The 144,179-nt window shown below is 40.7% G+C and overlaps 11 protein-coding genes and 3 non-coding genes across 15 annotated transcripts; 3 read left to right on the top strand and 11 right to left on the bottom strand.

Moving 5' to 3' along the window:
• Positions 1-54,430: 54,430 nt before the first annotated feature.
• LOC141650053 (small nucleolar RNA R71) lies at positions 54,431-54,537 on the top strand. The gene has a single exon (XR_012546116.1). It is a non-coding gene; the product is annotated as a small nucleolar RNA R71 (small nucleolar RNA).
• An 8,985-nt stretch (positions 54,538-63,522) lies between these two features.
• LOC141648236 (NAC domain-containing protein 6-like) lies at positions 63,523-65,952 on the top strand. Its single transcript, XM_074456752.1, has 3 exons — positions 63,523-63,784; positions 64,056-64,324; positions 64,986-65,952. The coding sequence occupies exons 1-3, from the start codon at positions 63,619-63,621 to the stop codon at positions 65,595-65,597; spliced, it is 1,047 nt and encodes a 348-aa protein (XP_074312853.1). The 5' UTR covers positions 63,523-63,618; the 3' UTR covers positions 65,598-65,952.
• Positions 65,953-66,546: 594 nt separating this feature from the next.
• Positions 66,547-66,628, bottom strand: TRNAS-AGA (transfer RNA serine (anticodon AGA)). Its single transcript has one exon. It is a non-coding gene; the product is annotated as a tRNA-Ser (tRNA).
• Positions 66,629-68,574: 1,946 nt separating this feature from the next.
• Positions 68,575-70,018, bottom strand: LOC141649854 (uncharacterized). The gene is made up of 2 exons (XM_074458526.1): positions 69,271-70,018; positions 68,575-68,983 (listed from the first exon to the last, which is right to left on the bottom strand). The coding sequence occupies exons 1-2, from the start codon at positions 69,950-69,952 to the stop codon at positions 68,652-68,654; spliced, it is 1,014 nt and encodes a 337-aa protein (XP_074314627.1). The 5' UTR covers positions 69,953-70,018; the 3' UTR covers positions 68,575-68,651.
• A 2,483-nt stretch (positions 70,019-72,501) lies between these two features.
• Positions 72,502-74,245, bottom strand: LOC141649853 (uncharacterized). Its single transcript, XM_074458525.1, has 2 exons — positions 73,418-74,245; positions 72,502-72,597 (listed from the first exon to the last, which is right to left on the bottom strand). Exons 1-2 carry the CDS (start codon positions 74,243-74,245, stop codon positions 72,502-72,504), a joined length of 924 nt encoding a protein of 307 aa, XP_074314626.1.
• A 2,147-nt stretch (positions 74,246-76,392) lies between these two features.
• On the bottom strand, positions 76,393-77,603 carry LOC141649852 (uncharacterized). The gene has a single exon (XM_074458524.1). It carries the CDS (start codon positions 77,218-77,220, stop codon positions 76,393-76,395), a length of 828 nt encoding a protein of 275 aa, XP_074314625.1. The 5' UTR covers positions 77,221-77,603.
• A 1,863-nt stretch (positions 77,604-79,466) lies between these two features.
• LOC141649851 (uncharacterized) lies at positions 79,467-80,294 on the bottom strand. The gene has a single exon (XM_074458522.1). The coding sequence runs from the start codon at positions 80,292-80,294 to the stop codon at positions 79,467-79,469; it is 828 nt and encodes a 275-aa protein (XP_074314623.1).
• Positions 80,295-81,610: 1,316 nt separating this feature from the next.
• Positions 81,611-82,447, bottom strand: LOC141649850 (uncharacterized). Its single transcript, XM_074458521.1, has one exon. The coding sequence runs from the start codon at positions 82,445-82,447 to the stop codon at positions 81,611-81,613; it is 837 nt and encodes a 278-aa protein (XP_074314622.1).
• Positions 82,448-83,622: 1,175 nt separating this feature from the next.
• On the bottom strand, positions 83,623-84,459 carry LOC141649849 (uncharacterized). Its single transcript, XM_074458520.1, has one exon. The coding sequence runs from the start codon at positions 84,457-84,459 to the stop codon at positions 83,623-83,625; it is 837 nt and encodes a 278-aa protein (XP_074314621.1).
• Positions 84,460-98,099: 13,640 nt separating this feature from the next.
• On the bottom strand, positions 98,100-98,939 carry LOC141649847 (uncharacterized). The gene has a single exon (XM_074458519.1). It carries the CDS (start codon positions 98,937-98,939, stop codon positions 98,100-98,102), a length of 840 nt encoding a protein of 279 aa, XP_074314620.1.
• A 1,393-nt stretch (positions 98,940-100,332) lies between these two features.
• LOC141650464 (U6 spliceosomal RNA) lies at positions 100,333-100,436 on the top strand. The gene has a single exon (XR_012546495.1). It is a non-coding gene; the product is annotated as a U6 spliceosomal RNA (small nuclear RNA).
• A 557-nt stretch (positions 100,437-100,993) lies between these two features.
• Positions 100,994-101,815, bottom strand: LOC141649846 (uncharacterized). The gene has a single exon (XM_074458518.1). It carries the CDS (start codon positions 101,813-101,815, stop codon positions 100,994-100,996), a length of 822 nt encoding a protein of 273 aa, XP_074314619.1.
• A 360-nt stretch (positions 101,816-102,175) lies between these two features.
• LOC141649845 (uncharacterized) lies at positions 102,176-103,006 on the bottom strand. The gene has a single exon (XM_074458517.1). The coding sequence runs from the start codon at positions 103,004-103,006 to the stop codon at positions 102,176-102,178; it is 831 nt and encodes a 276-aa protein (XP_074314618.1).
• Positions 103,007-103,710: 704 nt separating this feature from the next.
• Positions 103,711-136,593, bottom strand: LOC141646369 (uncharacterized). Of its 2 annotated transcripts, XR_012545526.1 has the most exons (7): positions 135,820-136,593; positions 134,490-134,595; positions 129,130-129,260; positions 128,961-129,014; positions 128,706-128,852; positions 107,341-107,500; positions 103,711-104,075 (listed from the first exon to the last, which is right to left on the bottom strand). XR_012545526.1 is itself a non-coding variant. In XM_074454281.1 (6 exons), exons 1-6 carry the CDS (start codon positions 136,054-136,056, stop codon positions 103,962-103,964), a joined length of 789 nt encoding a protein of 262 aa, XP_074310382.1. In that variant the 5' UTR covers positions 136,057-136,593; the 3' UTR covers positions 103,711-103,961. The 2 variants fall into 2 exon arrangements, 1 of the variants encoding a protein (XP_074310382.1); XM_074454281.1 differs by lacking the exon at positions 107,341-107,500.
• Positions 136,594-144,179: the final 7,586 nt, after the last annotated feature.

Genomic DNA, 144,179 nt, shown 5'->3' with positions numbered 1-144,179 from the left:
TGCCCCGTATTCGACTCCAATGCGACCCATATCTCACCTCCCACCTAGCCCACATATAAAGCTATAATTCCAAGCCCTTTCCCATGCAACCCACGTCCAAACTCCTTCACAAACCTCACGCAACAAGCAGCCCCCCTGTTTTCGTTCTCCAAACCCGAGCCCAATCAAACACTTCCAAACCTGCTCCAAACGGCTACCAAACCCGTGCCCATGACCACCCATCCACACCTGACTATCCTACCCATATTACCCTAGATTAACCACCAAGAAAAAACCCTCCGAAACCCTACACGAGCTCACGAAAGCTGCTGGACAGCAGCAGCGAAACAGAGCAGCCCGACTGCTTGTTGCTCTATTTTACCCTACTTTAACTCCCTATAAATACCTCCCCTCTGCCATACATTCATGCCCGGAAGTTATTCATACATACTACCGTCACTCACAAGCATTAAACTCCAGAAACAAACCCTAATTGCCTCTCAAAACCCTCGACAAAACCGAGACATCCAAACTGAAACAGTTTGTGTCTCTCTCGAAATACAATTCGTTTCCCCTTCAAATATCCATTAAAATTCGAGTTTCTTGTTCCTAATTAACCATATAACATCCATCTACATCTTAGACAAAGATTCACGAGCCAAATTGACCTTGAGAGTACACGAATCCCCTCGAAAAACAGAGTGTTATACACTCTGTTTTCGCGGCTTTTCCTGTCTGTCCAGTTCTGTTTGTGCTCGTTTTTCGTGCCCAATAACTCAGAAAGAGCATGGTTTGTTTTAAGATCTTTGTTCTACTCTCTTTTTAGTTTTCAAAACATCCTGTAAATCTAATTTTCACCGTGAAACGAGTGAGAAATTGCAGTTTAAAAGTTGCTGTCCAGATTTACAAAAAAACGTGTTGTTTGCTTTGTTCCTTCGTCAACGACGGCCTCTCGAGATAAAATCTACGATCGATTATGACCCAAGACGGTGTCAACGATACATGTAGGTTAAGGGTGCATCAAATCCTCCTTTTCTCCTTTTTATTTCGTTCTTTTTTATGTTTGTTTTTATTGTTAGTTTTACGTTGTTTATCGTTTTGTTTATCGTTTGACATCGTTAACTATGAAACTAGTTTAGTCCGAGTATGAGTTAAAGTACCACCATGAACACCCGCGTTGACTTGAGATGGGAAAGAAGTCCGCCACATCGGTTGGTCGTATCCCCCGTCTCATTTACATATCCTCGTGTTCAAGGTAGGGCATTAATAAAACGAATCCTAACTTCGTTCCTCGCTTTTGACCCCTTGCTTGTTTCGTTCAATTCGACCTACCCTAGGACCCGTCGCATGTTAGTTCGACCCCTGTTTGTTAACGTATGATTCGTTTAGACGACTTTAGATCGATTAAATAACCTAATTAGACATGTTAGGGTGTGTAGACACCTCGTTTCTGCACCTCCCACAAACCACCCGGTGATGATTGGGCCGCATGTTTGATTCGCGGAACGATTTGTGACAGTTCGTAAGATTATCGTCAAGTGTTTGTCAAATATTAATGTCAACCTCTTAGTTGTCATCTACGTCCTGATACGGTCGTTTTGGCAGTAATTAGAGTACATTCGGAGTCTGGGTCAAAAACCGTCTCCATTTTCTGATAGCTGTTAAATCCCGAGTCAGAATGTTCTGGAATGTTCCGGATATTTCTATTCCATATTTCATAAATTTTATCTTTTGGCAAATAATATCCCGTAATATTCACAAGATAATCGAATTATTTCCGTCCTACCATAACTCAAACGCGAAATCTTTCTTCAAAGAGGAAACCTCCTGGGAACAGACGCAAGGCAGTGTCTTTGCGCCTCTTCCAAGAGACGCAGTGACTGCTGCGCCTCTTCCCAGGCCCTTCTTTGCATGATTTACGTATTTTTTTTATATCCTTCCGAGATTCACTTCCAAAGAGTCTCCGAAACCCTATTCCTTCACGTGATTAGTATAAATAGGAGCTTTCGTTCCTCATATTTCTCACGCGAGTGTCCGCCCTTCTCTTCTCCCTTTGCATTCTAGACTTCGTTCTTACTAATTGGCGCCTACGTGCTTGGACTTCCGACCACGTAAGCTCGGATCTTTCCGGGTACCAGCCTCTCCGTTGCATGACCGACCAATTTGACCAACTACACTCAATCAATCTTAATTAATCAATCGTTTTCCTCTTACGAGGGCACTCTTTCCTTGCATTCGCGTCGAGCATTCACTAGTCGATTCTTAGTTCATCTCGTTCCGTTAACATGTAAGTCTGAGGGTGTATAATTCTCTTTATTTCTTGTATTTTATTTATCGTATCATCATGTAAGATTTATGTCGAAAACACCATTAAAACCGATTTCTAAAACTGTCTTTCAAACTCTTTTTTACGGATTTTCAGTAGACTGACAGTCGAGAAAAGACGCAGCAACTGCTGCGCCTCTTCGAAGGAGCGCAGTTCCTGCTGCGCCTCTTCGTGAGGCTGCCGCAGTTCCTGCTTCTTTTCTTCTTCTTCGTCCTCTGTAATTCGTCTTTCTTGTTTGTTTCCGTATGTTTCTCTTTAATTCGTTCACATGATAGTTTAATAATCACATGTATATAATTTATTCATCATTCATATGTTTAATTCGTTTAAATCCGACTTAAAATCCCAAGTAATCCATATTTGCGGGTTTTCGTCATTAATATTCAAACCCGTATTTTAGAGATTCAATTTGTTCATATTGAGTTTCTGGAATTCGTCATTGATATAGTTTTCATCTGTTCATTCACGTGTTCGTCATTAATTCGTCATTAATTCATCATGTTTAGTTTGTTTCATTCACCGATGTCACTAATTAATCGTTCAATCATGTAATTAATCCGTTTGCATCCGTCTCGTTCATGTTCTACTGTTTTTATGACCATCATTCATGTGTGAATAACCTGTTAATCACTTTCATCCGAGTAATTGTAACAATCAATCATTAAATTTACCAATTGACATTAACGATTTGCAGTTCCGGCTTCACAGCCAGAACTCACCCTTGGAACAGACGCAGCAACTGCTGCGCCTCTTCCAGAGGGCGCAGTCTCTGCTGCGCCTGTTCCAGGATGAGTTCTGTCTCTGAACTCCTTTTCTGCCTTGACGTAATTAATTAGGCTACGTATTAACTAACTAATATCCGTATTATCACCTTCTGACTTGTTCGTGATTTATTCCTTTTATCCTTTTATTCCTTTTTCTCAAATCATCCGTTATAAAGGTATTTTCGACATAAATCGCCTATTCCAATGTAATTATTGTAATTTTCATTATCGTATTTCTTTTACTGTATTTCTTTTATCGCATCATTTGTATGCCTTCACATGTAAATCAACATTAAATCCTACTTCGACCCAATTGTATGCTAATTATGTGTTCAACCGACTTAGTCTAACTCTCACATGCTAGGATCAAAACAATGGATGTTGCATTGCATGCATATAGCCGACGATATATCAAGTATAAATAACTTCCCTAATCATTAGTAGAGGCCGCTATCGAGGCGGGCGGGATTAGGTGTTCGATCAAAAGAGCTTCCTAATACGTACCCTCACCCCTTACTCCAGATCTCCGTGAGCACCCGTGTTCATTGGCATCCACGAGAGTCATTCTAGACATAGAATGCTAAGGGTAACGATTGCTTAGTGTTCATGTCACTACTTTGTGTCTTGACATGACACGAGGTATTCGAACGGTTCCAATTTCCCATAAAAATTGGTGGCGACTCCATACAAAATGCAAACGCTTGTTCCTCGTTTCTCACCAAGCGCCCCGTGGGCGGCCCGCTGTCCACGCTTTGGCGACTCCGCTGGGGATAATACACTTACGTGTAGCCAAGGGTGAAACTTGAACAAGGTTAGGGAATAGTTTGTACAAGACAATTGTCGGTTTTCATAACTCGGTCTCCCTAGACCGTTTTATTCGGCCTTCCTAGGCCCAACCCAACCCATTCGACCAATCGTCCCGTCTAAACGGTCCTAATTCTTATTCGGGCCTAAGGATGGATAGCGATTGACGTCATCCATACCATGGTACTTACTCTTGTTTGTATCAAGGGCCTTCACTACTTGAGGAAATGGACTAGGAATCGGCCTTACTCTTGTTTGGCACGAGCCTCTCCACAGACTTCGGGTTTGATGGTTCGGTATGGCAACCCACCCTTTAAACCAAATCCCTTTTAAATGCACTCAGCATCCCGTTATAATGCTTGTATAAATGTGTAAACCTTACGTGATCACCATTTCTAAACAAAACCATAAGGAATTTTCAAAAAATCAAAATCCTTATTTTCAAAGCAAAATTTCGAAAAAAATAGGGCCTTCAATTAGCGCAAAAATCCGGTCAAAACTCTGTCCGTTTGTCGTGTCAAAGTTCGGGCCACAAGCCCATTTCAAACCTCACTTCGAGTCCACTCCTACAACTACACTACAGTTGGCTAGGACACACACTTTCAAAGACCTTGTCTTTCTTCAAAACTCACTCAACACAAGTGGCATACACCCACTTCACGAGTCAAAACTTTCCTCTTTTAGTAAGTGTGATAGAATGGTCGATCGTGTTTTGATTCGTCGCCAATCTCTTATCCAGTTTTCAAGATGCCTGGGTCAAGTAGTGAAACGAACCTCCAGCAAATTCAAGAAAGTAATGATCGAATCCTAGCCGCGATAACCCAAATGCAAATCACTCAAGAACAAACCTATGACCGCCTTGAACTTATCGAAGGCCGTATCTTTGATGTAGAGGGAAGGTTGCCTCCCCTTAAAGGTGAAGTACTACAATTTTCCGATGACGAGTCTAAAGATGAGAACCCTGTCCTAGGGACAACCGCAGCTGAGAAAAGACTCCAATACCTAGAGGAGCAATTGATGTACCTTAAGGGGGATGACATTTATAGGGAAAACAATCGCAAGTATGAAGCCGTCAATTCCAAATTACCCACTAACTTTAGCATGACGGATATCCCTAAGTTTAAAGGACATGAGAACCCTTTGAACCACATCCGCGCCTTCAAGGACTACATGTCTATCAAAGGCATCAAACCCGAGATGTTCTTAAGGATCTTTCCTTCATCTCTTGACACCATTCCGAAGCAATGGTTCTACACTTTGGATCACAAAAAGGTCGCTACTTGGGAGGATGCCGCAATCGAATTCTCGAAACAATATGCGGATAATGCCGAGATCCAAGTCAACATGCGTACTCTAGAGGTTCTTACCCAAAATGACAAAGAAGGATTCACCGACTTCCTAAGTAGGTGGAGAAAGACTAGTACTCAACTAGTAGAACGCCCGGACGAGGCTACTCTCGTGGAGAAGTTTGTGGATAATCTCAAACCCATATATGCCAGTCACTTGAGATATCAAAACATCAAGACTTTCAAGGACTTAACCGTACTAGGGACACGAATTGAAGATGACATCCGTAAAGGACTCTTGTCCAAAACGGTAGGTCGAGGATATCAAGGGTCCACAAGTCGTTCATACGGCTCTACTAGCAAGACCGACGAAGTTAACCTTCTCGAGCCATCCAAGAAAACTAGCCCACCAAGGAAGTTCACAAACCTTGGAGACACGTACTCCAACGCTCTAAAAAGGCTAATGAAGCAAGGCAAACTCCAACCCATTGGACCTACTCCCGAACTTGAAAAGAAGTCCAAGTTCTGGGATGAAAACTCCTACTGTGAATACCATAGGGGCAAAGGGCACGACACAGAAAAATGCTACAAGTTGAAACACGTGCTTCAAGATATGATCGAAGATGGTCGACTTCCAATTCCACCAGGGGGTAAGCCCAACAACACTCAGAATCCTCTTGGAGTTCTAGTGATTACAAGTGACGAATCTACCTTAGATTGCTCACACCTCATTTCTCCCACCGAAAATGAAATTCATGCAATTGAGAAAGAAAGGCTCTACTCTACCATCTCCCCTACCATTTCCGACTTCATCGCATGGGCAAGGAGTGTAGATAGACAAGTGTGGGAATTAGAAAACATGGTAACAGCCTTAAGCCATCCCAATGCGATGCCTAAAGAACGTGTACCATTGATCTTCTCTCAAAATGCCACTATGCAAGAAGTAGTCGCCGTGGTCGATAAGCTAGTCGATCAAATCATACAACTAGAAAGTGATATCATGAGAATGAAGGAACTAGCTGCAATCAATGGGGTTTGGGCCGATGATGATGAAGACGAATACCTCATTGAAAACTCCTTGGTCAAGGAGATAGTCCAAAATGGAGAAGACCACGATGTGGACCACCTAACTCGTTCGGGTCACCCATATCAAAGCACTACTCAAAGCGGTCCAACCAACGTCATCACACCAAATGACAACGAAGATGATCCCACTGATCATTTGCTCAAGCAATTACAGAAAACCAAGGCTGATCTTTCAGTCTGGCAACTAGTGGCAAGCTCATTTCCGCATCGCCAAGCTTTACTGCAAGCTTTGGCTAAATTGAATGTAGCACATAACTCCACTCCTGAAGATGTAGTCAACTTGGTCTTCCAAGAATCACCTAAGCTAAGTAATCCTATTACTTTCTCGGATGAGGACTTGCCACCTTTCGGCGCTAGTCACAACCTTGCCCTATACATCACCGTCATTTGTCTAAAGAAGAACGTGCCAATGACTTTGGTAGATGATGGCTCTGCGGTCAACGTCATACCCCTCAAAACGGCATACAAACTAGGCATGAAGGAGTCAGATTGGACTCCTACAAATCAAGGTGTACGTGCATATGACGGTACACGACGAAAAGTGGTTGGGCTTGCCAGCCTAACCATAGCCACGGGACCAATCGAACGAAAAGTTAACTTCCAAATAGTGGACATCGAGGCTTCATTCAACATACTTCTGGGAAGGCCTTGGATTCACGCTTCCAAAGCGGTAACATCCACCCTTCATCAAAAGATCAAGATCCCGCTAAACGGCAAAGTTGTGACAATCACTTCGTCACCCATCAAGGCAATAATCGAGAAGCAATCAAACAATCAAGTCCTTGCAGATCCCATATACGAACTTGGGGGCTTCCAAAGTGTGAATGTCATAGAAAGTGAGTTGGCACCCTTATATTATAATCCCTACTCTAACTTGGTGGTCAACCACATACTCAAGAATCAGGGATACTTCCCTGGAATGCCTTTAAACCCAGTCCGGAAGAACACCTTTGCACCATACAAGAAAGGCAACTCAACAAGGATACCACTTGGACTAGGATACAAACCCACAATCAAGAAGTTCTCGAAATGCTCGCTCAAGTCCAAAATCGCAAGCACGTGGGAGTCCAAATGAGACCATATCTCCCCACCTTAAATGGATACTTCGTTCAAGAAGGAAGTTCAGAACTCTTTCATGGATTTCCCGAACCTTGGCATTACCTTGAGAGGAAGTTAGCCGGAATCGAGATCTTTCACGATTGCTACTTCATTCCTCCCGAAACGGTTCCTACCGTCAAAACCCGTCAAGCACCTTGCTTCGACGAACAAGCTGTTAGCCTATTGTTTGGAGAGGACCGATTCATTAGGGCCGCGCAGATGAGATCATTACTATGATACTTCAGGGACGATCGCTTCAACCCCACCGCGTTGATCACGAAATCGACACAAAGCGCGAGAAGGATGGAGAAAATCTATCAAGTGGACCAACAACCAAGGAAGGCTCTTCAAGCTCACTACTGGAGAAGGAGAGATGTTCAAAGGAGAACCAGAAGACGACGAGTTCGAGTCGGAGTCAGAGTCGGAGTCGGAGTCAGAGTCTAGAGGAGTCGTTAGAGAGTCTACTCCTGTTGTCATCCCCACTCCCTTCGTTTCTCCTAGCTTAGCCTCAAGTAGTCACGGTAGTTTGGGGAATGCCCCAATTACTGTCCCTTTTCCGCCACTGACCATGGATCAGTTGGCTTCTTTGTTTCAACTTTACTCAAATCTTAATATGAATAAATCGGGTTACGCTTACTCTCTGTGTTCTTTCGAGTGCAATTCATTTTATGATGATACGAGACGACCAAGACCCGGACTTGACCGAAATACCTCCCTACGTAGCCAAAGAAATATTACAGGAAGGGGAAGGAGGGCCAGTAATAGAGGACACCGAACCCATCAACGTAGGAACCGAATTAGAACCCAAAGAACTTAGGATAGGGACTACCTTGAGCTCTACCGAAAGGGCCGATTTCATAAACCTCCTAAATGAATTCAAAGACGTTTTCGCTTGGTCCTACAAAGACATGCCGAGGATCGACAGGATATCGCCGAACATAGGATTCCGATTAAGCCGGGTTTCAAACCCGTGAAATGAAGCTTCGACGAATGAGAACAGAATGGGCTCTAAAGATTAAGGAAGAAGTTGATAAGCAATTCAAAGCCGGGTTCATCAAAGTTTCCGAGTACTCTGACTGGGTAGCTAACATAGTACCTGTGCCCAAAAAGGATGGGAGAATCCGTGTTTGTGTTGACTTCAGGGACTTAAATAAAGCAAGTCCAAAAGATGACTTCCCTTTACCTCACATTGACATATTGGTGGACAACACTGCAGACCACGCATTACTATCCTTCATGGATGGATATGCGGGTTATAACCAAATCAAGATGGCCATGGAAGATATGCACAAAACTGCATTCATCACCCAATGGGGAACATATTGCTATACAGTAATGCCATTCGGGTTGATCAACGCCGGAGCTACATACCAACGCACCGCAACTACGCTCCTACATGACATGATGCACAAAGAAGTGGAGGTATATGTCGATGACATGATCGTCAAATCCAAGGAAAGAGAGGGACACATTGCAAACCTTCGCAAGTTCTTCGCAAGGCTACAAAAGTACAACATGAGACTCAATCCTCAGAAATGCACATTCGGGGTAACATTCGGAAAACTCCTGGGATATGTCGTTAGCCAACGCGGTATAGAAATAGATCCCTCAAAAATCAAAGCTCTGATCGAAATGCCACAACCTCAAACAGAAAAAGAAGTCAGAGGATTCTTGGGAAAGGTACAATATATAGGTCGATTCATATTAAAACTTACCATGATTTGCGAGCCTATCTTCAAGAAACTCAAGAAAACAGACCACATCATGTGGGATGATGACTGTCAAAAGGCGTTTGACCGAATCAAGGAGATATTGGCTAAACCACCAGTGCTCATGCCGCTACAACGAGATCAACCTCTTGGTTTATATCTCACAGTAACTGAAACTGCCATGGGTGCTATGCTGGCCCAAACCGTCGGAAGTGAAGAAAGAGCTATTTACTATCTAAGTAAGAAGTTCTTGGAATATGAGTGCAAATACTCGCAACTCGAGAAGACATGCCTCGCTCTTGTGTGGGCAACGAAGAAGCTACGTCACTACATGCTTAGCTACTCCGTCAAGATATATTCCAAAATGGATCCAGTCAAATACCTCTTCGAGAAACCCGTCCTCAACGGACGTCTTGCAAGGTGGACTCTGATGCTCTCAGAATTCGACCTCAAATATGTGCCACTAAAAGTCATAAAAGGTCGCGCCGTCGCCGAATTCTTCGCGGAAAATCCTATCAACGACGCACAAACCATAGACACTTGGTCATTTCCCGACGAGGATATACTTCAAACAGACGTAGACTCTTGGGATCTATACTTCGATGGAGCATCAAATTTAAGAGGATTCGGAATAGGAGTGTTGCTCATTTCTCCTGAAGGTGAGCATACACCGATTGCTGTCAAACTCGACTTCGAGGTGACAAACAACGCTGCAGAGTATGAAGCTTGTCTCATCGGACTACAAGCGGCAGAAAGCTTAGGCATCAAAAACCTCCGAGTACATGGGGATTCATCACTGATCATCAACCAAGTTACAGGATCCTGGAAAATCCGAAGCGAAAGCCTCGCACCCTATCAAGCTAGGATAGACCAAGTGGCTCAATTCTTTGATCACGTAACCTACTTACACCTACCTCGAGAGGAAAATCAATTTGCAGACGCTCTTGCGAAACTTGCATCTTTGATAAATATGCCAGACCACATGATGGAAATGCCTTTATGCATCGAACGACGGTCAGAACCGGCTTATGTCCATCAAATCACCGATGAAGAAGAAATCGCACAGGAACCCTGGTTCCAAGCAATCCTGAATTTCAAGCTTAATGGTACCTATCCACCGGATATGGACAAAAGGGGACAACGTGCTATACGCCTATTAGCTTCCCAATACATCCTGATGCAAGGAGAGTTATACAAAAGAACACCTCTTGGTGTAGTCCTACGTTGCCTTGATCATTCACAGGCACGAAAGGTGATGGAAGAAGTCCACGACGGAGAGTGCGGTCCTCACATGAGTGGGCCCATGATGGCAAAGAAAATCACACGCTTAGGGTATTATTGGAGCACAATGGAATCTGATTGCATCAAATACGTGAGACACTGCCACAATTGCCAAATCTTCGGGAATGTACAACATGTCCCTCCTTCGTTGCTATACACGATGACATCTCCTTGGCCATTCTCCGCATGGGGAATTGACATAATCGGGAAGATAACCCCAGCCGGAACAGGAGGTCACTGTTTCATCCTAGTAGCAATTGACTATTTCACCAAGTGGGTAGAAGCGGCTTCCTACACTGCTCTTACGGCTAAAAATGTGGCAAAATTCATACAAAACAACATCATCTGTCGATATGGTTGCCCACATGAGATCATCAGCGATAACGGGTCACACTTCCAGGCTGAAACCGAGCAATTGCTAGCCAAATACAAGATTAAGCATCACCACTCTTCGCCCTACAGACCACAGACTAACGGCGCGGTAGAGGCGGCAAACAAAAACGTTGTCACAATTCTCAAGAAAATGACTGACAACTATAGAGATTGGCCAAGCAAGATACCCTTTGCTTTATGGGGGTATCGTACGTCGCTTAGGACGCCCACCGGGGCTACTCCTTTCTATTTGACCTATGGCATGGAGGCCGTACAACCAGTCAGTGAAATACCATCCTTACGCATTTTACTCGAAAGTCAAATCCCTGAAGCCGATTGGAAGAGGGATAGGTATAAAGAACTCATCCTCCTGGATGAACGTACGTTACGCGCCTTGCATAATGTCCAAACATATCAAGCACGTATCAAACGAGCTTTCAACAAAAGAGTTAGGCCAAGAAACATCAAAGAAGGAGACTTAGTACTCAAATCGGTTAGAGCTCTTCTACCCGTCGACCCAAGGGGAAAATTCAAACCTAATTGGGCCGGACCATATCTAGTCAAATCCATACTCCCAGGGGGTGCGGTTAGAATCACAGACCTAGATGGGAATGAGTTTTCAAACCCTACAAACCTTGACCAACTGAAACGATACTATGCCTAGAATAGGACAAAAACGCGCCTCGCGTAAACCCATGTGTCGCTCTTGTGGCACTAAATAAACGGCCCCTGGCCAAGCTGAAATAAGCTAAGTGTCACTATGCTCTTGCATCTTGACAAGATTGTCATCCTCACATCATCAAATAAACCGAATTCGCACCTTGAGAACAAGCAAAAAGCTCATGCTTATTTTCTATGTTCATTACAAGCTCTTGCTTCTAACAATTATTCTTTTACATTTACTCGAACTACGCGCAAGGGTTTGATTTCGCTTTTTTAAGTGAATACGTAGGCAATCCTTCACCGGATTCAACCCAATATACCTAAAATGTAAATAGAAGGACATTTGCATTGCATCCAAATTCGACAAGAATAATAAAAGAAAATCACAGTGGTTTCTTAACCATTTAACCTTTTTTATTTCATTCATTTTCTAATAATAATAGTACGATACATAAAAAAAAAAAAAATAGAATAGGCTAGGATTCTAAAAATCCCTCCCTTTTATTACAACAATAATAATAATAATCAAATAATAAATAAAGACTCGGGCTATTCATCCATCTTCCCCTTGCCCTTGTCATTCTTGTCGTATTTCTTGTCACGACCTCGAGCCGGGCGCTCTTGCACCACTTCGGACCTAATCACCAACGGTCTTTCTCGAGGCCCGACTCTTCCATTCTTGCCAACCACCATTTCCGCAACAGAGTAGTCTTTGATTTCTTCAAGGGCGAATGACCAAGTCCAGCTTCTTCTTCTCCTTCCTCGTCGATGCTTCTCCTTCTCTTTCTCTCCCTCGCGCACCTTGTAGTCAACAGGCTCGCGTTTCCTCGCCTTTCACGTTCTTCCGAAGTTGCAGCCTTTCTCCACCTCCGATAGGAATCCGACACCCACAAAGCATTGGCGGAGAAGCTCAAGAACCACATGTTCCTTTGGGCCCATTTGATAGCCCACTCTCTTCGGCTCTCGGTGGTAAGCGCTACAGAGTCTGCGGGAACGGTATCAAGCCTCGGGATAGTCTGTTTCAAACCCACCTGCCTCATCAACCTTTCCGGAAAGATGCACACCATGAACTCCAACCCCGGAATGCGCACGGACCTAGTAGGATCCAAAGAAGACACTCCAGTGACAGACTTGAGGTGCCACCACGGTACGACCCACCTAATCAACGGGCCATCGTCATTCTTCAGCTTGTTCTTCCAATAGTCGCAGACCCGAGTGAAGTCCACCATGTACAACCGCGTCCTCATCGCAATCATACGGAATGATAGGAAAGTGCATGAACCGGGGCTCGAGCGATCGGAGCCGTTCCATAAGCCAAACCTACCAAAAGCAGGTATTAGACACCCAAAAAAAAAAAAAAAAAATAAAAAAAAAAAAAAAAAAAAAAAAAACGAAAAAAAAAAAAAAAAAAAAAAAAAAAAAAAAAAGAGAAAAAGGGTGTCTTTTACCCGTAAGATAACGGACTCCCCAGAAATGGAAGATCGCGGTTGGATTTCCTATTATCCAAACCCAAGATAATCTCCCCTAAGCATAGACAAGTGGGCTCTGCAGACTCCATTTGCTCAATAAGACCCAAAAGACGGGGATCACCTCGCAAATCTTCATCAACGTGTCCATGGAAGACATACACATGAAGCAAACAAAGCCAAATGCTCTCCTCCTAGCAACATAAGAGACAAGTGGGGTCACCCTGTTGATGAATCGGTCTACAAAGTCCAATTCTCACGCCTTTCGGGGTAACTAAACGATCCACCTCAAGTCTAGTCAATCCAAGCGGGTCTCTCGAATTTTGTCTTATACCCTTGGGAAGTGGAAGGAATGGCAGGTAGATGCTCGGGATCCCACCCACCAATAGCAAGAATTTCCTCCTAAAAGGACAAATATCACCTCCTGGGAAAGCGAACACATGACAATTTGGGTCCCGATGAGTCAAGACAAGCATCCAAGAACGGTTTTACCACCTTAATGAGTTTCAAACTCAATAGAGACCCAAGATTATGAGCACCCATGTCGTGCTTCTCAACATTCGAGAATTCATTAGTCCATTCCTTCAAGCGGATCTCCAAAGTATTCATGCTTACAATTTTCTCTTGAAAATTTATTTTGGGAGTTTTTATGAGGATTAACGGAGAAGAGACGGAAGAATTATATGATTTAAAACTTCGTCGACGCTTCTTTTTATACTAATTGCTGTTTCCAAAAATCGCCAGAAGAGACAAGCTTGGGAACAGGCGCAGCTCCTGCTGCGCCTATTCAAAGGTACGCAGCTCATGCTGCGCCTCTTCCCCAGACTAGATTTCTGTGATTTCCGTGTTTGGATCTTTCCTAATCCTATAACGGATAATTTCCTATTCCTACGGGATTTTATTTTGGTAAATATGAGCAGTTTACCATGTTTCATGTTTCCTAGCTTCGCGGGCACGCATTTCGAGGCGACGTCGACACATTCGCCGTTTTTATCGCATTTAACTTTTCTTTTATTATTATTTTAATTTATTTATTTATTCTTAGGAAATAAATTTCATTTTAATTTCGTTTTTAGGAAATAATTTTCTTTTATTTTCATTTTTTTCTAACAAATTTCAACATTTTCACTTCTACACTTACAGGTTTCTATTTTTTCTTTTTTTAGGGGGTAACCCTCCCTACCGTCCGGTCATTTCCGACAAAATTTTCGCTTTTTTTGCATTTTTTGCGTTTTTTTGTCCTTTTGAGTCTTTTTTGCGCTAATTAAGACCATATGTGTATTAAAATGCATGTTTCGATGTAAATTTCGGCAGCATAACGGCGTAAACCGTTGTCTACCAAACCTGTTCAAGAACTAACCTACAGGTACAAGCAACACAACCCAAAGAAAGAAAGGCACTCGTGCCATCATATATACAAATGTACAAGCAACCGGGGGCTTGCGCCCAATCAAGTTCCAAAGTCCAGTAACCGGGGCTTGCGCCCAAACAAGTCCAAAAATGTTCAAAATCAAGTCTACGAACTACGCAGACTCATCTGCTGGGCACCCTCCAACTCGGCAACCCTCGCCGTAAGAGCAGCAATCTCGGCGTCCCGAAACTCGAGCTCCTCGACGGGCGAGCCGTCTCCTCCCGAGATCGGGTCGGCTCTCGCTCCCACGACTCACGACCACCAGACAAAAAGAAATTGGCTCATGTCAATCAACTCAAACAAGACTAAAAATCAAAAAATCAAAAGAAATCAAATGAGGTTCATACCTGACGATCTCGACCACCGACGAGCGCCTCGATGGCGGTAGCTCGTAGCCGGTTGGCCACCCTCCATAGTGCCACGAACCGAGATGGCGCGACCTACATGTCAAAAGAAATTCTCAAAAAGTGAACAAGTTCAAACCAAATGTGTTCTTACACGAGGGGTATATAAGTCGGAGGCTCACCCTCCGAATCGATGCTTGCCAATCGTCTAGGCCAAAGATCCGTCACGGCTACGTCAAAGTCACGCAACTCGGAGATCGTCGTCCTCCCGGCCCGCGTCGGTGTACTCAAGGGTCTCGGTACACCGGGGCTCGATGCCCGCCGCCTCGACCTCCTGCAAAGACAAATAGCTCTCATTAATCGATGATCTTTCGTCGTAAGTCCCGAAATCAAATCAAGAAAAATAAAAGATACTCACCACTACGGCCGACGCCAACCTCCCGTACAGAACGCCGAGTAGTCCTCACCAGAGCGAGAAGAAGGTCGTCGCCACGGCACCAGCCAGTCCGCCTCCCTCTCGGCCTCGGTAGGCTCCCCGAACATCGTCCTCGAGGGTCAATGGGAACCGTCAACGCGCCCGAGAGCACCGACGAGCCAAATGCTCGCCCGGGTACCACACAGACCCATCGACGTCCACAACAAAGAAATGCTCGGGCTCCTAGGTCGAAGGACCTCAGCAACAAAAGGAGGCGCTCCAGCGTACTCCGCCCAAGGTCTGGGCACCCACTGCGACAAGATAAGGCAAAGATCATTCCTATGATCAATTAAAAGCAAAGGACAAGAAATATAAATGAATACAAGTGGGATACTCACACTGCTCAGCTGAAGGGCGTTCACTTCCCGCCGGTAGACATTGTGAGAAGAGCGCTTGCTCTTCGTCCGGCACATCACCCAATCCCTCACCACGGGATAGGCCTTCTCCAACGGCTCTGTCCTCTTGGGCGCGAAGCTCGGGAAGTAGGAGTACACCCATGCCTATAAAACAGAATGATCAATAAACGATCTTTCGTGATTCGATAGAGAAAAGAATTTACTTTGGCCTAAAGGAAGGTTCATACCTCCAACAGTAGTCCAGGTCCGACAGCGCCAGGAGAAGTCCCTTCTCCATCAACTCCGGACGAACCATGGCCCTCATGAAGCGGATGAGGACCGCAAACCAGCAGTAACCCAGTCCCAGCGTCCTAGGGAACTCAGGTCAGAAAGAAAGGGAAGAAGCTTCGTCGATAGCCTCTCGCCCTTGTCTCCGAGGTAAATCGAAGACAAGAACCACCAAAGCCACGACGAGCTCTGCGCTCATCTCAGACAGGAGGAGGAGCGGTCTCCCTCCCATCGATCGTCACCGACTCGGGGTCTTCCCGCAAAGTAGTCTCGGACGTAGGTACGGGTACCGTGGCCGATCGCAACACCTTCGGCGATAAGTTCCAACCGATCAACCTCCTCGCCTCGGCCGAATCCGCCCTCATAGCGCCTCCGCCACACCACCTCCTCGATCCCACACGGCGGACCGGAAATCATGCCGTAATCCTCCGTAGTAACTCCCACCTCACCAAAAGGCAGGTAAAACGTGGAAGTCGTGTCCCAGAATCGATCCAAGAAAGCGCGGACCAGGCTAAGGTTGGCCCGCAACTTCCTCTTCACGATATCCCTCCGACCAACCAGAGGACCAAACGCTCCACGCTCGATCATGACCCTCTCCTCCGCCGACAGCCGCTCGTAGTGCTCCATCGCCGTCGTATAACCCGAGAACGACCTGATATTCCCGGCCTCCTATTATGATTTGAAACAAAGCTATCTTTAGTTTTGAATGAAATTTGCAAGAAGTTTGGACAAAAAAATGAAAGAGAATAGGTAATGGGTAGTGAATTCTTATTTACCAAACTCTTCACGTCCCGTAGGACGGGTGACCCTCTGCACCCACACGAGGTGCCTACTCTCCCAGTCTCAGCCCACGCAGGGCTCCCTCACCGACGACCTCCTTGCCGACGTTGGCCCGTCTCCTCGGGCCTCCTCCTCCTCCTCGACGGCCTCCTCCTCGTGAGCCTCGCCTCCAGCCATCACCGCACGGTGAAGGCCTCGCTCTAAAGCCTCCTCAACAACAGCAGCGTCTATCTCCATGGGAGTCCTCCCAGAAGTAGAAGCCTCATCACCTGCAACATTAAAGTAAATTTAGGCCGCGTCACATAACGACAAGCCTTTGTTAAGGAGTTTTCGAGCCTCCGGAGCCCTGTAAACGCCCTTTCCATGCCATCTTTGGCCATATTCCCGCCAACCCAATCATTCATGTGATAAATGGGGTTTAGTCAAGTCCAAGTCAAAGCCTAGTTCCGGGTTCAAGCCGAAAATTCGGCAGCATTTCGTTATAACGGCGATTATGCCCTAGAAAGGTGCCCCGAAAAAGTTGTCACAAATCAAAGTTTCAAGATGACAGGAAGTTTACCCATCCTCCAAGGATCCCAAATATCAAATTTCATCGCCAATGGACAATCCTAAGGCTATTTTCGAAGCAATTTACGGTCTAGCTGTGAAACCGTCTCAAAATTTGCTCAAGGGCTCAAAACTCGATGAAAATTCAAAGCAAACACATGGTTATGTTCCTAACATTGCCTACTATCCGTTTCTAGCATCAATTTGGCAAAACAAATTCATTTGGGGGAAAAGCCCCAAATTTTCGATCAAAAGGGTCGAAAACCCTAATTCTCGCGGCTCAAAATTCGACAAATGTAAATGATTAATGCAAGATTAAGACACATACCTTGATTAGTCATGTTTAATGCAAGCTTTTGAATCCAACCTTGACGGAAATGGTGAAGATTTGAGAGAGAAATTGAAGGAATTGAGTTTCAAATAATGAGACATAAACCTTCGATTTCGCGTTTTACGCAGAATTGCCAATTTGGGGAAAAGACGCAAGAAAGCTGCGCCTCTTCCAAGAGACGCAGCTCTTGCTGCGCCTCTTCCTTGTGTTCCCTCCATACGAATTTTCAAAAATCCGTTATGAGTTCGTTATTAGTGGGCCCATCTTTGGGTGTGCCTCTTCTTCAATGCTATTATGTTCTTTTGGTCCGTTTCGACGATTTTCTTTCGTTCCGGTCCGCATTTTATCCAAATACGACAAAGATTTTGCGCATATTGTCCCGATCATCTTATCCCGCGCAGCAGATTTTTGCAGTATTGCTCAACTCATTTTATCCGCGCAGAGAGTATTTTGCAAGATCGCTCACTCAAGATTTCTTTCACGACGATCAAGATGTTCCTAGTCGTCTGTCCCCTAAGCGCAATAGTATTTTGCAAGATCGCTTCACTCAAGATTTCTCTCACGACGATCAAGATGTTCCTAGTCGTCAATATGTTCCCAAAGAAGAGTTTGTTTGAGACCGACGCAAGCGATTTAACCTCAAGTTTCGCCGAGTTCGTTTGAGACCGACGCAAGCGGATTCCTCGGCCAGCTTTCTACCGACGTCCCGCGCTTTCAATATTTCTTGTTTCCCGCGAAGTTCGACCGAGTCTCGGTATGATCTCTCCTTATGGTCTGGCGAGCTTCCTTACGTAGTCTAATGGACTTTAAACGACCCTCCCGATAGTCGACGGACTCTAAAATGTTCCCGACGATAGGTCCTTGGCTCGGACCCCGAGCCGCCTCGCCGCCATAGTCGTCAGGTTGTAATCTTCGATTGACCTGATGGCTATACTTTGACTTTCGCCTTGTCCAAGCCTCGGTCAAAGTGGGGGCTCAGAGACACCTCGTTTCGCACCTCCCACAAACCACCCTAAGTGATGAATGGGCCGCATGTTTGATTCGCAGAACGATTTGTGACAGTTCGTAAGATTATCGTCAAGTGTTTGCTCAAATATTAATGTCAACCTCTTAGTTGTCATCTACGTCCCGATACGGTCGTTTTGGCAAATAATTAGAGTACATTCGAGTCCGGTCAAAAACCGTCTCCATTTTCTCGATAGCCGTTAAATCCCGAGTCTGAATGTTCTGAATGTTCCGGATATTTCTATTCCATATTTCATAAATTTTATCTTTTGGCAAATAATATCCCGTAATATTCACAAGATAATCGAATTATTTCCGTCCTACCATAACTCAAACGCGAAATCTTTCTTCAAAGAGGAGGAAACCTCTCGGGAACAGACGCAAAGCAGTGTCGCGCCTCTTCCAAGAGACGCAGTGATCGCCGCGCCTCTTCCCAGGCCCTTCTTTGCATGATTTACGTATCTTTTTTATATCCTTCCGAGATTCACTTCCAAAGAGTCTCCGAAACCCTATTCCTTCACGTGATTAGTATAAATAGGAGCTTTCGTTCCTCATATTTCTCACGCGAGTGTCCGCCCTTCTCTTCTCCCTTTGCATTCTAGACTTCGTTCTTACTAATTGGCGCCTACGTGCTTGGACTTCCGACCACGTAAGCTCGGATCTTTCCGGGTACCAGCCTCTCCGTTGCATAACCGACCAATTTGACCAACTACACTCAATCAATCTTAATTAATCAATCGTTTTCCTCTTACGAGGGCACTCTTTCCTTGCATTCGTGTCGAGCATTCACTAGTCGATTCTTAGTTCATCTCGTTAATTAACATGTAAGTCTGAGGGTGTATAATTCTCTTTATTTCTTGTATTTTATTTATCGTATCATCATGTAAGATTTATGTCGAAAACACCATTAAAACCGATTTCTAAAACTCGTCTTTCAAACTCTTTTTACGGATTTTCGAGATCGACAATCGAGAAAAGACGCAAAGAATCGCCGCGCGCTCTTTCGAAGGAGCGCAGCCTTCTGCTGCGCGCTCTTCGTGAGGCCGCCAGCAGCTTCGCTTCTTTTCTTCTTCTTCGTCCTCTCGTAATTGTCTTTCTTGTTTGTTTCCGTATGTTTCTCTTTAATTCGTTCACATGATAGTTTAATAATCACATGTATATAATTTATTCATCATTCATATGTTTAATTCGTTTAAATCCGACTTAAAATCCTAAGTAATCCATATTTGCGGGTTTTCGTCATTAATATTCAAACCCGGATTTTAGAGATTCAATTTGTTCATATTGAGTTTCTGGAATTCGTCATTGATATAGTTTTCATCTGTTCATTCACGTGTTCGTCATTAATTCGTCATTAATTCATCATGTTTAGTTTGTTTCATTCACCGATGTCACTAATTAATCGTTCAATCATGTAATTAATCCGTTTGCATCCGTCTCGTTCATGTTCTACTGTTTTTATGACCATCATTCATGTGTGAATAACCTGTTAATCACTTTCATCCGAGTAATTGTAACAATCAATCATTAAATTTACCAATTGACATTAACGATTTGCGCCGGCTTCACACCTGAGAACTCACCCTTGAATGACGCAAAGAATCGCCGCGCCTCTTCCGCAGGGCGCTAGTCTCTGCTACTGTTCCAGATGAGTTCTATCTCTCGAACTCCTTTTCTACCTTGACGTAATTAATTAGGCTACGTATTAACTAACTAATATCCGTATTATCACCTTCTGACTTGTTCGTGATTTATTCCTTTTATCCTTTTATTCCTTTTTCTCAAATCATCCGTTATAAAGGTATTTTCGACATAAATCGCCTATTCCAATGTAATTATTGTAATTTTCATTATCGTATTTCTTTTACTGTATTTCTTTTATCGCATCATTTGTATGCCTTCACATGTAAATCAACATTAAATCCTACTTCGACCCAATTGTATGCTAATTATGTGTTCAACCGACTTAGTCTAATTCTCACATGCTAGGATCAAAACAATGGATGTTGCATTGCATGCATATAGCCGACGATATATCAAGTATAAATAACTTCCCTAATCATTAGTAGAGGCCGCTATCGAGGCGGGCGGGATTAGGTGTTCGATCAAAAGAGCTTCCTAATACGTACCCTCACCCCTTACTCCAGATCTCCGTGAGCACCCGTGTTCATTGGCATCCACGAGAGTCATTCTAGACATAGAATGCTAAGGGTAACGATTGCTTAGTGTTCATGTCACTACTTTGTGTCTTGACATGACACGAGGTATTCGAACGGTTCCAATTTCCCATAAAAATTGGTGGCGACTCCATACAAAATGCAAACGCTTGTTCCCCGTTTCTCACCAAGCGCCCCCGTGGGCGGCCCGCTGTCCACAGTTTGGCGACTCAAGCATTAAAATCGACCAACAATTCTATAACCTAATTGAATGCATCTCTCCTTTCACATGATTTCTCGCTAGTATAAGAGTGCGTGATTAGCACCTTCTTATTAATACTCGACAAGTTAATTTAATTAGCGAACTTGACCTAATTTGACCCCTTAGGCCGTGTAGAACACTCGGTTTTAGGCGAAGCCTTCTGACCTCTTTTATCATCAATTTCCAATGTATATCCTATATCGCTTTGAAAATCTAACCTAATGAACCTAACCTAGGAACTAAGGTGGCCGTGCCTGGGGCCGTGTGCTTGGCCGTGCTTTTTGTCATTCTTGTTTCGTCCTCATATCATTTGTTCATCGTTGTTGTATATTTTGTAATTACCTTTTGTTTATCGAGTCGTTTCTTGCAATTCGTTTGTAATTAGTTTTCTATTTGGTCGAGTTAAATGATTTATAAAAAACCTTAGTCTTATTTGGTTAGATAGTTGTGCTCCAATTCATGTAAGAGCGTAGTAAATCGCATGTTGTTTAAAGCGACATGGCCCGATTTATGCTAGTGCATGCTTTGGTGTGTGACCCAATGTCTAATTCGATAAGATTAAGCGAAAGCACGCACTACGAGGAGTGACCCAAGGCCGCGAGTTATGTAAACCGTGGGCCACCCCTTTGTGCACATTTTTCTAGGCCGAATGGTCATGTGTCGTGTATGGTGTCGTATATAGCAATTGTATTTAGATCGAGTTGTATCTCTAAATTCTCGTTGTGTCGGCATGAAATGCCTGGGTTGTAATAGGGTAGATCCCAATGGCTCCCCCATTCCCCTTAAGCCTTGTTTGCTTTGTATGTTGTTAGATCAATCAACCCACATGCTAAATTACAACTTTGACAAAGTTAGTTTAGTTGCATCTAAATTGATATAGAAATTTCACATGTTATTGTTTTAAAACGATGTTTGCATATCATATATCGCAGTAGCTACAACCTTGTTTGAAATCCGATACTTGACTTAGTAGAGGCCGTTATCGACGGGCGGGGTTAGGTGTCCTTATGGGCTTCCTAACACGTACCCTCACCCCTTACTCAAGATCTATGGTTTGTGGATCCGTCTAAATACCATTGGATTACGAGAGTCATTCAAATCGAGTGATATAGGGTACAAGTCTTTATCTTTAATCACTCGTAGTCGATTGGCTTTATGCTTTTCGATGAAAGGTGTAAAGTTGACTTGAACGGTTCCAAGTTCCCGTAAAACTTGGTGGCGACTCTAATTTGTCTTAATTCGATTCGAAAGAACCTCGAGTCGATTATGCCTAGTGTAGATCTCGCGGACGCAGTTCCCGAGGGCCTTGTCCACAGGGATCATCATCCTCTGGTTGCCTCTTCGGCGGTTGTCTTGGATATGATTCGGAGCTTCCCTCGTGGTACTTCCTGTGGGAGGGATGGTTTTCGTGCCCATCACCTTATGGACTATTTTAGTGGCGCTGCTGTGGCTATCTCCGATGATTTGATCACTTCTATTACTAGGGTGGCGTAATACTCCGTATTTATGAGTCTTTGGGTACTCTATCGAGTAGGCCTTACTCTGTCGAGTAAGGGTGAGTTGCGTTTTAAATTAGTTTCTGACCTGTTGGGTACTAGATCGAGTAACTAGGATACTCGATCGAGTAAGGGGGCACTCGATCGAGTACCTTAGCTACTCGATCGAGTAGCCGGTTTACGGGGAGTTATTTCTCGGGTTTTGTTAATTATGCGATTAAGGTATATAATCTTTTCCGTCATCATTCTAAACACTTTTCAAAACCTAAATTACTGTCAAAGAGAGAAAGCAAGTACGCTCATCCCTTTAATCGCATTGTTAGCAAATCCCGGAGTTTGGAAGGTCGGTTTTCATCGTTTGTTATACCGTTAAGATCCTTGCGTCAAGGGTAAGATCTATGTACCCTTTTCGTTGTCTTTCCTTTAAGTTGGTTAAACCCTAATCTAGGGATTTGGGGGTTTTTGAGTAGTTTGTGATTTGGTAGCATTTGTATGTTGTATGATAGAAGGAGGTTTCGTAGAAGAAGCTTTTTGATACAGAGTAGAGACCGTCTGATAGTTGTGCTTTCCAGGTAGGATTTCCTACTCAGTATTAGTCCCATAATGGGATGATTGTTGATGTGTTGTGGTTGATTGAATAATATAGTAATTGTATTGTGACGGTTTGTTGATTGTGATTGTTTGTCTCTATTTCTCGAGGCGTGTCCTCGGCTGAGTGGTAATGATCTGAAAGCTGCAGGTGGTTTTAATCTTTCGTTGGGCCAGTGAGGGAAGGGTGTTTGGATTTAGTGTCTTGTTAAGTCATGTATGAGTTTTGCAGTGATGAAAGAAAAGAACTTGAGGATCTTGTGTGAGTGTACGTAACACGTGTGGACCGTGAGTTATGCTTTTGGCGATAGAAGTTTTATATAGTCTATATAGAGAGGTATGTCATGTTGCGGTAATGTGGAAGTGTTGGAGTATTGGTTATGCTAAGGGTTTTGCGGTATTAGTTAGATGGAGTGCAGAGTGAATTGAAGTATGAGAACTGTTTAAGTAAGAAAGCCTTGGAAATAGGAACGGTTATAGAAATGAGGTTATAGGCGGTTATCTTTGACATGTGGCGGTGATGAGGATGATGAGATGATTTAACTAAGGATTTAGTATTAGTGAGTTACGAGGACGTAACATTTGTCTTAAGAGGAGTAGGATGCGATAAAAGTGAGTTTCATGGTTGTGCATGTTGTAAAATAATTGGAAGTAGAGTGTTAGCATAGCGTAAAGGAGGGATTTGTTTTGTGGTTGATGTTGTTAAAAGGCCATGGCCGTGCTTCTAGTAGTGTGATGTTTTGGAGTTCGAGAGTTTTGATAGTGGCATGATGATGTTTATGAGTGTAAGTAAACTTTGAGGACGAAGTTCCTTTTAAGGGTGGTAGAATGTAACATTCCGTTTGATGTTAGGGATATTATGATATTGGATTGGCTTTGGATGATGTATTACGGAGCTAGTTGGTAGTGTATGGAGTTAGTGTTGAGAGAGATATAATGGAGTCGATACATATCGTGAGCCATGTTATTGTGGAGGTAGGAATAGTTAGTGGAGTTGGTGTTACGAGTTCATGTTTGAGTTGGAGTTTTGTTTTGAGTTCTTAGTCACGTTGTTGTGTCTTGATCGAGTTAGTATGTTTGTTTTTGAGTATGGGTTGAACTTCGGGGACGAAGTTCTTTTTAAAGAGGGAAGACTGTAATACTCCGTATTTATGAGTCTTTGGGTCTCTATCGAGTAGGCCTTACTCTGTCGAGTAAGGGTGAGTTGCGTTTTAAATTAGTTTCTGACCTGTTGGGTACTCGATCGAGTAACTAGGATACTCGATCGAGTAAGGGGGCACTCGATCGAGTACCTTAGCTACTCGATCGAGTAGCCTTTCGGGGGAGTTATTTCTCGGGTTTTGTTAATTATGCGATTAAGGTATATAATCTTTTCCGTCATCATTCTAAACACTTTTCAAAACCTAAATTATCACAAAGAGAGAAAGAAAGTACGTTCATCCCTTTAATCGCATTGTTAGCAAATCCCGGAGTTTGGAAGGTCGGTTTTCATCGTTTGTTATACCGTTGAGATCCTTGCGTCAAGGGTAAGATCTATGTACCCTTTTTGTTGTCTTTCCTTTAAGTTGGTTAAACCCTAATCTAGGGATTTGGGGGTTTTTGAGTAGTTTGTGATTTGGTAGCATTTGTATGTTGTATGATAGGAGGAGGTTTCGTAGAAGAAGCTTTTTGATACAAACAGAGACCGTCCGATAGTTGTGCTTTCCGGGTAGGATTTTCTACTCGCATTAGTCCCATAATGGGATGATTGTTGATGTGTTGTGGTTGATTGAATAATATAGTAATTGTATTGTGACGGTTTGTTGATTGTGATTGTTTGTCTCTGGTTCTCGAGGCGTGTCCTCGGCTGAGTGGGGTCACTTGCGGGAGTGGCTTCACGCCCTAGTTTCGCCCTTCGTGGAACCCGCCACGGAAGGGGATGTGCACATTAATGGACAGGGTTATCGCTCATTATGAGGAGCAGTGATTTGGTGGGTACGGCTGCGGTCCCCCACTGGAAGGGCTGGTCTAGTGGACAGTCGGTGATTAAGATTGTTGGGATTGGTGTGGTTGTGTGTGTGTGACGGTTAAGCTGTCTGTTTATCTTATTGTTGATATATTGAGTTGTGTGATTAGTATCGACCCCGTTGTTGTTTTGTAAACTGCGGTGATCCATTCGGGGATGGTGAGCGATGAATTGAGCGTGTTTGAGTTGAGTACTCGGATAGTGGGATGTGCCACCGTCGACGATAGAAGTCTTCCGCTCGTAGTCTTTTAGTTTTATGACATTTCAAAAGATTTCAAAGAGACAGTTGGTTTTAAGAACTTGTACCCGTATTTTGGGATTTGGTTTCACTTGTACTTTTCACTAAAGTTATATCATTTAAGTTGTTTCGTTATTGTCTTATGAATATCATGCCTCGGGTAACCGAGATGGTAATATCTTCATACCTGAGTGGTCCTGGTAAGGCACTTGGAGTATGGGGGTGTTACAGGTGGTTAATCTTTTTCTTGAGGGCCGATGTCCTCTTCCTCTGGGTGAGTACATTGCCAGCGCCCCTCTCACGCCGCTCGTTAAACCGGGTGGTGGAGTTCGTCCTATTGCTGTTGGTACGGTCTGGAGACGGCTTGTCTCTAAGGTTGGTGCTTCTATGGTTGGTCCGTCTTTATCTTCCTATTTTGATGGGCTTCAGTTCGGGGTGGGTGTGTCCGGTGGAGGAGTGGCTATCTTGCATGCCTTGAACCGGCTCATTGAGGCTCGGGGGGCTCAGGTGGGGCTTTCTATGCTGCTGGTTGATTTCGCAATCGTTCAACCTTGTTGACCGTTCGACCATGCTTCAGGAGGTCCGCCGTCGTTGCCCGGCTCTCTCCCATTGGGTGGAGTTTTGTTATTCCAGCCCGACCCGCCTTTTTTATGGGGAGCACTGCTTGTGGTCTTGTCAGGGTGTTCAGCAGGGTGATCCGTTGGGGCCTTTACTTTTCGCGTTGGTTTTACATCCCTTGGTTTGCAAGATCCGGGACACTTTTGACCTCACTTTACAGGCATGGTACTTAGATGATGGCACCATCGTGGGTGATACTTTGGAGGTGGGGAAGGTTTTGGACTTGATTAGGTTGGATGGCCCTCGTTTTGGATTGCATCTTAATGTCTCCAAGACGGAGGTCTTTTGGCCTGTTGAGGATCCACGGAGTCGGCTTCCTGGGGTTTTTTCCCCACTTCTATTTCTCGGCCATTGCGTGGTGTTACAGTTTTGGGAGGACCACAAGATTTTGTCCTGGTTTTAGCAGTGAGATTGTGGCGACGAGAGTAACTAAGACCATTGAGCTAATGGACTTGGTTGCGAGGATTGAGGACCCGCAATGTGAGTTGCTTCTTCTTCGAGCTTGTACTGGTATTTCTAAGCTCTACTTCTCCCTTCGTACTTGCTCCCCTATTGTTTTTGGGTTTGTCCATCTTCCTTTTGATGCCGCTCTTCGTTCTAGCTTGGAACGTATTGTCACCGCGTCGGGCGGGTTTTGGGGATTGGCGGTGGCGCCTTGCTACATTCCCTTTTCATCTTGGTGGTCTTGGTGTCTATGCGGCGGGAGATGTTTTATTTTATGCTTTTATTGCGTCCCGCTTAGCGATCTGCTTGGTTTGCGGCTAAGCTCCTCTCCCTTCCGTATTGTAGCGCTGGCCCTGCTTTTGATGATGTCGCGTAGGTGTTTACTGCGACTACGGGTTTCTCGTATATTAGGTCACCCTAGTGAAATTGTCGCCCCCAGACTTATGAAGAAATTGCGGACATTTATTTCACGACGGTTCTTCTTTGCCAGATTCTCGTTCTCTTTGACACCACGCCACTTGCTTTATGGCGATCTCGGCAGGTTCTCACTCCTCGATTGGTTACGTGCGGTTCCTATCTCAAGGTCAGGGGCGGACTATGAACGGGAGGACTTACCGTAGTGTCTTTGGGGTATCGTCTGGTGTTCCGTTATTCACGGTATCTAGGCCCCGTCCTGCTTGCTCTCGGGTTTTTCTTTGGGGATGTTTTTGGGGACCACGCTGTTTCTTATCTCTATCGTGGGCGTTAAACATCAGCATAACCTTGTCTGGGGACACTCTTTTCGACATCCGCTATAGATCCGTATTCTTTGCGGGAAGGAGGTTGATATCGGTTTGGTTGATGGGCATGGTGGCTCTCTTCGTCCTGCGGATTTATTGCTTTATTCTTGGGACGGGGCGTGATGTGTGCGTCGACCGACGGGTTCTTCACCTTTGACTCGACTGGTTGGCGATTTTGTGCGGGCGGGTTGTCGCCGATCTTCGCTCAAAAAGTGTGCTAAGTATGGGGATTTGTGCGCGGTAGCAGGTTATGGTTTCCTACCTTTCTCTTTCTCTTCCCTTGGGAGCCGGGTTCGGATGTTGTTGCCTTGCTCAAGCGGATCCGAAAATTCTCGATATCTCGGATGCGGGGGCTCGGGTAGCCGCTTTTTTTTACTAGACTTAGCTTTGCTATTGGTAAGGGTGTGGGAGCCCAGATTGTCTCTCGGCTCCCCACCAATTTCATGTAAACTTTTACTTTTATTTTAATGAAAGTTGCGCGCATCTTATAATAATAATAATAATAATAATAATAATAATAATAATAATAATAATAATAATAATAATAATAATAATAATAATAATAATAATAATAATAATAATAATAATAATAATAATAATAATAATAATAATAATAATAATAATAATAATAATAATAATAATAATAATAATAATAATAATAATAATAATAATAAATATTAATACCCTAATATTGCCATTAATCATAATAATATAATAATAAATAATATAATAAATTTTAAAAATAAATTTTAATAAAATAATAACAAGAGTAAATAAAATAATATAATAAGAATAATAATATTAATGTGGAAATAAACTACTTTGAACTAAACTAAACCGAATCAATCGACTGATCTGAATCGAATCGAATGGAGTTGAACTAAATCAATCAACTTAATAAAGTCAATCAATCAATCAACTTATTAGAACTGAAATTAAGTCCAAAAGAACATGGTCTTAGTTCAGTCTAGTTCAGTTCTATTCAACTCGATTGAGTTCAATCCAATTCAGTTCATCTTTTTTCCGTCGAAAAGAACAAGATCTAATTAGGTTCTTAATTCCAGATCACCAAAAAATAGACTTTGAATTTTTTTTTTTTTTTACCCGAAAAATTCCAAAACTTGTGATGTCATTTACTACAAATTGTCATTATAATTATGTATGATCTGTGATTTTATATACATTGTATTTAGTTAAATAAAGAAAATGTATACATCTAAATATATAAATCGTTCTCTATACAATATTAACTTAATTAATTGTTTCTTAAAAACAAATTGTAATGAATTAATTGACAATTTCTTCTCTATATTATTATTAAAATAAATTCAAACCTTTTATATTGTTGTTTTTTAATAGAAAAACTAGTATAGACCTCATGCAATGTATGCACAGTATTTATAGATTTTTACTTTTCAGTGTGTTATTTGTGAAATTTAAAATGACAATTTATCTATTTTTCATGTTTCTCATCATTGTATTTTGATTTGAGAAATAAAAATTAAATCGTAAGAAGTCATGAAATGAGTGTTTTTTTTGAATTTTTTTTACCTAGAAATTAATGACGTTACTTTATAAATATTTACTAATAACATATTTTTTTAGCGGCAAATTTTTATCATAAATAATCAATGTATTTTTATCATAAAGTTCTTAATAAAAAAAAATCCGGAGATACATTTATGTAGAATGTGAAATATTGAATGTTATAAATATTCAAATTTAAAATATTATGCCCATTTATAACCCGTCATGTAAATACCTATAGTATATGCTAAAAATACAAAACCCTATTTTAGGAAACATGTTTTAGGCGGGAAAATTTGGAGTTTCGCCTATTCATTTAGTAAATAGGTGATTTGTATTTTATTTCTGCGTTTGCATGGGTTTCACGGTTTCTCACTTTTACCCTACAAATCCAATTAATAGATCATATCACCAGTTGTAGTACAACTGGTAATTTAGAATCTGGGCTTTATAATAAAGTTTTCGAGTTTTATTTTAAAAAATTTGAGCAATATCGTACAGTTTCTAATCTCAACCACTTAAACATTCAAAAACTTTAAAAAAAACTCATAAAAAAAACACATAAACTCAATTAAATCATAAATGTATGGCAATTATACGATGTTATTATACAAATGGATGTATAAAACTATTTATAATACAAATCCCATTATTGGATAAGCATATGTCCATGAAAAGCATACAAATCCCATTATTGGATAACCCTATTTTTAAGATAGACGGCTTCTGAAGTTTGAAAGCTTAAGTGGAAGCCCAATCCATGGTCAATTATACCAACCATCATAACAACAACAACAACATTATCCAGTGCTTCAATGGCTCCCACAAATTGCAAGGTAAGTGGGGTCGGATGTACGCAGCCTTACCCTTGTGTTAGAAACACAAAGATGATGTTTCCGAATGACCCAAGATGAAAATTACGTCGAGAACTGCATCGAAGGACTGCTACTTCACAAGAGAAAGAAGCGCAACCACTTTAGTAAGCCATTTTCCTTTTCTCCATCATAATCCAGAATCAAAGAGTAAAGAGTAATGAGTCTTTTGCTTTACCGACCATCATAATTCAAATAAATTATTTTTTAATTTTTTTTAAGCCAACTCTCTTGCCCTTCACTTAAAAATCGTTAATTTTTGCAGTAGATTTTTTACTTAGTACAACATTTCTTGTGTTCCTCTTTTTTCTTTTTTTTTTTCTATAAATGAAAATAATACATAAATATAATAATTAAGAAATATAAACTTTTTTAAGTAATGTTAACTCAATTAAGATAAAAGCTAATTATACATGTAGAATGACTAACTTAACCCTAATCTAACACAAATTGTTCTATAAGGCGGTCTTATATAATAAGACCTCCCTATTTTAAAGCCCCGGCCCAAACTCTTTAATGGTATTTTTGACAGGAAAAGTAAAATAAAAATAATGAAGCCCTTCAGTTTTACATATTCTGGTTCTCTTTCGTCTTTTCCTTCCTCTTGCTCTCTAATTCATCCTGACCATCTTAATTTTCTTTTTTCTTTGTATACGTTTCTTCTATGTCATCTCTTACACCACGTAATTCTCATAAGGAGTTATTTTACCCCCTTTTCATTACATAATATACGGCTTTGCTGAAATTAATAGAATGAAGTAAGTAATTTTTCGTTTCTCTTAATTGTATTTCAATTTTAGTTAATTTATAGACCAATTTTGGTCATTATTATTGCATTTTTAGGGTATGCAACATTAATTTTCGAATTTTGGGTGATTTTGTGTATTTAGATAAACTTCCGGTTCGATATTAGGGTTTGTGAAATTGTGTGTCTCTTTGCACTATTTCGTTCCATGTTTGCTAGATGATTTACTACACTATTACTCATATCTCTGCATATCTAGACCAGAAGTGTGATAACTCGACTCCCTCCATGCCCAGCAGCAACAGACCCTCTGTACTTGCTAAACCAACTGTTCACCATCCCCGAATGGATCACCACAGTTTTGAAAACATAACACGGGGTCAGTACTGTATAATCAATAAGACAACAAGACAAACAACTAGCTGATCATCCACCATCTCCGATCTCCGGAATCACACATCATAACCGACTACACACCGAGGTGTGTAGCCCTGCCAGATTACCCATCGCAACAGATAATCCTCGCCGCCAGTGGGGGACCGCAACCAATCCCCACCTAACCCCGCTCATCAACGAGCGATATCCCTGTCCCTTGATGTGCACATCCCCTCCCGTGATGGGTTCCACGGAGGGCGAACTAGGGTGTGAAGCCACTTCCGCAAGTGACTCCACCACAATCAACAAACTCATCACAACACCACAGCATCACAGCTGTCACAACACCAGAACCGTCACAACACAACCACATCACCATCGTCACCACAACACCCATACTCCGATGATCAGCAGACAACAACAATTACAATACAATCACAATCTTAAATCAATTAACAGTAAACTGAGTAGGGAAACCCTACCTCATTGCCAACCACGAAATGCATCCACATATAGCCAAGTAAGACTCTGACATGCATCCTACAAAGGCGACCACATCCTATTATACAACTATTCCAAACCATCCACTGAAAAAGACCACAAGGCAGTGGCTTACCTAAAAACGCAGCCCGACGATGACACGGATATCGACCACGCACGCATCCTTCCTATGCAAGACCCGTCCTTCCCATGGTTGGGGTGTAGGCCACATACATGAGAGTATATGGAGGTAGAGGTGATAGGAGAGACAAATAGGCTAGGGTTAGGGAAAGGGAAACTGTTGAGAAATGAGAAATGAAATGAATCTCGCTAACTCGCGTTTTTATATTAACGCGTCAACAGTAGCCATATTCGGTCGAGTACTGACATACTCGACCGAGCAGAGACTACTCGGCCGAGTATTGATAATACTCGGCCGAGTAGTCTCTGCTAGGTCGAGTAGTCGCTCCTGTAAGGTGCCTAGACTCGCCTAATCTCTCACCTATTCCGTCCTAAGGTCTTTCTTGGTCAAAGTGTCGGTCAACAGAGTCCTTAAATATCCTGGGTATTAGACTAGATGCAAATCATTGTGTTATTAATGCCCTCAATTCTAATTAGCCCTTACTCTTAGGCTTTAGTGGATATTCTTTGTAATGAAACTATCCTTTTTTTACTCCCCGTGGAAGAATAAAAAGGATTATAATTTCTTGCAAAAAAAAAAAAAATTATAAAACTGAGTGGGGCGGAGGAGTCTTATTTTTGTTCTTTTTTTTAAACCCCACATTTTCTCAAATGAAATGAAGAAAGTAGGATTTAAGGTGAGTCTGAAATCTGAATGATAATGTATGGAGTTTGAGGTGAGTCTGAGTTGAACCTGAACAATAAAAAATTCCAAAGAATAATTAAAATCATTGAAAAATTGATGTGATAACGTCTTGAGACTAAGAAGAGTCTCGTTGTCTTGCACATAATCACACCCTAGACGTAGGATCGATTGTTCCCACCGTCGAAGTCGTGTAACCCAAGCTAGTATCCATATGAAGAAAAGATCTTCGATTTCTGTCTACTTTTCTTTTTCTCTTTGCAGGTACACCGAGGAAGATGCCGCAGTTAAAAGGGCTAAAAGAAAGGAGACAGATCTTTTCCACTTTGATGACATTTATCATCCTCTGTATAAGAAGTATTGTCTTTCTTTTTCCGTTTTATATTCGTGTAATGTTAGTTCGATTAGTTGGCTTCCTAGTGCCCTAAATAACTCCGGTATGCCGGGGTTTTTAAGAAGTTAAAACCTTCCAATTTAGGTATTAAAAAAGGAATTTATAGCAAAATTGCACAAAAAATAATACAATTAATAACAATATTAAAGATTAATTTTTTATTTTAGCTTCTTAAATACATTAGGGCTATATGTATCATTTCCCTTAAATCAAATATGCACTAAATTAATTTCATATTGACCCGTTGCTCTAATAACATGACTTCACTCTCGTGACTCGTGAGTAAGTTGGATCGTGACTCGTAAAGTCGTAAGTAAGTTGGATGTTGGTTGCGTTCACTGTTAAATTCTTAACAACAAGGTTTACTGTTTACCAAGTCATGCTTTAAACAATCAGCTAGATGCACTCCGTACACCACAAATAACATGTCCACTTCTACTTGTTGGGAAAAAACCCGTCAAGTATTGTGTTATTTGTGTATTACTTAAGACGGATAATACTTAAAGACGTGTCAAATGCCACTATATGGTAATAGTTAAGACAAATTTTTTAGCATTTTCTAAATAAATTACCATATGATTTGATATGTACTTAAATGAAAATTTTTGGGGAAAAAAATAGAAGCAACAAATATGCATGACTTCATTTTCCAGCCAATTTGGGATGAAAAAAAAAAGAGGTATAAAATATAATTGTTACTCTCTCTGTTTCGGTCAATAGTTTATTTTATTTTATTTGAAAATGTTTTAATTAATAACCTTATACAGAATAGTAATACTCCCTCTATTTTTTTTATATATGACTTTCTCACATTTCGAGACACTCTCTTCTCTCTTCAATATCTCTTAAAATATAAGACTAAATATTATGATATGTATACTCATATGAAAAAGTTTTTCGTAAGGAATTTAATGGTACCATTTTTATATGATGGGGCATATTCTGCACCGCTGACCAAGTCAACATATTGGGCAAGGTCAAAGATATCCACAGCAAGTCAACGGCTTAGGCAGCCTGGCCGATGCAGCCCATCGGCCCTGTCAGCCTGGGTCTCGGCATGGCAACTTGCCAGCCGGGGCACATACCCGCGTACTCACATCCAAGACCCCTCGGCGGTGGGTCAACAAGGCCCGCCGGCCTGCCATAAGTCCCTCGGCCGAGGGGTAGATCAGTCTTTCCACCTGCTAGCCACTTGGCCACTTGGCCACTACGTGACAAAAGGTGAAAGTCTATAAATACTCCTCAACCTTCATTGAGGAAAGGACACACAACTTAACCTAAGAAACACTATTCATCTGGTATAATCTTCCTTCTCTCTCTACAATATACATTTAGCCAAAGAACAACTTATCCCTAAATTACTGACTAGAGCGTCGGAGTGAGTACGCTTGGCACAAAGCCAAGCCCTCAGTTCGTTCATTGTTGCAGGAGAGGCCGAGAGGAACGATAAGGACAAGAAGGACTCAATTCAAGACATCATTCTACAAGCAACGGGTGGTAACGAATATCTGCTCCGGAATTACGCCCGGAACAATTGGCGCCGTCTGTGGGAAAGCGCTACTAGAAGCTAGTCACATTCATTCCCAAAAAAAAAAAAAAAAAAAAAAAAAAAAAAAAAAAAAAAAAAAAAAAACAACAAAAACCCACCCAAAAAGCTAAGAAGATGTCGAAACAACAAGACGCAGTCGTGACCGACGAAACCCCTTTCTACCAAGATGATACCTTCAACAATTCGAGTCGCGCACCCTCCACCGTGAGTAATCCAACCGGAGTTCGGGATGCCAATAATACCGGATACGCCGCGCGCCAACCAGTCACCATCATGGGACATGTGGTTGACATAGCAAAACTGAAAATGGTCCTGGACCTAATCAGTAATACGCCTGCTCACACCGTCACGCCGACAAGAGCGGCGGAAACCGTCCCAGAGACTAGGGCCCAAAATGTGACTCCGAGAAATTTGAACGGAGCACTAGGAGAAGCCGACCCGCCCAAGTCGCGGGGAGCCCAAAGTGGGCGTGGTAGACCTAAGTCCTTCCCGCGCTCATGGGAGGACAGCGTCCCAAGCACGAACGAGGCTTACCCCAAAGGAGCCAGAGGAGTCCGACTCAGCAGAGTTGGAGAAGAAGTCCGAGTCGAAGAAGGAGTCCTTCCCGCTACGAGGAGAGGAGCCGGATTAGGAATGCGAGGAGCCGATCGCCGCGTGTCGTTCGACACGTGGTCAGACAGCCCCTCAACACCTACGTCCTAGAAGTCCAGGTGCCAACTAAGCTCAAGTTGCCACCCCTATCATACAAAGGAGATAGTGATCCAGCCGACCACGCTGAGGCTTTCGAGTCTTACATGTCGGTATGGGAGCAGCCCGATGAGGTCTGGTGCCGTGTTTTCCCAACAACTTTGCATGGGATGGCTCAAAGTTGGTACAAAGGGCTTCCCGACGGCTCGCTATACTATTACGCCGACCTAAGAGACGCCTTTCTAGCCCAGTACTCTTGCAACAAGAGAAGGGCCGTGGAGACATCGGACCTCCTAACTATCAAACAGGAGGGGGGCGAGTCTCTACGAAGCTATGTGAAGAGGTTCGATGGAAAGGTCCAACAGATTCGAGAAATTAATCCCGAACTGGCGGCCTTCGCGCTGATGAAGGGCCTCCCAAGGGGAGACTTAAAAGATGAAATCATCAAGTGCGGAGGCCTGAGCTTGGATGCCGCCAGGAGGATGGCCGACCAGGCCATCAAGGTAGAAGACTATCACAAGACCTGTGTAGGCCTCAGCGAGGCCGAGCACTCAGAAAAGAAGAGCCGCCAGGAGGACAACCCGGATGAAAGACGCCGTGACAACAACGGGTCACGGTCCGATGAAAGACGCCGTGAGAATAATAGGTCACGGTCGGACAAGTCTGCCAGGAAACAGAACTCGGCGGATGCCGGGGGGAGCTCGGGAACGTACTACAAAAAACGGTACGATGATCACACCCCCTAGTTGTATCGGCCGCCGAGGTCTTCGCGTTGAGCAAGAACGAGGGCCAGAAGTGGGAAAGACCCCCTAGGCCGAGGAGTGACGGTGACACGAGCCAGTACTGTGAGTACCACGGCCACACCGGACACTTAACCAACGACTGCCGGCATCTGAAGAATGCCATTGAAGAACTGATCCGAAAGGGGAGCCTCGGCAAATATATTGCCGGAGGCCAAAAACCGGCTGCCGGCGGGTCAAATAGCAAGTCCGTCTTTGAACGGGTAGGAGTAATCCATGTTGTCATCGGGGGCAACGGGAACGATGGGTCCGCTCATGGGCACAAACGGCACCTGGATGAACCATATCAGGCCATCAACTTTGTGCCCAACACAAACCACCCCGCTCCCAACATCCCCGATATGACCATCGGGCGGGGAGGACTACGAGGGAGTCATCGCTCCTCACAAATACCCACTTACAAATCCGCCGGACATAGCCAACCACTTGGTGAAGAGGTGCCTGATTGACACAGGCGCCTACACGAACGTTATGTACAGAGAATGCTTCCTCGCCCTCGGCCTCGAGGGTTGAAGATTTGAGCCCCGCACCAACCCGTTGTACGCCTTCTCTGGGGCCGGTCCGGTACCCCGGGTCGTCAGATTGCCGGTGAGGTTCGGCGGGGAGGTGCGGCCAAGAATGTTATGTCCGACCGTAGTCATCGACGGCACGTCCGCCTACAACGTTCTCAGGTCGGGTCACTTTGAGCGAAATCGACGCCGTGATATCCATCCGGCCCGACATTGATATACATCTCGGACCGGGGGGAAGCACATAAACTCGTCTCGAAGAACGAGAAGGACCACGGCGTATGGGAGATACACACCAACGGCCCTTCCATGACGGATAGCTCGAAAGCCAAAGATCGTTATTTTTAGCCCGAACGGAGACGTGTTTGAGCACGCCTTGAAGCTTACCTCCTTGGCCTCAAACAACGAATCCGAGTACGAGGCGGTGATAACCGGAGTCAAGCTAGCCGAGACCGCCGGGGCGGAGCATGTCGTGGTGAAAACAGATTCGCTCTTATTGACCAACCAGATCAAAGGAGAGTACAAGGCTCGGGACCAAAGGACGACAAGGTATCTAGAGAGGGTGAGAGCCGGCGCTTCAAAATTAAAATCCTTCCGGATCAAAGACACTCCCCAGTGTCCGAGAAAGACCGAACCATCGCATGGTTGAAGGAGCAGAGACAGAGGAGGTGGAGATTGATCCGAGCCGCACCGTAACCGTCGGTGTCAACCTGGAACCAAAATTCAGGGCCGAACTCCTGGACCTGCTAAGGAAAAATAAGGACGTCTTCGCCTACTCAGCGGCCGAGATGCCGGGCGTGAGCCGGGAGGTAATTACTCACAAGCTAAACGTTCTTCCCACCGCTCGCCCCGTCAAGCAAAGGATGAGGAACTCCTCAGTCGAGAAAGATGAGGCCATCAAAGCCGAGGTAGATAAACTACTTACGGCGGGCTTTGTTATGCCTTGCACTTATCCTGAGTGGCTAGCCAATGTTGTGATGGTAAGGAAATCATCGGGAGCATGGAGAATGTGTGTAGATTTTACCAATCTTAATAAAGCATGCCCCAAAGATTGTTGTCCTTTGCCTCGAATAGATAGCTTAATCGACGCCACGGCAGCTACACCATGCCGAGCTGCTAGATGCCTTCTCGGGGGGTATCACCAGTATTCATGGTGAGGAGGACATGCCTAAATGCGCATTCATCACCGCTAACGGCACATACATGTACAAAATGATGCCGTTTGGTTTGAAAAACGCCGGCGCAACGTATACAAGACTGGTGGACAAAGTGTTCCAAAATAAAAAAGGGCGAAACATTGAGGCTTACGTCGACGATGCTATTGTGAAAAGCAAGTCTGACAGCGAGCACCTGGCCGATTTACACGAAACATTTTATTCACTAAGGAAATACAAAATGAAGCTCAACCCAATGAAATGTAACTTTGGTGTCCGGGCAGGTAAATTCCTCGGTGTACTTGTCAGTGCCAGAGGCATCGATGCAAATCCAGACAAAATCCAAGCAATCCTAGACCTGCCGGAACCAAGGAATCGAAAAGAGGTTATGATGCTGACCGGAAGAATGGCGGCTCTCGCCCGTTTCATCTCTCGGTCAGCCGACAAGAGCACCCCATTCTTCAAAGTGTTGAAAGGGAATAAAGACTTCAGCTGGGGGGAGGAACAGAGCACGGCTTTCAAGCAACTGAAAGCTCATCTTCAGACTCTCCCAACTCTGTCCAGGCCGATGCTGGGGGAGACGCTATACCTATACATAGCAGTTACCTCGGCCACGGTCGCCGCCGTGATCATCGAGGAAGAGGACAAACAAAGAACACCCAATCTACTTTGTCACCATACACTGTTTGCCCGCCGAGAGAAATTACCCACTAATTGAAAAAGCGCCTTCGCAAGTCGTCGTTGCCACGAGGAAGTTAAAACCCTACTTCGACGACACCCCGTGACGGTCCCGACCGATCACCATTGGAGAAAGCTTTGGAAAAATTCGAACAATCCGGCAGCTCATCAAATGGGCAGGTGGAACTCTCCGGTTTCGGCATTCGGTAAAAAACCAAGGCCTTCGATAAAGGGGCAAGCACTTGCAGATTTCCTGGCCGAATGCACATATCAAAAAGAGCCAAACCCAGGCATATGGGAGGTTTACACCGACGGCTCCTCCACGACGAAACGGCTCAGAGCCGGCATCCTTATCATCAGCCCAAACGGGGACGAGTTTGAGTACGCCTTGAAATTCACCTTCTCGGCCTCGAACAACGAATCCGAATACGAGGCGGTGATAACCGAGTCGAGCTAGCTAGGGTGCCGGAGCGAAACACATTGTGTTGAAGACAGACTCACTGTTGGTTACTAACCAAATCAGAGGGGAGTTTGAGGCTCGGGACGACGGAATGGTAAGGTACCTAGAGAGGGTAAAGGCCGACATAGCGAAATTGAAATCTTTCCAAATCCAATGCGTTCCCAGATCCGAGAACAACCGGCCGACGCTCTCTCCAAACTTGCCACTCAACCATCAAGAATGTCACCAAACCGTCTTTGGTAGATATCAGGAATGCGAAGAGCATCACTGAGACCGTCGGCATGGTGGGCAACATAGAGACCGAGACAACGTGGATGACTCCGATAATGAAATACAAACTTACAGGTGAATTGCCGGAGGACCGCAATCCCTCGGCCAAAATAAAAGGATCGCCGCTGTACTTGGTGTTCGAGGGGAACGTACGGAAGATCCGTAATAAGACCACTCTTGAAGTATGTCGGTCCAGTACGCAGAATCGAGCATCGACAGAGATTCACGAAGGCATCTGTGGACACCACATGGGGGCAAGAACACTAGCCCACAAAGCTCTCCGAGCTGGCTACTTCTGGCCCACCATGCTTCAAGATTCCAGAACAAAGACCAAGAAGTGCACGAACTGTCAGATGCATGCCCCGGTGATACACGCTCCCTCCAGAGACCTACAACCGGTGCTTAGTCCCCTTCCTTTCGCACAGTGGGGAATGGACATGCTAGGGCCGTTCCCAACGGCCTCCGGAGGAAGGAAGTTCTTGATCGTCGCCGTTGATTACTTCACCAAATGGGTTGAAGCTGTAGCAGTACCGGCGAAGACCACAGCGGCCGTCAGAAAGGTAATCTGGGAAAATGTTATAACTCGCTTCGGATTACCCCAAGTTATGGTATTTGACCACGGCCGAGAGTTTTGGAGCGACCTGATAATGAACTGGTTAGAAGAGCTTGGCATCAAGTTTGCGTACTCCTCCGTCTGCCACCCACGAGCAACGGGCAAAGCGGAGGCGGCCAACAAAACAATCCTCAACGGTTTGAAGAAGACAGTTGAAGACCTTAAGGGAAGGTGGGCCGATGAGCTACCCGGTGTCCTGTGGTCCCTTCGGACCACGGAGAAAGAAGCAACAGGGTACACCCCCTTCCACTTAGTCTACGGTTCCGAGGCAGTCCTACCAATTGAAGCGACTGTGCCAACATTCAGAACGGCTACCTTTAACCCAGTTGAAAACGAGGAAGGCCTGAGAGCTTCCTTAGACCTGGTCGAAGAAAGCCGAGATACAAAGACGCCTCAACTTGGCAAAGATATCAAAACCGGATGAAAAGAGCCTACAACCGAAGAGTCCACAAAAGGGACCTAAAAGTGGGAGACCTAGTCCTAAGGAAGTCGGCTGTCACCAACAAAGGAAATATTCATGGTAAGCTGACGGCCAACTGGGAGGGTCCCTACAAGGTGGTTGAAGAGATGAGGCCGGGCACATACCGGCTGACAGACATGGGAGGTGTGCCTTTGATGAGCCATTGGAACACCGATAACTTAAGGAAATACTTTGTATAGCGGCGGAGGTGTCCAACCCCTTGTGGACACCCCAACGCACGATCATAACAAGCAAATGAATCCCCCAAAGTTTTCCATCAGAGTGTTTGTCCCCTCCACAAAATTGCCACCAGGCGGGCACTCAAAGAGAAGAATTGCTATCGAGCCATAACCCCGATTACCTCGGCCTTAGCCGAGAGCGACGGGGACACAATGACCGATACGCTAGAAGAATTGCTATTGAGCCATAACCCCGATTACCTCGGCCTTAGCCGAGAGCGACGGGGACACAATGACTGATACGCTAGAAGAATTGCTATCGAGCCATAACCCCGATTACCTCGGCCTTAGCCGAGAGCGACGGGGACACAATGAACGATACGCTAGAAGAATTGCTATCGAGCCATAACCCCGATTACCTCGGCCTTAGCCGAGAGCGACGGGGACACAATGACCGATACGCTAGAAGAATTGCTATCGAGCCATAACCCCGATTACCTCGGCCTTAGCCGAGAGCGACGGGGACACAATGACCGATACGCTAGAAGAAATGATAAAGACGTTACGCAGTTGAGATATGCATTCTAACTGACTCGGCCATGCCGACGGTAAAAACGAAGGCACTCGATTAATAACGCAAGAAAATAAGTCAAGGTTCGTGATCAAAGTCCCGGCCAAGCCGAGGACCGAAAAGATAAAACTTTATTGAAAATGATTGCAAGGAGAGTACAGACGACGGCCGTCCCCATAAGGATAGCCTAAACTCTACCTACCAAAGCTTTACAAAAAGCTAGGAAACAAAAAAACAAAAGGTTACAGACTTGGGATTTGAAGCGCCAAAAGATGGCAGGGAGAGAAGGCTCAATAATTGGCCCCCGAACAGCTAAAGCTATCCGAGACGCCGGGTGAGTCTGGTGACGACCGCCCGTCTCCCTATGCCTGTTGCTGCCCTCCATCAGCAGCAGCGGCATCCTCGGTGGCCGGCACAGAAGAGGGCTCGACATTTTCAAGTGCCTTTAGCCTGTCACCCTCCTTCACCTTTGCATCATAGGCCGCCTTGGCCTCAGCAATCTGAGCCGCCTTCGCCGCCTCCGCCTTCTCTCGCAGCCGCCTCCTCCGCAAAGACGCCATCTCGTCCAAAAAGTCGGTCAAATTTATCCCACGGGAAAGAGCCCTCGGGGACGAGCCTTCTTATTGCCTCCTTGGTCGCCTCCTCGGCCTGGTCCCGGAATTGGGCGCACATTTTAGGGAGAAGATCATCTTGAAGCATTGCAATATCCTTCTCCTTTTGAGCAAGGGCAGCCTGCGCGTCCCTGAGCGCCTCCGCCTGGTTGTGGAACAGATCCTTCCACTTTTCCCCCTTGGCAACCACGGCGTCATAACCATCCTTGTACCTGTCCCGCTCCTCCATCATCTTGGCAGTGGCGGCATCAGCTTCCTCAACCTTGGCCCTCTCGGCCGCTAGCAACTTCTCAATTTCTTCCACGCGCTTCTTGGCAGCGAAGAGATCCAGCTTAGCCTTCGCGGCTTCCCCCCTTGCGGCAGAGAGGTCAAGTTTAAGCTTCGCGATCGCTGGCGCACTTGGGCCATGGTTTTCTCCTGCTCCGTGATGTAGGAGCCGGCTTGTTGGGTCCACTTCGCCACCTCTTATACAATTTCACACCCTCTCGCCACAAGCTCGGAGGCGAGAATTTGTTTGGCCGAGGAGTCAACGATGACATTTCGTCACCCGCCTTCTCAATAGCCTTCTCAGTCGCTTCCCTATTCTTGGTTCGGTGAGAGCGGCAAATGCCGAAGGAGGATCTACAAAAATTTACACAGAGCATCCATGTCACCATGCATTGACACATCGTAAAGCCGGTCGTGCCCGGGATGTCCAACGAACCACTAAATCCGAACCACAAGTTAGATCCGTACCGTCTGGACCCTCTTCGAGGGGCCGGCCGAGTCGAGTCTTCTCCCGACGACGATGGAAGCAGACGGAGGCTCTTTTCTCTTCTTCGGAGGAGAAAGGACCTTAGCAACGGTCACCGCCCATCAGCGATTTCGATGACCTCCACAGCTCCCGAACCACATCGGGGTCGAAGAGGTAGGCCGCCCGACGCCGCCAACCTCGGACGCCGCTTTCTTTGTTCTCTTTGGCACGCCCGAGAACCCTTGCACGGCCGCCGCCGGTCCAGTGACTTCACTCCTTATCCATGAGCTCGTTGGGAGACGGTCTACGATCATGCAAGTCGGCCGTAGGATGTTTTCTAACGACCTTCCCGTCCTTGTCAAGCCCCAACCTCTCCAAGGTCCTCTCGCATGCATCCTGGCCAAACCGGTCTGCAAGAAATCAAATAAAGGTTACATAGAAGAAGTAAAACAGAACTCTGAAACAAGAGCATAACAGGCAAAGATGGGCCTCACACCGACCCCACTCACCCTGGCTGAGGGCCGGTATGATGCCGACGTGGCAGAGCAGCTCATCCTGGAGAATAATCTGAGTCGGGGGCAGCCATCCCTTCTCAGCATTAAACAGCTGCATCGCCCGCTTCTCATCCTCAGTAAGAGGGACCATCGAAGCGTCCATTTTAGCTTTACCCCGGGAAGTACACTCCTCATATTCTTCCCGGTTCTCACACCGCAAGTAAACAAGGCTCTGGAAAGACCGGGGTAGGGGGTAGTCCTCCGGCACTTGAACATACACCCATCGCCGTTGCCAGTCTTTGCAAGAAGTAAGTTTGGACACGGAGACGAAGCCTGGCTCCGCCTGCACGCTATACCAACCCACTTTACCAGCGATTGACGGCCGTAGATGATGAAGGCGGCGGAATAAGTTGACTGTCGGAACCTCCCCCCTAAAAAGACAGAGCCACACAAAGCCAACTATCGTCCTCATGGCCAGCGGATGTAGTTGGGCCACAGCGACGTTCATAGCTTTGATGATGGCCATGACGTATCTATTCAGAGGAAACCGCAGCCCATACTCCAGGTGCCTGATGTACTGATAGTAGGAAATTTGTCGTCTACTTCCTATACCAAAACTATTTGTAAAACCCGAAAAAGCGTAGTATTTAGTCGGGGTCGAACTCAAGGACGGCGGGGGTTGCTACCAAGTTCTATTAAGAGTCAAGTTTAATCAAAATCAAAAGTAAAGGTTTTGGTTATAATCACTAGAGCAAAAGACAAACAAGATGATGATAATGAATACGGTTAATTAAAAGCTAGGGCTTTCGGGGTCATCAATATGGTCTAGGGGCAAATATGAAGATCAAAAAGGGTCAATGGTGAGAGATTAACCTAAGATGAAGAACCAATGTCTTGGGTATCTTAAGGGTGGCTACTAATTTTCATTAAGTATCCCTCCTCTCCTAACATACATCAAGACTCCCAAAAACTTTCATTCTAAGGGAGAATTAAGCAAAAAATGAAGAAAGGCAAAAGCTTTCACTTGAGCAAATCAACAAACACCTTGAGTGCAATGAATAGGAAAGTTAAACAATTTCACCAAAGACCAAAATATTCAAAGAATCATGCCCATAAATCCCATAAAGAATCACCCTAAACCCTAGAAGGGATCTACTCACTCATGTTAAGGGAAATTATGCTAAATAGAGAAGAAAAGCAAACAACACAAGGAGGAGACATAATAAAGGTTGTAACAAAATCAAAAGACAAGGAAAATGTAAACAAATGATAAACAAGTAAAAGAAAGGAGAGAAATTATACCAACAAAAGAAAAGATGGAAGCTTGATTGATTAATAGGAAGGAAAACCCTTCAAAATCCCCAATACAAACTTCAACAAACAAGTGTAAACAATTGACTATTACTAGAACTAACTAATTCTTGCTAAATATTAATAATAATTATTGAAAGATTAGAACTTGATTAAGGAGATATTACAATAAATATGGAATGTTTTTCAGATCTAGGGTTGTGTGCAAAAGGGTTTAAGGAGGGGGTATTTATAGGCTATCATTGGATTAAGGGAAGAAAGAATGAAAAAGCCCAACTCGTGTAAAGTGCTCCTGTGCTTGGCGGGCCGGGCTTACAGCCTCCTCCTCTGCCGGCAGCGCGTTCTTTCAAAAACTGAGAAAAATGAAGGTTGGGTAATCCCCTGCCGGTGGGCCGGCTGCCGGCTACCTGTGCCGGTAGCGCGTTGAATTAACTTTGGCCAAAAACTTCTTCAAAAGTTGACTAAGTATGAGGATTGTGTCCCCTGCCGGTGGGCCGGCTGCCGGCCTGCCGGCAGAGAACACTCTCTTAGCTGGTTTCCTCTTTTTCTCCATATAGCCACATCCTCTGCCGGTGGGCCGGCTGCCGGCCTGTCGGCAGAGGATTTCTTCTTCAAAAATCCTTCATCTCCCCTTTCTTCATGTAAAGGCATTAGAATGCCTTTTCTTGCCCCAATTCCTTCATACTCGACTCGGTTCCTACAAAAGGACACACAAAATGACAAGTACGGGGATCGGGCACAAATGCAAGGAAAAGCACACGAAATTGACTCGTTATGAGCCGGAATGCGCCAAAGAAAGAGGGAAATAAGGTGCAAATAATTCATATATCAACCTCCCCACACTTAAACCTTACTCGTCCTCGAGTAAGTCCAAAATCAATGCACAAGTCCCTACTAAAATAGGTACGGAGAGTGAGTGCACAATATAAGCATCACTCAACTAAACTACTACTTAAGCCGATCGAGTATTAGCGCACTCAACGCCCCTTCAACTCACAATTTGACACTCATGAGGGAAGAGTGCCCTATTGCAAGGCAAGTTGGGTCTTGCTACAAAATTTTTGATGCAATCCTTCAATTAAGCACAAGTCAACATATATGAAGCATCACAAAACTCAAACCGCTTTCCTCATCTAAGCGGCCGTTTTACTTTGAACGATTAAAGGTTTTGGTCGGGAGATACCGTCTCATAGTCTCGGCGGGGTGTCAATGCCCTAATGGTGGCTCAAGCAACCGCAATTTGACAACCAAATGCCTAGGAAACAAATTCAAAGGCGGGAAAGGGGGAAACAAAGCCTAACCTTCGAGAATCACATGACACACTCGAGATTCAACCAAATTGACCCATGACTAAGGGGACCAAGACTACCGACTTCCTCACGGTTTTCACTAATCTCTCATTTCGTTTTTGGAGCGGGTGATTTTTGTGCAAAAAGTAACCAAATCACTCATCTACTCGACTCGTGAGACATGCCCGCAATCTAACATGGAAGCCTCTCCTACAAGACCATTAGTGAGATGCAAAAAGAGGAAAAGTATGCATACAAGAAACAAGGGTTGTAATGGGGTTAGGCGATGGGTCGAAACGGGATTGGTGCAAGCACCGTTATGGATCATTTGGGGTTTTAAGATCAAGTAGTTGTCAAAATCTCCTATTTCTTCCCAACTTAATACAACAAATGGATGAATCAAAAGGAACATGATATTAGTTGCCTAAATCACACAAAAATTTGAAAATTCGACTCATTTGGAAAAACATCATTTCCCCTTTATTTTGCAACGCCTTTTTCTACTCCTTTAATGATGCATAAGGAGTGTTGCTCGGCTTTTTCTCATCAAACATAATTCAAATACATATAAGTAAATCTCTTTTCTTTTTCACATTTTTCTTCTTTTCTATTTTTCTTTTCTTTTCTTTTTCAAAACCTCTTTATTCAAAGCAAACCAAACTAAACCATCATTCCGACTCAAATGGATTGTGCACATCCACTAAACCAAGATTCAAATTCCCTTGCTTCATACTAGCCAAACTCATAGACAACTTTCTTGATCAAGGTCGGTTGTTTTTGGGTTGTAGTTAGTAGTGTAGGTATCAAATGAAAGGTCAAGGCTCAAAAGGGGTAAACAAAATCGGTCCTAGTCTAAAGGGTCGAAAAATTAGGCTTATTTGGCAATGTGAGGCTCAAAAATTGAAATGCAACTTGTTGTTTCAAAATATGCATACAAATGAACATCTCATGGTCTAAAAGGAAAGGACGCCATGCTTGTGCGTCGTGATGTGACATGCCACGCGAGGAGCCTACTCACACCTAAAGGGGGACCGGGTATGGATGTACCGATCCCAAGGAGGCTCTATCCTCACATTTGAGTGGCTAGGTCGAAATCTAGGCCTAGTCTACGGTCTAAGGTCTCACAAGGTGGTCAAAACTCTCCGGTCTAGCCTCATTTCCCGCATATAACGAGGATGTCACAAGGTGCAAGCCAATAGGAGGGGAAAGACGCGGCCAAGACAATATCATCATTGAGGTATCATACTCCCTTCCTAGACCAAATTTGTTCAAAAATTTATATACAAACTCGATGCAAAATGTAAATAAAGCAACAAACACGTATTCACAAGGTACGAAATGCATTTCTAAGTACTAGCAACATAAAAAAAAATGCAACAATTATCTAAACCTAGCAGCACGTAAGCAACACACACCAAGTTCCAAAATGGAACATCCTCATCAACATAGCCCATCCTCCTCCATATATCCAACAATATAAAGGAAAAGAATAGGAAAGGAGAAAGAGATAGGAAAGTTTAAACCGAGCGGTCTTCAAGTCTCCTAATGCCTCAAATGTCCCGTATGTGCCTGCGCCACTTGTTAGACAAACATATATATACAATGCAATATTTTTGGAATTTTTCAAAAAAATTTTTAATTTTTAGTCATTTTCTTAATTTTTCTTAAATTTACAAGCATAAAATGATATGAACAAATATAGACAATATTCACAAAGTGGATATTTCCCTCCCCACACTTGAAATTTACATTGTCCTCAATAGAACAAAATATAGGGAGAGAATAGGAAAAATAAACAACATATTTTTGGTGGTTTTTTAATTTTTGAAAATAAAAATAACATATTTTTGGTATTTTGATTTTTGGAAATTAAAATGCATGTTTTTGGTTTTTTTTTTAGGCCCTCCCCACACTTATTCATTTACATGGGAGGGCAATTGAGTGAAATAAAATAACATGTTTTTGGTGGTTTTAGTCGTTTTTGTATTTTTTTAGTTGGTTTTTATTTTGGAAATGCAATGCATGCTCTATTCTATATGCTAAATTTAAATGACAATGCAATCTATTCTAAGTGAATGCAATTACTAAATGTGACAATATATTACAAATTGAAATCTAATGCCATTCTATATGAATGCAACTATATGAATTTCTAACTAAATGCATACAAAATTTAAATATGAATGAGAAGTTTGGATTGTTGGGTACATACTTGACATTTGGATTGAATGCGGGGAGCATACCGAAGGCTTTGGATTGAAAAGGGAGGAAAGATAGACCAAATTCGAGGCCGCCTAAGACTCAAAGTCCCCGTCATCATCATCATCATTGTTATCATTATCATCATCATTGCCATCTCCTTCCACCGCTCCAAACGCGGACTTGCTAAGGAAGTCGTCGGTGTTCATGGGTTCGCCGAAATTTCCGCCGGAAGAAAGGAAGCCGCCGGAGGCCGCCCCGGAGCTACTCCCAACCTCGGGGCGGGAGAAAATGGAGGGCGTACCATCGAACCATTGAGCATCATGCCCCTCCTCTTGAGAAGCGGGAGGGGGAAAAACGGGTGGGGTAAAATAATCCGGTCGAATATTGATGTCGGCGTAGACAAACCGGTTATCCTTGTGGTAACCACCATCCGGCTCAAGGAAGTAGGAGGGGTGGAGATGTTGGGGGTGCTCGTAGTTCCTCCTCATATAATCATCATAAATCGGAAATTGACCCACGGAGGTGTCATAATATATCCGATCCAACCTTTGTTCAATACCCCGCCTCTCATTAGCGGCGGTTTCCAAACCCAACCGCATGTCACTCATGAATTTGACCAAGTCGGCATGCATAGGAGGCGGGGGAGGAGGGATGTTGCTAGAGGTGCCTTCACCAAAATTACCCCCCCAAGGTTGAGGTTGGAAGGTGGAGGGTGGTCGGAAGGATGGCATGGAGTAGTGGAGGGAGGATGGAGTCTCCCTCCGGTTGTCACGATCATAGGTAATGGGGTTGGTCGGGGGGGGGGGGGGGGGGTTGGGTTTGATCGGGCTCCTCCTCAATTTCAAGGAGGTAGGACTCCTCACCGGGCTTGATTTTGAATTTGGAGGCATTGGGAATTGGGACGGAATTTTTCTTTTGAATTTGCCAATACTCGATTCCATCAAAAGGATTGACCTTGATCCACTCTAGGCTTTTCGTTAACCATTGCTTGGTGATGTAGGTCTCCCCCCGGATCCACCTCATGTTGTTCAAGTTCACCGGCCGGTCAAGGTTCTTGGCAATTCGGGTTATTATCCCACCCACATGAAGAGGGACTTTTTGCCCCGGCGATTTAGAAAGTGATTGCAAGTGAAGGGCCAAATGGTGACCCACATTGATCTCATAGGGGGCCGGGGTGGTGAGTAGGTAAGACCCCAAAATCTCCAATTCGGTAACCCGAAAAACCCATGGCTCATGGGTCGCAAAAATAGAGCCTCCCACAAATCGATGCCAAATGCGAATGGGGGCAAAGTGGCACGCAATTTCCGGCCTTTTCACGCCGTTTTGGTCATCTAAGCCCGAGATGGCTTTCTACACCCGAGAAAAGTGATGGGTCTCGGGTGCCTTGAATTTTGGGGGGTTGTTAAGGCCGAAAATTCGGCAAAGCCTTCCTAGGGACATGGAATGATCACGGTTCATCAACCGGAAGTGAATTTGCTCGACCATACGGGTTTGTCGGTGCTTATCAAGACGGAAACTACTAAGGAATTCCCAAGTGAGGCGGGGATAAGTTTCCTCATGCAAATCATATAAGCCTTTCATACCAACACCCTTAAACAACTCAAAGGTTTCGTTGTCTAGTCCCATATTTCTCATAGCCGGTCTACAAATAAATTTTGTCGGGGTTAAGGGGCGATTTTTGAACAAGATAAATTTACCTTTTTGCTCTTGAGTGACGAACTCAACATCCGGGAAGTCGGGATCCGGGTTAGTGTCGCTCGCCGCCGCCTCAACCAAAAGCCGTTGAGCTTCCGCCATTTCCGACCTAGTTCTCTTGTTTGCCATGGTTGAAGGAGGAAATAAAGACAAGAAGGGAGGGAGGATGAGGGGAATGAAGGAGGGTGAGGTGAGGAAGTTGATTAATGGTGGTTTGGGTGAGTTAGGGTTAATGGAGGTGAGGGATGAGGGAGATGAGTGAAGAAGGAAAGAGAAAGGAAATTGAGAATATGGGGTGCTAAGGCTGATTTCGTGCGTTTTATAGATCCCCTGCCGGTTTGGCGAACCGGCAGCCGGCCTGCCGGTAGGGGGTTTGATATTCTTCAGGAAAAATTCAACGCGCTGCCGGTGGAGGGCACCGGCTGCCGGTCCACCGGCAGAGGGTTACATCTCTTCACTTTCAACTCGCTTTTCCCCTCAAGCTCAACAATACACTTCCAATTCCTATCCTTGCCCATTTTTCGAGTTTTCAACTTTCAAACCGATGACTCGTGTCGGGATCTTGGGCGAGGCTAGGGGTCCCACCTCCAAATTCAAGTTCGTCAAGAATGTTCAATCCAAACTATCTCAAATGCTATCTACATGCATGCTATTTACAAATGGTGGTTCTTGTGGAACTCCACCAAACCAATTCATTTTCAAGAGTTTCAACTTTCCTTTATCTCGGGGAGGGGTTCCCCGAGATAGAGTACTTCAATTGGACCTTTGTTGTCGCCGTCGTAGTAACGCTTTACTCTTTGACCATTCACCCGAAAGGTACCTCCCTCCTCGCTCCAAAGCTCAAAGGCGCCATAGGGGAATACCTTCATCACTTTGAAGGGTCCGGACCACCTTGACTTGAGCTTGCCCGGGAACACCTTTATCTTGGAATTGAAAAGGAGAACGAGGTCTCCAACACTTACCTCTTTTTTCATGATCTTGGCATCATGCCATTTCTTCGTTTGATCTTTGTAGATTTTGGAGCTCTCATAAGCCTCCAATCTCAACTCCTCAAGCTCATTCATTTGGAGAAAGCGTACTTCTCCGGCGGCATCAAAGTCAAAATTCATTTCTTTGAGAGCCCACCAAGCCTTGTGCTCCAACTCCACGGGCAAATGGCAAGCTTTTCCGTACACAAGCTTATACGGGGTGGTGCCAAGTGGTGTCTTGAAGGCGGTTCTCAATGCCCACAAGACATCCGGAGCTTTTGAGACCAATCTTTCCTACTCTTGTTGGCTACTTTCTCCAAAATGACTTTGATTTGGCGGTTAGAAACCTCCACTTGCCCACTAGTTTGAGGGTGGTAGGCAAGTGCGGTCTTGTGCCGCACACCATGGGATTCAAGAAGAGCCTTGAAGGTACTCTTGCGGAAATGAGATCCGCCATCACTTATAACTACCCTTGGAGTTCCGAATCTTGGGAAAATCGTGCCTTTAAAAAGTTTCATCACAACTTTGCTATCATTGGTGGGGGAGGCAACCGCTTCAATCCATTTGGACACATAGTCCACCGCAACCAAGATGTATTCGTTTCCACAAGAGTTGGGAAAGGGTCCCATGAAGTCTATGCCCCAACAATCAAAAAGCTCGATCTCCAATATGTTAGTTAAGGGCATCTCACTTCTCTTCCCAATGTTCCCAACTCTTTGACAAGCATCACAAGATTTAACCAAGTAGTGAATGTCTTTGAACATGGAGGGCCAATAAAACCCACCTTGGAGGATCTTGGCAATTGTTCTAGAGGTGGCCAAGTGTCCCCCATAGGCGGAATTGTGAACCCGGTCCACAATCTCTAAGCCCTCCTCTCTTGAAACACATCTTCGGAACATTCCATCCCCACACTTGCGAAACAAATGTGGGTCATTCCAAAAATATCTCCTAGCATCATTTCTCAACTTCCTCCTTTCTCTAGGTTCCATTTCATCCGGTAAGAAACCACTCACAATGTAGTTTGCAAGATCCGCAAACCAAGGGGTTTTGGCGGTAACTTCCATGAGTCCATCATCCCGCAACCACTCATTGATGGGTCCACTCTTGTCTTGTATGCCATGGTCTTCAACGGTCAATCTAGATAAGTGGTCGGCTACAACATTTTCCGAACCGGCCTTATCTTTAATCTCTAAATCAAATTCTTGAAGAAGAAGGACCCATCTCAAGAGCCGGGGCTTTGCATCTTTTTTCACCATCAATTGTCTCAAGGCGGTGTGATCGGAGTAAACCACCACCTTAGACCCAACAAGGTATTGCCGAAATTTCTCCACGGCATGAACAATTGCCAACATTTCCTTTTCGGTAGTAGCATATCCACATTGAGTTTGATCAAGAGTCTTGCTTGTGTAATATATCACATGATGCTTCTTATCCACAACTTGCCCAAGTACCGCACCAACCGCGAAGTCCGAAGCATCACACATTATCTCAAAGGGAAGGTTCCAATCCGGAGACCGGATTATCGGTGCCGTGACCAATGCTCTCTTCAACCTATTAAAAGCTTCAAGACAAGAATCATCAAACACAAAGGGGGAATCCTTGAGGAGTAATGAGGTTAGGGGCTTTGCTATTTTTGAAAAATCCTTGATAAAACGCCGATAAAACCCGGCATGGCCTAGAAAACTTCTCACTCCCTTAACATTGGAAGGGGGTGACAAGTTCTCTATGACCGCAACTTTGGCCCCATCGACCTCAATACCCCTTATTGAAACGATGTGACCGAGTACAACCCCCTCCTCCACCATGAAATGGCACTTTTCCCAATTAAGGACGAGGTTATGCTCCTCACACCGTCTCAACACACTAGCCAAGTTCTCAAGACCAAGCTCAAACGAGTCCCCATGGACACTAAAGTCGTCCATGAAGACTTCCATGCTTTTTTCAAGGAAATCTGAAAATATTGCCATCATGCACCTTTGGAAGGTGCCGGGCGCATTACAAAGCCCGAATGGCATCCTACGGTAAGCATAGACTCCTATTGGGCAAGTGAAGGTCGTCTTCTCTTGGTCATCCGGGTGGATGGGAATTTGGAAAAACCCGGAATAACCGTCTAAGAAGCAATAATATGCATGGCCCGCGAGCCTTTCTAGCATTTGGTCAATGAAGGGAATTGGGAAGTGGTCTTTGAGGGTGGCGGCATTGAGCTTGCGGTAGTCAATACACATTCGCCACCCGGTCACGGGTCTAGTGGGTAGGGTGGTGCCATCCTCTTGTTCAACCATTTGTATCCCCCCCTTTTTGGGTACCACATGAACCGGACTAACCCATTTGCTATCGGTAATTTGGTATATAATACCGGCCTCTAGGAGTTTCAAGACTTCATTTTTCACCACCTCGGCCATCTTTGGGTTAATCCTTCTAAGACCGTCAACCTTGGGTTGACTCCCCTCCTCCAAAACTATCCTATGCATGCACAAACTCGGACTTAAGCCCTTGATGTCATCAATGCTATACCCAAGTGCCCCTCTATGAGTTTTCAAAATTTCCAAAAGCTTCTTTTCTTGGGACTCACTTAGGTTAGCATTAACGATCACCGGGTAGGCCTCTCCCTCATCAAGGAAAGCATACTTGAGTGAGGGAGGCAAGGGTTTGAGTTGTACCTTTGGAGGGAGAAAGCCCTCCACTTTCTTTAATAGCTCTTCATCGACCGCATGATCCTCTTTCATTGCCTCATCATGCAAAGAGATTTGAAAAACCTCTTCCATCTCCGCCTCTTCACGGGCTACTTCGTGCACTACTTCATCAATTACCTCGATTGTGCTCAATCTTTCTACACTTGGACCTTTCACCAAATTTGGCAAGTTAAATTCGATTTTGTTGCCCTCAATTTGGAAGGTTAGCCGCCCATTCTTCACATCAATGAGTACTCCTCCGGTGGCCAAAAATGGCCTACCTAGGATGATGGGAGTGTGGCTATCCTCCTAAATATCAAGGACAACAAAATCGGTGGGAATCAAAAACTTTCCAACCTTGACGGGCACGTCCTCAAGCACCCCCATAGGGCGTTTGACGGACCTATCCGCCAATTGGAGAGTCATGGTAGTGGGAGCCAAGTTTTGAATGCCAATCCTTCTTGCAACTTTCAAAGGAATAACACTAACACTTGCTCCCAAGTCACAAAGAGCTCTAGAGATAGGAACACCGCCAACTACGCAAGGAATGGAAAAGCTTCCCGGGTCACCAAGTTTAGTGGGCAATTTGTTAAGGATATGAGCACTACATGCTTCTTCCATAGCCACTATTTCTTGGTCACCCAAGACTCTTTTCTTTGTCAAAATGTCTTTTAAAAATTTTGAGTAGGTTGGCATGTTCATTATCACCTCCGTAAAGGGTAGGGTAACCTCAAGTTTCTCAAGCATATCACAAAATTTGGCATACTTGAGGTTTTCCCTACTCTTTATGGCTCTTGAAGGGTAAGGAATTTTAGAAACAAGTTGGGAATTGGAAGATACCTTTGGAGGAGCCGAACTTTTTGTTACCTTTTTAGAATGTTGCAAAGGCATTTCTTCAATAGCTTCCTCCTCATAAGGGAGGTCTTCCACATATCCATCAACATCCTTGTCCACTTGAATTCCTCTTCTAGTCAAGTCTTCACAAGCTTTCTTTCCTTTCTTGTCTTCATTAGCTTTACCCGAAGCCTCAATGGGTGAGCTTTCCTCTTCATCATCCACTTCTACCTCATTCCCCTTGGGATCTTCATCAACTTCCAACTCAAGGTCTTTGTAAGGGTCCTCAAGCTCTAAACCACTCCTTAGCACTACCGCATGAGCATGGTGGCTATTTGAGGCATCTTTGGAGCTTTGTCCTTGAGCCAACAAACCACCGGGCGGCCTTTGAGGGTTAGCCATAGCATGAGAAGCCATCCTAGATTCCATTTCCCTCATGTCCTTAAGAAATGTAGCTCTCAAGTTTGCTTGTTCTTGTTGAGTAGCTTTTGCAAAATTAGCTATCTCTTGGCTATGTTGAAGTTGCATGTTCTTGATCATCTTCAAAAGCTCCACTTGAGAGAGCTCACCTTGGGGTTCTTGATGAGGTTGGTTGGCTATGGGTAAAGGGAACCCATAGTCATATCTAGCATTGGGACCTTGGTTGTTGTTTTGCCCCACTTGAAAGTTACCTCTCGGACCATAGTTGTTGAAGTTTGATCCTTGACCTTGTTCTTGAGACCCTTGAACATACCCTTGCCCAAATCCTTGATTTGCTTGATTTACTTGATTCCCTTTGTAAAACCCTTGGTTGCTTTGGTTTCCACCAAACTCTTGGTGCCCTTGTTGTTGGTTGCCATAGTTTTGGGGTGGGTTGTTGCTTGACCATTGGTTTTGATTTCCAAAGTTATTTCTTGGGTTTGGGAGAATTCCCCTTGGTTGAGCAAAACCGGGTGGATTGGTTTGGGTTTGTGGTTGGAGATGTTGGGGGTTTTGAACATTGGTGCTTTTGTAACTAAAGTTGGGGTGGTTCCTTAAACCGGGGTGGTAGAAATTGGTATTTGGATTGTAGACATTTGGGTTGTTGTAAGGTGGTCTTGTGGGTCTTGAATTGTTGTTAAAGGCTTGAAAGGCGTTAACCTCTTGAACATTCTCTTCATAGCCCCCATTGTAATTATTGCCACACAAATCATAAGTATGACCACTTCCTCCACAAAGTTCACAACTCGCGACTTGAGCAACTTCTTCCATGGGTGGCCCAAATGAGGTCCCGGCTTGGTTCACTTGATTCCTTGAAAACTTCTCAAATTGCTTTGTGAGCAAGTCGAGCTTGGCATTTGTATCGGAGTTGGAGGCATTTTCCTTAGGGAATTTCCCGTTTCTTCGTAGCATGTTCCCTCTAGAACCATAGTTTGCCTCCGAGTATACCATTTTCTTGATCAATGCCGTGCCCTCTTCATCATTCAAGTGGTCAAAACCTCCCCCCGCGGAGGCATTTACCATCTCCTTAGTTCTTGGTAGTAGAGTTTGGAAGAATGTTTGAGTAATGTACCATTCCGGTATTCCATGGTGGGGGCAACTTGCTATCAAATCTTGATAACGGTCCCAAGCCTCACCTAAGGACTCCCCATCCTCTTGTTGGAACGTATGGATCTCGTTGCGGAGCATCGCGGTCTTTGAGGAAGGGTAGTACTTGGCCATAAACGCTTGAGCCAAGTCATCCCAAGTAGTGAAAGTATCCGGTGGGTGAATGTTCAACCACCGGTCCGCTTTGCCCGTCAATGAAAACGGAAACAACATCATTCTCAAGGTGTCTTCGGACACCCCATTCTTCTTCATCATTGAAACTTTCCTTTTAAATTTCCGGAGATGGGCATGGGCATCTTCCTCAATATGACCTCCAAACAAGTCCTTCTCAACTAACCCGACTTGGGCGGGATGCATTTCAAAGTTGTTTGGGGCCAAGGTGCCAAAGTTGATGGGATTACATGAATCATTATGGTTAGGCCGGTTGTGATCTCTAAGAGCCATTTGTGGTGGGTGGTTTGGTTCTTGATGTGGTGGTGTTTGAGGTGGACTATTGTAATTAAGGAAGTTATGAAAGGGGTTCTCTACTAAAGTCTCAATTGTGGTATTTGGTTGAACCGTAGTTGTTGTATCAAAATTTTGTGGGATGTGTGAGTTTGGTTGATCAATGTTTGCTTGGGTGGAATTGTTCCTCACTCTTTCAAGAGTCCTAGTCCTCAAGGTCCTAAAAAGCCTCTCGGGGTCGGAGTTGAATAGGAGAGCTTGATGATTCCTCCTAGGCATACACTTGGCAAAACGTAAGTCTCCTAGTGTTTTTACACACTAGGGAAAGGCAAAAATCACACACACTCTACAAACAACAATCAACTACTAAAGCAAAATGACAATTGAGACAAGATTAAAGCAAAGACTCTAAATGAAACTAAGCATAACCTAACGCCATCCCCGGCAACGGCCCATTTGATAGTAGGAAATTTGTCGTCTACTTCCTATACCAAAACTATTTGTAAAACCCGAAAAAGCGTAGTATTTAGTCGGGGTCGAACTCAAGGACGGCGGGGGTTGCTACCAAGTTCTATTAAGAGTCAAGTTTAATCAAAATTAAAAGTAAAGGTTTTGGTTATAATCACTAGAGCAAAAGACAAACAAGATGATGATAATGAATACGGTTAATTAAAAGCTAGGGCTTTCGGGGTCATCAATATGGTCTAGGGGCAAACATGAAGATCAAAAAGGGTCAATGGTGAGAGATTAACCTAAGATGAAGAACCAATGTCTTGGGTATCTTAAGGGTGGCTACTAATTTTCATTAAGTATCCCTCCTCTCCTAACATACATCAAGACTCCCAAAAACTTTCATTCTAAGGGAGAATTAAGCAAAAAATGAAGAAAGGCAAAAGCTTTCACTTGAGCAAATCAACAAACACCTTGAGTGCAATGAATAGGAAAGTTAAACAATTTCACCAAAGACCAAAATATTCAAAGAATCATGCCCATAAATCCCATAAAGAATCACCCTAAACCCTAGAAGGGATCTACTCACTCATGTTAAGGGAAATTATGCTAAATAGAGAAGAAAAGCAAACAACACAAGGAGGAGACATAATAAAGGTTGTAACAAAATCAAAAGACAAGGAAAATGTAAACAAATGATAAACAAGTAAAAGAAAGGAGAGAAATTATACCAACAAAAGAAAAGATGGAAGCTTGATTGATTAATAGGAAGGAAAACCCTTCAAAATCCCCAATACAAACTTCAACAAACAAGTGTAAACAATTGACTATTACTAGAACTAACTAATTCTTGCTAAATATTAATAATAATTATTGAAAGATTAGAACTTGATTAAGGAGATATTACAATAAATATGGAATGTTTTTCAGATCTAGGGTTGTGTGCAAAAGGGTTTAAGGAGGGGGTATTTATAGGCTATCATTGGATTAAGGGAAGAAAGAATGAAAAAGCCCAACTCGTGTAAAGTGCTCCTGTGCCGGCGGGCCGGCTCTTGGCCTCCTCTCCAGCGCAGCTTCTTTCAAAAACGAGAAAAATGAAGGTTGGGTAATCCCTGGGTGGGCAGCTGCCGGCTACCGTGCTTGCGTAGCGCGTTGAATTAACTTTGGCCAAAAACTTCTTCAAAAGTTGACTAAGTATGGGGATTGTGTCCCCTCGCCGGTGGGCAGTGCCCGCCGCTGCCGCTACAGAGAACACTCTCTTAGCTGGTTTCCTCTTTTTCTCCATATAGCCACATCCTCTACCGGTGGGCCGGCTGCCGCCCTGCCGGCAGAGGATTTCTTCTTCAAAAATCCTTCATCTCCCCTTTCTTCATGTAAAGGCATTAGAATGCCTTTTCTTGCCCCAATTCCTTCATACTCGACTCGGTTCCTACAAAAGGACACACAAAATGACAAGTACGGGGATCGGGCACAAATGCAAGGAAAAGCACACGAAATCGACTCGTTATGAGCCGGAATGCGCCAAAGAAAGAGGGAAATAAGGTGCAAATAATTCATATATCATGTACACACCGGTGTGACCCGGTGGAGGGCAACAGACCGCTTGACCCTTCTTAGGGATAACGATCTTGTACCCCTCACCGAAGGAAAAATGGCCTCCGAAAAATGTCTCGCCGGAACAACTGGCGAACTTGTGGGACCAAGCACGGTCAAGACCAGTCGTGCAGGGCTCGCCATGATCCGGGATAGACAGCCTCCCACCATCAGAAGGAGTCCCCTCATCCTCATCAAAGATCGTCACCCTCATCCTCCCGTTCCTCCAAAATTGGTGGATCGACTACGGGAGAAGGAGACCTAGGGCCCCCAAACCTTATCGGGATGGCGTCTAGTATCCCCTCCCCATCAAAACGCGACGGGGAACCCCCCCACCGCAGAAGTGCTAGTCCCGGCGTCAGCAGAAGACATAATAGCAATAATTATTTAACAAAATAAAAAGTGAAGAAGTTTGTTTGTTTACCTTGAAGAAAAACACTCGCCGGAGTAACAACTCTGAGAAATAGAAGACAAAGAAGCCTTTGAAAGTTTAGAGAGAAGAAAATTTTGGAGAATGAAATTGGTGGCCAATTTCACTAATAACCGCCCTATTTATAGGGAAAAGCCCATGAAGAAGGACCAATCAGAGAACAGCCCATGAAGCGTCAACCAATCAGCGTGCAGACACGTGTCGGACATGCGACCACGGGATGTCAATCAATGCAACAGTGACCAAGCGTCTTCAACACGCCCATTCGTATCTCTCCGCCCATTCACCTTCCTCAACAAATTCCCAAGCATCTGTTCTCCGCCGGCCACATGATCAACCAAGCTAAGTAGCGCCGGCCGGGGGCAATCAAAAACAACCGGCACTCTCAACCCTGGTCTCGGCCAGCGTCACTTTCTTTTCCACATCGGATGCCCTTTACGCATCCATGCGGAGGGGGGATATGGTACGGCCTAAGAAGCGACCAGGCCGAGGTAAAAGAAGCCGCCGCAGAAGAAGCCGATGCAGGAAATTTTTTACAAATTACTTGCGCAGAATATACGCTCAAACGTACATCGGAGCCCATACCACGGCATAGACTACGCTGGGGGCAAATTGATGGGGCATATTCTGCACCGCTGACCAAGTCAACATATTGGGCAAGGTCAAAGATATCCACAAGAAGTCAACGGCTTAGGCGGCCGATGATGCGGCCATCGGCATCGGCTGTCGGCTGGTCTCGGCATGGCAACTTGCCGGCCGGGGCACATACCCGCGTACTCACATCCAAGACCCCTCGGCGGTGGGTCAACAAGGCCCGCCGCCGCCATAGTCCCTCGGCCGAGGGGTAGATCAGTCTTTCCACCTGCTAGCCACTTGGCCACTTGGCCACTACGTGACAAAAGGTGAAAGTCTATAAATACTCCTCAACCTTCATTGAGGAAAGGACACACAACTTAACCTAAGAAACACTATTCATCTGGTATAATCTTCCTTCTCTCTCTACAATATACATTTAGCCAAAGAACAACTTATCCCTAAGTTACTGACTAGAGCGTCGGAGTGAGTACGCTTGGCACAAAGCCAAGCCCTCAGTTCGTTCATTGTTGCAGGAGAGGCCGAGAGGAACGATAAGGACAAGAAGGACTCAATTCAAGACATCATTCTACAAGCAACGGGTGGTAACGAATATCTGCTCCGGAATTACGCCCGGAACATTATATTTTTTGAACAAATATATTTTTGTAAATATTAAAGTCAAAGACTTACCTCGTAAATGCAAAACGTCATATATAAAAAAGTGGAGGGAGTATATAATTTGAATTTTTATTTACAATTTAATATAAAATACTTTTAAAAATTAAAATTGTACTTTTGTACTCCGTAACTATAATTAAACATATACTTGTATTTTGTTAAACTTAAAAACCGTGCCCTGTATTTTAAAATTCATGGTATACTGTATTACCGTGTCACATGTTCATTTCGTATTCGTATTTGTTATAGTACCTAGCTGATAGGGTTGTGCACGGTTCGGACCGGATTGAGACTAGAATGGACCAGACTGAAATCCCAAAAAATCATGGACCGGACCAGAGAAATTCCTGTCCAATACCAGACCGGACTGGTTGGACCGGAATTATTTCTACATACCTACTTTTTCAAATTCTATTCCAACAATCCAGACCTATTGGACCCGATTAAATAGCATACAATGTTTTTTTTAAATAATATTTTAAATAGCATACAATGTTTTTTTTTTAAATAATATTTTAAGAAAAATATCAAATAACAATAATTCCGATCTTTCTAGTTTGGGCCGTAAAACTCCGGTCCAAGATCAGACCGGACCTAAAACCGAAATCTTAATAATGTTGGACCGGTTCCGGACCGGAATTTTTAATTCTAGTTCCGAACCAATAGATTCTAGCCCGGACCGAACCGGTTCATTTTTCGGCCCAGATGGAATTTTACACACCCCTGCTAGCTGATTACCAAGTCATGCTTTCAATAAAACAATTAGATACACTCCGTACACGCGACTATTACCTAGGAAAAAAACAGAAGTATAAATTATGCATGACTTGAATTTTCAGCCAATTTGGGATAGTTCTTTATTCAATTCTGGATTTGTGATCACTATATGTTAATCACTTGTAGACAACATTTGACATTGACGTCAATTTAAGACTTAGTAAACAATTTGACTCAATGGGGATTTTAATCTAGAATTTCTTGACCATTTGATTAAAGTTATTTAAGTTGAAATTTGAAAGTTTTTTTTTTTTTTTTTTTTTTGAGAGGACTTCCCTTTTCCTAAATTAAGATATTGAGATGTAATAATGAAGTTTAGGAGAAAAATCATAATTCAGAAATGGATGTAAACAAATAAATACAACAAAAGAAATATAATGACGCGTGAAGTAACGACAATAACATCATCCCTATGTCGAGTTCTGTAAATGGAGGGTCATGCACAAATACTATCCTACAACTAGTTGTATAATAGCTATGTACGGCGTCAAAGTTATCGAGCTCTCACACAAAGTTGTTGAGTTATTTTACAAGTTATTGAGTTATTTTACGACGTTATTGAGCTTAATAATTATTCTGTTAAGCTCAACAATTTTATATCATAACTCGATAATTTTGTCAATAGAGCTCGACAACTTTATAACAAAGCTTCACAACACAGAATAAGTTGTATATACACCAGTTGTATAATATATCAACTGAGGGTCAAGAGGGGAATGTAAAGAGTTCATGATCTTACTTACCTACATGTTAACAATACATAAAAAAAGAATTATATTTGGATGAATAAAAATGAAATTAAATCGAGAATCTCATCAGATGAGATCATGCAACCAATCCTTTACTTTATTTCTCCATAATTCGATATAATAATAATTTCTTAGAATCCATTTCAACATGAAGATAAATACGGAGTATAACTGAAGTCTGAAGGACTATATGACATGAAATATCTCTGGATGTTCTTGGACGACATACTCAAATCCATGGCATTATTCCTGAAATCAGTAAGAATAAGTTCAGGTAAAAGGGTTTGTTTGGTAAAAATATCTTAGGTAGTTAATTTGACCAAAAAAATTTATTTCACATACATTTAAGCTACCTGATTTGTATGTAAGTGCTTGATAAATAGTTTATTTAATCAAATGAAATTTATTTGACCTAGGGTTAGGGGCGGAACCAGGATTAAAAATTTGGGGTAGCAAAAGTAACATAAAGTCGTGAGCACAATAACAACATATAATTTTTTTTTAAACAATTCATTTTTTTGTCAATAAGAACTACACTTTCAATTTGAAAATACGAAAAAAATGTTCGCGATAATTGACATAGTTGTTGTTGATGGGAATGACGGTGCCTCAAATCCTAGGTAGTTAAGACTTTCATTAAGCATTTGTTTTGCGAGAACAATTCATATGACCATCAAACGTAACTAAGAAAAAAAACAATTGGTCTCCCTTGTGACGGGTTACCATTTGTGACGGATATTTTGTGAGATAAAATGGTAACAAAATGGGTTAGTGGAGAAAGGGGACCACATGAATAGTGTTGCAGAGAGAGAAAAATGGGTACTTTATGAGGTAAAGTGGTACCCGTCTTTTGTTTGTGACGGATAGCGTCCGTCACAAACAAGAATTTGTGTAAAAAAAATGATACAATATGTAATAGACTAATACGTAATAATTTATATAATCTAATGAGTTAAGATTTTATTTTTTTTAGGGAAATGGAGTTGGGAATTAGAGAATAGGATATTAGGAGAGATACTTCCTCCGTTCTAAAATAATTGACGTTTTCAATTTACGAGGTGAGCCTTTGAATTCAATTTATACAAAAATATATTGGTCGGAAAATTATAAAAATTAAACCATAAAATTCCTTACGAATAGAGCTTTAATATGAGTACACATTTCAATATATTTAGTCATATATTTTGAGAGATATTAAAGAGAGAAGTGAGTGTCTCGAAAAATGAAAATGACAATTAAAAAAAAAACAGAGGGTATTATTTAGGTTAAAAGATAATGTGGGTACCATATACAAACAATATACAAATCAACACGTGAAAAAAATTGCTTATTGTAGGAGTCAGACCCGACTCTCCTGAAAGATGTACTTATACTTTACCACTAGACCATGTACATTCTGATGTTACCTTAGAAACGTATTATTTATTTATCCTTTGACACATATCAGCGATATATGGAGTAGCAAAATTTCATCGTCTTAGTCAAATTAGCGGGTTTTGGGGTAGCGGCTGCTACCCCATGCTACTAGGTAGTTACGCCTCTGCCTAAGGTAGCATTCGAGAAATCAGCTACCTAATTCTATCTTTTTTTTCCACCTTTCAATCTATAATATTAAATAATTATTATATCCTTTTACGTAATTTAGATTACCAAATCAACTGCCTTTTTCAGTTAGTTTGTCAAATATTTTCTGCATAATCAATTATTCCGTACCTTATTAACACCAGTGCAAATCCTCTGTCCCATTTTATGTCTCATCTTGTGTCCCATCACTTCTCCTATTGACACATAAGCCATTTGATATATATTATTACTATTTTTATTATCTTATGTGTAATGTGTCAAAATCTTGCGGTAATGGGATATAAGATGGAACATAAACAGGTGATCTCAATTGTATCAATATCTAATTTTCAAGAAACTTTTTCAAATTTCAGTTAACTTTCCAGTTTTCAATTAGCTAGGAGTTAATTTGGCTCGATCATTGCTCACTTTTAGCTTATTCCATAATTATGAGTTCAACAATCGGCTTCTTTAATACTAGTATGAAAAAAGAGCAATCGGTTTTACTAATCATTTACCTCTTTGAAAAGTACACGTAAGTCAAGCATCATGAAGAAACAATATATACAAAGTTACAAACTACTATAGTCTTTTGGACAGATCCTATACCATCATTTGTAGGATCATCAATTCATCACTAATCAGCTGCGGATTTAGGGGCTAACCGAAACGCTCACTCCGCTAAAAAATAAAAAATGTGAAAATTTTAGTTAAAATTGTCAATACTTTGCAAGTTTGTCTTATAAAATTACTTATTTGCCTCGGTAGATTTTTTCGTCCCCAATCATAAATCCCGACCTCGCCAATAAGGCCATGTTCTTTTGGACTGAAATTGTCTGAACTGAACTGAACTGAAATAATAATAAAAAGATTATAATAATAATTATAATAATAATAATAAAATAATAAATATTATAATAACAATAATAAATATTATTATAATATTATTCATTAATATATAATAATAATATATTAATATAATATAATATAATAATAATAATAATAATATAAGATATATAAAAAATAAAATAGTAATATAATAATAAATATAGTATAATAATAATAATATATTAGTAATATAAATGATAACATTATTAATAATAATATAATATATTAATAATAATAACTAAAAAATAAATAATATAATAATAATATGTCTAATATAATAACTTATTAATATAATAATATTAAATATAATAATAATAATAATAAATATATTATGAATAATATTAATAATAATAAATATATTAATAAAATAATAAATATTATATAATAATAATAATAAATATATTAAATATAAATATAATAATATAAACAATACGAATTAATTACTCATAAATATAATAGTAATATAATAAATATAAAAATAATATAATAATAATAATAATAATAATAATAATAACAATAGTAAATCCATTAATATAATAATAATAATAATAATAATAATAATATCAATAAGAATAATAATAGTAAAGTTGAAATAAACTAATCTGAACCGAACCGAACTGAACTGATCTGAACTGAACTGAATTGAATAAAACTAAACCGAACTTATTAGAACTGAAATTAAGTCCAAAAGTACAAGGTCTAAATCATCACTACATTCACTAGTATGCAATTACCAACAATTTTTCACGGGTCAGTCGTCTCCGTGTGGACCCACATCTTGAGTCCACTCTTTCCTCGACTTTTCTTCCTTAGCTTTCCTTGTGTGCTCCCTTCTCTAAATTCCCTATCTCAACATACACATTAACATCACCACCTAAATATGTCCTATTTATTTAGCTTGTACCTTTTGTTCATCACTTTACTATAAATATGCACTCAAATTAATTAATTAAACATCCCAAATATTCATAACCTTAAATCTTTTGAGTTCAAAACATACAAATAAACTTTACAATGGAAGAAAACGGGTTATGTTTCGAATTACCCGGGTTTAGGTTCAAACCAACTGAAGAGGAACTCCTAAGCTTTTATCTTAAGAATATGGTTTATGATAAGAAAATGCAACTTGATATCATTGGCCTTCTTAATATTTATAAACATGATCCATGGGATTTGCCAGGTTTGTTAATACTCACGTATATAACAATTTTCACATATACCTCTGTAAGACGGTTTCATCATATAAGCATATTTTAGTCATTTTTCACTTATATACGTACATATTACCCTAACGTATGTATGTGTTTTATAAAATATATTTGTTATACGTACGCTTTTCAAATAAGTAAGTTGGTTTTACCGCAATATAATTAACGATAAAAAAAATATGTCGATTATTTTTGTAAGTAGTACGGAGTAGTAATTAATCGGTATGGAATTATGATGTATAGGATTGGCAAAGATAGGAGAAAGAGAATGGTACTTCTTTGTTCCAAGAGATAGGAAGCCTAGCAATGGTGGAAGGCCTAACCGAACCACAAAGCACGGGTTTTGGAAGGCAACAGGATCGGATCGAAAGATCATAAGCTTATCGGAGCCTAAACGGGCTATTGGATTAAAGAAGACTCTTGTGTTTTACAAAGGTAGAGCACCTAGAGGGTCCAGAACTGATTGGGTTATGAATGAGTACCGTCTCCCTGATAATTGTGCTCTACACAAGGTACATATAATATATACTCTATTGCTCTATATACTATTGTACAAAGTTAGTCCTAAAAAAAAACGGTTTTTCTAATGTATGTTTTAAGGGCACATGTTAATAAACTGAATATAGATAAATTTATAATATTTTCATGAGAAATTCAAGGGCACCATAATCAATCAAATATCTTTTAAATCTTTTCATATTCAACTTATTAATGGGTAAATCGAATAATGAGTTCTGATAAGGTAGAATGTATAGGAAAATCTGTATATTAGGTTGACAAAATTTGTTTGTAGGACGTCCTTACAATGAAAAAATATAAAATTAAATCAACTCTAATAACTTGCTAATGTTATGAACCAAACAATAGTAGAGGGTTATTTATTATAAGACGTTCTTTCATTAGACTTGCTAACTAGGTCATTAGTGACTGTTGAGTGTTGACGATTATCTTTTAATTCATTATTTCATCAACAAATAGTGTTTTGGCAGTAATGTAAAGTTAAACAAGATAGTCATTCTGTAATCGACGAGGCGAATAATCGTTAATTAATGTCATGTACTCTTGTCCTTTGATTTGGCAGTAATGTAAAGTTAAACAAGACAGTAATTCTGTAATCGACAAGGTGAGTAGTAATCGTTAATTAATGTCTTGTACTCTTGTTCTATGATGCAGGACATTGTATTGTGCAAGGTATATAGGAAGGCAACTTCCATGAAGGAACTAGAAGAGAGAGCAGCCAAGGAAGAAGCAATGGAAAAATCATCAACAACAACAATAGTTTCATCATCACCACCTTGTCCCACATCACCTTTTTCATCATCAATATCAAATGGAACCACTTCAATAACTAGTGATGTCTTTTTTAGTACCAACAATGTTGGTCAATTTGAAGACTTCTTGACACCAAATTTCATGCCCAACAATGATCACATTGAGACTTTGAAGTTAGAAGCCATTGACCTTAAACTTGAGGAGACTTTTGGGACTAACCCTTATTGCAAAGTGGGTCCCTTTAATAATAATAATAATAATAATAATAATAATAACAATAATAATTTTAGTAATTTTAATTTTAATAATGATAATAATATTATTATTAATAGTAAAACAAATAATAATATTAAATTGCCATTTGGAAAAGAGAGTTTAGGAGAGCTTCAAGTACCTAAAATGGGGGTAGATTGGGCCCAAGATCCAATTTTATCACTTTCTCTTAGCCCATGGTTTGAGAATCTCCTTAACTTCTCTAGCCCAACACTAATGTCCCAATTCTTGTTCACATGATAATATTATAAGCGGTTTTTCTAACGTGTGTTTTAAGTTCATAACTAGATCAAGTAGATTGGTGAATGTGCTAGAATATTGAGATTAATATGTATTTTGTTGGGATTATAGTTAGTCTTATGTAAAACTGTATGTAAATAATGACTATGCAAGCCAAAATCAATCTATTTTTTTTTGTCAGAACCAAAATCAATCTATTGAGGATCCAATCCTTACCACTTAGGGTTCATAGCATGCTCTTTGGTTAGACTTCGAATACTGAAGTTGTATTACAGACGACAAGTTGTTAAAATAAACATGCATGTATATGAACCTACATTTTTGCGCGCTATACTATTATTTATGTTATTTTATCTACACAAGAATATTTTTTTTAAAATAAATTATTGTGCAATTCAAGATGATTTTACAAACATTATTACATTATTAATATAATAAATCACTCAAATGCCCTTGTAAAAACTATTATACGAGTACTAACTTCCATAAGTTATTATAGTAATATGGATAGAACAGTCCGGTTATGGCTTTACATAAAACTTACTAATCGTTATATATTAGAGCCTTTAGAGGGTTTCATAAAACAATTTGTCGAAAGCTAGCATAATACGCTTAATCCAATCAATCATTTACATGAACTTTTGCAACAAAGATCGAGTATACGAGAGAAGACATGCTTTAAAAAAATACAAAAAGTAAAAGCAATTTATATTTAGGAAAGATTGTTAACTTGTACTCCAGTACATACTAACAACAAAACGTAAAGTTTTGACTAAGATACCTAAATAAGAAAAACGTTAAGAATTGACCGGGATGAATTAAGAGTAGCATTGACTGAAATGTTAAGTCGACCAACGAGAATCTCTCTGCATAATATGGAAAAAAATATTTGACAAAAAGGAGAATAAGGGAAACGAGATTAAGAAACAAAATTAAGCTTCACATTAAGCGTGGACGGCAGGATTCGAACCTGCGCGGGCAAAGCCCACATGATTTCTAGTCATGCCCGATAACCACTCCGGCACGTCCACTTTATTGAAAGTTATTTCGACTACATATTAATTAACCTTTTCCGTACAGAGTTTAGATTAGTGTTTCGAAATTCTCATTTTGGGCTCCTGTTGACTTTGCCGACCTGTCCTCAAGGGCTCAAGGCCGTAGAGTATGAAGTCATTTTTTGTTTCGTTTTCGTTTATTATTGCTATTTTTATTACACAAATCCGCATTTGTGAGGAATACTTTTCGTCACAAATTTATGACCTCTTACAAGCTGCATAAGCTTGTGACGGTCATAGACTTACAAGCGAAATTTATTGTTTTTATTATGTAGTGTTACGTTATAAGGGTTTTTGATTAAAGCTAGTGACGTTTGAGTTAGACTTTGAGACGAAAGTTTTCTTCCTTTTGTTGGAGATAAAATAAAACCAAGCTCGAGGGCTTATGATTCTTGGTTGAAACACTACAAGTGGGCTCATGACGGGCTAATAGTGCAGTGGTAGAACGCGCCCTTTATAGCTGCGTCCTTGTACCTGGAAGGTAAGGGCGCTAAACCATGCATGCAATGAATTAAGCTAACGTTAACGTAATGGCACTATTTTCCATTTGTCAATTTATACGATTGTTCAATTAGTTGTTTGATCTTTGCATCATCCACGTAGAGGTGATTCTAGGATCCAGATGAATGAGATCAATGTAAAAATGAATGCATCGATCAAGAGACATTAAGTTAGTGACATTTTCTGAATGGTAACAATGGTATTTTAGATCACACAAAATTGTCATAGTGAGCCTAGGGCATTATCGAAGATTGTAGGGAATCCAGATTGGACTATAAGTATAGCAAACAATTTCAACGGGATAAATTATTAATGTAATAAAGTAAATTAGAAAAAAAATCAAATTTTCTAATACCATACTCGCCTCAATGTCCCTAAAATTACAGTAAGAGGATTATACATCTGATGTACTACCTCCAATTCTATAGTTTCTGAGCATTATAATAAAAATTTTGAGTTTTGTTTTAAAGTTTCTGAGTTTCACTATGAAGTTTCTGAGTTTATTTACTTAAACATTAAGCTCTAAAAAATTACAATAAAACTCAAAAACATTACATATAAGTTTAGTTAAATTTGAGTTTTGACGGAAAAAATATTAAAAACTAACTTATAAACTTTATTATGCTCAAAAAATACACATATGCTCAAAAACAAATAAAGTTTTAGGTAATAAGCTCAAAAAAAAACATATATACTCAAAAAACAAAAAAATTGGAGGTAGTACATCCGATATAGCTTTCTTTTTCTCCTAAAATTATACCCATCCCATTTACCATCAGTCATCCTAAAGCCAAGAGTTTATGAATTTGTGATTTGTGAATTTTGAAGACCACATTTGCCTCAGCAGGTAAATAAGAAATCGTAGATTCTTCAAAACCGTTTTTACTTAAGGAAATATAGCCGTCTACCTTACCCTATAAATAAGAATCTTTCGAAAAAAATTCAGGGACATGCTAAATCCCGCACACTCCTGCCTTCTAAATCTTATCAGCGTACTCGTGAAGTGATAGAATTCATATATTTCAGATGGATATAGACATTCAGGGATGACAATGTATCAGTTCGGACTGGGTTTCGCTTATAATGGAATTTTTAAAATTCGGACTGAGACTAAAAGTCGCGAATTCTGGATTTTCGAGGGATTTGGGCAGTTAATGGATTTGGTTGGAGTTTTCACTAATGAATTTGGGTTCTGATTTTTAAAATATGGATTTGGTTCGAGTTTCAATAGATTGGATTTGATTCGGACTTTACACATTGGGGAATTTGGTTTTGGTTCGCTTTCTAACTCAATCGCCATTTCTGTACGCATTTGATGTTGTTTTTCTGAGTCTGTTGTTATGTTTAGTTTTTCTACATTGGCAGCCATTATCGCATTTTTGGATGTCATGTTTGTTTGAAATTTGATTCAATATAGGCAAAATTGTTCTTGAATTAATATTCGTGTCGATCTATCATATACAGTATGAATCTTCTATACAGAAATATCATTCATTATCTAATTACTAATGATATTCAGAAGAGTTGCTCTAGTTTTAACAAGATGCCTGAACAAGCACTCTAAAGCTTCATCAACATCTTGGATTTCCGATTCTAACTTCAAAGTCTGACTTGTTAAATTATCCATTTGTGACGAACTAATCCCGCTTTTCTTCTGACAGATCAGTGAGTTAAGAGTTGCATCAACATCATCAAATTCATTGCTGGTTGCCACTTCTTTGTTGTTATTCTTGGTGACCAATTTCGCGACAACTGACCATCCACTTTTCTGTGAACCAGCAATGTAAGACACCAAGGACTTCAAGGTATCAGCTGTGACGGCTTGAACATCTTTAAGCATGTTGTATTACGCAGGAGCTCAAAGCCCATCCCATCTCCAACGGCTACCATTCCAACGGCTATCATTCTCCAAAGGCAACAATCTCTCTTTGCCATATTTTATTAATATGATAGGCTCCTGACATATCACAAATCAAGGCTACCCATACTTAGTTGTTTATTATTGTTTCCATATGTTTGATATTGTAAACATTACTCACCATACTTAGTTGTTTATTTAGCTTGTATATAAAGCACATAAAAGCATGTAATTGAGACAATTCAGAACACAATCCCGCTTTTCTTCTGACAGATTAGAGAGTTCAGAATTACGTCAACATCATCAAATTCGCTGCTGGTGATGATTTCCTTGTTTGAGTTCTTGCTGATCAATGTCGCGACAACAGACCATCCACTTTTCTGCGAACCACCAATGTAAGACAAACAAGACTTTAAAGTATCAGCTGTCAGTTCTTGGACATCTTTTAGCATGTTGACAGTAGCACGGGTTTCGTTTTTTTGTTCGTTTGTGGGTTTGAGATTTTTCAGGCATTTTTTGATTGCCTTCTTGACTGATTTCCTTGTGTTCAAATACTTGATAGCTTCATTTGTGATGCTCAGCTCACCACTGCACCTTCTGCGGAGTGCAGACTGTACGTCTTGAAGGCGTTCCCTAGACTGTTGCATTGCGTCCCTTGATGCGCTGCAAAGGTCTAGGAGTCTTAGAGATCCATCCAAGACTTGGTCGACCCATTTTGCGATGTTTGTTTGGGATAGGGTTTGTTGGTTAAAGGGTAATTGAAGGAATTCATCTACAGAAGTGTATAAATCTGTAAGGCCGTTTAGACTTACTGATGAAGAAGTAGATGTAGATTGGGATGACCTCAATCGGCTCAATTGCTCATCGAGTTGCTCTGCAACTGGGTGAGACCTTGACGGTAAACTGATTGAACGAGCGTGGTAAATTGTTGAAGAAGCCATTTATGATTGTTTTATTTTTCGTTGAAGCAAAGGCGGAGAAGAAGATGAATTTGCAATTGTAGTTGTTTTGATGACTTATCATCCTCGGAAAACCGTATCTACCTAGTATAAAAGCTGAGTTCTTTAAAGGACTCTCATTGGCTCCCCCTTTTTAGGGATGAAAAAAGCCATTTTTTTATGTAGGGACCACCACTATTTTAGTAGAATTAATTGCACTTCTATTCTTTTGTTACTCTTATTTAATTACCGATTAAAAATTTACACAAAACTATACATTATACAATTACTGACATGATATTTTATAAATTTTCGTAAACATAACCTATTACAAGAAGATCTGAAATTTTTCGTAAAAAATAAAATAAGAGATTTTTTTCAAATCGAAAGAATATAAACTTTAAAATAAATACAAACAAATATAAAAAAACGAAATATAACATAATCAATATAGTACAAGTAGATTTGAAAATTTTCGCAAAATAAGACTTTTTTTTCAAATCGAAAAAATATAAATTTTAAATTAAATGAAACGGAATATAACAAGAACCAAATACGGAGTATAAGCTTTGTATCATACTTACATGAAATTTTTCCGATTATTCTCTTTAATCGACCTCAATATTAAAGTCAAATACTTTAAATTTGCATGAGATCGGGTAGATGAATAAAGAGATCAAGTAGATGAATCATAAAAAGATAGGTGATAAAAGAGAGAGAAACGAAGGGTTTGAATTTTGATGTATGTGCGGCGAAGTTTAGAGCATCCGCAAAGGTGGGGAGGTGCCTCCCCATATGTCCTCTCTCTCCTCATATGGGGCTCCTCATTGTTGAACAAAGCTCCCCAACATTTGAGGTTCCACTGTTTTTAGAGGAGCTCCCCAAAAAAAAGTAAGGCAATTTGTGTTACTTTTGGGGAGGTTCCCAAATTTTTGTGTGTGAATTGGGGAACCCCATTGTTGCATAAATGTAATTATGAAATGGGGAGGGTAAATGGAAAAGTTAGTGGAAAATGAGGTGGACGAATAAGAAAAGGAAAGAGAAGATATGGGGAGCCTCACCTTTGCGGATGCTGTTACAAATTGATGGGAAGGGTGAGAGTAAGAGAAATATCTAGAGTTGTATTTCAACTATTCTTTTTTCTTTTCTTTTTTAAAGTAAATTTTCTATGACTTATTGGATGTATGAGGCCATGATGGTTGTATTTTATTGATTAATAGTCGTTATTAGAATATCTAATAGGCTTCATGCTCCTTCCGTCTCATTTGTCTATTTATTTTTTATTAAAATATTTCTCATATTATGAAAAAAGATAAATAAATAAATAAGATGGAAATAGTACTAATTTGTGTTAAATAAATATGGAAAATAATAACTGCAGACTTACTTTTGTATTGTATGTTAACAAATACACAATAAATACTAAAAGAAATTAAAAGTTGTAATAAAGTTTTAAATACATCTAACTATTGTATTAACTAACATGTTTTGTATGTTATAATCCAAAAATTGACCCGTGCATTTTTTGCACGGGATTAAAACTAGTTTATATAAAAGCAAGGTTAGACAGAAGGAATCTCACAGTAATTGAGAAGTAACATGGTTTCTATAGTCAATAAGCACTTCTTGAGGCGATGTCGTTGCACTGTCTCTCAACTATGGAACTGCCAGCGAAGTAAGAAGATTGCTGATTATTTATTCTAAACTATTCAATTAACTGTTACATTATTCTGTATGTCTCCCTTTATGTCCTTCATGATCCTATATAATCGTTATACACGAGTAGGAATGACACCATACTGGCCTGTCGGTTGATGAACATATCATTACATTCTGGTGCACCTGTTGATCATACCGTGTTGAAGGCTGTATATTTCTATATGCATTCTTGCACCAATGTTCCCCATCACACTTTCGACAAATTTAAATCAGAGAACATAGAGTCATAGACCTAGCAACTGGGTTAATTATGGTTATTTTAAGTCAGGTAGTAGTTTTCCTGTCATTTAGGTATGAGTCAGCTCATTCCTTGTCGTGATTGTTAAGGATTTTATCATTAATAGTTAGATAAAACTCTGGTTCAGTGTCAAATTAGATCTTTTTTTAAAACTCCTTTTATCAGGTTAATATTGGGTTCAAAAAAGTTAGATCCAATTATGGTTCGGTCGAGTCAGTCTTGGTTTTTAAAAATCTTCAGGTTATTTGATTGTGTTATACTTTTGGACGGGGCTAGTTGTACCATACTACCATATTTAAGAGCCTCAGTTAGGCAGACTCCTTTAACTGTTTCTGATATGTTTTGCTTTTAAATGTCGGACTTGGCCATTTTTCTAATGAAAAATCCGCATATTCTGGCTTATAATGAGGTGTCTAAGTGTCATACCATGGTAATCATGTCCCAGTATTGAGTGTCGGACAAGGTTATGCAAGGGCATAAGATGAGTCGGAGTAACATAGCTAAGAGCAAAACATTGTTGTTTTTCCTTCTATGCATATAAACAATTCCATGCTGATTATAGAGAATTTACAATGTGAGCCTGCTGCTGCTTCAACTAGATGCCATTATACGTCTTCCGTAACATAGCCAAGAGCAACGCAATGTTTTTCTCTGAAGCCTCGAGGGTCTCTGGAGCATTCTGATATGGAAACTTTCGATGCAACTCACAAACTTCAACTTAGCTTCACAGAGCCTCAGCCTGGTAAAATTTGGCATGGTAAATTTGGAGATTACTTCTTACTACTACATTATTAATTAGAGTACAACTCAAGCTATAAAATACATTGAGTAGACTGACAGCATATATGGTTAATGCCGCAAGGTAATTATGATTAGCCGTGTGGCATTATAAGAGTACACGCAATTGCCAGTTATCTAGCTAACCCTCGTGTGATTTTGTCGAATGCCACGTTGTCATCATGATCCAAGAGCCAATATTCTAGGTGGGTGCCTCACTGTAGGAGACCATCCAATTACTTAACTTTCATTTCAAACAAATTGTCTCAGTTTCTATGGACAAATGGAATCCTGACAACTGGTTTAAGTTTTCGAGGTCAAAAGAAAGGCACCTTCACATGGATTGATTCTGATCCTTATCATCTGATGCCGCGTAGTCATTGTGTTGATCAGTTGACCGATAATCTAATGGAAGAACAAGGTTAAAAATTTAAATTACATACTTTCATTAGGGATGACGATAATGTTACCGCTGTCTGCCTGCAGTCCGGTGATGTTGAAACCTTGCAGACTTTAGGATCTCATTGATGAGAAAGTTCACTATTTTTATGTCTAAATTTTATCTTTGCCAAATGTTTAATGGATTTTTTAAGTCACATATGCAGTATATTTGGTTCGAAATGCTTGGAAAATTAGACATAGATATATAGGCAAAATTGTATTTTGTATTGATAATTTGTGTACAAGAACTATCATATTATATACAGTATGAATCTTTGGATCTAGTAACTAACAATGTTGAGAAGGGTGGCTCTAGTTTTAACAAGATATCTAAATAAGGATTCTAATGCTTCATCAACATCTTGGATTTCTGTCTCTAATTTCAAAATCTGACTTGTCAAATTCTCTATTTGCGATGAGCTAATTCCGCTTTTCTTCTGACAGATTAATGAGTTGAGACTTGCATCAACATCATCAAATGCGCTGCAGGTTGCTACTTGTTTGCTGTTGTTTTTGTTGATCAATTTTGCGACAACAGACCATCCACCTTTCTGAGAACCACTAATGTAGGAAACTAAGGACTTCAAAGTATCGGCTGTCATTGCCTGAACATCCTTTAGCAAGCTAACTGTGGCATGGGTCTCGTCTTTTAAATCAGTTGCTGGTTTGAGATTTTTCAGGCACTTCTTGATATCCTTCTTGACTGATCTCCTGGTGTTCAAGTACTCAGTTGCTTCGCTTGTGATGCTTAATTCACCACTGCACCTTCTACGGAGTGCTGACTGTACGTCTTTGAGGCTTTCCCTAGACTCCTGTAGTGCATCCCTAGATGCACTGCAAATGTCTAGGAGTCTTAGAGATCCATCCAGGACTTGATCGGCCCATTTGGAATCGTGTGTTTGGGATAGAGTTTGTTGATTAAGGGGTAGTTGAAGGAATTCATCGATAGAAGAGTATAAATCTGTAAGGCCGTTTAGACCGTTGCTTACGGATGGTGAAGAAGTAGATGTAGATTGGGATGATCTCAATCGGCTCAATCGCTCATCGAGCTGCTCTGCAACTGGGTGAGGCCTTGATGGTAAACTGATTGAACGAGCATGGTAGATTGCTGAAGAAGCCATTTATGATTGTTTTATTCGTTTAAGCTAAGTCAGGGAAGATGATTAATTTGCAATTGTAGTTGGTTTGATGACTTCTCTTCCTCGCAATGCCGTATTTATATAGAAGCAAGGTTAGACAGAAGGAATCTCAAAGTAACATGGTTTCTATAGTCAACAAGCACTTCTTTAGGCAATGTCTTTGCATTGTCTCTTAACTGTGGAACTGCCAGCGAAGTAAGTACATTGCTGATTATTTATTGTAACTATACAAATTAACTGTTACATTATTCTGTATGTCTCCCTTTTTGTCTTCCCTGATCCAAAATAAGCGTTATGCACGAGTGGAAATCGCACCCTACCGGCCTGTCGTTTGTTGATCATATGTTGATGCAGGCCCAGGCTGTACATTTCTAAATGCATTCTTGCAACAATGTTCACCAGCACAATTTCAACAAACTGAAAACAGTGAATATTGTTAGACGGATATTGTGCCTGATATTATGCACAATATCCTCTCCTTATTCTTTGCTATTTGTTACTGATTCTTAGCATTCAGTTTTAGTAACAAAATAATCTTGTTACTGTTTTTATGCTATTAGACTTTTGTATAAATTGGAAGAACGATTATCAATAAAACACAGATCAATTCTCCCTTCTTCTAATTCTTATCAAATATAGACCTAGCAAACAGGTAATATGGGTCAAGTCGGGCCATTTTTAGTATTTTATGCCTTTCGAGTTAGGTTTGATGATTTCTGTGTTTTTTTATGTCTATTTTTTGCATCTTATTATTGTGTTATTATTGGGTGAGTTCAGGTTGGTCATTTCATGTCGGGTGGTTAATACTTGTGTCATTTATGTGTCGCAATTGTTAGGTTTTTATCGTTTATTAGTTAGATAAACTGCAGCACAGTTTCAAATTACTCAATTCAATCGTATTAAGTCCGTTTTTGCACGAGGTTAGATGGGTTACTTTGTATCCAGTTAACATTGGGTTAAAAGAAGTAGATCCAACTCTGCTCCGGCTGGGTTAATCTGGGTTTTCAAAAATCTTTGGGTTTTTTTATTTGGTCCATTTCTGATCAGTGGGGCTAATTGTGCAATGTTTAAGAGCCCAAGTTACTAAGACTCGGACTTGGCCTTTTTACCTTACTAAAAATCCGCATATTTTGGTTTTAAAATGAGTGTCCAAGTCATATCTTGATACCCATGTTTGAGTATTGAGTGTCTGACACGGGTATTTGAGGGCATAAGTTGAGTCGGATTAACATAGCTTAGAGTAACACAATTTTTTCCTCCTGTAACAATTCCATATGATATTTGTAGGAGAATTCTGGACAGATTATGGTGCTGTTTGAACCAGAAGCAATTATACATCTTCTAAATTTTAAGATTAGTGTCTGGCTGTGTTCGTTAAGTACGTTACCGTCCTGAAATAATTTGAAAACTCTGTAAAGATGCGAAAAATATCGAGAGCCTTTGGAGCATTCTGATATGGAAACTTTTGATGCAACTCACTAACATGATTGTCCTAAACCATAGAAGCAGCTTCAGAGTTCAGAGAGCTTCAGCAACAGCCTGGTAAAATTTGATTATTTCTTACTCCGTACATTAATTAACTTTTATTTCAAGCAATGGTCAGATTATCCAACTAACCCCGTGTGATTTCATCGAATGCCAGGCTGCCATCATGATCCAAGAGCCAAGATTCTAGGTGGGTGCCTCACTGTAGGAAACCATCCAATTACTTAACTTTTATTTCAAGCAAATTGTCTCAGTTTCTATGAACAAATGGAATCCTTACAACTGGTTTAAATTTCCAAGTCAAAACAATGGCATCTTCACATGGATTGATTCTGATCCTTATCATCTTAAGCCGAGAAGTCATTGTGTCGATCAGTTTACTGATAATCTGATGGATGAATATGGTTATATTATTTTTACCTTCTGTCATTAGGGAAGTACATTCTGATCTCATTGCTGAGAAAGTTTACTCCTGTTAATTTTCTTCTTTGCCAGATGCTCAAACATTTATAAGTCATACTTGCAGTTAATTTTAATCCGAAGAGCACGGAGAATAAGACATCAAGATAGGCAAAATTGTATTTTGTATTGACAAATGATAACTTCTGTACAAGAACTATCATATACAGTATGAATCTCTACATCTAGTAACTAAAAATGTTGAGAAGAGTGGCTCTAGTTTTAACAAGATATCTAAATAAGGATTCTAATGCTTCATCGAGATCTTGGATTTCTGTCTCTAATTTCAAGATCTGACTTGTCAAATTCTCTATTTGCGATGAACTAATGCTGCTTTTCTTCTGACAGATCAGTGAGTTAAGAGCTGCATCAACAACATCAAATAAACTGCTGGTTGCTACGTCGTTGTTATTCTTGTTGATCAATTTTGCGACAACCGACCATCCACTTTTCTGTGAACCAGCTATGTAAGAAACCAAAGACTTCAAAGTATCGGCTGTCATTGCCTGAACGTCTTTTAGCAAGGTGACAGTAGCATTGGCCTCTTCTTTTAGTTCTGTTGTTGGTTTAAGATTTTTCTGCCACTTCTTGATAGCCTTCTTGACCGATCTTCTGGTGTTCAAGTATTTAGTAGCTTCGCTCGTGATGCTTAGCTCACCGCTGCACCTTCTACGGAGAGCTGACTGGACGTTTTGGAGGCTTTCCCTAGACTGGTGTAGTGCATCCCTAGATGCGCTGCAAATATCTAGGAGCCTTAGAGATCCATCTAAGACCTGGTCGATTGCATTTTGGTTGTGGGATAGGATTTGTTGATTAAGGGGTAGTTGAAGAAATTCATCGACAGGCGTGTATAAATCTGTAAGGTCATTTAGACTGTGGCTTACGGATGATGAAGTAGATGCAGATAGAGATGATCTCAATCTGGACAACTGCTCATCGAGTTGCTCAGCAACTGGGTGAGGCCTTGATGGTAAACTGATTGAACGAGCATGGTAAATTGTAGAAGAAGCCATTTTTAATTGTTTTTTTTTTTCCGTTAAAACGAAGGCAGAGAAGAAGATGAATATAAAAGTGTTGTTGGTTTGATGACTTCTCTTGCTTGTTTAGCCCTATTTATACCAAAGCAAAGAGTAGACAGAAAGAATATGACATTAATTGAAGCGTAACATGATTACTATTATTTATAAGCGCTTCCGTTGGAGATGTTTTAGGATTGTCTCCTACTGTGAAAACTGACAGCAAAGTATAAAATATGATACTCCTACTTGTTTTGTCTTCTGTAATCATGTAATTGCATGTTCATCTTGATCCAAAATAGGCGGTACGGATGTGTGGGGGAAGACACCCGTACCGGCCTGTCGTTTGATATACATATCATATGTTGTATTCTGTTTCACTTTTGATCGAATGGCATTGCAAACTTTTTATTATTCTATATTTATTCTTGCAGCAATGTTCACCAGCTGAATTTCGACAGGCTGAATTCGGAGCAACTAAACTAGGGAAATATTCAGGTCTCGTACAGGCGGGGAATTTCATACCCTTTTAGCAATCTCAGGTTCCAGTCTGTATTTAGTGTACGGGTCAGATCAGTCCAGTTGGTCATAAGCTAGGTCATTTCGGAAAACCCAGGACATTATGCGCCGTGTTTATCTAGGTTTCTGTCATTTATTTTTGCAGATTTTTTTTTGTAGTTTTAAGCTTGCTAGTCAGGTTATTTGAGATAGGGTCAAGTCCAGGAAACTTCAGGCCATCCGCCATCTACGGGTCCAATCAGGTCAAATAGGGTTTCAACCCGTTTTTGGTTTTATTTAGTTCATGACTGATACTTACAAGTTTGCATAAATTCTTGACTGTTTCAACTAGATGCCATTGCACTTCTTCTGCATATCATAGACTAAGGTCTGCATAAACTGACATACGAAGCTTCTACCTGACGATTAGCAAGTAGAGCTCTGGATATGTATAATATACTACGCGTAAACTGACAGCATGATCCTAAAATGCAGGTTGATGCTTGTAGGAGCTGGATTAACATAATTATGATTAACCGTGTGTCATTAGTAGAATACAATTATTATATTATCTTGTTAACCCTCTTGGTTTCGTCGTAGAGTCACAATAGGAGAGGGAGACCTTGCATTAACTAGGGTATGAGTCAGATCATTCCGTGTTGAATGTTATAGAGATTATTGAGAAAAGCTATTGTGGACAGTATTGAATGTCGGAGGGCATAAGATGAGTCGGAGTAATATAGCTAAGAGCAAAACATTGTTTTTCTCCTGCTATGCATATAAACAATTCCAAGTGACATTTTACGAGTATTTTGGACAGATTATGCTGGTTTCCTCACAGCAAAGTCTGTTTTATAGAGAAGCCACAATGTGAGCTTGCTGCTGTTTCAACTAGATGCCATTATACATCTTCCGTAACATAGCTAAGAGCAACTCAATGTTATTCTCTGAAGCCTCGAGGGTCTCTGGAGCATTCTGATATGAAAACTTAGGTACATGATTGTCCCGGAACCATTTAAGCAGATTCACAGAGCCTCAGCCTGGTAAAATTTGGCATGGTAAATTTGGAGATTACTTCTTACTACTATATTATTAAGTACAGTACAACTCAAGCTATAAAATACATTGAGTAGACTGACAGCATATATGGTTAATGCTGCAAGGTAATTATGATTAGCCGTGTGGCATTATAAGAGTACACGCAATGCTCAGATTATCTAGCTACCCCTCGTGTGATTTTGTCGAATGCCACATTGTCATCATGATCCAAGAGCCAATATTCTAGGTGGGTGCCTCACTCTAGGAGACCATCCAATTACTTAACTTTCATTTCAAACAAATTGTCTCAGTTTCTATGGACAAATGGAATCCTGACAACTGGTTTAAGTTTTCGAGGTCAAAAGAAAGGCACCTTCACATGGATTGATTCTGATCCTTATCATCTTAAGCCGCGTAGTCAATGTGTTGATCATTTGACCAATAATCTGATGGATGAATATGGCTAAATTATTTTTACCTTCTGGCTATAGGGAAGTACATTCTGATCTCATTGCTGAGAAAGTTTAGCCCTGTATACCTAGATTTTCTTCATTGCCAGATGTTCAAACATTTATTTAGTAATACTTGCAGTTAATATAATTTTGATCCGAAATGCAGGGAGATTAAGACAACAAGATAGGCAAAATTGTATTTTGTATTGATAATATCTGTACAATAACTATCATATACAGTATGAATCTCTGGATCTAATAACTAACAATGTTGAGAAGAGTGGCTCTAGTTTTAACAAGATGTCTAAATAAGGATTCTAATGCTTCATCAACATCTTGAATTTCTGTCTCTAATTTCAAAATCTGACTTGTCAAATTCTCTATTTGCGATGAACTAATGCCGCTTTTCTTCTGACAGATCAGTGAGTTAAGAGTTGCATCAACATCATCAAATAAACTGCTGGTTGCTACTTCGTTGTTATTCTTGTTGATCAATTTTGCGACAACTGACCATCCACTTTTCTGTGAACCAGCAATGTAAGACACTACGAACTTCAAAGTATCGGCTGTCATTGCCTGAACGTCTTTTAGCAAGGTGACAGTAGCATTGGCCTCTTCTTTTAGTTCAGTTGTTGGTTTAAGATTTTTCTGGCACTTCTTGATACCCTTCTTAACCGATCTGCTGGTGTTCAAGTATTTAGTAGCTTCGCTTGTGATGCTTAGCTCACCGCTGCACCTTCTACGGAGTGCTGACTGAACATCTTGAAGGAGTTCCCTAGATTGTTGTAGTGCGTCCCTAGACGAACTACAAATGTCTAGGAGCCTTAGAGATGCATCCAAGACCTGGTCGATTGCATTTTGGTTGTGGGATAGGGTTTGTTGATTAAGGGATAGCTGAAGAAATTCATCGACAGACGTGTATAAATCTGTAAGGTCGTTTAGACTGTGGCTTACGGATGATGAAGTAGATGTACATTGAGATGACCTCAAGCGGTTCAACTGCTCATCGAGTTGCTCAGCAACTGGGTGAGGCCTTGATGGTAAACTGATTGAACGAGCATGGTAAATTGTGGAAGAAGCCATTTTTAATTTTTAAAACAAAGGCAAAGAAGAAGAAGATGAATATACAAATGTAGTTGGTTTGATGACTTCTATTGCTTGTTTAGCCCTATTTATACGAAAGCAAAGAGTAGACAGAAAGAATATCACATTAATTGAAGAGTAACATGATTACTATTGTTTATAAGCGCTTCCGTAGGAGATGTTTTAGGACTGTCTCCTACTGTGAAAACTGACAGCCAAGTATATAATATGATACTCCTACTTGTCTTGTCTTCTATAATCATGTAATTGCATGTTCATCATCATCCAGAAAAGGCAGTACGGATGAGTTGGAAGGACTGTACCGGCCTGTCGTTTCAGATACATATCATATATTGTACTATTCTATATTCTGTTTCACTTGTTGATCGAATGGTGTTGCAAGCTTTTTATAATTCTATATTCATTCTTACAGGCTGAATACGGAGCAACTAAATGGAAATATTCAGATCTGGTACAGGCAGGGAATTTCATATCCTTTGAGCAATCTCAGGTTCCAGTCTGTATTCAGTGTGTTGTTTTTCGGTTTTGTGGCTATATCATGTACGGGTCGGATCAGTCCAGACATTCATTTATTTTTGTAGTTTTAAGCTTGCTAGTCGGATTATTTGAGATAGGGTCAAGTCGAGGAAACGTCAGGACATCTAGGGGTCCAATCAGGTCAAATTGGGTTTCAACCCGTTTTTGGTTTTATTTTGTTCATGACTGATACTTACAAGTTTCAGCTAGATGCCATTGCACTTCTTCTGCATATCATAGACTAAGCCCTAAGGTCTGCATAAACTGACATACGAAGCTTCTACCTGACGATTAGCAAGTAGAGCTCTGGATATGTATAATATACAGTACTACGCGTAAACTGACAGCATGATCCTAAAATGCAGGTTGATGCTTGTACGAGCTGGATTAACATAATTATGATTAACCGTGTGTCATTAGTAGAATACAATTATTATATTATCTTTTTAGCTCTCTTGGTTTCGTCGTAGAGTCACAATAGGAGAGGGAGGAGACCTTGCATTAACTAGACTTCATTTTGTCTCAGTTTCTGCAGACAAATGGAATCATGACAACTATTTTAACGTCTTAATAGTCGACTCGATGCTATTATTGCACGTGGATTGATTCTGATCATCATGGTCATCCTTATCATCATCTTGTTAAGACGCCTAAATTATCAGAGGAATACCAATGCATCATATAGACAATGGAGAAGAAGACATCAATATAGGCAAAATTGGTTTTGTATTTATAGTTTGTATCTATCAACTGTCATATACAGTAGGATTATCATGGATCTAGTAACTAAAGATGTTAAGAAGAGTTGCTCTAGTTTTAACAAGATTCCTAAACAAACACTCTAATGCTTCTTCGACATCTTGGATTTCTGTCTCTAATTTCAGTATCTGACTTCTCAACTCGTCCATTTGTGATGAGGAAATCCCGCTTTTCTTGTGACAGATCAGCGAGTTCAGAGTTGCATCAACATCGTCAAATACGTTGCTGGATTTTGATTCCTTGTTAGTATTCTTGCTGATTAATTTCGCGACAACTGACCATCCGCTTTTCTGTGAACCAGCAATGTAAGACACTAAGGACTGGAACGTATCAGCTGTCATTGCTTGAACATCTTTTAGCAAGCTGACTGTGGCATGGCTCTCGTCTTTTAGTTCAGTTGCTGGTTTGATATTTTTCAGGCACTTCTTCATGGCCTTCTTGACTGATCTCCTAGTGTTCAAGTATTCAATAGCTTCGCTCGTAATGGTTAAGTCGCCACTGCACCTTCTTCGAAGGGCTGACTGTACATCTTGAAGGCGATCCCTAGTCAATTGCAGTGCGTCCCTTGATGTGCTGCAAATGTCTAAAAGCCTTAGGGATCCATCTAAGATCTGATCGACCCATTTTGTATTTTGGGTTTGGGATAGGGATTGTTGATTAAGCGGTAGTTGAAGGAATTCATCGACAGAGGAATACAAATCTTCTAGATCATTTAAGCCGTGGTTTACGGATGATGAAGTAGATGTAGATTGAGATGACCTCAATCTGGACAACTGCTCATCGAGTTGCTCTGCAACTGGGTGAGGCCTTGATGGTAAACTGATTGAACGAACGTGGTAAATTGTTGAAGAAGCCATTTTTAATTATTTTATTTTTGTTGGCAAAGAAGAAGATGAATATACAAGTGTTGTTTGTTTGATGACTTCCCTTCCTTGTTCAACCCTATTTATACAGCAAAGCAGGAGTAGACAGAGTAACATGATTACTATTTGTTTATTACCGTTTTCTTCGGAAATGTTCTTGGGTTGTCTCCTCCACTGCAAACTGCCAGCCAAGTAAAATATGATTCTTGATTTGTCTCTTTAAACATGTAAGTGCATGCTCATCATGATCCTTAAAAGGCGGTATGCATGAGTGGGAATGACACCTTACCGGCCTGTCTGTCATTTGATGAACACAACATTGTTGAACAAATGGTGTTGCAGGCTGTACATTTCTATATTCATTTTTGCAGCAATGTTCTCCAGCACAACTCCGACAGGCTGAAGTTCGGAGCAAGAAGACTAGGGAAAGGTTGAGGTCGGGCACAGGCCGGCATTTCTAGAATCTCAATCCCCTTGGGTAATTTCAGGTTCAATTCTGTTTCTAGTGTGTTATTATTCCGTTTTCCCTCCTGGTAAAGTCGGGACACTTTTCATCGTGTTTTACTAGGATACCGGTATTTATTTTGTAGTAAAATGAAGCTTCCACTAGATATAAAATGCTATGCTTAAACTGACAGCATGATCCTAAAATGCAGGTTGATGCTTATACCTGGATTAACATAATTAATAGAATTATTATTATATTATCGTGCTAACCCTCATGGTTTCGAGCAGAGTCACAATAGGAGAGGGAGACCATCAATTAACTAGACTTCCATTTCAAACACTGTCCGAGATTTTACAGACAATTGGAATCATGACAACTCATTTACAATTTCAAAGTTGATCAGATGCTATTTTCACGTGGATTGATTCTGATCGTCATAGCCATCATCATCATCATCATTATCATGGTAATACGCGTAAATTATCAGTGATGAGCATCAATGCAACTATCATATACTGTATTCAGGTCCTATGATATCATTGCTGAGAAATTTTACTCTGTTATGCCTAGATTTTTTTTTTGTTGCTTGCCAGGAGTTAGTGAATTTGTTGAAGTCAAATTTGTATCGGATTCGATTCAAAATCAATAGAGAAGAAGACATCAATGTAGTCAAAATTGGATTTGTATTAATAATCATATACAGTAGGAATACTTTGTACATTTAGTAACTAAAGATGTTGAGAAGAGTTGCTCTAGTTTTAACAAGATGCCTGAACAAGCACTCTAATGCTTCATCAAAATCTTGGATTTCTGACTCTAATTCTGAAATCTGATATGTCAAATTCTCAGTTTGTGACGAACTAATTCCGCTTTTCTTCTGACAGATCAGTGAGTTAAGAGTTGCATCAACATCATCGAATTCATTACTGGTTGCTAGTTCTTTGTTGTTATTCTTGTTGATCAATTTGGAGACAACAGACCATCCACTTTTCTGTGAACCAACAATGTAAGACACCAAGGACTTCAAGGTATCAGCTGTGACAGCTTGAACATCTTTAAGCATGTTGACAGTAGCATGGGCCTCGTCTTTCTGCTCGGATCCTGATTTATGATTTTTCAGGCACTTCTTGAGTGCCTTCTTGACTGATCTCCTGGTGTTCGAGTATTCAATAGCTTCGCTTGTGATGGTTAACTCGCCACTGCATCTTCTTCGAAGAGCTGACTGTACATCCTGGAGACGTTCTCTAGACAGTTGCAATGCGTCCCTAGCTGCGCTGCAAATGTCTAGGAGTCTTAGAGATCCATCCAAGACTTGGTCGACCCATTTTGCATTTTGGGTGTGGAATAATATTTGTTGATTAAGTGGTAGTTGAAGGAATTCATCAACCGAAGAATATAAATTTGTAAGGTTATCTAAACTGTGGCTTACGGATGAAGAAGTTGATGTTGATTGAGATGATCTCAATCTGGTTAACTGCTCATCGAGCTGTTCAACAACCGGATGAGGCCTTGATGGTAAACTGATGGATCGAGCATGGTAAATTGTTGAAGAAGCCATTTTTAATTGTTTTATTTTTGTTGGGACAAAGGGAAAGAAGAAGATGAATATACAAGAGTAGTCAATTTGATGAGTTCTCTTCCTCGCGAAACCTTATTTATATGAAAGCCAAGAGTAGACAGAAGGAATCTGACATAATGTTAGGGGTAACATGATTAGTGTTGTTTAAACGCGCTTCCTTAGGCAATGTTTTTCATTGTCTCCTGCTCAGCAAACTGCCAGCCTAGTATAATTTGATTCAAATTTGGCGCTATATTACACGTAATTGTATGTCCCCCCCACGTCCCTCATGATCCAAATTTGGCGCTATGCACGAGTGGGAATGACACCATACCCGGCTTGTCGTCTGATGAACATAGCTTTATATTCTAGTGCACCTGCTGAACAAATGGTATAGCAACATCTATATTTCTATGTGAATTCTTGCACACAATGTTTACAAGCACAATTCCAAGACACTGAAATCCGAGCAACTTGACTTGTCAAACTGGTTATTTGGATCGTGTTAGTTTTACTCTGGCTGTTTCAGATGTTCTATGATACTCAGGCATTTTGAGCTAAGGATTTGTTTCGAGTGTGTTATTTTTCAGTCATTTTGGGAAAAAAAAGTTGGGTCATTTAGGGTTAAAATTTGCAGCATATGGTTTAGAGTGTGATTTCGGGTACTGATCAGGTTTGTTTTGGTCCGGACTTGTTATTTTACGTGTTGGACTTTTTAAGCAGTGATCTTAGTCTTTTGTCATTAGTAATCTGATATGGAGCTTTTTGATGCAGCTCATCGAGGTCGACTGAAGTGTATGATTGTCCCCCAAACCATGCCAAGAGACAGAGACTCGAAACAGCTTCGGTGAACATCAGCTTAGATCAAACAGCTTCGGTGAACAAGCTCTCTGTATTGCAATAAGTGGGGTAAGGTTACGTACACTCGGCTCCTTCCTAACCCTGCAATTTGCCGGAGCCAATGAGTAAAGGGTAATGTTGAGCTGTTGATGTTCATGTTGCATTAAGTACAGCTCTGGCTGTAAAATACAACAAGTATACTGACAGATTGATGCCTTCTTGGTAATCATGATTAACCGTGTGGCCGTGATTAGATTTCTGACTAACCTCGTGTGGTTTTGACATCGATCGTCTTCTTTAACAATTCAGCTATAACTACTCATTTGGACCACCACTAACTTCTGCACCAATAACTTCCATGATGCTTCTAAAATGCAAGTTGATGCTTCTGCACGGATGAACATAATGACGATTAACCGTGTTTCGTTAATATAAAATTAGTAATGATGAGATTATCTGGTTAGCCCTCGTTTGGTTTTGTCATCTTCTCCATTAATAATTCACCTGCATCTACTTAATTATGTGGAATGTGGACCACTAATTACTTCTGATCTAATATCTTCCATGAGAGATGCTTGCTGGAACATGCATGGTGGTCCAATCCACCATAATGAATAGTATAAGATATATTATCGTCTTCTACGTAATTATGATCAACCGTGTAATGTTAATATAATAATTACTGTTCCGGGCGTAATTCCAGAGCAAGTATAGTTACCACCCGTGGCTTGTTGAATGATGTCTTGAGTTGGATTCTCCCTTGGTCTTAATCATTCCTCTCGGCCTCTCCTGCAACAATGAACGAACTGAGGGCTTGGCTTTGAGCCAAGCGTACCCACTCCGACGCCCAAGTCAGTAAACTTAGATGTATAAGTTGTATGCTAATTGGTTAGGTATATATTGTAGAGAGATAAGGAAGATTATACCAGATGAATAGTGTATTTAGGTTAAGTTGTATATTTCTGGATCGGGATCCTTTCCTCAATGAAGGTTGAGGAGTATTTATAGACTTCACCTTTTGTCACGTAGTGGCCAAGTGGCCAAGTGGCCAGCAGGTGGAAAGACTGATCTACCCCTCGGCCGAGGGACCTATGGCAGGCCGGCGGGCCTGGTTGACCCACCGCCGAGGGGTCTTGGATGTGAGTACGCGGGTATGTGTCCCGGCTGGCAGGTTGCCATGCCGAGACCCAGGCTTGACCGGCCGATGGGCTGCATCGGCTAGGCTGTCTAAGTCGTTGACTTGCTGTGGATATCTTTGACCTTGCTCAATATGTTGACTTGGTCAGCGGTGCAGAATATGCCCCATCAATTTGCCCCCAGCGTAGTCTATGCCGTGGTATGGGCTTCGATGTACGTCTGAGCGTATATTCTGCGCAAGTAGTTTGTAGAAAATTTTCTGCATCGGCTTCTTCTTCGGCGGCTTCTTTTGCCTCTGCCTGGTCTTTCTTAGGCCGTACCATATCCCCCCTCCACATGGATGTGTATTGGGCATCCGATGTGGATAAGAAAGGGACGCTGGCCGAGACCGGGGTTGAGACTGCCGGTTATTTTTGATTGCCCCCGGCCGGCGGTGTCTGGCTTGGTCGATCATGTGGCCGGCGGAGAGCAGATGCTTGGGAATTTGTTGAGGAAGGTGAATAGGCGGAGAGATTTGAATAGGCGTGTTGAAGACGTTTGGTCACTGTTGCATTGATTGACACAACTGTTGCAACGATTGACATCCCGTGGTTGCATGTCCGACACGTGTCTGCACACTGATTGGTTGACGCTTCATGGGCTGTTTGCTGATTGGTCCTGCTTCATGGGCTTTTCCCTATAAATAGGGTAATTGCTCCGAAAAATTGGCCACCAATTTCATTCTCCAAAATTTTTCTTCCCTAAACTTTCAAGGGCTTGTCTTCTAACATTCAGAGTTGTTATTCCGGCGAGTGTTTTTCTTCAAGGTAAACAAACAAACTTCTTCTTTTTATTTTGTTAAATAATTGTTGCTATTATGTCTGCTACTGGCGCCGGGACTAGTACTTCTGCGCCGGAGGATTCCCCGTTGCGTCTTGATGGGGAGGAGATACTAGACGCCATTCCGATAAGGTTTGGGGGCCCTAGGTCTCCTTCTCCCGTAGTCGATCCACTGGAGGGACGGGAGGATGAGGGTGAGGATGCTGATGAGGATGAGGGGACCCCTTCCGATGGTGGGAGGTCGTCTGTCCCGGATCATGGCGAGCCCCCGCACGACTGGTCTTGAACGTGGTTGGTTCCATAAGTTCGGCAGTTGTTCCGGCGAGACATTTTTCGGAGGCCATTTCTCGTTCGGTGAGGGGTATAAGATCGTTATTCCTAAAGAGGGTCAGGCGGTCTGTTGCCCTCCACCGGGTCACACCGGCGTTTACATCGGCATCCGGAGTATGGGCTGCGGTTTCCTCTCGAATAAATACGTCGTGGCATTATCGAGCTATGAACGTCGCGGTGGCCCAACTACATCCGCCGCCATGAGGACGATAGTTGGCTTTGTGTGGCTTTGTCTCTTTAGGGGGGAGATCCCGACAGTCAACTTATTCCGCCGACTCCACAGTCTTCGACCGTCAATTGCCGGTAAAGTGGGGTGGTACAGCGTACAGACGGAGCCAGGCTATGTCTCCGTGAACAAGCTTACTTCCTGTAAAGACTGGCAACGGCGGTGGGTTTATGTCCAAGTGCCGGAGGATTACCCATTGCCCCGGTCTTTCCAGCCCCCATTTTTGCGGTGTGAGAACCGGGAAGAGTATGAGGAGTGTACCTCCCGGGGTAAGGTGAAAATGGACGCTTCGAAGGTTCCTCTTACTGAGGATGAGGAGCGGGCGATGCAGCTGTTCGATGCTGAGAAGGGATGGCTGCCCCCGACTCAGATTATTCTTCAAGATGAGCTGCTCTGTCACGTCGGCCTCATACCGGCCCTCAGCCAGGGTGAGTAGGGTCGGTGTGAGGCCCATTTTTGCCTGTTATGCTCCTGTTTTTTAGAGCTATGCTCTATTCCTGTCGTGTAATTCTTGTTTGGTTTTCTTTTTGCAGACCGGTTTGGCCAGGATCTGTCCGAGAGTACCTTGAAGAGGTTAGGCCTTGACAAGGAAGGGAAGGTCGTTGTGCAGCATCCTACGGCTGAATTGCGCGATCGCAGACCGTCCCCCAACGAGCTCATGGATAAGCAGTTGAAAGGGGTGGATCCGGTGGCGGCCCAGGCAAGGGTTCTCGGAGGCGTGCCAAAGAGAACGAAAAAGGCTGCGACCAGGTCGACGGCGGCGTCTGTGCCTGCTCCCTCTTCGACCCCAGTGGTTCAGAGGGAACCTGTGGAGGTCGTTGATATTACCGGGGGGTCGGTGACCATTGCTAAGGAGCCACCGCTTGCTTCTACCGTTGTCGGGGAGAAGAGGAAAGAGCCACCGTCTCCTTCCGTTGTTGCCGGGGAGAAAACCGATCCATCCGGCCCTCGAACAAAAAGGGCCCAAACTGGTACGGATCTAACTTGTGGTTCGGATTTAGCTGGTTCGCTGGACATCCCAGACGACCGGCTTTCTGATGTGTCAATGCAAGGTGACATGGATGCTTTGTGCAAATTTTTTGCAGATCCTCCCTCGGCGTCCGTCGTTCTTATTGAACGGCAATCAGGGAAGCAGCCCGAGAGGGCTATCGAGAAGGCGGGTGACGGAAATGTCATTGTTGACTCCTCCGCTCAGAAGATCTCTGCCTCCGAGCTTGTGGCGGAGGGTGTGAAAATGTATAAGAGGCTGGCGAAGTGGACCCAACAAGCCGGCTCCTATATCGCGGAGCAGGAGAAAACCATGGCCCAAGTCGTGTGCGCCGATGGCGAAGCTTAAACTTGACCTCTCCGCCGCAAAGGGGGAAGCCGCGAAGTTTAAATCGGATCTCTTTTACGCCAAGAAGCGCGTGGAGGAGGTTGAGACGCTGCTGGGGGCTGAGAGGGCCAAAGTTGAGGAAGCTGATGGCGCGACTGCCAAGATGATGGAGGAGCGGGATAGGTACAAGGGTGCTTATGACGCCGTGGTTGCCAAGAGGGATCAGTGGAAGGATCTGTTCGACAACCAAAGCGGAGGCGCTCGGGACGCGCAGGCTGCCGTCGCCCAAAAGGAGAAAGACATTGCAATGCTTCAAGATGAGCTTCTCCCCAAAATGTGCGCTCAATTCCGGGACCAGGCCGAGGAGGCGACCAGGGAGGCAATAAGGAAGCTCGTCCCCGAGGGCTCTTTCCCGTGGGAGAAATTTGAGCAGCTTTTGGACGAGATGGCTGAGGCTGCGGAGGCGGAGAAGGCGGAGGCGGCAAAGGCGGCTCATATTGCCGAGGCCAAGGCGGTCTATGATGCCAAGGTGAAGGAGGGTGACGCGCTAAAGGCACTTGAGAATGTCGAGCCCTCCTCTCGAGCCGCCCACCGAGATCGCCTAGCTGGCGATGGAGGACAACAACGAACAGCATAGGGAGACGGGCGGTCGTCACCAGACTCACCTGGCGTTTCGGATAGCTTTAGCTGTTCGGGGGCCAATTATTGAGCCTTCTCTCCCTGCCATCTTTTGGCGCTTCAAATCCCCAAGTCTGTAACCTTTTGTTTTTTTGTTTCCTTGCTTTTTGTAAAGCTTTGGTAGGTAGAGTTAAGGCTGTCCTTATGGGGACGGCCGTCGTCTGTACTCTCCTTGCACTTATTTTCAGTAAAGTTTTATCTTTTGGTCCTTGGCTTTGGCCGGGACTTTGATCATCATTCTTCACTTGTCTCTTTGCGTTATTTAATTGAGTGTCTTCGTTTTACCGTCGGCATGGCCGAGGCAGTTAGAATGCACATCTCAACTGTGTTAACGTCTTTAGCATTTCTTCTAGCATACCGGTCATTGTGTCCCCGTCGCTCTCGGCTAAGGGCGAGGTAATCGGGGTTATGGCTCGATAGCGCGTATCGGTCATTGTGTCCCCGTCGCTCTCGGCTAGGGCCGAGGTAATCGGGGTTATGGCTCGATAGCATTCGTAACTGTAGGCATATTGACCGCCGGGCTTGCGTCTCAACTGCACTGAGTATACGTTTCTTCTAGCATACCGGTCGTTGTGTCCCCGTCGCTCTCGGCTAAGGCCGAGGTAATCGGGGTTATGGCTCGATAGCATTCGTAACTGTAGGCATATTGACCGCCGGGCTTGCGTCTCAACTGCGCTGAGTATACGTTTCTTCTTCGAGTGGCTGACCGGTAGCAACTTATGGAGGGGACAAGCACTTTGATGGAAAATTTGGGTGATTCTTCATTTGTTATGATTACGCATTGGGGTGTCCACAATGGGCTTGGACACCTCCGCCGCTATACAAAGTACTTTCTTAAGTTGTCGGTGTTCCAATGACTCATCAAAGGCACGCCCTCCATGTCCGTCAGCCGATATGTACCCGGCCTCATCTCTTCGACCACTTTGTAGGGACCTTCCCAGTTGGCCGTCAGCTTACCGTGAATGTTTCCCTTGTTAGTGGCAGCCGACTTTCTTAGGACTAGGTCTCCCACCCTTAGGTCCCTCTTGTGGACTCTTCGGTTGTAGGCTCTTTTCATCCGGTTTTGATATACTGCCAAGTTGAGGCGTGCTGTATCTCGGCTTTCTTCGACTAGGTCTAAGGAAGCTCTCGTGCCTTCCTCGTTTTCAATCAAGTTAAAGGTAGCCGTTCAATGTTGGCACCGTTGCTTCAATTGCGGGGATCGCCGGAACCGTAGACTAGGTGGAAAGAGGTGTACCCGTTGCTTCTTTCTCCGTGGTTCGAAGGGACCATAGGACGCCGGGTAGTTCATCGGCCCACCTTCCCTTAAGGTCTTCGACTGTCTTCTTCAAACCGTTGAGGATCGTTTTGTTGGCCGCCTCCGCCTGTCCGTCCGTTGCTGTGGGTGGCGGACGGAGGAGTATGCAAACTTGATACCAAGCTCTTCTAACCAATTCATTATCGTGTCACTCCGAACTCTCGGCCGTGGTCAAATACTATAACTTGGGGTAATCCGAAACGAGTTATAACATTTTCCCAGTTACCTTTCGACGGCCGCCGTGGGTCTTCGCCGATCGCTTTGCTACGGACTTCAACCCATTTGGTGAAGTAATCAACAACGACGATCGGAACTTCCTTCCTCCGGAGGCTGTTGGGAATGGCCCTAGCATGTCCATCCCCCACTGTGCGAAGGGAAGAGGGCTAAGCACCGGTTGTAGGTCCCTGGAGGGAGCGTGTATTACCGGGGCATGCATCTGACAGTTCGTGCACTTCTTGGTCTTTGTTCTGGAATCTTGAAGCATGGTGGGCCAGAAGTAGCCGGCTCGTAGAGCTTTGTGGGCTAGCGTTCTTGCCCCCATGTGGTGTCCACAGATGCCTTCGTGAATCTCTGTCGATGCTCGGCTCTGCGTCGGTTGGACCGACACACTTCAAAAGTGGTCTTATTACGGACCTTCTCCGTACGTTCTCCTTCGAACACTAAGTACCTGGCGGCGATCCGTTTCATTTTGGCCGAGGGATTGCGGCCCTCCCAGTAATTCACCCGTAAGTTTGTATTTCATTATCGGAGTCATCCACGTTGTCTCGGCCTCTACGTTGCCCACCATGCCGTCGGTCTCAGTGATGCTCTTCGCATTCCGGATATCTACCAGCACGGTTCGGCTGACGTTCTTGATGGTTGAGCTGGCAAGTTTGGAGAGAGCGTCGGCCCGGTTGTTCTCGGATCTGGGAACGCATTGGATTTGGAAAGACTTCAATTTCGCTATGTCGGCCTTTACCCTTTCTAGGTACCTTACCATTCCGTCGTCCCGAGCCTCAAACTCCCCTCGATTTGGTTAGTAACCAACGGTGAGTCTCTTTAACACAATGTGCTCTCCTCCGTGCCCCTAGCTAGCTCGACCCCGGTTATCACCGCCTCGTATTCGGATTCGTTGTTCGAGGCCGAGAAGGTGAATTTCAAGGCGTACTCGAAATCGTCCCCGTTTGGGCTGATGATGAGGATGCCGGCTCCTGAGCTGTTCGTCGTGGAGGAGCCGTCGGTGTAGACCTCCCATACGCCTGGGTTTGGCTCTTCTTGATACGTGCATTCGGCCAGGAAATCTGCAAGTGCTTGCCCCTTTATCGAAGGTCTTGGTTTGTACTGAATGCCGAAGCCGGAGAGTTCCACTGCCCACTTGATGAGCCTGCCGGATTGTTCGAATTTTTCCAAAGCTTTCTCTAACGGCTGATCGGTTAGGACCGTCACGGGGTGCGCGTCGAAGTAGGGTTTTAACTTCCTTGTGGCAACGACGACGGCGAAGGCTGCTTTTTCGATTAGTGGGTAATTTCTCTCGGCGGGCAACAGCGTATGGCTGACAAAGTAGATTGGGTGTTGCTGCTTGTCTTCTTCCCTGATGATCACTGCACTGACCGTGGCCGAGGTAACTGCTATGTATAGGTATAGCGTCTCCCCCAGCATCGGCCTGGACAGAGTTGGGAGAGTCTGAAGATGAGCTTTCAGTTGTTTGAAAGCCGTGCTCTGTTCCTCCCCCCAGCTGAAGTCTTTATTCCCTTTCAACACTTTGAAGAATGGGGTGCTCTTGTCGGCTGACCGAGAGATGAAACGGGCGAGAGCCGCCATTCTTCCTGGTCAAAGATCATAACCTCTTTTCGATTCCTTGGCTCCGGCAGTCTAGGATTTCTTGGATTTTGTCCGGATTTGCATCGATGCCTCCGCACCGACAAGTACTCCGAGGAATTTTCCCCGCCGGACCCCGTTGCATTTCATTGGGTTGAGCTTCATCTTGTATTTCCTTAGTGAACAAAATGTTTCGTGTAAATTGGCCAGGTGCTCGCTGTCGGACTTGCTTTTCACAATAGCATCGTCGACGTAGGCCTCAATGTTTCGCCCTTTTTGATTTTGGAACACTTTGTCCACCAGCCTTGTATACGTTGCGCCGGCGTTTTTCAGACCGAACGTCATCATTTTGTACATGTATGTGCCGTTAGCGGTGATAAATGCGCATTTAGGCATGTCTTCCTCAGCCATAAAAACCTGGTGATATCCCGAGAAGGCGTCTAGCAGGCTCAGCATGGTGTAGCCTGCCGTGGCATCGATTAAGCTGTCTATCCGTGCGCGGGGTAACAATCTTTGGGGCATGCTTTATTAAGTTGGGTAAAGTCTACACACATTCTCCATGCCCCCGATGACTTCTTTACCATCACAACATTGGCTAACCACTCCGGGTAGGTGCAAGGCATAATAAAGCCCGCCGTAAGTAGTTTGTCTACCTCGGTTTTGATGGCCTCGTCTTTCTCGGCTGAGGAGTTCCTCATTCTTTGCTTGACAGGGCGAGCGGTGGGGAGTACGTTCAGCTTGTGAATAATCACCTCCCGGTTCAGACCCGGCATCTCGGCCGCTGAGTAGGCGAAGACGTCTTTGTTTTTCCTTAGCGAGTCCAGGAGTTTGGCTCAAATTTTGGTTCCAGGTTGGCACCGACGGTTACGGTGCGGCACGGTCAATCTCCACCTCTTCGGTCTCTGCTCCTTCGACCGTGCTAATGGTTCGGTCGTGCTCGGGCCTGGGAGTGTGCTGTATCTGGAAGGATTTTAATTTTGAAGCGCCGGCTCTCACCCTCTCTAGATACCTCGTCGTCCTATAGTCCCGAGCCTTGTACTCTCCTTTGATCTGGTTGGTCAATAAGAGCGAATTTGTTTTTACCACGACGTGTTACGCCCCTGGCGGTTAAGCTAGCCCGACTCGGTTATCATTGCCTCATACTTGCATTCGTTGTTTGAGGTCGAGGAGGTGAGCTCCAAAGCGTGCTCAAACACATCTCCGTTCGGGCTAATGATAACGATGCTGGCTTTCGAGCTATCCGTCGTGGAAGGGCCGTTAGTGTGTATCTCCCATACGCCGGGTTCCTTCTCGTTCTTTGAGGCGAGCTTATGCGCTTCCCCCCGGTCCGAGACGTATATCAACGTCAAGGCCCGGATGGAAATTACGGCGTCGGTCTCACTCAAAGTGACCCGGCCTATGAGCACGTTGTGGGCTGATGCGACGTCGATGACTATGAATTCAGACATAACGTTCCTGGCTGCAGTTCCCTCGCCGAACCTCACCGGCAGTCTGACCGACCCCAGGGGTACCAGGCCGACCCCCAGAAAAGTCAGACGGCGGGTTGGTGCGAGGGCTCAAATCTTCGATTCTCAGACCGAGGCTAAGAAAGCATTCTCTGTACATAATGTTTGTGTAGGCGCCTGTGTCAATCAGGCACCTCTTCACCAAGTGGTTGGCTATGTCTAGGTGGACCGTAAGTGGGTCGCTGTGAAGAGCGACGACTCTCTCGTAGTCTTTCTTCCCAATGGTCATATCGGGGATGTTGGAAGCGGGAGTGGCTGTGTTGGGCACAAAGTCGATGGTCTGGCACGGTTCATTCAGGTGTCGTTTGTGCCCATGAGTGGACCCACCATTCCCGTTGCCCTCGATGATAGCATGGATTACTCCTATCCGTTCGAAGACGGATTTGCTGTTTGACCCGTCGGCATTCGGTTTCTGGCCTTTGGCAACATATTTGTCGAGGCTCCCCTTCCGGATCAGCTCTTCAATGGCGTCCTTCAGATGTCGGCAGTCGTTGGTTAAGTGTCCGGTGTGGCCGTGGTACTCACGATCGGCTCGTGTCACCGTCACTCCTCGGCCTAGGGGGCCTTTCCCACTTCTGGCCTTCGCCCTTGCTCGGAGCGAATACCTCGGCGGCCGACATGACTAGGGGGGTGTGATCGTTGTACCGTTTTTGTAGTACGCTCCCGAACTCCCCGGCGGCGTCGAGTCCCGTCTCTGGCGGTTTGTCGACCGTTGCCCTATTGTTGTCACGGCGTCTCTCATCCAGGTTGTCCTCCCGGCGGCTTTTCTTTTCTGAGTGCTCGGGCTCGTTGGGGCCTAACCACGTCTTGTGATAGTCTTCTACTTTGATGGCCTGGTCGGCCATTTTCCTGGCGGCGTCCAAGCCCAGGCCTCCGCACTTGATGAGTTCATTTTTTAAATCTCCCCTTGGGAGGCCCTTCATCAGCGCGAAGGCCGCCAGTTCGGGATTAATCTCTCGAATCTGTTGGACCTTTCCGTCGAACCTCTTCATGTAGCTTCTTAGAGACTCGCCTCCCTCCTGTTTGATAGTTAGGAGGTCCGATGTCTCCACGGCCCTTCTCTTGTTGCAAGAGTACTGGGCTAAAAAGGCGTCCCTTAGGTCGGCGTAGTAGTACACCGAGCCGTCGGGAAGCCCCTTGTACCAACTTTGAGCCATCCCATGCAACGTTGTCGGGAAAACTCGGCACCACACTTCATCGGGCTGCTCCCATACCGACATGTGAGACTCGAAAGCCTCAGCGTGGTCGGCCGGATCACCTTCCCCTTTGTATGATATGGGCGGCAACTTGAGCTTAGTTGGCACCTGGACTTCTAGGACGTGGCGCCGAGGGGTCGTCGATCACATGCCGGATGACACGTGGCGATCGGCTCCTCGCATTCCTAACCCGGCTTCTCTCCTCGTAGCGGGAGGGGCTCCTTCTTCGACTTGGAGTTCTTCTCCAACTCGCCGAGTCGGACTCCTCTGCTCCTTTGGGGTATGCCTCGTTCGTGTTGCGGGGACGCCGTCCTCCCACGAGTACGGGAAGGACTTAGGTCTACCACGCCCACTTTGGGCTCCCCCGGCGACTTTGCTGGGTCAGCTTCTCCTAGTGCTCCGTTCAAATTTCTCGGAGTCACATTTTGGGCCCTGGTCTCCTGGACAGTTTCCGCCGCTCTTGTCGGCGTGACAGTGTGAGCAGACGTATTACTAATTAGGTCCAGGACCATTTTCAGCTTTGCTATGTCAACCACATGCCCCATGATGGTGACCTGGTTGGCTGGCAGCGGCGTGTCTGGTATTATCGGCATCCCGAACTCCGGTTGGATTACCCCGCCGGTGGAGGGCTGCACGACTCCAGAATTGTTGAAGGTATCATCCTGGTGGAACGCGGTTTCGTCGGTCACGACTGCGTCTTGTTGTTTCGACATCTTCTTAGCTTTTTGGGTGGGTTTTTGTGTGTTTTTTTTTTTTTTTTTTTTTTTCGGGAATGAATGTGACTAGCTTCTAGTGTCTTTCCCCACAGACGGCGCCAATTGTTCCGGGCGTAATTCCAGAGCAAGTATAGTTACCACCCGTGGCTTGTTGAATGATGTCTTGAGTTGGATTCTCCCTTGGTCTTAATCATTCCTCTCGGCCTCTCCTGCAACAATGAACGAACTGAGGGCTTGACTTTGAGCCAAGCGTACCCACTCCGACGCCCAAGTCAGTAAACTTAGATGTATAAGTTGTATGCTAATTGGTTAGGTATATATTGTAGAGAGATAAGGAAGATTATACCAGATGAATAGTGTATTTAGGTTAAGTTGTATATTTCTGGATCGGGATCCTTTCCTCAATGAAGGTTGAGGAGTATTTATAGACTTCACCTTTTGTCACGTAGTGGCCAAGTGGCCAAGTGGCCAGCAGGTGGAAAGACTGATCTACCCCTCGGCCGAGGGACCTATGGCAGGCCGGCGGGCCTGGTTGACCCACCGCCGAGGGGTCTTGGATGTGAGTACGCGGGTATGTGTCCCGGCTGGCAGGTTGCCATGCCGAGACCCAGGCTTGACCGGCCGATGGGCTGCATCGGCTAGGCTGTCTAAGTCGTTGACTTGCTGTGGATATCTTTGACCTTGCTCAATATGTTGACTTGGTCAGCGGTGCAGAATATGCCCCATCAATTACCATGATTAGTTTGATTATCTGGCTAACCCCTCGTGCAGCTTCGTCACTGTCTTCTCCAATAATCAAGCGGCGGTATGGACCAATAATTGTTTACTCCATAGTCTATACAATATGAGTTTCTGACCACATGGACATCCAGATAAAAATTGGAAAGGTACCGGGAAGATTAGCAGAGTAAAGCATACAAGAAGGACCTAATGTATGACAAAAGATAGCAATAAGGACCTAAACTATAATTGTGAAGCTTTAAGGACCTTAATCCCTACTTTCCGTTAACTATGAAGCTTTAAGGACCTCAATACCTACTTAACGGAAAGTAGGGATTGAGGTCCTTAAAGCCTCAGAATTATAGTTTAGGTCCTTTTTGATATCTTTTGTCATACATTAGGTCCTTCTTGTGTGCTTTACTCAAGATTAGCATGATCCATGCTCAAACATGACGCGCACAAAGGATCACCATGTTAATGAACTCTCGGGATAAGAGCTGAATGTCAGGTTGCCAATGCCAACATGATCCAATACTTAAGGTGGGTGCTTCACAGTAGGAGAACATGCAAGAGTTTAAGTTCTATTTTCAATACAAATTGTCCGAGTTTTCATAGGTAGATGGAATCATGACAACTGGTTTAAATTTTCAAAGACTATCCAGTGCCATCTTCACATGGATTGATTCTGGTTGTCATCATCATCCTCAGCCGCGTACTCAAGGTCCTCAAGGACGACTAGGAAAAAGAAATACACGTAATATCAATGTGCGCGTTCAATATTATTCTGAGTTTGTCATTGCATTTTCTGCGCGCCTGTAACCCGTCAACAAGGAAACCATACAGGTTTTCTGATCTCATTGCTGAGAAAGATTGCTTGGCTGTGTCTAGGTTTACTTGAACAGATTTTAATACAATTTTTAAATTTTAATCATCTTTGCATTAAATGTGATTCGAAACGTATGGAAAATAAGACATCAATATAGGCAAGATTGTTCTTGTATTTGCAATTTATGTAGAAGTATCATATACATATGAATTTTCTGTACACTAGTTAAGTTCTGAATCTAGTAACTAAAGATGTTGAGAAGAGTTGCTCTAGTTTTAATAAGATTCCTAAACAAACACTCTAATGCTTCATCAACATCTTGGATTTCTGTCTCTAATTTCAACATCTGACTTCTCAAATTCTCTATTTGCGATGAAGTAATCCCGCTTTTCTTCTGACAGATGAATGAGTTGAGAGTTGCATCAACAGCCTCAAATTCACTGCTGGTTGCCACTTCTTTGTTGTTATTCTTGGTGATCAATTTTGCGACAACTGACCATCCACTTTTCCGTGAACCAGAAATGTAAGACACCAAGGACTGGAATGTATCAGCTGTCACTGCCTGAACATCTTTTAGCAAGGTGACTGATACATTAGCCTCGTCTTTTATTTCATTTGCTAGTTTCAGATTTTTCAAGCACTTCTTCATGGCTTTCTTGACTGATCTTCGTGCGTTCAAATACTCAATAGCCTCACTGGTGATACTTAATTCGCCACTGCACCTTCTTCGGAGGGCTGACTGTACATCTTGGAGGCGTTCCCTAGACAATTGGAGTGCGTCTCTAGATGCACTGCAAATGTCTAGGAGCCTTAGGGATCCATCTAACACATGGTCAACCAATGTAGTGCTTTGGGTTTGAGATAGGTTTTGCTGATTAAGGGGTAGTTGAAGAAATTCATCAACAGAGGAATACAAATCTTTTAGGCCGTTTAGAGCGTTGCTCACGGATGATGAAGAAGTAGATGTAGATTGAGATGACCTCAATCGGCTCAACTGCTCATCGAGTTGCTCTGCAACAGGATGAGGCCTGGATGGTAAACTGATTGAACGAGCATGGTAAATTGCTGAAGAAGCCATTTTTAATTGTTTTTTTTTTGTTAGAAAAGCAAAGATGATGATGATGAAAAGGCAAGTGCTGTTGGTTTGATGACTTCTCTTCCTCGCAAAACCTTATTTATATGAAAGTCGAGAGCAGACAGACGGAATCTCACATTAATTAAGAGGTAACATGATTACTTTTGTTTAAAAGCGCTTCATTAGGAAATGTTCTTGGATTGTCTCCTCTTCTGCAAACGGCCAGCCAAGTAGAATATGATTCTTGATTTGTATGTCCCTCATGATCCAAAATATGTGCTATGCACAAGAGAGAATGACACCCATACCGGCCTGTCGCTTGATAGACATAAGAGGGCACTATACTCTGGGAAGGTGTTACCTTTTGGTCGAGTTTTGTTTCAAATATTCCCTCCGTCCCACTCATTTGCTTACCTTTGATTAAAGTACCCCTTGCAAATGACTAGACGGAAAGAGTATGTTACCTTTTGGTCGAGTTTTAGGTCGGGTCATTTCAGATTATGGTTAAAAAGATCGAATCTTTTGTTTCTTGCTATTTCCGTTTCCTGTAATATTGGATCCAATGAAGGTCAAGCCAATTACGGTTTGGGCCAACCTGATACAAGTGATTAAGATCAACTGAAGTACATGATTGTCCCAAATGCAGTCGAAGAGACGGAGACTTGAAACAGCATCAGAGAATCTAAGCCAAAGCCAGGTAGCCAACTAAAATATTCAGTAACTGGTAATTATGACTAACCGTGTGACATTAATAAGATTCTAAAATGCAGGTTGATGCCTCCAGGTAATTATGACTAACCGTGTGGCGTTATTAAGAGTTCTGACTAACCCTCGTGTGGTGTTGCCGTCATTGATCGTCTCCTATAACAAATTCAGCTGTAGCAATTCCTTTGGACCACCACTACCTTCTGAACCAGTAACTTCCATGATGCTTCTACGTGGATGAACGTAATTGTGATTAACCGTGTTTAATTAATAGAGTATTAGTAATGATCAGAATATCTAGTTAGCGCTCGTGTGGTTGTCATTTTCTCCTATATTTACTCGTTTGGACCACTAATTACTACTGATCTAATATCTAATACTCCATCTTTCATCTGAGATGCTCTGTAGAATATGGTAGATTATATTGCAGAAAAGATACTATATATGTAGATCACGAGGTGTTGGTCCTACGTCATTATGACTAACCGTGTTGCATACAGCATATATAGAATATTAACTAGATTATCTGGCTAACCATCGTGTGGTTTCATCAACGTCTTCTCTAATAATCAAGCCATGGCTGCCCTTACTGTTAACTCCATGATATCTTCTGAACCTGCATCAGTTTTCAGATTTTTGGCCACTTATTATCTTTAACAACATATTGTTTCCTCCATGATATCTTCTTAAAATGTATTTCGGTGACATCTGATAAATTGGAAGGACTCGGGGAAGAGTAGCATTGCCCATGCACAAGGATGTCACATAAATTGTTGCGAGCATGATCCAAGATTTAAGGTGGGTGCCTCACATTTTGACACTATGCAATAATTTAACTTCCAGTTCATAAAATTGTCTGAGTTTGTACACACAAAATGGAATCATGACAACTGGTTTAAGTTTTCAAAGTCAAGCCAATGCCATCTTCACATGGATTGATTCTTGTCATCGTCATTGATGAACGTCTTCAACCTAAGCCGTGTACTCCAGGAAAACAAAATTCAGCTAATGCCATCAGAGAATGGTCAAGTACACTACTATTCTGAGTCTGTCGAAGCGTTTAATTTGCAGAGGGCCTCTAGATTGCTGAGAAAAATGATTTGTTATGTTTAGATTTTCTTCCATGCCATCTGTTAATACATGTTGTATTATGTGATTTAAAAATTATGGAAAAGAAGGCATCAATACAATATGGAGTTTCTAAACGGAGTAATATTTTGAATCTAATAACAATGGACTTTCTATATGGAAATAAGACATCAATATTAGGCAAAATTGTTCTTGTATTAGCAAGTTGTGTGTAAGAAGTATCATATACAGTATGGATTCTGTACAGAAGTTATATTCTGAATCTAGTAACTAAAGATGTTGAGAAGAGTTGCTCTAGTTTTAACAAGATTCCTAAACAAACACTCTAATGCCTCATCAACATCTTCGATTTCTGTCTCTAATTTTGAGATCTGACTTCTCAGTTCCTCCATTTGAGATGAACTAATCCCGCTTTTCTTCTGACAGATCAGCGAGTTCAGAATTGCATCAACGTCATCGAATGTACTGCGGCTGGTTGTCACATCTTTGTTGATCAATTTAGCGACAACGGACCATCCGCTTTTCTGAGACCCAGCAATGTAAGACACTAAGGATTTTAAAGAATCCGCTGTCATTGCCTGAACATCCTTTAGCAAGCTAACTGTGGCATGAGACTCGTCTTTTAGTTCAATTGCTGGTTTAAGATTTTTCAGGCATTTCTTGATAGCCTTCTTGACTGATCTCCTGGTGTTCAAGTATTCAGTAGCTTTGCTCGTAATGCTTAGCTCACCACTGCACCTTCTTCGGAGTGCTGACTGTACATCTTGGAGGCATTCCCTAGACAACTGCAGTGCGTCTCTAGACGCACTGCAAATATCTAGGAGACTTAGAGAGCCATCTAAGACCTGGTTGATTTCATTTTGGTTGTGAGATAGGGATTGTTGATTAAGGGGTAGTTGAAGGAATTCGTCGACAGACGTGTATAAATCTGTAAGGCTGTTTAGACCATGGCTTACAGATAATGAAGTAGATGCAGATAGAGATGATCTCAATCTGAACAACTGCTCATCGAGTTGCTCAGCAACTGGGTGAGGCCTTGATGGTAAACTGATTGAACGAGCATGGTAAATTGTAGAAGAAGCCATTTTTAATTGTTTTTTTTTTCCGTTAAAACGAAGGCAGAGAAGAAGATGAATATAAAAGTGTTGTTGGTTTGATGACTTCTCTTGCTTGTTTAGCCCTATTTATACCAAAGCAAAGAGTAGACAGAAAGAATATCACATTAATTGAAGAGTACATTCTAAATTTCTGATCTCGTTGCTGAGAAACTTTACTTCTGTTATGTGAATTTTTTTCCTTGTCAACTGTTAAACACATTTATTCTGATACTGCAGTTTATTTTGATTTGAAATGCACGGAGAATAAGACATCAAGATAGGCAAAATTGTATTTTGTATTGATAACTTCTGTACAAGAACTATCATATACAGTATGAATCTCTGAATTTAGTAACTAATAATGTTGAGAAGAGTGGCTCTAGATTTAACAAGATGTCTAAATAAGGATTCTAATGCTTCATCAACATCTTGGATTTCTGTCTCTAATTTCAATATCTGACTTGTCAAATTCTCTATTTGCAATGAGCTAATGCCGCTTTTCTTCTGACTGATCAGTGAGTTAAGAGTTGCATCAACATCATCAAATAAACTGTTGGTTGCTACTTCATTGTTATTCTTGCTGATCAATTTTGCGACAACTGACCATCCACTTTTCTGTGAACCACCAATGTAAGACACTAACGACTTCAAAGAATCGCTTGTGGTTGCCTGAACGTCTTTTAGCAAGCTGACCGTGGCATGGGCCTCGTCTTTTAGTTCTGTTGATGGTTTAAGATTTTTGTGGCACTTCTTGATAGCCTTCTTGACTGATCTCCTGGTGTTCAAGTATTTAGTAGCTTCGCTCGTGATGCTTAGCTCACCGCTGCACCTTCTACGGAGTGTTGACTGTACATCTTGTAGGAGTTCCCTAGATTGTTGTAGTGCATCTCTAGAGGCACTGCAAATGTCTAAGAGCCTTAGAGATGCATCTAAGACCTGCTCGATTGCATTTTGGTTGTGGGATAGGGTTTGTTGATTAAGGGGCAGTTGAAGGAATTCATCGACAGAAGAGTATAAATCTGTAAGGCCGTTTAGACATTGGCTTATGGATGATGAAGAAGTAGATGTAGATAGAGATGATCTCAATCTAGACAATTGCTCATCGAGTTGCTCAGCAACTGGGTGAGGCCTTGATGGTAAACTGATTGAACGTGCGTGGTAAATTGTTGAAGAAGCCATTTTGTATTGCTCTTTTTTTTTCTGCTGTAGTTGGTTTGATGACTTCTCTTCCTCGCGAAATCTTATTTATATGAAAGCCAAGGGTAGACAGACGGAATCTGACATTATTGAAGGGTAACATGATTACTATTATTGTTTACAAGCGCTTCCTTGGGCAATGTTTTTCAACTGTTTCCTCCTTTGCAAACATGACATTCTGGTGATCCAAATTAGGTGCAATGCACGAGTAAGAATGACACCATACCGGCCTGTCGTTAGATGAACTTAAAAACATTATATTCTGATTCCGTTTTCTGATAAACCTGTGGATCCACTGGTGTTGCAAGCCATACGAATTCTGTATGCATTTTTGCACCAATGTTCACCAGCACAATATCGACAGATTGAATCCAGAGCAACTAGACCATGGAAATGTACGGGTCAGGTACGGATTATGTGAAAAGGCCAAAACTTTCGTGTAATTTCAAATCCATTATTTTAGGAGTTCCGAACTAATAATACTGTTAAGATTATAGAGAGGGAATTGCATAAGATAATTGTATTGATAAATGGTTGTGTTGTTGATATAAGGGGAATGATCGGTATTTATAATACCTTACAAGAAACCCTACGCATTACTAAAACCCTAGAGACGTGACGTAGCCGTCACTACTAAACCTTAATAGGCCTAATATCCTAATATGTTAAGATCTAGACGGAGATAATTCATAACGGTAGAGATTTATTATTGATCGATAATTCTGATTCAATACAAATGCATATATATAATAATCCCTACTAGATTAAACCCTAACCCTGGACAATAGGCGGCCTTAATAGGCCTAACATCCTAATACTCACCAAGGCACCTATGTCGAGAGTGAAATTACAAGAATAAGAAATGTAGAAAGCCAACTTTAGCCCGCGTAAAAAATTGTGTGAGAAAAATCAAGAATCGGTATCTTTAAACCGCGTATTAGTTTGGATCATCAATAGATTTCTTGTATTCGGGTTTTAGCTGATAGGTCCCTTGATTCACTCCTTTGTTGTTGTACACACAAAGGTCTTTCAGTATATCTTTCATGAATTGCTGCACGGAAACAAACTTCAACTTTCAGTAGTTTGAATATACAATAAAATATATACTGGAGTAACAATCACTTCATTATTTGGTGTGTTTCATTATAATTTCATCATGAAACCGTCTCATATGACATTTCACGCTCCAGGACTACACTTTGGTATCTAAGATCATCAATATTCTGTTCTCAGCATATAAAATGTGATACAAAATTTTCTGCTTCGAAATGCAATTATAGTAACAAACGCTTTGGAGGATGAGCTCTGGCATTAATATCTGTAATCTATTACTCGCTCCGTCCCGCTCATTTGTTATCCTAGTCCATTTTGCGTGTTTCAGTTAATTGTTATCTTTTTTATTTGACCAGTCTTAAGCTTAAGACGAATAGTGTCGTCAAATATTAACAACTCCAGGAGTAGCTTACAGGCTTTTGCCAATAAAAAAGGTAAAAAAATGGATTGTATATAAAAATGTAAGCAAATGAATCCTCCTATATACTAAGGGGTTGTATGGTTACCCATTAAATAACACAGGAATTCCAATTCATGTGAATTGTAAAATGGGTAACTTGTTTGGTTACCTTAATTCACACAAAATAGAATTACTTTGGAACTCTAAATCCTTCATAAAACAAAATTTGCATAAAACTATAATGTATACAAATAAACTTTATCTTCTACATTTAACTTCATGACGAAAAATAATTTATTAAAATAATTTGAGGTAGTTAAAATATTTTCATAAAAAACAAATTCATGAAATTACTCAATTCTCTTGATTAATTTTAAGATTAATTATTTTTTCTAAAAATTCATAAGATATAAATCTTAAATTTATAAGTAATATAGTAAAAATTAAAAAGCCTATATTTACCGCGCATTTGTGCGGAATCTACACTAGTTACATATCAAAAACTTTTAAGAAGGTTTTACGTTGTCATAAATTCTCAAACAAGATAGTCTCATACAAGACTCCTTGAAAATTTTCCCCCAAAAAAATATACTATTGTTAATAAATGCATATTGTGATGTCCACAAATAAAATGAATAATATAGATATATGTAGTAAATGCCGACAACTATTATTAACAAGCTGAGACATTGGTCGAGATGGCCAAGGAAAACAAAGAGAGGGGCTCCAAGAAGAGAAAGGTTGAGAGTGTCGGCGAGGCACAATCTAGTTATAAGAGGGGTAACAACAATAATCAAGCAAGAGCCTATTCTTCTTGGTCGGGTTTTAGTGGAGATTCTTCATATGGGCGTGGTCGTGGTAGTAGTAGCAGCTGGGGTATGACATGTTTCAACTGTGGCGGTATGGGTCACAAGAGGTATGAGCGTACGAGTGCTATGGGGAGAGGCTTTTAGAGACAGTCGCATGGGAGCTTTTCACAGGGGCCGACGCATAGCTATGCTAGCAACCGACCAGATGGGTCATGGAATAATCAAGAAGGGCAGAATAACAACAGTGGGTTCAACTGCAATGACGGTAATTCTTATCAGAAACCGGCGGCTAACAACAATCAGGGGTTAGCTGCCAAGCCTTCTACATCTACTAGCACGGAGCAAGAGGGTGGACAAAAGAGTAGTGGCAAACTGTTTATGATGGATAAGCAAGCTGCTGAGGATATGCACACGTGATCACCGGTACTTTTCTTGTTAACAACGTTTCTACCTTTGTTTTATTTGATTCAGGGGTGATAGAGTCAAATAGTGTCGGCCTAATTAGATAATTTTAGTTGAATAAACTTGCCACAAAGCCGGTTTTGAGTGTTAAATCGTTGTATTTTCCGGTGAATCCACTTTGGTTATAATTTGGATCATTTGAACTTGGTGTTGGTATTTACATCTCAAGGTAATTCAAGTACTCCATATTGGTAAGTTGAGATGAATGGATCATTTTGTACAAGCCGACTCACAAGTTAAACCCGAGCCACGATTAACCAAGGTGAAGAAGGAGAGCAAAAGGTAAGCCAAGGGAATAATTTCAAAGTCAAGAAAAGTAAGCTAATGGAAGATTTGATGCCTTGGCATAGACAAACAAGAGCCAAAATGAAGAATTGAAAACTCGGTTTCACAAGGGTCAACTTCAAATGGATATATCTGGAGTTCTAGAGATTGTATCGATGCAAGGCCAATTGAAGATGAAAGATTGTGATCTTAGCTTTTCAACGGTAGGTCACAAGCCTCGTTTGTCCAAGAAACGAGGGAGATATGGCCTTCGAAAGATGTTGTTGTCAGTCTGAAGCGCAGCCTGCGCAAATACGCGCAGCCTGCGCTCTGCTCTGAATATCGCAACTCTAATTCCGTGTTTTGGGCTTTCTTGAGGGACTTAACCTAGATTCTCGTGTCTCCTTATATATATCTAGAATTTTGAGATCTAAAAACACTCTTACTCTCATCTAAGCACCTTATTATTGAATAATCTCAAAAACTTGTAGGAGAAAAAGACTTAGTATTTGGGTGAAAATTGTAATCTTTTCTTGAATTTTGATGCCAATCTTTCGACATTTCTTGGATTCTTCTAAGGATATGGAAGGCTAAGCTTTTATCTTGGTGTAATTTCTTTCAAAGTTTCCAACTTTGATATTGTAAGACTCTCTCACTACTACAGATACAGGCTATAACAACGGTCAAAAACCGTTGTTATATAAAAAAGCGGACGTTGTTAAAGCGTCCGTTGTAGAAGGTTTTAACAACGGTTGGTTTTCTTAAGGAAATCGTTGTTAAAACTATTAACAACGGTTTTATGTATAAAAACCCGTTGTGGAAAGTGTGACTCAATTTTGGGGGGAAAGTTATAACAACGGGTTTTAATATACAAAACCGTTGTTATAACTAAAGACAACGGGTTGTTTGTAAATAACCGTTGTTGTTTGTTCTTAAAAAATAAAAAAAATTAAATTAAATATTACTAGATGCATGCATAATTACGGCCCGTTAGAATTCCGATGCATGCATTATTACCGACATCACTTTGTACATATGAACGGATAATATGGAATGAGAAGGGTTAGTAATAAGATTTGAAGCAAAGATTATTGAGAGATATGATGATGATTATTATGGCACAACTTCCTAACATATATATTAATTAAAAAGCAACTCAACCCACACATTGCTTAGTATAAATACATTGCATTATCTCAACTAACATTTCCATTATCTCAATATATTCATCTCCAAACCCTAACTGCTAAAACAAACTCTACTTAATCTTTCAAAACAAACTCAAAAAACTCCAACAAAATGAATGATTTCATCCTTAAGACTCTTACCATGATCGAGAACAACAATAACTTCATCCGCCGGTTCCTCCATATTGAGGAAAGTTTCAGAGCTACCTTGCGGATGCTCGATCCGCATCAAGCACGCCAAAGAAGATGGCTTGACGGAGCAGCGGCGATTGATTGCGGCTATATGACGATATAGCAATCACTGAACGGAACCTCCAAATAGCCAAGGAGGAGAGGACGGATACGATAGAGCAGAATAAGATCCTCTATGAAAATATAAGAATTGCATTTTTATATATGTAATTTTTTTTTTAATTTATGTATTTATAAATATATATATATAAATATATATATATATAAATATATATATATATATATATATATTAATTATGTTTATCTTACTTCTTCATCTTGCTTCTTCATTGTTTTACTAACTAATTATGCGAACAATACTTAAACAAATAACATAATGGTCGATAAAAACACATACATGCAAAAGAAATAAATAGAAAAAGAAAATAATGACGATGAAACTAACAGTGACGACGAGATTTACCTGATAAATATAGAACGTAATAGACGATGAAATCAACAGTGACGGCGAGAAGATAAAGCGACGATGAGAAAGAGAGAAAGAGAGAAAGAGAGAAAGAGAGAAAGAGAGAAAGAGAGAAAGAGAGTGTGTGTTTTGTGTTTGTTTGTCTGCTGTGTTTGTGTTTGTGTATTAAGGGTTGTGTTTTGTGGCTGCAGCAGACTTCTGTTTGTGTGGTTTATAGTATGGAAGGTATTGACAACGGTTATTAAACAACAACCGTTGTGAAATATGTTTTAACAACGGTTGTAAAAAACACCCGTTGTTAAATAAGTTTTAACAACGGGTTTCAAAAATAACCGTTGTGATTACTTTTCACTAACTTTGCGCCAATTTTGCGCCAAATTATTAACAACGGTTGTGCATGTGTGACCCGTTGTTAAAACTAATAACAACGGTGTTTATAACCATACCCGTTGTAATTTATTTTAGGAAAATTCGCGCCATACATTCTACAACGTCTATTGTGATTTTCGTGAATAATCGTTGTTAAAGAGGCGTTGTAGTTGCCTGGATTTGTAGTAGTGTCTAATATCCTTTGAAGTTATTTAATACTCTTTCCTTGTGTTTAATTCCATTGTTGAATAAGTTTATGTTTGGGTTGGCCATCCTTGCTTATTTTTGTTCAACTATTGCAAATTCTAGAGAAATGGTTCAATTTATCTAGGATTGTTTGAAGCTAGCTTGTTGTATGTTGAGTTGGTTTAAAGAATTCACATAATAAGTAGGAAAGTTTATGTCTTTTCTCATTTGTATGGCTTAAATTTGTGAGAATTGATCTTAGCTTGAATATCTTGGTAAAGTTCTTAATGCTCATGTTTAGTTGTCTTTCATGGTATAATGAATTATTGGCTAAATTTGAAGGGGACACATAGATGGTTTAAATTGTGTGTGCTAATATCTTTATATTGTAGTATTGGGTAGATAACACTTGGAGAGTAAAAGAGAGTCAAGCTTTATCACTTGTTGGTTGCTGAGAAGAGATTACACCAAGTTTCCTCCTTATATTGATTCTTGCATATTAGTTGTTTATTGATTTGTCTCTTAGAAAAGTTCACATCTTTAACTTTGTTATGTTGTTTCTCAACCCAATTTCCTCTTTTATGTCAATCTATTGTCATTGTAAATATACATAGTTTGTAATTAGTTTTTGATTGTTAATTTTAATAATTATTAGTATCTCAATTAGTTTACTATTCAAGTTTTAGTTATTAGACCTTCTCTTGGGTTCGACCCTTACTTATGCTATACTACTATTCTTAATTGCATAGTGTAGAGTTGAGTTTGGCTTTATAAATTGTTAATTTGATAGTTAATTCTAGTACTTACAACAACCTAGTTTTTGCTTATCAGGGGGGATCACACTTGTTTGTATAATCGAGTCATGCTAAGCCTTTAGGTTTGGGAGAGTTTGAATCTATAAAAGATGAGATTTTATACCGTCGGGTGAGTCAGTGTCTTATGGAAAGTTGTATAGAGGGGTGTCCATGGTTATTGGGCAAGTTGATCTTCTAGTTGACTTGTTGGAGTTTCCTATGGATGGTTTTGAGATGATAGTTAGGATGGACTGGTTAGGTAAGTATAAGGCTAGGATAGACTGTCACCAAAAGAAGGTTTCTTTGAGAGGTCCTAAGGTAGTTAGTGTGTCTTATCGTGGGTTTGTTATCAAACCCAAAGTCAAAGTGATTGCAGCGGTGATATTAAAGTCATACTTGAGGAAGGGGTGTTCTTTGATCCTATGCCATGTGAAAGATACAAGTGTGATGGAACCGACAGCAGCTTAGATACCAGTGGTGGTGGTGGTGGGGGGGGGGGTGGTTCCAGATGTTTTTCCAGATGAGATACCGGGTTTACCACCGAACAAAGATAGATTTCAGTGTGGAGTCAAAACCAGGGACGGAACCAATCTTCAAGGCCCTGTACCGCATGGGGTCATAAGGAGTTAGAGGAGCTGAAGAAATAATTGAATGATTTGGTGGATAAGGGATACATTATACCAAGTATATCGCCATGGAGTACACCAGTCTTGTTAGTGAAGAAGAAAGATGGGAGTTTGAGATTATGTATAGACTACAGAGAGCTGAACCATGTCACAGTTAAGAACATGTATCCTTTGCCGAGGATATATGATGTTTTTGACCAGTTGAGTGCAGCATGTGTCTTTTCGAAGATGGATCTAAGATTGGGGTACCAAAGACAGCTTTTCGATCGAGGTATGGTCACTATGAGGGCATTAGCAATAGATGAACTCATTTTGAGGTTTGTCAAGTGACAAAATCATCAAAAATACAAACCTTTCTACAACATACCTCTTGTCAACAATAAGTAAGCTTATTAAAGGTTTGTAAAGGGACCCACTTTCTCTCTTATCTCTCTCCACAAACCATTTGCATATATTAGAAGTATTAGTATGGACAAACTGGTTCATCTTTTTGCAACAATAGAGAGGTTTGTGCATAAACCACCAAAAAGTACACAAAGCTTTGTTCACAAACCTCTATTGTGAATGCCATGAGTATGTGGTGATGCCGTTTGGGTTGACCAATGCACCAACAATGTTTATGGATTTGATGAACAGGGTTTTCAGCCAGTACTTGGACCAGTTTGTGGTGGTGTTTATCGATGATATCTTAGTCTACTCCAAGACTAAGGAGTAGCATGAGGAGAATTTACGATTGGTGTTGTAAACCTTACGTGACAACAAATTGTATGCTAAGTTGTCTAAGTGTGAGTTCTGGTTAGAGATGGTGGCTTTTCTGGGCCATGTGATCTCTAAAGAGGGTGTAGCTGTGGATCCTTGCAAGATTGAGGCAATGTCTAACTGGGAGGCACCAAAGAATGTGGCTGAGATCAGGAGTTTATTGGGTTTAGTAGGGTAATATTGACGGTTTGTGAAATACTTTTCCAAGATCGTCTTGCCTATGACAGCGTTGATGAGGAAAGAGAACAACTTTCGTTGGGATGAAAGTTGTGAGACGGTGTTCCAAACTTTAAAGGAGCGTTTGACCACAACTCCAGTCTTAGCTTTACCTAAAGGGAGTGAGAACTTCGAGGTGTATACAGATGCTTCAAAGAACGGCTTGGGATGTGTGTTGATGCAAACCGAGAAAGTCATTGCCTATGCTTCTAGGCAATTGAAGTATTATGAGGAGAACTATCCGACACATGATTTAGAGGTGGGTGCAGTTGTGTTTGCTCTCAAGATTTGGAGACACTACCATTATGGGGCAATCTTTAAGTTGTTTTTTTACCACAAGAGTCTTAAGTATATCTTTACTCAAAAGGAGTTGAACATGAGACAGAGGAGGTGGATGAAGCTTATAGGAGACTATGACATGGATATTATATACCATGAAGGGAAGGCCAATGTGGTGGTCGATGCGTTGAGAAGGAAGAGTGTGCATTCTCTATGTACAGCTATGTCGTTGATGAGGCTGAAAGATGAAGTGACCAAGATGGGTATACATGTGATCCATAAAGGGGATGCTAAAGGTGATTTGACAGTTCATCCGGATCTTTATGATGATATTCACAGGAAACAGGCTCTTGATCCCAATATTCAAGAGTGGCGAGCTGGGGTAAAGAAAGGGACGATGTCTCGGTTCTCTATTCATTCAAATGGGAGTGTTCGGTTTGATGTGAGATGGTGTGTACCTAATGATGAAGATTTGAAAAAGGTAATCATGACAGAGGCTCATTGCACGCCGTATTCAGTACATCCAGGTGGTGACAAGATTTATAGAGATCTTAAGAACACGTTTTGGTAGCCTGGGACGAAGAGGGAGACAACTGAGTTTGTGGTTAAATGTTTAACTTGCCAGAGAGTCAAAGGGGAATAGTGAAGACCGCAAGGTAAGATTCAGTCTTTGAGGTACCTTGGTGGAAGTGGGAATCTATCTCCATGAATTTCATAGTGGGTTTACCGAGGAGCCAGCAAGGTAATAACATGATATAGGTAATCGTTGACTGTTTGACTAAGTCAGCTCGTTTTATTCCAATGAAACATACGTGGAGTAAGGCACAATTTGCAAATGGCTACAGAAGAATGTAGTGAGGTTACATGGAGTGACAAAGGACATTGTGTCAGATCCGGATGCGAGGTTTATTTCTCGATTTTGGCAAGAGTTGCAAGAATTGATGGGGATTACCTTGAAGATGAGTACTGCATTTCATCCTGCAACAGATGTGCAGACATAGAGGACAATCAAGACCTTGGAGGACATGTTGAGGGCTTGTGTGATGGAGTTTGGTGGTAGCTAGGAAGATAAGTTGGATCTAATAGAGTTTTCTTACAACAACAGCTGCCATATGAGTATTGGGGTGGCTCCGATTGAGGCTTTGTATGGGAGGAGATGCAAGAGTCCGATTTGCTGGGATGATAGCGCTAAGGCAGTAGTTTTAATTAGATCCACAAATGGTACAGTATATGATTGAACATGTGAAGTTGATTTGACAAAAGAAAAGCAGCACAAGATCGCCAAAAGAGTTATGCAGACTTACATCGTCGGGACATTGAGTTCCAAGTTGAGGACAAGGTTCTTTTGAAGGTGTCACCTATGCATGGGGTGATGAGATTTGGTAAGAAAGTAAAGTTAAGCCAAAAGTTCATTGGCCCTTATGAGATTTTGGATCGCATGAGAGAGGTTGCTTATCGGTTAGCTTTACCACCAACTTTGGACCGTGTACATAATGTGTTTCATGTGTCTCAACTACAGAAGTATGTGAGTGATCCTCCTCATGTGCTAGAGGTTGAGAACATTGAATTGGATGAATCCTTGTCTTAACTTGAACTGCCAAAAGAGATCCTAGATCGCAAGGTTCGCAAGACTAGAACTGCGGAGACATTGTTGCTAAAGGTTTTACGGTCTAATCACAGCGTTGAGGAAGCAACTTGAGAGGCGGAAGAAGCTATGAAGGAGCATACCCGTCTCTTTTTTATTAGGTATATGTGGTTACGCGGACGTAACCATGTTTCTTTTAGGGGGTAGGAGATGATCGCATAAGGTTTTGGTAAAGTTAGTGTTTGTTTTGAGTCATAATGAGTTGTGTTTAGGTTTTGTTTTTGAGTTTTCGTTGTGTTGTTGTGTCCTAGTTGAGTTAATAAGTTTGTTTTTGGGTATGGGTTTGAACTTCGGGGACGAAATTCATTTTTAAGGAGAGAAGACTGTAATATCACAGATTTATGAGTTGTTGGGCACTTTATCGACTAAGGCTTACTCTGTCGAGTAAGTTAGTTTTTTTGTTCTGGAGAGTGCTCTTCCTGATGGATACTCGATCGAGTGAGGGCAACTCGATCGAGTGCCTCAGTTAATCGATCGAGTAAGTCGGTTTATACGGGTTTTTGCCGGGTTTGGTCGCAACGCGTGAAAAGGTTATGTAAACATTTCTGTTAGTTCCTTTTACCTTTTTACTTTATTCTAAACCTTTTACAAGAGAAAACAAAACAACGTAAGATCCTTCTCTCGCATTGCTATCAAATCTAAAGGTTAGAGTCGTCAGATTTCGGAGTTCTTTATACCGTTGAGATCGTCGCATTGTGGGTAAGGTCCTAGTACCGTTTTTATGTTGATTCTTTAGTTTTGGTTTAAACCCTAAATGGGTGAATTGGGGATTTTGGGAGTATTGTTGATGTTAGATTGTGATTATATAATTATGTGTTTATCGGAAGTGATTTCGTAGAGGAACGCTTTTGATCCGGTGCTTGTGATTGTTGATCAATGATTTCATTCCAGGTAGGGTTTCTCTACTTAGTTATTGTGTAAATTGTATAAGATGGTTATTGGTTGATTGGCATGTGATTATATATCATAACTGGTATTGTTGATATCGTATTTGGTATTGTTGATATTGCAATTGGTTGTTGTTGATTGTCTAAGGTTCGCGAGGTGTGCCCTCGACAGAGTGGAGTCACTTGCGGGAGTGGCTTCACGCTCTTGATTCGCATATTCTAGTTTCCATTACAAAGGGAATGTGCACATTAATGGACTTGGGTTATTCGTTCGATGGAGATGAGCGGGGCTTAGGTGGGAACGGCTGCGGTCCCCCACTGGCGGCGAGGAATACCTGTTGCGATGGGTGATGTGACGGTGTTGGGGAATTGTGATTGTGTTTCAGTTTGTTGTTTTATCTTATATTTTTTATCCAGTAACTGACCCCGTTAAATGTTTTGAAAATTGTGGTGATCCATTCGGAGATGGTGAGCAGTTGTTTAGCAGGTATGACTTGGATGCGCGCAGTGTCACGGTCCAGGACTTTGAGCCGGATCGTGGCGCGCACCCTTGTCTAACACGCGACAAGAATGCAAGCGAGAGCGTCAAGCACTAGTGAAGGATCACTAGTGCATTCGTAATCGGTCTCGAGTTGGCGTGTGTCGGGAATCCTAGTCACAATTATCTAGTTCGGCACACGAAAGCAATAAAAGTAAGCAATACGATTATTGAAAGCAAGCAACAACAAGCTTTTGGATGAGAAGCGGTTTTTCATTGACTAGCACCTCTCATAGAGGCAAATTTGATAGTTTGGTCCTGGTAGCAGGATACATTGATTGTGCAGAATAGCGATACGTTTTCTAAACGCCTAAAAACGTATCTTAAACTAAAAACGAGACTCCAAGATTCGACACGCAGGAAGTAATCTTGAAGTACTAAATGAAACTAAAAACAGAAATGAAAATACATAAGTGCAAATAAGAAATCTAAGAGTTCGAAGTGGAATGACCGCGCGCGCAATTTTTAGGAATTGTGCACTACAACTGCGGCTCATTACACTCTCCCCCACCTAATTTGTTGCTGTCCTCGGCAACGCTTGAAAATCTTCATTGCTGGTTCAGTCGGCTGATGTCGCTGGAAGTTGATTGGAGCGGATGTTGGCGCGCTTGCTCTTGTTGCGGGTGGGATCTTCAGGATCTGGATGGTAAGGCTTTAGACAGCTCACATGAAAGACAGGGTGACACTTCATCCAGGCAGGGCGGTCAAGCTTATATGCCACTTCCCCAATCCGCTTGTTCACTTGGATGGGGCCTTCATACTTTCGCACTAGACGCTTGTCTCGTCCTCAGAGGAATCTCATCTGCTCTTTGTTCAGCTTCACCTGACCATGTCGCCTACTTTGAACTCCCTTGGTCTCCGATTCTGATCCGCCCACTTCTTCATGCGGCGAGACGCTTTCTCCAAGTAAGCTCGAGCAATTTCAGCATTCACGTTCCATTCTTTCACATACTCGTGGGCTTTCTTTGTCCGGCCTCCATAGGTATCTGCAACTGTGGGAGGCAATAACGACTGTTGACCTGTAACAAGATCAAACGGGCTCTTGTTGGATGAAGAGCTCGTCTGCACATTAAAACAAAACTGGGCCACATCAAGGAGTCTCACCCACTCCATTTGAGTTGCCCCAATAAAGTGTCTCAAGTACTCTTCCAACATGTTATTGAATCGTTCAGTCTGACCATCCGTTTGGGGATGGTAACTGGAGGACATTCGCAGCTTCGAACCCAGGAGATTGAACAACTCTCCCTAAAATAGTCCCGTGAAGCGAGAATCGCGGTCACTGACTATACTTTGAGGCAATCCCCAATATTTCACAATATGCCTGGAGAACATTGTGGCAGTTTCTTCAGCGCTACACGCCTTAGGAAGAGGAATGAAAGTCGCATATTTCGAGAATCGATCCACAATGACAAGGATCACACTTAACGCCCCGACCTTCGGTAACCCAAAGATAAAGTCCATTGAGATACTCTCCCATGGTCATGTCGGTACGGGCAACAGGTTTAGCAGCCCACCCGGCTTCTGTTTCTCTCCCTTATCTTGCTGGCAAATGAGACATGTCTTCGTGTACTCCATCACATCATCTTTCATCTGCGGCCAATAGTAACTTCTCTTCAATAGGCATAAAGTTCTCTGCCATCCCGGGTGACCCGCCCACAAGGTATCATGGCACTCCTGTAGGAGAATCTTCCTCAATCCAGCCACCTTTGGAACAAAGATGCGATGTTCCTTTGTGAATAAAAGTCCATCTTCCACCCAAAACTTGCGAGTTTTTCCTTCTAAGGCCAACTGTTTCAGTGTCCTCGCCATTGGGTCTTGGTCGAGGTGTTCCTTCGCTTTAGCTCGAATATCTGTGACCACGGTGGTAGTGGACAAGTGAGCGATCATATGCAGTGCGGCCAAGTCGCACCTACGGCTTAGGGCATCAGCGACCCTATTCGCTGCTCCCGGTCGATAAGTGAACTCCACATCAAACTCGGCCAAAAATTCTTTCCATCTAGCTTGTCGGTTGTTGAGCTTGGGTTGCGTCAGGAAGTGAGATGCCACAGTGTTATCCGTCTTGACGATAAACTTCGATCCCAAGAGATAGTGTCTCCATCCCCGCAAGCAGTGAACAATAGCAAGAAGTTCTTTCTCTGGGGCAGCATACCGAGTCTCGGCCCCATTCAACTTTCTACTCTCAAAGGCCACTGGATGATCCTCTTGGAGGAGTACTCCCCCAAGGGCATAATCAGACGCATCCGTCTCTACTTCGAATGGCTTGGTGAAGTCTGGTAGTGCCAATACGGGTTCCTGCATCACTGCTTCCTTGAGCCTCTGAAAGGCTCTTCTTCTGTCGATAGACCACTCCCACTTGATATCCTTTTTCAACAAATCAGTTAGGGGGGCGGCTATTTTAGAATACTCCCGAATGAATCTTCGATAATAGTTTGCTAGCCCTAAGAAAGAGCGAAGCTCCGACACGTTTCTTGGAGTACCCAAATCCTTGATTGTCATAATCTTCTTCGGATCCATTCTAAGTCTCCCTTTCCCCACGATGTGGCCGATGAAATTGACTTCAGGTTGGGCAAACTCACACTTCTCCCTATTTACAAATAAGTGGTTGTCCCGTAGTTTTGCAAACACAAGCCTCAAATGCTTCACATGATCAGCTAGAGAGCGACTGTAAACAACAATATCATCCAGGTACACCACCACGAACTTGTCTAAGTACTCGTGGGACACGTGATTCATCAACGTGCAAAATGTAGCAGGTGCGTTCGTCAACCCGAAAGGCATGACCAGCCATTCGAAAGACCCATACCTCGTCACACAAGCTGTCTTTGGCGCATCTTCTTCGGCAATTCGAACTTGATGATAACCAAATCTCAGATCTAACTTGGTGAAGTATACGGCGCCCTGTAACTGATTAAACAAGTCCGCTACTAGAGGAATGGGGTAGCAATTTCTCACTGTCAACTTGTTTAAGGCCCGGTAGTCAATACATAGTCTCAGACTACCATCTTATTTATTTTGAAAGAGCATGGGAGCTCCATAGGGAGCTTTAGAGGGTCAAATCGAGCCGAGTGAATCAAATCATCTAGCTGCTTTCGAAGTTCAGCTAATTCTGGAGGCGCCATGCGGTATGGCCCTCGAGCAGAAGGTCTCGTCCCTGGAAGTAACTCGATCTGATGGTCTACCGAGCGTCGTGGCGGAAGACTCATAGGTAAAGAATCGGGCATCAAGTCCTTGTTGTCATCCAGCACCCGCATTATCGAGGGTTCCTCTGATTCAGCAAAAGTGTCCTCTTTCATGGACACGGTACACAAAAAGGTTGGCTCACCCTTTTGAAGTCCTCTATTCAATTGCATCGCCGAAAGGAGGGGTCCCTTCATCTTACGATCTCCTCCCACGGCCTTCACCAATCAAGGGTTTGACCCGACCATCATAAGGGAACCATTATGGGGTGCTAAGAAGGTCGGTGTTCGCTTTAGAAAATCCATTCCGAGGACAATCTTGAAGTCATCCATCGGGACACTAGTGAAGTCGAGCTTCCCGCTCCATTCACCCATCTTGATCACTACATCTTTGGCCACCCCTTGAATCGGCTTAGCACTGGAGTTAACAGCTTTCATCCTTCCTCCTTCTCGGTTTATCTCCATCCCAAGCCGCTTTGCCTCATCTGGGGTAACAAAATTGTGGGAGGCTCCCGTGTCTATCATGGCACGAGTGCAGATTCCTTTAATTTTTACTTCAACATACATGAGCTCAGTGGACTTGGCCTCGGAAAGGTTGGTGCCTTTTTCCCATCGAACACATCATGTGCACCGCGCCCATCCGTGCCACTTCTCTCTGTTCGTTGAACTCGTCATCATCCCCCGGGTCGACTTCATGGTCCGTCCCTTCGGGGTTTGGTTCAGCCAACATCTTAGATAAGTTCTTCTTTAGGGTGTTGAACTCCCCCTAGTGCGGACACTCGGACATTCGGTGTGGTCCCTTGCATAAGAAACAGGCAAACGGTTTCCTAGCGGTAGACGCTTCCGACGTGCTCCCCTTTGAGGAAGTTGGTGTGGAATTAGCTTGCCCCCACTTTCTATAATCTCCTCCTGGACGAAATCGACTGTTTCCCATAGGAGGAGTTTTGGCTTGCGACGTGTTTCCTCCAAATCTAGGGTTACCCCCGCTTGCTGCTGGGAATACCTTTTTCTGCGCCTCTTCACGCTCAGAATAGTAATCGACTAGTCTCTCGGCCGCGGCCATTGCAGCGGAGAGGGACTCGGGTCTCTGTCGCATGATCTCTCGTTGAGCCCACTATTTCAAACCATCAACGAACTGGAACACACAAACCTTCTCGGTCATATCATTTATCTTTAGCATACACGTCGAGTAGGCTTTCACGTACTCCCGGATAGAACCTGTATGCTTCAAGCTCTTGAGTTTTCTTCGAGCTAGGAAGTCGGTATTCTTCAGATAGAATTGTTCCTTGAAGAGTCGTTTGAAATCGTCCCATGACTCCAACACTAGGCTTCCTGCCTTAATCTCAGCGTATTTGGAGTGCCACCATTATTTGGCATCATCGATTAGATACATGCTTGCGGTAGTGACCTTCAGGGTCTCATCGAGCGCACTCGCTCAGAAGAATTGCTCCATGTCGAAGAGGAAATTGTCGACTTCTTTCGAGTCTCTTGCCCCACTATACTTGTGGGGTGTAGGCGGCTTCACCTTGGGAGTCCCACCAAAATTCCCGTCTGCGGCCATTCTCATCAATGTATTACACATATTCTCGAGCTGTCCGAGTCTCTCGTGGACATAGCCCATCTCTTCTGCGTATTCACGCGGGATCAAAGCATCTATGGCGTCAAAGTGAGCCTCATGCCCCTTTATCGTCTCGTTTACGGCTTCTAGTCGGGCCTCATGCCCCCTTACCGTCTCATCTACGGCTTGGTGAGTGCCCCCGAGGCTCACCACGAGTCCTTCCAGATACGGAAGTTTCTCCTCAAGTAGCTTCTCTAAGGCCGTCACCCGGGCCCTAGTTTCTCCTTTGTTCCCACTCGGTTCTGCGTTCTTTCCCGTCATCGTAACCAGCAGCTCGTCGTGAAGACCGAGCTCTGTTACCAAATGTCACGGTTCGGGACTTTGAGTCGGATCGTGGCGTGCACCATTTTCTAACACGCGACAAGAATGCAAGCGAGAGCGTCAAGCACTAGTGAAGGATTACTAGTGCATTCGTAATCGGTCTCGGGTCGCGTGTGTTGGGAATCCTAGTCACGATTATCAAGTCCGGCACACGAAAGCAATAAAAGTAAGCAATACGATTATTGAAAGCAAGCAACAAGCAACAACAAGCTTTTGGATGAGAAGCGGTTTTTCATTGACTAGCACCTCTCATAGAGGCAAATTTGATAGTTTGGTCCTGGTAGCAGGATACATTGATTGTGCAGAATAGCGATACGTTTTCTAAACGCCTAAAAACGTATCTTAAACTAAAAACGAGACTCCAAGATTCGACACGCAGGAAGTAATCTTGGAGTACTAAATGAAACTAAAAACAGAAATGAAAATACATAAGTGCAAATAAGAAATCTAAGGGTTCGAAGTGGAATGACCGCGCGCGCAATTTTTAGGAATTGTGCACTACAACTGCGGCTCATTACACGCGGGTTAGTTGGGGATGAGTCAGCACGAGTCCGAGTAGTATATTTCCGCTGTTGTGTCAATGACTTTTATTTACTTTAGTTGGATTTTGGTTTGGAACACTTGTAACGTATTTCTCAATTTGGGTTTTGATGTAACTGAAGGAGTTATGTCCACTGTCCTATACGAATTAACTCACTTAAGTCTATGTAATCGATATGCCTTGCTAGAGGCCAATGTCGGTTTGACGCGTAAGGTGGTTTACGTATCTGGTAGTCTTAAATGGGCCTATTGGGTCACACACAAAAGGTACGGGATTAGCAAAATTATAAGTCAGACTTATAATTAATACTAACCGGGCTCTAATAATGATTAGGCGCAGTTGCGCTTATCTGATAGGGTTTAGGAAACTAACATATGTATCTCATCTATATAAAGAGGGTTTGTGTGACAAACCTAAGCAGGGTTTTTATTCTTTTGTCTTGACATAAAGAGAGATACACTAAGAGAGAGAAAATGAGTTTTCTCCAAGTTAGATTTCTTCCCTTTAGTACTAGCATACAAGGCGCAGATTAGTACCTATGTGGATACCGATAGAGGCATCACAAGTGGGGTGCTTATTATTCATCTGGGGTTTCAGATTTCTACATCAAATATACTTCTTATTATCGTTATTATTTCGCTGTGCTAAGAGGTATGTGATTCATCTTATTTCCTATGTTAATTTGTATAATACTTGCAATTAGATCCGGGTTCATAAGGTGTACAAAACCCTACAGTGACGTGGTATCAGAGCCTTTGTCATGTAGTATTATTCAAATCGACTTGAATATTGCTCCATAATTGGATATGGGAAATTCAATTGATATGATGAATATGAATATTTGTAGATCTATTAGAAACATATTTAGGGTAGTTTCAATTTGCGAATTTAATACTGTAAATTATGAAATTGGATTTTATATAAACCCTAATTTTGAAGTCGAGTATATATTTGCCCTAAAATCATTTTTCTAAAACCCTAAGATGCTATTTCATTATTGATGATGAGCCCTAATATTATTAAGGCAACACTCGAATGAAATAATATGAAGGGAGGCCAAAACCATAAGTTAAGAGTCGAAAAACATGGCTTAATTGATTGGTTTAAAAGGTTGAACAAATCGGTTTAGCATGATAACAGTTATCGAAATTGTTTCGACTAGTTTTGATCTGTTTTTCGTGTTAAATAGATCAGTTCCAAGTTAATTACACCCTAGTTGTCAGGGAACCGGTTTAAGGTTTTTAAAACCCAGTTTATTTCAAAGCGAACCATTCTGTTTAACATTATAGCACGTTTAACATGTTTTAGCTCGGTTTTTTATTTAAAAGGATTGGTTTGACTGTGTTCTTTCCGGTTCCGAGTTGGGCAGGCCAAGACCGATTGGGAACCGGTCATATTATAGTTGTGTCCGCCTGTTTTCTATCAAAACCTATTGATTTTATTTGAAAATCGCTTTGTTTGGCCTTGGTTTTGTTGTATTTTGTCACACCATTAAATTGATTATGATTATGAATTGTTTTACAATTACGAATTATTTTAGACACTTGCTTTATATCTCGAGTAAGGGAAATGGTTGCTTTGGTCGGGATATTAAAGCAATCCTTTAATATATCAACTCTCGTTTGTTTTGGATGAATTGTTCAATTAAATTACAATTATGAATTGCACAATGACTTGGTTATGATTAAGAATTGTTTTACAATTATGAATCATTTTGGGCATTTACTTTTGTATCTCGAATTAAGAAAATCGTTTCTTTGGTCGGGATAATGTTGTCATGCCTCTTTTGTGTATATTGATGAATTGTTCATCTAAATTACAATTATGAATTGCCTAATGATTGTGAATCAAATTTGAGATATGTTTTTTCTCAATTTCCCGGGTCGGGAAATGTTCTTTTGGGTCGGGAAAATGAGAAAGATTCTCAATTAAATAGCAATTATGAATTGTCTCTTGATTATACATCATATTATGAGTTTTTTTAAAGTTTTTCATTAAGACATGTGATGTATGAATGATTATTGTTTTAAACTTGTATGGCTAAAACTGGTATAACTTTGAGATTATGGCTCAATGTTATAGCTGGAATTGGTACAACTCTGAGGTGGTGATAAAGTTATAGCTGAAGTTGGTATAACTTTGAGATTATGGCTCAATGTTATAGCTGAAACTAATACAACTTAAGTCACATGTCAATGTTATAGCTAAAGCTAGTACAACATTGGACTAATGTAGTTGACCTAGTTCCATAGTTAGGACTCATATTGCATTTTATCCCTCATAAATATTAAGCATTGCCTTTCTATTATTTACCACTACAATAAGTTTGCATCGTTGGTTAAAGTGACTGTCAAAGCAGTGCTTTGCCGATTATGTGAATTGAGTAGATGGGTAACAGTTTGCATCGTTAGTTAAAGTGACTGCCAATGCAGTGCTTCGTCAATTATGTGAATTGAGTGTTACTCATACGGTGCAATTTGGTTCGCTTAACATGGCTATCAAGTCGGACTTGGGCTTTGAGGCAAGGAGTTGCTGTCATATAATGACTAACCGACAAATCGAGAGTTACATGGAGATATAATTGACATGGTGATGTTTACCTAGACATTTGTGGTTTGGGCGATGAGCCAAAGCTCACTTAAATCACAAAGTGTTTAGGATCTTCGAATATTGTTCATGTATGAGGGTTACATGTTCAATTTATCATCTTAAATTATTTAAGATTAACTATTAATTATCATTTCATTTTACATGTACATTTTGGTTATATTTTGTCTACATTATCACATTCTTATAAAGATGAGTGTGAATTGTTCAAATTCATAGATTGGTATCTTGAGAATTGTTCTCAGTGATAGAGAAAAGATTGATTTATCCTTACGAAGGGAATCTCTTATAAACTAAAACCAATGCTAACTTACAGTTTGGACTGTATGGCTAGAGTCATGAAGATGACTAGATGTACCCAGTATTTCAACCGTCTAAATTAAGAGAAACGTTCCCGCTAAGTGAGAAAGGTAAAGCTAAGATGGTCCGATTAGTCCATATGTCATTTGATGACATAGTTATACTGATAATCTGGAATGATTGGATACTTCTTGTGCTAGATAAAATTAGCAATTGAAATTGTTTCAGTCATGCATCAAGTTAAAGTGAGTTCATTACGATGTAACTTGACCATTATCTTTCTCACCAAATAACATAAGATGTTAAAGATGATTGAATGTCATATCAAGAAAGTCTAATATTAATAATTTTTGAATTTATTAAAAAGAAGACTTGAGGTATTGACTTAGCCGGTGGTAAGGGTGAGTGAAAGGGTAATTGTTGTCAGACTCGAAGCTGAGGCCAAGTCTGAAAAGAGTACGTAAATAATTTAGATCATTAATGTAATGATAGCATTGGAAAGGTAACTCCTAGAAGTGTCTAGAAGATCTGCAGATGCAATTGAAGTATGACTTCAAGTGTATATGATATGGAGGTAAGCGTTACTATTGTTCTGCTATTTTGGTATAAGATACCAAATGTAACTGTTACATTATAAATGTAATTTGTCCAGAAGGGTAGAACAATATCTGAAGTGAAATGTTTTTTACAATTGTTGTTATTTCATATGTAGAAATGGTTTACTTAAGCTTACCTTGTTGCTTCATACTAGAATTGGATAAAGGTTATTCATGTACATGTCATATTCAAGGTTGGTAATTCTAGTTCATGTTTGGACATGGTCTGCTTTTATGAAGAACAAATGTTGTTCTACGACCTTTTCAGAAGATCAGGTATAGTGAGGCTATCCAAGTTGTTATTCTTAGTAATGAATAACTTTATCCATAATAATGATTATTAGAGTTCAAGTTTTACGGCTCAGTTCTTATCCATTTATGGTATTGTCTTTAAATCATTAAACATGAAAAACATAAAGTATGTCACTTTCGTTTAGATGATGAAGGGACATAAGAGGTCTCCTACTGATTTCAGTGGGAGTATGTTTGTCTTGTTTGATCACACATATACAGATATATGTGGGTTCAATAAGTTATTTTGCTAAGGGGGAATTTCAGTTGAAAGTATAATATCAACTTGAGAAGTTGATTTAGCACCGTTTAATCTGAAGGAGACTGGGAAAATTTGGGCTTTATGCATGTGATCATCTTAGAGATAAATGAAATCGTTCAAACTATCTTGAATCCTATGTGATTTGGTTCAGTCTATGATGAGTCATACCGATCTTATTGATTCTTTTAGAGGCTAATGTTGCCTTATAATGTCTGCGTACATGATTAATGAAAGTGTCCATCTAAAGTCGTAGAAAAGACAGCATATCTGATATGCATTGAAAGTGTTCCTAAACTGCCTTTTCTTAAGACTTGAGACTTTGAAAGTTTTGAGAAAATATTTCTTGAAACTTAGTTTCGATTCTGACATATGCTTTTGTGGGGTATCCTGGCCTTACGAAGAAATTTTATTCCACAACCCATCTCATGAACAAAAGAAGTTTTGTTATGTGGAATGTTATGGTTTCTATTAAAGAGATGCGGTCTCTAAAAGAAACAGTGGGAGTAGAGTAAATGTTGAAGTATTCAAGATTAACAAAATGCTCTATAAATGTTGAAAAGGATTTAGGTTTTATCCATGTAGAGTCATGGATGTTCTCCCTGAAAACCCTACATAGGTTTGACCTATATGGAAGAAGTGATGGACCGCAACTCTAAAAGGTGGTATAAAATCACAAATCCTACAGAACTCCATGTACCATATCAAAGTATAGACTTTGTAATTGATGGGCCTTCATTGTGAAGATGACATGGAATGATATATGGATATCTATATAGCATGGCTAGCAACAACTATAGATTGATATCATATTTTCGACTACGATAAAATCTAATTACAGCAGTATGCTTAAGTTATATAGGATTAACCTAGCAAAATACTGCCACTCATATGATGAGTTTTGGTGGATGATTGTGAAAAACACTTTTTTTCTTATTGGAATTGTGTAAGATGGAGTGTTTGACACATCATGTGAATTTCACGTCATCAGAGTGCACTAGGAAGATGTGAAAGTTTCAAATTGGTTGAAACGAGTATCTTGGAGTTAAAATCTTTGTTCTCAATAAAGTAACTCAAACGGTTTGATATCCTTTGAAACAAAGATTCAAATGTAATGTGTACAAGAAAACTAGTGGGAGTGCAATACACTTTATGGTTTAGTTTGTAGATTTTCTCTTATGCAACAATACATTTTGTTTTATTCTATGAGACTTCGTAATAAAATTGTTTATTGTGTGCTCGTATGACGAGAAAATACCGATATAGTTCTAGTGATTGTCACTTGAGAGCCATCTAGGAAATGATTATGTGTGCTTGAGAAGCATTGAGAATTATTTATGAGACATAAGTTGTGATAAAGTGAACGATTTTTATTTAGATAAAGTTGGTTCTTGACCTTTATCTGGATACATTTTGTTTACATGAATGAAGTTGTAAGTTGGAATGGTTCCAAGCACAACGTCAGGACCAATATTATAACTAAAGTAAGTGTCTAATTGCTTATGAAGCAAGAACAAAGTGTTTGGTTTAAGAATCAAACACACACTTGACTTTGATGATTATTAAGCATTTTGGTGTTTAATGAATCATTTAACAGTTTATCCTATTGAGGAGGTAAATTGTGTATTTGCAAGATTATAACCGATGCAATAGTTGCATATCCCGTACATAATCTCTTTTGCATCTAGAACATGAAGAGTCATGTTGTTGCAATTTGTATAAGATGCATTGGCGAGTGGTCTTAGTAATACCATGAGATGTTTGCCTTAGTGGGAGTTATTTTCGATGATTGATACATATATATGATATATCGCATTTATTTAATATAAGTGCATTTATTCAATATTGATTGGATTATTTGTCTCTAAATAACATACATTGATGAAATGGATCACCAAGTGCGTGACTTGGTTGTGGAACTCCATTTGGATGATGTTGTTATTTTGTCTCTAGTCAGAGTAGTATGTTGGGACATTTGAATACTCATAAATGACTAGTATGTACACTGGTTGATGGCTATGTTCCATAAGTCATAGGTACGGGGATACTAAGCCAGGTGCATGGATGTGTGTTGGAGAATACACATTAGACAGACCCGCTTAAAAGGACTTTACTAAGGATTCGCTTAGTGTCAGTAAAGCTTTTTGCAAGCTGTTGACTTGTTTTGGTCTTTAGACCTGAGTCTTTGACTATTCTGTACATGTGAAGTGTATACTTTGATATCATTCCTAGTCTGCTGTAAAAGGGGATCATGGTTGATCATTGGGTGTGCATGGAGCGTGTGATAGGGTGTGGTTAGATAAGAGGGGATTTGCTCCTCCCTTGTGAAGGGAGTTTATTGTTTCTTGGCCTCTCAAAGAGTGTGACCTGTGTAAATGCGTGGCCGTGCTCAGATGGGATGATTGTCATCCATCTGCTCTTTTACAAGTCAACTCATAAATTCGATAAAAACGATTGGGATATATGAGGTTGACACTTTTCCTACCTCATTCTCAGTTGGAGACAATAGTAGCAAAAAGACTTATAATGGTTCTTATAAGGACATGTACAAGTGGGAGACTGAAAGAATTATGTCCACTGTCCTATACGAATTAACTCACTTAAGTCTATGTAATCGATATGCCTTGCTAGAGGCCAATGTCGGTTTGACGCGTAAGGTGGTTTACGTATCTGGTAGTCTTAAATGGGCCTATTGGGTCACACACAAAAGGTACAGGATTAGTATAATTATAAGTCGGACTTATAATTAATACTAATCGGACTCTGATCATGATTAGGCCTAGTTCCGCTTATCTGATAGGGTTTAGGAAACCAACATATGTATCTCATCTATATAAAGAGGATTTGTGTGAAAAACCTAAGTAGGGTTTTTATTCTTTTGTCTTAACATAAAGAGAGATACACTAAGAGAGAGAAAAAAAGAGTTTTCTCCAAGTTATATTTCTTCCCTTTAGTACTAGCATACGAGGCGCAGATTAGTACCTGTGTGGATACCGATAGAGGCATCATAAGTGGGGTGCTTATTATTCGTCTGGGGTTTCAAATTTCTACATCAAATATACTTCTTATTATCGTTATTATTCCGCTGCGCTAAGAGGTATGTGATTCATCTTATTTCCTATGTTAATTTGTATAATACTTGCAATTAGATCCGGGCTCATAGGGTGTACAAAACCCTACAGTAACACTTTAAATTTATTTACTTAAAGTGTGTTTCTTGATGGTCACTTTTGATTACTATGCCTCGGGTAACCGAGATGGTAGCATTCTCATACATTAGGTGGTTTTGGTAAGGCGCTTTGGTGTATAGGGGTGTTACACTCCTGATTAAATGGGAGTGTTATTTACAACAGTATACAAATGATGAAACATAGGGATAATTCTCTATTTAAAGACGGAAATTTCTCCCTAGTAGTCAGCCTTTACAAAGAAGTCTTTAATCATTTATGATTTATTGGATTTTTATCTTCTCATGATCAACGCACTACCTCTTCCCTAGCCTTATCCCTTGTCCTTAATCTACCAGCTTGCAATTTGAAGCTATATCATTATAATCCGATCTGGTTTTACTCTAACTTCGTCTTAAAATTTGATCGATGTAATATTAAAGCCCTATATCGTAGAGGCTTAACCTATAAACAATCAAATCTCCTCAAGGAGGCTCTGAGGGACTTTGAGCATGTTATGCAAATTGAACCGAATAATAAAGAATCTTATCATGAGCTCCATGACGTGGTTGACAGATTGGTAGTGAATCCTAATAGGAAACGGGTGGCCTTTACTTTTGACCCGTTGGGCACTACCAATAAAGATAAGAAACCTCTTCTCTGTGAGGATGTGGATGACAAGTGCGATGTAGCGTCTTGTAGTAATGTGCTGATATTCAACAGCGAAGTTGATACTTATCAATGAGAGTTGGCCTTACATTGGATAGTACCATGAATTTTGATAGTAATTGTGAAGCTAACACACCTTTGCTAGCGGCGGATAATGGCAATACCTCCCAATCCTTTACCGCAAAACCTTAAAATTACGCTTTCTCCAATAAAAAACAAGCCAAAAATAAACTAAATCATTCGTCTCAGAACTATGAAAATTGGATGTTGAGGAAGAATCTCGAGTTTTTACATCCAGGATCCTTGTCTTACTTGAGGGTTCGCCCTCTCGTCTCCAAAAAAACTAACCGGACGAGAGCTCCCCCTGACGATAATTCAAGGGAAGCAATAGTTCCTCTTCTGTTCCTTTACTAAAGGAGTGAACTAAGTGTCTCGATTATGAACTCAAGAAGAGTTTGTCCAAGAAGAGGTTATTCGACAAGTGAATAAGAAGAAGCGTCTTTCGGCATACTTAAAAAAAACTCTAGTTAGTAAAGTCTCAATGGTTGAGTTTCAGTTTGCTGCGGTCAAGGAGAATTTGAACAGGAGTCACAGCTGTAAGGTGCATTACCCCTATAGCCGTGATCAAGTGGCATGAGTTGATGTTAATTTGAAGAAAATATTTCAGGTTACTGTCAACCATTCTGCTTCCTTTCAAAAAATACCATCTTTCTGTTAACTACACTAGTAATGTTTGTTCCGTTAGTTGGTCATCTAATAGTTTCAAGGTCTATGGTTTTCCTATGTTTTCCTTGTAATTAACTTACTTTCTTTAATACAGTTCATCGTAAGAAAGAAAAAAAACTATTCGAAGTCCACAGATTGACGAGAGAGCCAAACAGACAAAAAAAAATCATACGAACTGAGACAGGAGCTGAAGATATTGGTGCTAAACTAAAAAGATATAAATATTAAATGCATTAACAAATATAAAACTTATAGGAAATTTTAAGCAAGAGCCAAACCTCTGGTTGGTCAGTCTTATTAACAAGCTCTTTGAGAGTCCAGTTGGATTGTTGTTCAAAAAGTTTGAATGTAATATCTTCCATCTCTCCACGATCCCTCCTTGTCCTTTTTGCTTCTGATCCCTTAGCAACCACTTTCTTTTTCTCCTGGTACATTACATGTTCATTAGAACATAAAAAGACCACATCAAAACGTGAAATAAGAGCGATAATAGCTTGCACTTGTTCAAAAAACAAATACAGTAACTTGTCTACCTGAACGTGAATAATTCCCGGCATATTCATTATGGGCTTATCATGACCAATCACCTAGATCACGAGCGAGGAATTGGTGAGAGAAAATCACTACCGATAAGAAAATGGGATATGAGAAACAATCCGGTGCACGAGTGCACTATCAAGTATCAACACACAAATATGATACCTGAATTTGTCTAGTCTTCGTTGAATATTTGTTAGTACGTTCACGACATAGTTTCCCATATCTCTCAATACCATCATACTGAGGCCTCACGTCAAATTTGGTCTTTATCTTGCCTTCCACATAAATCTTACCTATAAAAGGCAAAGGAAGGTCATTTGAGAATTCTGCTCACAATTCTAACCAATCTCATATACCAATTTGGATCCTCTCCATTTCTTTTTCTGCATTTTCTCTCTAATGCACCCATATTTTAATATATTTTCCCTTTTCTTTATTAAAGCATTATTTTTATACACAATCCAGAAAACAACTACTCCCTCCATTTTCCTATTTTCTTCACATTTGCTTTTTGGAGGTTAAAATTTTCGAACTTCGGCTGTGAATAAGTTGGAGAATAAAAAACATTAATTTATAAAATTAAAACATTTACACTTATTATCAAGTCAACTTTCACTCCCAAAAAAATTCGACAAAAAAGTAACATAGATAGGGCTGAGCATCGGTCCACGACCGGACCGGACCGAAGATTGAAGCTGTGTTAATAAAAATAGTGGCGGTTAAGTATTATGAAGAGTTTTAATCAATTTATTACCATGTTTATATAATAACCCGACCCATCACGGTCGTAACACAACCCCAATAAGTTGGGATGTGTACTGTTGGACCCATTACTTGTCCTCACTTAAGCCCAAAAGCACAAGGCCTTGTTACTAAGCGGTGGGTGGAATCCTTTATAAACATATCACAAGCCTCATATTTTTCTGATGTGGGACAATTTAATCTCATAATCTCTTGGAGTGTTACAATTTAATTAAAAAATGAATTAAATAAGGAAAATGTTAATAAAAATGGTAAGTGTTAAGTAATATGAAGAGCTTTAATTAATTTATTAACATGTTTTATTACAAAAATTTCACTTAAATGATCTAGAATAGGTATGTGTTAAGTAATATGAAAAATTCATTAATATGAAGAGCGTCGGTCCACGACCAGACCGAACCGAAAATTTCAATTAAATGATCTAAAATGGTGGGTGTTAAGTAATATGAAAAGTTGTGTAAATGATCTAGAATAGGTATAACACAACAAAGAAAAATAAGTATAGAACTTGTCTTCACATTTAATCTATCTATAAAATCTAATTAAAAGGGTACCTAAAGTAATGTGGCGTGGCAAATTTTAATGTGATGTGACATTTTTAAATGTGACGTGACATATTTTTAATATGATATGATGAATTAATGTGACATATATTATCAATTTATTATTACATGACATTAATTTAATTCATTTACCTATAGATTAATTTACTTCACTAACTTATAATATTAAAGGATATTATCATTATTTTTAAATTAATTTGGTATATTAAATATATTGTTTACCAAAATTTATGTAACCCTTACAAATTTACATCAAAATTTATAATTAATATTAACATTTTAATTGACATTTTTGTAATAAAACATGTTAAAGGATATTATCATTATTTTTAAATTAATTTTGTATATTAAATATATTGTTTACCAAAATTTATGTAACCCTTACAAATTTACATCAAAATTTCATAATTTATAATTAATATTGACATTTTTGTAATAAAACATGTTAATAAATTTCATAATTTATAATTAAAATTGATATTTTAATTGAAATTTTTGTAATAAAACATGTTAATAAATTAATTAAAGCTCTTCATATTACTTAACACCCACTATTTTTATTAATATTTTTCCTATTTAATTCATTTTTTAATTAAACATGGTAATAAATTCATTAAAACTCTTTATAATACATAGCACCCATCAAATTAATTAAAAGTTTTTCTTATTTAATTAATTTTTGTAATATAATATGTTATAAATTGATTAAAACTCTTTATATTACTCAACACCCATAATTTTATTTAATATTTTTCCTATTTAATTTCCATCTTGAGTTCCTCGACAATCAATTATTTAATTTAATAATACCACAAAATAAATTAAAATATGGGAATTTATGGTTGTGTAATGGCTATAAAACCTAAAAAACTTATAATAGTTTTTATTCACTTTATTTACTTAAAATCTACTGCTCATTTGCCCATGAGTTTCTAAGTTGTGGATTATAATTTATGGTTTAATTTATTTATGTGATTATAGTGAGTATAATGAGTGTTATTGTTGAGTGTTGTTGTTATTGTTTTTGTTGTTGTTTGATGTGTCTAATTTATATATGATTTTTCTCCCTATTTTAGCTCGATTTTATTTGATTACTGCACTTTTATAAGTGTATTTGTGAGCTAATTCCGTGTTCTAGGTGTTTTGCTTGTATTCGTTGCATTTTGTAGGAAATGAAGCATTTGATAGCTTTTTCCGTCAAATTAGCAATCACCAAAGTTCACGAGGCTAGTAGAAACAAGACTTGACCATGGAGGGGCGTTTTGGGTAGAATTGGAAATCCCAAGCATGAAGAAACTAACTTTGGTTGGTGTACAAGTAAAGAAATGAAGCCCAAATGAAGTTAAGAGCAAGCTTAGGATTCTCTATTGCAATTAGCCGAGGAAATTAAGAAGCATTAAAAAGGGTTCTTAGGATTTCTTATGCTAATTAATCGAGACTTTAAGGAGAAAAAACAAATTCCCACGACCCCGATCGGGGTTGGGTGTCCCCGATAGGGGTGACCCCTATTTATGACGTTTACGTTTAGCGCCTCTAAATCTTATTTAAGGGGTATTGAATCCGTCATTTAGGACACACTTCATATGCTTTAACACACAAATTTCAGTTTTCAGAATAATCTTTAGATTTCCTTTAAGCTTTCCTTGTTGTTCTAAACAATTTCTTTTTAGCATTTCAAGTTACTCCCTCCATACCAGACCAATGGTAACATTTACCTAATACGGCCATACCACACCAATGGTAACATTCCTTATTTGGCCCACAACATTACCAAGTTATCCTTATACCTTTTTGATATTTACACAAAATGACATTACATACCCCACCTATCAACCCACAATTACATACCCCACCTATTTTTTTCCCTCTTTACCCTTGCTTTTACCCTCTTTTCTTAAAAACCCCATTTTTTTACCACGTTACCATTTGTCTGGTATGGAGGGAGTATGATACAAGTATCTTTGCAAGTTATTCGGATTTTATTTGTGTTCTTCATATTCAAGTTCCATTTCCATTGTTATGGTAATTTAATTTCTAGTATTGTTTCGTTAATTCATTTGTCATTTTCGTTGTTAGTTAGTTCGTTAATTCACCAATTACTAGTCGTTATTCCGCTTAATTCACCTATTAGTTTAATCTTTAGTTTATTAAGCATCATTTCTAATATTTATGTTATTATCAGTATTTAGCATTATCTTTATTCTTAAATATTCATTTAGTTGTAATTTCATTATCATCATGTTTATCATGTCATATGCTATTAGTTTAGTTTTTAATATGTGTGAGTAGTTCATTAGTTTAGGGATTAAGGGAGTCATGCATAAATAGTATTTGTTATTATTGAAATAGGATGATTTAATATCGATTAATAGTTTCTATCACATACTTGTATTGTTTTGTTGTCTTTGATTATTGATCACAACCCTAGATTAAATTTGTTAATTCATTTCTAAAAGTCGAGAGGCATGAAATTGAATTAGACTAAGCATGTTTTAGTAGACCGATATAGTAATAGCGAGAGCTCGCTAGAACTCGTTCTATAGTTGACAATAAGGCCGAGAGGTGGTTGTCGTCAGGCCTATCGTTATTAAGAATTCCTAGTTTGACATGAGCATTTTCGTATTTGCATGCGTGACCCGATTCCCCTAAGCTCTTTTATTATTATTGATTTTACGTTATATTATCATAATTTTACCAATCAAACCAAACACCAATCGTAACCGACCTTGATAGAGTTCTATTCATAACATTTCACTACGCAACTCCCGTCTCCTTGTGTTCGACCCCTACTTTACTACATTCATTTGTAGCCAAGTCTAGAGTATTTTTGTTAGGTGTGTGATAGTATATCATTGTTGTTGTTGTTGTCGTTGTTGTTGTTGTTGTTGTAGTTGTTGTTGTGTCCAATAAAGTATTTTTTAATTTGTTATGTTGTTGGTTTTATAAATTGTTTGCTTTATATTTAAATTCATGTTTTACATTTTGGTCAATATTTTATTTTTATAAAATTTAAAACATCATGAAATGTATGTGACTGCAAATAAGGCAAAACATCACATGGGTAATCAGAAGAGGCAAGAAATACAAAAGGCACAAAATCGAGGTAAAATTAAAGGTAAAAAAACGTAAGGTAGAAACTAATAAGTCATGGATGTATTGTTTTATTGAAAGATAGACTCAAATAAAAAAGCACATATTTTATGAAAGTTTCCGGTACAAATTTTGGATAACTATTTTGTTCATATATATTTGTTTTCAGAATTGACAAAAAAATATTTGTCTTTATAATTCAAACTATTTATATTGTTTAAAAAATACGTAATTGCCATGTACTATATATCGTAATTTGTGCAACAATTTGCTATAGATTTATATTCAAACATTGACATTCAATTTTATGAATAAAAATAAACGTTAAAATCCTAAGAAAGTATAGAACTATTCCCGTGCATTACATGGGTGACAAAACTAGTTTGATTATTCAAAGGATAACATGCAGATAAACACTAACATACAACAATGCTAATACATACCCTTTTCCTACCCCAAGCCCGAAAGACTACAACGCCCACTATTTTTAAACCCCAATTTAGACATTCAATAACGTATGAATAATTTTTTCACATGGAACACACCACTTGTATTGTCTTTCAACACATGCATAAGATTACGTACATTCGACCCCTACCCTGCCATGGGGAGGGAGCCATTGTGATATTATAATAATGTTGAAGAAAATATTATACATCTTGAAACATGACTTCTTGTATGACTCATAACAACCAACTCTTATGGTATTACGCCTTAACAAATTATTATCCATAAACTATACACAAATATACCCAACCATGTATGTCCCATAGAAAAATTCTAAGGTCCACCGGGTGTACAAGAATATCGTACACCCTAACTAATGAGATGTCTTAGTCTTTATTCTATTAAGATCATGTTCCATTATTTATGGAGAATTTATTCAATTCTAATATTCTCATTGGGTAGGGTGTAAGATGACGTGGTATACGCGGTGTACCCAAGAATTTTTCATACACATAATCATACATAATGTGAATTTAAGCAGCAGGGATATAATACTACTTACAATAATAATTATGCGTCACAACCAGATAAAAACGTAATTACAAATTCTTTTAGCTCATGAATAAACAAAACAAGAAATGATGAAAGGGTCACACTCACCTTGAGATTCAGAAAAGACAGACATTGGAGCAAAATCTTTTGACATATCCATGGAGTAAAACTTTGGTACATTTCCTAGATCAGTGCCAGTCAATTCCATGGTGAACTGATCATCATTTAAACAAAGTATGAACATTGAGACTGTTGAAAGCAAAAGGGACATAGAAAAAAAAACCTCTCAAAATTTTCCTTAACCTGTTGATAATAAGTGCATCACCCAACTATAAGAGCTCATTTATTCACAGAATCACACTATGCATAAATTATAGAAGCCAACATGGAGGGAAAATGAGTTATGCCCTAACATTATGCATCATCAAAGATGACTTTAGACATAATAAGTTAGCAAAAAAAAAGAATTTACTCAATAATACACATTGATAGGCTATCACAGCAAGTTGACCTTCACAAGGCATACATAACTAATGAATTGCAAAATGTAACAGCATACCATTTTTTTCATTAATCTTAATCACTTAGAGTAGGTAAATCATATTAGTGTTGACCAGCCATAGATATTCACTAGCACAAATCAATCACTAAATTATTCAAAACATGGACCCGACCAAATAGGTTATGTATCCAACTATCTCCTCAAGCTGAAACGTCACAAAATCATATTTTATTCAGGTATAACCACAACCAAGAAGCACTATTAACAATTCTGCAATCAGTGGCACAATGTAGCAACTTTACCAATACCTTAAGTAAGACTTCAGACACCATATTTTCATTACTCACAATCATAGTAATCTATGTTAGTTTTGGAACTAAAATATCATACGGCTCAGATAAACGCTTTACGACTAACTAACATGGTCTAGCGATAAGTAAACGATGATAAATTCAACCTAAATCTCAAAAAATCCAATAATGAAACGTGACACATCTCCTTAGAACATCAAAAATGTTTAACCTAGAAATTTTTTTCCTCTAATCCAATAATTTGTTTCCTTTTATTTTATTCTTTGTTGTGTAATATTAATTAAAGTTATAAAAATGATTATGACGAATTTTAATTTTCAATAAGCATTAATGCAATGACCCTCTTTACTTTGCCACCAAGCTCACAGGTTCAAACACTAGTCAGGTAAACAATAACGAACGATTCCCATCAAAATTCCCGTAAAACCATCAAACAAACGAAAAACCAATTAATTCTTCCAGGAGATATCACAAATACACAATTATCCACACAAGAAAATATTCTAAAGCATTATCACACAATCATCAAAAACCTAGAAACAACAAATTACAATCAATTTTACAAAATTTATCATAATAGTAAGAGTCTTATAATAGAAAAATGAGGAATAACATAGATATAAACCTGAGTGTTATCGTCGTCAGCGGGGCAAAGAGCGTCAAGAGAAAGCACAAGTTTTGCAACCGGAACAACATTGTTGTTATTATTAATCGAAGAAGAAGAAGAAGAAGATGATAATGAAGATGTAGATTGAAAAGAACGGGAAACGAGGGCAGGGCACTTCATCAAAAATACAACTCTGTCAGCATATGAAGTGTCCACAATGTTATTATTCTTGTTATTGTTGTTGGATTCCTCCATTGTTGTTTCTAAGAAACCACAATACTATATTTGCAAACGAACAACAAAGTATGCAAATATATGGGCGTGTATTCTATGGTGGATTGTGCAGAAATATGATGGATAATGATATTCGCATCAAATGTTATTAAGGAATTTATTTGTTGGTTTTGATGCGTATTGGAATGTATATAGGGTGGTTCAAGGAGGAAAGTTAATAGATTTGGAGGGATCTTCTTTTCAAGGTTGGTGTTGAATTTGAAAATCAATCAATCAATATCTCATCAATATCAATCAATCAATTAATCAATATACATGCATGTTTGAACGCTTTTTCGAGTGACGCGTAGTCTCCAATTTTTTTAAACTCTAAATATAAAATCAAAATATGTTAATAAAAGATATTGTACAATAAAATAATATAACTAATACATGAATTTTAGTGTGAAAAATAAATAAATCTTAATCTACATACATGTGCACCCCATCTACCCAGCAAATATTATATACCTCTGCATAAATATAGAATCATTATCACATCCAGAATCCAACACATATAGACTCTTAAAGGGTTGCCAAATCTCTCTTAGCTCATTGTTTTTTTTCTTTTTTGCATTAGGTTCTAATATGATGCATTTTTTTTTTCAGTTTTCATGATTCATTTTCTTATATTTTGATAATCTCTCTTTTGAAGAATGTTTTTCGGGAATTTGTTTTAGTATTGTAGATCTAATTTTACTATTCTCTCCATTCTTATTGTTTCCTTCTACGTTATAATTTATCCCACATTAATTATTTCTTTTTTTAATTTTTCTTTTAACTAGGAAATTAAGCGAACTTTCAATAGTATTCTTGATATTTAACTATCATTCCTACATTACACTATTGTTCTCATATTTATATTTATATTTAAAAGAATAATGATTTAATTATTATTTTTATTTATATTATGATCAATTGATGAAAACACCCTTTAATGTTGCACTTTTTAAAACTTAACACCTTATGAAAAGTTTTTTTAAAACTTAATACCTTAATGTGCATTTTATTCACATTTTGGTACCTTAAGTGATTTTAGTCCCAAAAAAACTGTGAAATACTGTCGAGATTGATTCAACAATGACTTGAAAACTTGTAGTTATAAGAGGGATGGGAAGAGGTTGAAAATGTCAACGGAATGCATCATAAATACGTTGCCATGTCTTTAAAAATTGGCCGGAATATTCCATTTTTTTGGCCTAAATCCACTTAAGGTACCAAAATGTCAATTAAATGCACATTAAGGTATTAAATTTTAAAAAACTTTTCATAAGGTATTAAGTTTTAAGAAGTGCAACATCAATGGGTGTTTTCATCAATTGATCCTTTATGTTATTATCCTCAATATAGAAATGAGAACAATAGAAATAGAATGCCGGATTAAGGAAAATCATAGCAGAACATAATTTTAGATGAAAGTATTATATGTTGTGTTAAATATGGAATATGGTCATTTGAAGTTTACAATATTAATGCCATTATCATTTGATCATTATTCCAATTTCTAAAACACGGTTGACTATTCAAACATAAAATTAGCGTGGAGATTACCGATTTCATGATAAACTCTGTTTGTAGGGTTTTTTCATTTACATTCAAAAGTGGTTAAGACATGAACGTTACACAAATGTCTATATAATATGTATTAGATTACTACGAGTATTTTTGTTTGTATATATGTAATGCATCTTAGTGAGCAAAACCACCGCATTTACTAGGTGAATTATCTGATCTTATCAAGATAGTAAGCCACTTCGATTTTCGTAGAAATTGATCATATGACTAGCAATTGACCAATTTTAGTTGGTATGTATGTCATTGAGCACAACGATTTATCAAATTTTTGTTTTTTTAATCACATAATGATAACGGGGTTTGTCGCACTACCCTAATCAAACAAATAATTCAACTAATGTAGAAGGGTAGTCGAGGTCGAACCATAAGGAGATCAAGGATTGAGTACTAGTTTGGTCTCAAATTATAAGTTAGCTACGTGAATCAAGAAATTGGTTTTAAACTAAATAACTAAAGTACCAACTAACCTAGACAAGTAAAGTAATAAAGCAAGTCATAGAAATAGTAATTGTCTACTCCCTCCATTCAACTCCACTTACATGTTTGCTTTATCACGTTTGCCAACGCGACTTTTACGCGGTAAATATCTTTAGCTACGTATTTGCAAAAATTATAAAAGTTAGATATTTTTAATGTACTTTTAAAGACGAATCAAATAAGATCCCACATGAATATATTTTAACTTATGTATCGAGAGAAAATTGAAGTTGAATGTCCGGTTGTAAATAGTGTACAAAAGAGAAATATGCAAAGTGGAGTTGAATGGAGGGAGTAAATGATAAAGGAAGGCCTAGGGTTCTATTTCACCACCAACATGTTCCATTACTATCATAAATCCGTCAATTAGTTGTTAAAGAAATGTGTTAATGGGAAACGCCTCTAATTCGTCTATTAACTCCCTCCCGAGCTCATAGTAGGACACTAGTCAACCCGGCCTACCTCCCTCCCGGGCTCATAAGTCGGACTCCCTTATCCTAAGTTAAAGTCAATAAAACCATGTTATCTTCCCGGTCATCCCACTCTCTCTCCCAAGGGTCAGCTTCAAACCGAAAATTAAAGGCACCCTTCTCAAGTTCTCCCTCCCGGGTTCAACTCAAGTTGGCAACTAGTCTAAGTGAGGTGAGCCGACTCCCAACCTAACCAACTCATGTTGAAGGTCAAGGGTCAAAAGTCAACAACAATCCCAAATAAAACATTACAAGTCAAATCCTTTAGTTAACCCAACCAACTCCACCAACAACTAATTAAATGGGATTTAATCATGTACACTTGACATGTTAGGGATTAATCGAACCTAGTGAAAATACTACTCACTAATCATACTTGAATTAACATTAAACATACTAACTACTACTCTAGTCATAAAATTAAACATAGTGAAAACAATAAAGATTAAGACTTTAAAGTAAACCAAGCTAAACTAAAAAATTTAACAATAACAATGACACTAAACATGACATTAAACATAATGTAATAATAAAGATAGAAACTTTAATTTAAATTAGGGTTATTTAATGAGAATACTCTGAACTATGGGGGTGCTTCTCAAAATACTACAAACTTTATTTTAACTACCAATAATACCAACTTTTACACCCTTTCGCTTATATTAAAATATGTGGACGGGTTACCTGCTTAGCAGGTAAAGATGTTCTAATCTCTCCTTTAAAACCTTTTTTTCCTTCTTTTTTTTTTGTCATCGTCATTCCTTTTTCTAGTATAATAATAACAGCAACACTAAACCACCATTCTCTCTTAATTTCCTCCTTTTTTCAGACCACCATAAAATTGTCATTTCTTCCCAATTCACACCTTTTTCTTCTCTTCCTCCTTCATCGTCTTCACCCATCATCTTTATTTTACCAACAAAAAAGACATATGTTAGTATCTCTTTTCTTTTCTTCAAATCGCAAATACTATAAATCAATTAAAATTCAAAATTGAAATTCCCTTTAATTGACCCCTTTTCATCCCCCTATTGTACCAATTATATCAATGGCTTCTTCGATCAAAGTTTTAAATTGGGTTTTTGAACCACTTTTGTCTAATTTGGGGTAAGTTAAGCTACTGATTTTTTTCAGGGAAAAGTGTAAAAGTGGTAGAGTATATCACTTTCAATATTGTACTCAGTAAGTCAAAATTTAAAAAGGTAAGAAAGATAATGAACCATTGAAATATGTGTGAGAGAGACAGAGAGAAAAAATTACAAAAAAAAAAAAAATTAACAGGAAAAGCTAAAGAGGGAAGGAGGAGGAAGATGATGATAGCTTAAAGGACAAAGGTTATTACCTGCTACAATAAGTTAAAAAAACACATATTCTATTCATGGAGAAGGAGTGTAAAAGTTGGTATTATTGGTAGTTAAACGAAAGTTTGGAGTATTTTGAGAATCACCCCCATAGTTCAGAGTATTCATATTAAATAACCCTTTAAATTAATGACTAAAATGGATGAACATAATAATAATAAAGAGGAGAGAAATTAATACCAACTTTTATTAAAGAGCAATGTGATGCATACCATACTAAATTTCAACTAAGAACATTAAAGAAAGATGGGATCTTTTATGTTGGAAGAACAAGATCTAATATAATCTACTCATATTCTCTTGTTTCTCGCCTCTGCCTGGAACACCCGACAAAACCCAAAGTGGAGGCCTCCTTCTCTTTCTCTACTGCGTTTCCGTCTTTTGTTTTGTTCCCCAAAATGTCAGCACACTCTTAATAATTTGGAGCATCAACAAATGAGACAAGGAGCACATGGCTTGGCCCAATAAGGCAGCCCAAGTCATACTCTAATTTGCGAGAGAACGAAAATGAAAACATGAGCATGATGGATTGGTGTATCAAGGCTTTATTTGACTCATTTTTTTGTCTTTATTTGATCCGTCTTGACCGCTTTTCATACTCGAACCCGGTACCTATAAAATAAAAAGACGAGTAGTACCAACATCCAAAAATAATATAAAATTTATTATTTAAAACTAATTAACTAATGTGCTATATAACACTAAAGTTGGTCGATAAAGCTAACTCGGGTCATTAATTCGGCCGAATAAGAGATAAAATGCGGGTAAAAAAACGTAAAATAAAGTGTTATCAAATCTCCCCACACTTATCTCTTACTCGTCCTCGAGTAAGCAAAATCATGATTAATGCAACGCAAAAGATAGAACCTTAATTAGAAGTGTATGCACAATTTAAGCATCACTTAGTTATTGCACTAATAATATCCGAATGATTATTAGCGTAATCAACGCCCTTTCAACTCACTTAATTTTGCTCACGAGGGAAAAGCAAAATTCGCAAGGCAAGTGAGGTCTTGCACAAAATTTTGACACATCCAAACATTAAGCACATAAACATATAATAGGATGCATCTACAAAAGGTAAGACCGCTTCCCTCATCAAAGTGGTGAAATCAACTAACGAGGAAACAATCTAAGCATATAAATTCCGATGTTGTCACTAGTTTTACAAAGAACTAAGTCTGAGACTATAGAAACAAGTCACCTCCTAGTTGTGTAAAATTAGTACGTTTCATTCACATCGACTAAGTTGCTTTATCAAGGGTGATAAAGCGGGATGGAAAGTGAAATCCTCGTGATGTTAGAAGACAATGTAGGTTTAGGATTCCGCCTTTCACCTAAGTGAAAGGAAGAGTCGTCCGCCCTCAACCATGCAACAAAACGTAGACCACCGGTGAAGGAAATATATAGGTTTGGAGCTCTCATTTCATTGGTTTTCTTGGTTTTTTTTCCATTGGATATCATTTGACATTAAACATTTTTCCTCGTTTGATAACATTAAGCATTTAGGCACCTTTTTCCCATTTGATAACTTTTGATTTTTCACATTTGGTAACATTTGACATTAAGCACTTTGACAAAAGAAGTGACCCATATGTAGTGAGGGTACTTTTAATAACTTGACAAAATAACAAATATTGGCTTTATTGACACTTTGAACTCAACTTTGATAATTGTATTTGCCCATTCCCTTTGGTAAAATGATATGGATGGTAAAAAAGGACAATTGGACAATTGCATGGCCTTAAAGGTCACCTAGGAAACCGAACACCAAGGAATTATCACATCACGAGGGTGAACGTAATGATCAAATGCACGCCCTTGACTATGCCTTAGGAAACGGATCGCAACAACACTAAAATTGCACAAAGGGCGTCTCAAGTCTATTTTAAAAGACAAAGTGCTAGGCAAAAATAGTATCTACATCGGCCTATACATGCTTGTCAAGGTTCCAAATTAGGCATTTTCCACAAATTTTCCTAAATGCAACTACATGTCATGGATGCAGCTAGTATATACATGTTATAATACAAGTGCAACTATCAATCTATATGCCAAGTAATATAATGCAATATATCCCTAGTAACACATAAACACATATCCATCAAGTCCCAAAATATGGAACATCCACCTCAACATACAAAGCCCAACCCCCTCAATTATAAATAAGAGAAAAGAGAGGGAAAAGAAGAAGAGATAAGAACGATTATACCAAGCATTCTTCTAACTCCTTAGCATATATCTCCGATATTCCAAATGTACCTATGCATTTATTACACAAAAACAACAATATATATACAAGAAATGTTAATTTCCTCGCCACACTTATTTATTTACATATGGGAGGAAATTAAAATAAATGAAAGCATGTTTTTTGGATAAATTTCAATTTTTATCGAATTTTTTGGATTTTTTTCAAAGTTATATTGAATTTAAAAATGTTCAAATATATACAAGGTGGATATTTCCCTCCCTACACTTAAAATGTACATTGTCCTCAATGGACCATGTGTAATAAGAGAATAAGAAAAGAAATACATGTTTTTGGGTTTTTCAAAGAAAAGAACATATTTTTGATTTTTGGAAAAATATTTCAAAAAAGAAAAAGATGCATAAAAAGCTTGGGTTGCTTCCCAAGAAGCGCGGTATTAAGGAAACCGCCAAATTCACAACCGGCCCCAACAACTATCCAGGATCCCACAATTTATGGTCAAGGCCACTCACCGCCTTCACTTTGTCAAAGTAGCTCCGATTTTTAAGCTTTTTCCACTTTTGTCCCTTTTGATCATTTTTTGCATTAAGTTCGAATTCAACAATACAAAATATTTCCTCCTTTGTAGGAGGAGGACGATCAAAGGGGGCAATCATTGGGCCATCAACAACATAGAAACAACCATCAAAAGTCAAATAAGGAGCCACAACAACCTTCTCGGAAAGATTATCACACTCCTCCCCAATCATGAACTCATAAGATGGGGTAAGAAAGTCAAGGGGAGGCAAAACAATGCGAATAAGAGAGTCATCCCCAATTAAAGGAATAGTCAAAGGCTCAAGAAATCTCTCAAAACCGGACTCTCCTAAAGAGTCAACATCCACAACACCATCATCCCACTTTACCTCAAGGTTATCATCAAACATGTGTATACTTCTCACTTTTCCAAGAATCATCTAAAACATCATTTCCCTCCACTCTTTCTTCAACACTCAAAACATATTCCATTTCATTACTAACTTTATCTACCATGTACTCAAAAAGTGGATTTTCTGTCATTGTCACACCACTCATTTCCTCAAAAATGGCGTTTTCATAAGTTTTGGTCAAGGAAAATCCAACTAAATCATCACTAGCAATGGTAGGTAAAGTCTCAAATTCACACTCTTTCTCAACTTCATCACTCGAAGGCTCAAAACCCTCATCAATATCCACAATAGCATTTTCCTCAATACTCAACAACAAAGAGAAATTAGGCTTTCTACTTTCACGATTCAACCAATCAAAAAGGTTATATGCTTCCTCATCCTAGTTAGAAGATAAATCACCATCACATAAGGAGTCAAACAAAGATCTAACTTGACAATTTATACCTTTTTCAATTGTAAAACACAATTCTTTCTCACTAAAATCATGATCATCTAGTGAGTCAAGAAATTGCACAAGTTTATCAAGATAAGCCCAAAATTCTTCATTTTCATATTGAGGAAAACCAAGATAAAATAACATGATAAAATGACAACAAAAGACGTAGTCTAACAAATCTAAAACTAAACTAATATCAATCCGTTGATCTCCCCAGCAACAGCGCCATTTTGATAACGGGGTTTGTCGCACTACTCCAATCAAACAAATAAGTCAACTAATGTAGTAAGGTAGTCGAGGTCGAACCATAAGGAGATCAAGTATTGAGTACTAGTTTTGTATCAAATTATAAGTTAGCTACGCGGTTCAAGAAATTGGTTTTAAACTAAATAACTAAAGTACCAACTAACCTAGACAACTAAAGTAATAAAGCAAGTAATAGAAATACTTCCTCCATTCAACTCCACTCTACCACTTTCTTTTTTCACGTTTGCCAACGCGTGTTTTATGCGCTAAATATCGTTAGCTACGTATTTCCAAAAAATATAAAAGTTAGATATTTTTAATGTACTCGTAAAGACGAATCAAACAAGATCCCACATGAATATATTTCCACTTACGTATCGAGAGAAAATTGAAATTGAA

Source organism: Silene latifolia, chromosome 3, assembly GCF_048544455.1.
Source record: "Silene latifolia isolate original U9 population chromosome 3, ASM4854445v1, whole genome shotgun sequence".
Taxonomy (NCBI): Eukaryota; Viridiplantae; Streptophyta; class Magnoliopsida; order Caryophyllales; family Caryophyllaceae; genus Silene; species Silene latifolia.
This window is presented reverse-complemented; position numbering and strand designations above follow the sequence as displayed.

Bases quoted from the DNA above. Each gene is read 5' to 3' on its own strand.
- LOC141649853 (XM_074458525.1), bottom strand. From the start codon at position 74,245: ATGGCTTCTTCAGCAATCTACCATGCTCGTTCAATCAGTTTACCATCA. The intron at 72,598-73,417 runs GTTAGTTACTAG...TTGCATCGAAAG, and splicing joins GAGCCACCCTTCTCAACATT to TTTCCATATCAGAATGCTCC.
- LOC141646369 (XM_074454281.1), bottom strand. From the start codon at position 136,056: ATGGAGGAATCCAACAACAATAACAAGAATAATAACATTGTGGACACT. The intron at 129,261-134,489 runs GTGAGTGTGACC...TGCCTTTTATAG, and splicing joins TGTCTTTTCTGAATCTCAAG to GTAAGATTTATGTGGAAGGC. The intron at 128,853-128,960 runs GTAGACAAGTTA...GTAATGTACCAG, and splicing joins CGGGAATTATTCACGTTCAG to GAGAAAAAGAAAGTGGTTGC.
- LOC141649850 (XM_074458521.1), bottom strand. From the start codon at position 82,447: ATGGCTTCTTCAACAATTTACCACGTTCGTTCAATCAGTTTACCATCA.
- LOC141649854 (XM_074458526.1), bottom strand. From the start codon at position 69,952: ATGGCTTCTTCAACAATTTACCACGCTCGTTCAATCAGTTTACCGTCA. The intron at 68,984-69,270 runs GCGGGATTGTGT...ACATGCTTAAAG, and splicing joins TCTAATCTGTCAGAAGAAAA to ATGTTCAAGCCGTCACAGCT.
- LOC141649852 (XM_074458524.1), bottom strand. From the start codon at position 77,220: ATGGCTTCTTCTACAATTTACCATGCTCGTTCAATCAGTTTACCATCA.
- LOC141649849 (XM_074458520.1), bottom strand. From the start codon at position 84,459: ATGGCTTCTTCAACAATTTACCATGCTCGATCCATCAGTTTACCATCA.
- LOC141648236 (XM_074456752.1), top strand. From the start codon at position 63,619: ATGGAAGAAAACGGGTTATGTTTCGAATTACCCGGGTTTAGGTTCAAA. The intron at 63,785-64,055 runs GTTTGTTAATAC...TATGATGTATAG, and splicing joins TGATCCATGGGATTTGCCAG to GATTGGCAAAGATAGGAGAA. The intron at 64,325-64,985 runs GTACATATAATA...TCTATGATGCAG, and splicing joins ATAATTGTGCTCTACACAAG to GACATTGTATTGTGCAAGGT.
- LOC141649851 (XM_074458522.1), bottom strand. From the start codon at position 80,294: ATGGCTTCTTCCACAATTTACCATGCTCGTTCAATCAGTTTACCATCA.
- LOC141649845 (XM_074458517.1), bottom strand. From the start codon at position 103,006: ATGGCTTCTTCAACAATTTACCACGCACGTTCAATCAGTTTACCATCA.
- LOC141649847 (XM_074458519.1), bottom strand. From the start codon at position 98,939: ATGGCTTCTTCAGCAATTTACCATGCTCGTTCAATCAGTTTACCATCC.
- LOC141649846 (XM_074458518.1), bottom strand. From the start codon at position 101,815: ATGGCTTCTTCTACAATTTACCATGCTCGTTCAATCAGTTTACCATCA.